Genomic DNA, 121355 nt, shown 5'->3' with positions numbered 1-121355 from the left:
TTTTAAACATCTTTATTGGAGTATAATTGCTTGACAATGGTGTGTTAGTTTCTGCTTTATAACAAAGTGAATCAGCTATACATATACATATATCCCCATATCTCCTCCCTCTTGCATCTCCCTCCCACCCTCCCGATCCCACCCCTCTAGCTGGTCACACCACACTGAGCTGATCTCCCTGTGCTATGCGGCTGCTTCCCACTAACTATCTATTTTACATTTGGTAGTATATGAGTCCGTGCCACTCTCTCACTTCGTCCCAGCTTCCCCTTCCCCCTCCCCGTGTCCTCACGTCTGTTCTCTACGTCTGCGTCTTTATTCCTGTCCTGCATCCATCTCACTGTTTATCCAGTGTAACTCTCTTCTCACACTAGTAGATGCTTGAGAGGTATTTTAAAATAATTTTTGTCAGCTTCCTGTCTGAATCGTGATTTCCCTCTCTTAGGTTCCAGGGCTGCTGCTGCTTCAGAGCAGTCAGCTCAACTACAAGACACGAAGATTGATAATCTAGCAGACACTAAAGCCATTAAACAGAAAGGGGAGATCCACAGTAAGAGGACCGTTCCTAAGGAAGCCTGGCCCGAAGAGAAGAAATCCTTGCAAATAGATATTGCAGGTAATGGGGAGTGGGGTAGGGGGTGTGAGAGAGAGAGAGCATGCACACGCAAACGCCTGTGTCTACGTGTTTCCACTTAATTCTGATGAGACTATAGTCTCACAATTTAAACAGAGTTCCATCTTTTTATTTTTTGCTTTCTTATGCATATCACTTCAGTGCTTCTTTGTCTGTGTGGATGTATGTATTTATTTGTAAGATAATTGTTACTTCTGGGAAAAGACACTGGCAATTTAGAAACAAAATTACAATTAAATACCCAAGGCTGATAGTATTAGAAGTGAAGTATCATGTCTCAACACTGAAACAGGGGAGGGAAAGCTTAAGGCATTCCAGATGACTGTGACAAAGACAGAAAGAATCTCAATACAAACTTTTAAAAAATTACAATAAAAAAGACCCAAGATCAAATCTATTTATGTTCACCCATGGCCCCCTTTTTCTAATAACATAAAAGAAAAGTGTATAGGACACAAGCCATTACTACCTAGCTGTCAAAGGAAAACTGGATATCCACATGCAGAAGAATTAATTTGGACCATTACCTTTTACCATATACAAAATTAACCCAAAATGGATCAAAGATCCAAACAGAAGAGCTAAAATTATAAAACTCTTAGAAGAAAACATGGGGGGAAAGCTTCATGACATTGGATTTGGCAATGATTTCGTGGCTATGACACCAACAGTATAGGCAACAAAAGCAAAAATAAATAAATTATACTATATCAGAATTTAAAACTCTGCTTCAAAGGACACAATCAACAGAGTTAAAAGACAACCTGTGGAATAGGAGAAAATATTTGCAAATCATGATAAGTGACCAATATCCAGATTATATATGGAACTTCTAAAAGTCAACAACAAAGAAACCCAATTTAAAAATGGGTAAAGGACTCGAATAGACACTTCTCCAGGGAGTATATATGAATGGCCAACAAGTATATGAAAAGATGCTTAATATCACTAATCATCAAAGAAATGCAAATCAAAACCACAATGAGATACTACTGCACACCTATTAGGATGGGTAGTATCAAAAGAACAGAAAATAACAATCGTTGTCAAGGATGCAGAGAAATTGGATCCCTTGTGCACTGCTGGTGGAAATATAAAACGGCACAGCCATTATGGAAAACAGTGTGGAGGTTCCTAAAAAATTAAAAATAGAATGACGATATGATACAGCAATCCCACTTCTGGGTGTATATCCAAAGGAATTCAAAGCAGGATCTCACAGATATCTGCACACCCATGTTCATTGCAGCATTACTCACGATAATCAAGATACGTCCATCAGCAGATGAATGGATAAATATAATGTGATATCTATACAATAGAATGTTATGCAGCCTTAAAAGAAGAAAATCCTGTCACATGCTATAACATAGGTGAATCTCAAGGACCTTGTGCTGAGTGAAATAAGCCAGTCACAAAAAGATAAACACTGTATATTCCGCCTACGTGAAGTATCTGAAATAGTGAAAATCATAGAAACAAAGTAGAAAAGTGGCTGCCAACGGCTGGGGAGAGAAAGGAGGGGGAGTTCATGTTTATTGGGTATAGAGTTTCAGTGTTGCAAGATGAAGATGTTCTAGAGATCTGTTGTGCAACAGTGTGAACATACTTAACACTGCTGAACTGTATGCTTAAAAATTGGTTAAGATGGTAAATTTAATCTTCTGTGTTTATCACACACAAAAAAGAATGTGTAAGATGAAAAAACAACATTGCAATTCTGCAGTGGGTAGTCTAGGAGACATAGCTTGGAAAAGAAAGATGGAAATATAACCTGCAGAAGCATACTCTAGCCCAGGCCGCACAGAGGAGGTGAGCGGCGGGCGGGCGAGCGAGAGAAACTTCATCTGCAGCTCCCTATCGCTCCCCATTCCTCACGTTACCGCCTGAACCATCCCCCCACCCCCCAACCCCGTCTGTGGAAAAATTGTCTTCCATGACACCGGTCCCTGGTGGCAAAAAGGTTGGGGACCGCTGCCCTAGAGGACCCTCAAGGAGAAATGGATAATACAGAACACTAGAGAGCTTGAACACACATACTTAGCCCATGACAGACCATAGAAATGAAATTAAAAAAAAAAAAAGCAGAGTTAGAGAAACATCTGGAAATATTGAGGTTGATGTGTATAAATGTTTGTATGCTTTTAAAACACAACCTTTCAAATGCTCATAGAACATTTTTTTTTCAAACAGCTTTTTTAATATGTAATGCACATATATAATTCTCCCACTTAAAGTGTACCATTTAATGATTTTTACCCTATTCACAGATATGTGCAACCATCAACACAGTTGACTTTAGAACATTTTTATCACCTCAGAAAGAAACTCTATACCCCTTAGCTATCACCCCTCTATTTCCTCATCACCCACCTCCCCCCAAGCCCTAAGTCAACCACTGATCTACTTTGTCTCTATTATAAATTTTCCTATTCTAGACCTTAATACAAATGGAATCATTTAATGTGTGGACTTTTGTGACTGGCTTCTTGTAACTCAGCATGATGTTTTTGGGTTCATCCAAGTTAGGGCTTGTATCATTATTTTATTCCTTCTAATGGCTCAATAATATTTCATCGTATGTATGTATCACAGTTTGTTTATCTGTTTGTTGATGGACATTTGGTTGTTTCCACCTTTTGGCTACTATGAATAATGCTTTTATAAAATAATGATTTTATATTTATAAAATATAAATGCTTTTCTATTCATGTACAGGTTTTTATATGGACAATATGTTTTCATTTGTCTTGGGTACGTACCCAGGAATGGAATTCCTAGATCATGTGATAACTTTATATTTCATCATCTGAGGAGTTGTCAGACTGTTTGCCAAAGTGGCTGCACCATTTTACATTCCCAGTAGCAATGTATGAGGATTTCAATTTCTCTACTAACTCACCAACACTTATTATCTGACTTTTTCATTGGATCTATTCTAGTGGACGTGAAGTTGTATCTCATTTTGCTTTTGATTTGCATTTGCCTCCTGATTATGATGTTGAACATCTTTCTGTGTGCTTATTGGCCAGTTGTGTGTTATCCTTGGAGAAATGTGTATTCAGATCCTGGCCTGGTTTTTATTTGGGCTATTTCTCTTTTTTATTGAGTTTTAAGAGTTCTATGTATTCTAGATACACATTCTTATCAAAATTTTGATTTTGATATATTCTCCCATTCTGTGAGTTAAAATTGGGAAGTATGAGTCCTCCAACATGACCTTATTTTTCATGATTGTCTTGGCTCTTCTGGGTCCTTGACAATTCCATATGCTTGCAAAATTTCTACTAAGAAATCAGCTAGGATTCTGATAGGGATTGTGTTGAATCTGTGATCACTTTGGTGAGAATTGCTTTCTTAACAGTAAGTCCGTGGACTTGGGATGTTTGATTTAGATAGATATTTATTGATTTAGATATTTATTTAGATATTCTTTAATTTCTTGCAGTCATTTTTTGTAGCTTTCAGAGTAGAAGTTTTTCTCTTCTTATGTTAAATTTACATTAATATTTTAATTTTTTTGAGGCTGTTGTGAACAGAATGGTTTCCTTTTGCTTTTCTTTTTGTTTTTGGCTGTGCTGCTTGACTTGAGGGATCTTAGTTCCCCAACCAGGGATCTAACTTATGCCCTCTTGCAGTGGAATTGCAGAGTCCTAACCACTGGACTGCCAGAGAATTCCCCCAGAATGGTTTTCTTAATTTCATTTTCAGTTTGTTAATTGCAAGTATATCATAATACAATTGATTTTTTTAATATTTAACTTTTATCCTGCAACGATGCTGACTCGTTTATTAGTTCTAAATGGTGAATGGGATTGTTTGCTTAATTGGTCTTTCTTAGCTTTCGTTGTTAGTATGTAGAAATGCAGCAGATTTCTGTGTATTAATTTCATATCCTGAAACTTTAGCGAATTCACTGATGAGCTCTAGTAGTTTTCTGGTAGCAGCTTTAGGATTTTATAGTATCATGTCATCTGTAAAAACTGACAGTTTTACTTCTTCTTTTCCAATTTGGATTCGTTTTATTTCTTTTTCTTCTCTGCTTGCCGTGACTAGGACCTTCAAAACTATGTTGAAAAAAAGTGGCGAGAGTGGACATCCTTGTCTTGTTCCTGATCTTAGGGGAAATGCTTTCAGCTTTTCACCATTGAGTATAATGTTAGCTGTGGGTTTGTCATATATGGCCTTTATTGTGTTGAGGTATGTTCTCTCTGTGCCCACTTTCTAGAGAGTTTTTATCATAAATGTGTGTTGAAATTTGTCAAAAGCTTTTTCTGCATCTATTGAGATGATCATATGTTTTTTTTTTAATAAATTTATTTTATTTATTTATTTTTGGCTGTGTTGGGTCTTCATTACTGTGTGCGGGCTTTCTCTAGTTGCAACGAGCGGGGGCTACTCTTTGTTGCGGTGTGCGGGCTTCTCATTGCGGTGGCTTCTCTTTGTTGCGGAGCACAGGCTCTAGGCGCACAGGCTTCAGTAGTTGTAGCACGCGGGCTCAGTAGTTGTGGCTCACAGGCTCTAGAGCACAGGCTCAGCAGTTGTGGCACACGGGCTTAGTTGCTTCACGGCATGTGGGATCTTCCGGGACCAGGGCTCGAATCCGTGTCCCCTGCAGTGGCAGGTGGATTCTTAACCACGGTGCCACCAGGGAAGCCCGATCATATGGTTTTTATTCTTCAGTTTGTTAATGCGGTGTATCACACTGATTGATTTGCAGATATTGAAAAATCCTTGCATCCCTGGGATGAATCCCACGTGATCATGGTGTATGAGCCTTTTAATTTATTAGTGGATTCGGTTTGCTAGTATTTTGTAGAGGATTTTTGCATCTATGTTCATCAGTGGTATTGGTCTGTAGTTTTCTTTTGTGTAATATCTTTATCTGGTTTTGGTATCAGGGTGATGGTGGCCTCCTAGAATGAGTTCAGAAGTTTTCTTTCCTCTGCAAACTTTTGGAAGGGTTTCAGAAGGATGGGTGTTAACTCTTCTCAATGTTTGGTAGAATTCACCTGTGAAGCCATTTGGTCCTGGACTTTTCTTTGTTGGGAATTTTTAAATTGCTGATTCAATTTCAGTTCTGGTAATTGGTCTGTTCATATTTTCTGTGTCTTCCTGATTCAGTCTTGGGAGGTTGTACCTTTCTAAGAATTCATCAGTTCCTTCTAGGTTGTCCGTTTTATTGGCATGTAGTTGCTCATAGTAGTCTCTTATGATCCTTTGTATTTCTGTGGTGTCGGTTGTAACTTCTCCTTTTTCATTTCTGATTTTATTGATTGGGGCCCTCTCCCTTTTTTTCTTGATGAGTCTTCCTAAAGGTTTATCAATTTTGTTTATATTTTCAAAGAGCCAGCTTTTAGTTTCATTGATCTTTCCTATTGTTTTTTTTAGTCTCTATTTCATTTATTTCTGCTCTGATATTTATGATTTCTTTCCTTCTACTAACTTTGGTTTTTATTTATTCTTCTTTCTCTACTTGCTTTAGATGTAAGTTTAGGTTGTTAATTTGAGATTTTTCTTGTTTCCTGAGGTAAGCCTGTATTACTATAAACTTCCCTCTTAGAACTGCTTTGTCTGCGTCCCATAAGTCTTGGATCATCGTGCTTTCGTTTTCATTTGTCTCTAGGTAGTTTTTGATTTCCTCTTTGATTTCTTCAGTGATCCATCAGTTGTTTAGTAGCATATTGTTTAGCCTCCACGTGTTTGTGGTTTTTGCAGGTTTTTTTTCTTGTAGGTGATTTCTAGTTCCATAGAGTTGTGGTTGGAAAAGAAGCTTGATATGATTTCAGTTTTCTTAAATTTACCAAGGCTTGTTTTGTGGCCTAACATGTGATCTGTCCTGGAGAATGTTACATGTGCACTTGAAAAGAATGTGCATTCTGCTGCTTTTGGGTGGAATGCTCTATAAATATCAGTTAAGTCCCTTTGGTCTAATGTGTTATTTAAGGCCTGTGTTTCCCTGTTGATTTTCTCTCTGGATGATCTGTCCATTGATGTAAGTCAGGTGTTAAAGTCCTTACTATTATTGTGCTGCTGTTGATTTCTCCTTTTATGTCTATTAATATTTTGCCTTCTGTATTCAGGTGCTCCTATGTTGGGTGCATATATATTTACAGTTGTTATATCTTCTTCTTGGATTGATCCCTTGATCATTCTGTAGTGTCCTTCTTTGTCTCCTGTGACAGTTTTTATTTTAAAGTTGATTTCATCTAATATAAATATTGGTACTCTGGCTTTCTTTCGATTTTCATTTGTGTGGACTACCTTTTCCATCCCCTCACTTTTAGTCTGTATGTGTCTCTAGATCTGTAGTGAGTCTCTTGTAGGCAGCAAATACACGGGTCTTATTTTTGTATCCATTCAGCCAGTTTGTGTCTTTTGGTTGGAGCATTCAGTCTGTTTACGTTTAAGGTAATTATCGATATGTATGTTCGTACTGTCATTTTGTTAATTGTTTTGGATTTGTTTCTGTAGGTCTTTTTTTCCCCCTTCTTTTGTTCTCTTCTCTTGTGATTTGATGACTATCTTCAGTGTTATGTTTAGATTCCTTTTTTGTGTATGTGTGTATCTGTTACAGATTTTTGGCTTGTGGTTACCTTGAGGTTATTGTATAGCAGTCTCTGTATACATATGGTGATTCTTCTAAATTGCTGATGTCTTAATTTCAAATGCATTTGCCATTACCCTCCATGTGTACTCTCCTCCCCTCATGATTACTGTTTTTTATGTCATGTTTTACATCAAATTGTTTTGTGTATCCCTTAACTGCTTATCGTGGATACAGATGATTTTACTACTTTCGTCTTTTAATCTTCCTGCTAGCTTTGTTTGCGAATGATTTCCTACCTTTACTGTATGTTTACTGGTGAGCTTTTTTGTTCCATAGTTTTCTTATATCTAGTTGTGGCCTTTTCTTTTGCACCTGGAGAAGTTCCTTTAACATTTGTTGTAAAGCTGGTTTAGTGGTGCTGAATTCTTTTAGCCTTTGCTTGTCTGTACAGCTTTTGATTTCTCTGTCAAATCTGAACAAGAGCCTTGCTGAGTAGAGTATTCTTGGATGTAGGTTCTTCCCTTTCATCACTTTAAATATATCATGCCAGTCCCTTCCGACCTGCAGAGTGCCTGCTGAAAAGTCAACTGATAGTCTTATGGGAGTTCCTTTGTATGTTATTTGCTGCTTTCCCCTTGCTGCTTTTAGTATTCTCTGTATCTTTAATTCTTGACATTTTGATTACAGCGTGTCTTGGTGTGTTCCTCTTTGGGTTATCCTGTATGGGATTTTCTGCGCTTCTTGGACTTGGATGACTATTTCCTTTCCCAGGTTAGGGAGGTTTTCAGCTATTATCTCTTCAAATATTTTCCTGAGCTCTTTCTTTCAAATATGTTCCCGGGCTCTTTCTCTCTTCTTCTGGGACCCCTGTAGTGCGAATATTAGTGCTCTTGATGTTGTCTCAGAGATCTTTTAAACCGTTCTCATTTCTTTTCTTTTTTAAATCTTTTTTCTGTTCAGTGGCAGTGATTTCCACTACTCTGTCTTCCAGCTCACTGATCCATTCTTCTGAATCCTTTAGTCTACTTTGATTCCTTGCACTGTATTTTTCATTTCAGTTATTGTATTCTTCATCTCTGGTTGTTCTTTACATTTTCTAACTCTTTTCTTAAAACTTATAACTTCTCGTTCTGTGCATCCATTCTCCTCCTGAGTTCTTTGATCATCTGTATGATCATTGCTCTGAACTATTTCTTGGGTAGATTGCCTATTTCCACTTCACTTAGTTCTTCTTCTGGGATTTTATCTTGTTCCTTCATCTGAAACATATTGCTCTGCCATCTCATTTTGTCAATAAGTTGCTATTTGTATTTTTATGTATGTAGTAGGTAAGTTACATCTGTCAACCTTGGAGAAGTGGCCCTCTGTAGGAGGCGTCCTGTGCATTTCAGCAGCACACTCCCCTCTCGTTACCCAAGCTGTGTGCTCTAGGGGTTCACCCTAAGAGGGCTACTTGGGCCTTCTGTTGTGGTGGGCTAACTATGTGGGCAGTCTGGTAGGCCCCTAGTCTGGTTGGTTGCCAGGTCCTGCCTTGTGTGGATGCTGCTGGCTGCTGTTTAGCAGGGCCTGGTCACAACGTGGCTGGTTGCAGAATGCTAGGGGCCCCGGGGCTAATGCTGGCTCACTGGTGGGTGGAGTCAGGGTCCTGAAGACCCTAGGGTTGTTGCCTACCCACTGGTAGTTGAAGCCAGATCATGGGGTTAGTGCTGGTCTACTGGCAGGCAGAGCTGGTCCCTGGAGTCCAGCTGCAGGGTCCTGGGATCCCAGAGCTCATTTCAGATTGTTGAGGGGGTGGTGTCGGTTCCTGACACAGTTGGGTACAGGGTCTGGAGTGTCCTGAAGGTTTCCTTGGCCTGCTAGTGGGCCAGTCCAAGGCCCAGCTGGTCCCAGGGTAGGCTCTGGCCTGCATTGAGGAATCATAGTTTTCTTGCTTTTGGTGCCTGCATCCTGGTGAATGAGACTGGTCTAGAAGCTTGGCCTGGCTTCCTGGTGGGAGAGTCCTGTGCCTGTCTACTGGTGGGTGGTGCTGGGTCTTGGCCCTCTGGTGGGCTGGGCCATATCTAGGGGCTAGTCCAAAGGCAGCTGTGAGCTTTTTTGTCTTTAGGCAGCCTGTCTGCTAATGGGTGGAGCTGTGTCCTGACCCAGTTAGTTCTTTGGCCTGAGGCGTCCCAGCACTGTTGCCTGCAGGCTGTTGGGTGGGGCCAGGTTTTGGAGCTAATGAGCCAATATGTCATCCACCAACAGTATTCCCCAATATGTCTGCCACCAGTGTCTATGTCCCCAGGGTGAGCCGCAGCCACCCTCCCCCAACCCCTGCCGCTCCAGGAGACTCTCCAAGACGAGCAGGTAGGTCTGGCCCAGGCTCCTATCAAATTACTTCTTTGGCCCTGTGTCCCAGGGTATATGAGATTTCATGTGCACCCTTTAAGGGTGATATCTCTATTTTCCCCAGTCCTGTGGGGCTCCTGCAATTAAGCCTTTCTGGCCTTCAAAGCCAAATGCTCTGTGGGCTCATCTCAACAATGCCAGACCCCCAACCTGGGAGAACCTCTGGAATATATTTACTCTCCAGTTTTCGTTGCCTACATAGGGGTTATGGAATTTGATTATATTGTGAGTCTCCCCCTATTACCGGTTTTGTTGCCGTTCCTTCTTTATGTCTTTTGGTGTAGGAGATCTTTTCTGGTGGGTTCCAGTGTTTTGTGTGTGTGCGTTTTTTTTTTATTGGTTGCTCTGCGGATAGTTGTGATTTTGGTGTGCTTGTGAGAGGAGGTGAGCTCAAGGTCTTTTTACTCTGCCATCTTGCCCACTTTCCTCTATACCACATTTTCTTTTTTTTTGTTTTGTTTTAATTTTTATTGGAGTATAGTTGCTTTACAGTGTTGTGTTAGTTTCTACTGTACAGCAAAGTGAACCAGCTATACATATATATATATATATATATATATATATATATATATATATATATCCCCTCTTTTTTGGATTTCCTTCCCATTTAGGTCACCACAGAGCATTGAGTAGAATTCCCTGTGCTATATACAGTAGGTTCTCATCAGTTATCTATTTTATACATAGTATCAATAGTGTATATATGTCAGTCCCAATCTCCCAATTCCTCCCACCCCCCCCCATACCACACTTTCCTTATCTATTCATCCATCAGTGGACACTTAGGTGGTTTCCATGTCTTGGCTATTTTAAATAATGCTGCAGTGAGCACAGATCTACGAATATCTCTCCAAGACCAAGCTTTCAATTGTTTTGTGTGTAGACCCAGAAGCAGAATTGCTGGATCGTATGGTAGTTGCATTTTAACTCTTTGGGTAACCTCCATACTGATTTCCATAGTGGCAACACCAATTACATTCTCACTAACAGTGCACAGAAAAAGGAACCTTTAGCTCCATAACCTCACTAATGCTTGTTATTTCTTGTCTTTTTGATGATAGCCATTCTAACAGGTGTGAGGTGATATCTCATTGTGGTTTTGGTTTACATTTCCCTGATGATTATTGGTGCTGAGCATCTTTTCCTGTATTTGTTAGCCATTCGTATGTCTTCTTCACAAAAATGTCTATTAAGATCCTGTGCCCTCATTTTTTAATTGGGTTGTTTGTTTGTTTGTTTTTATTTGAGTTGAATTCTTTGTCTATTTTGGATGTTAACCCCTTGTCAGATATGTCATTTGCAAATATCTTCTTCCATTCAGTAGTCTGATGGTTTCTTTTGCTGTGCAGAAGCCTTTCAGTTGGATGTACTCCTACTATTTACTTTCGCTTTTGTTGTCTTTGCTTTGGGCGTCAAATTCAAAAAATTATTGCTAACACCAGTGTCAAAGCTCTTACTGCCTATGTTTTCTTCTAGGAATTTTATGGTTTCAGACCTTACATTTAAATCTTCAATCCATTTAGAATTGATTTTTGTGTATGGTGTAAGATAACGCTTCAGTTTCATTCTTTTGCATGTGGCTATCGAGTTTTCCCAGTACCATTTATTGAAGAGACTATCCTTTCCCCATTGTATATTCTTGGCTGCTTTGTCATAAGGTAATTGACCTTATATGTGTGAGTTTATTTCTGGTCTCTCTATTCTTTTCCATTGATCTACATGTCTGTTTTTATGTCAGTACTATACCATTTTGATTACTGTAGCTTTGTAATATAGTTTGAAATCAGGAAGTGTGATGCCTACAGTTTTCTTCTACTTTTTAAAGATTGCTTTGGCTATTTGGAGTCTTTTGTGGTTACATACAAATTTTAGGATTGTTCAATTTTTGTGAAAAATGCCATTGGAATTTTGATAGGGATTGCATTGAATCTGTAGATTGTTTTGAGTAGTATGGACATTTTAACAATATTAATTCTTCCAATCTGTGAACACAGAATATTTTCCCATTTGTTCATGTCTTTTTCAGCTTTTTTCATCAATGTTTTCAGTATACAGGTCTTTCACCTCCTTGGTTAAATTTATTCCTAGGTATTTTATTCTTTTGATGCAATTATGAACAGGATTGTTTTAATTTGTTTTTCTGGCAGTTTATTATTAATGTATAGAAATGCAACAGATCTTTGTCTGTTAAATAATTTTGTATACTGCAACTTTACTGAATGTTTTAGTTGTAACAGTTTTTTTGGTGGCGTCTTTAGGGTTTTCTATATCTAAAACCATGTCATTTTCACATAGTGACAATTTTGCTTCTCTTCTGATTTGGGTGCCTTTTGTTTCTTTTTCTTGCCTAATTGCTCTGGCTAGAACTTCCAATACTGTGTTCAATAAACGTGATGCCGGTGGATATCCTTGTCTTGTTCCTGATCTTAGAGGAAATGCTTTCCATTTTTCAACATTGAGTATGTTAGCTATGGTCTTGTCAGAAATGGTCGTGAGCTATGTTTCCTGTATACCTACTTTGGTGAGAGTTTTTATCATGAATGGATTTTGAGTTTTCTCAAATGCTTTTTCTACATCTATTGACTATATGATTTTTGTCCTTTATTTGGTTAGTGTCATGTACCACATTGATTGATTTGTAAGATGTTGAATCATCCTTGCATTCCTGGAATAAATCCCACTTGATCATAGTGTATAATCCTTTTAATATATTATTGAATTTGGTGTGCTAATGTTTTGTTTGGTTTCTTTTTGCATCTATGTTCATCAGGGATATTGGCTTGTAATTTTTTTGTAGTGTATCTACACTGGGTATCTAGGTAACGTCTGGATAACAGGGTAATGTGGGCCTTATAAAATAAGTTTGGAAGTGTTCTCTCCTGTTCTGCTTATTGGAAGAGTTTGAGAATCTTTCATATTAATCCTTCCTTAAGTATTCGGTAGAATTCAGCAGTGAAGCCACCTGGTCCTGGACTTTTGTTCATTGGGAGGTTTGAGAGTCTTTTTATCCTTTAGATATAAAAGCAGACTCCATGTATCCCACTATATTTTCGGGAAATTGTCTTAGGGATTCCCAGAGTATTTTGTGAAAATTCTGATTACCAATAATCTATAGAGAAGGTAAAATGGATCCCATAGTTACAAGTGATACTGTGTTTCATATGTATGTCTGTTTCTTCCATGACTTAGAACTCTAAAAATGTGTATGGACACTGAATTAACGTTTGCAATTATGGTTTATAGTTGTTAAGATGTTCTACATCTTAAAATGCCTATTTTGATATAGAATGACTGTCAAAATGTGAAGATGGAAGATGGTAAATTATAGTAGGTGTATTTTACCACAATAAAAAAAATGGAGGGGGTGTGAAGATGGTTCAGAAAAAAGAATTTTTCAAGGCTCTAAAACATACAAAGAGTTGGAGTTTTAAAAATTCCATCCATTTAATTACTGATGATAAAAATAAAGTCTCAGGTTTCTTAGCTGAAAATGAGATTAATAATACCTCTCTCTCAGTTTGATAAGAGGGGAAAAAACAGATATAGAGCATATATCATAATAGCCCACACATAGCAAGCAGTAATACATAGCAGCTGCTGTTACAATCCCAAGAACCTAAATGCCCTCCTCAAGGTCATACAGCCAGTCTGTGGCAGAATCCAGCCCAGAATCTGGGTCTTTTGATCCTGAGTCTCTTAAACTATTACCATGCCAATCTAGCCACTAGGCACAAGGCATGAATCCTTTGTCCAGGCAGTGAATTTTCTGAATCTTTATATAGACCATTCTTTCCTTCAGTCTTTGTTTTGTATCTAAAGAATTAAATGTGAATACTATTTCTAAAGGGAATGCAAATATTTTGAAAGTCCTTCAAAATCTTTTTTTTTTTTTTTTTCACCTTTTCAGAGTCCAGATGTCATTCAGAATTTGAAAATACCACCCATTCTGTCTTCAGGTCAGCTAAGTTTTACTTTCATCATCCAGTGCACCTACCAAGTGATCAAGATTTTTGCCATGAATCCTTAGGAAGAAGAGTTTTCATGAGGCATTCTTGGAAAGATTCCTTTCAGCATCATCCAGACAAACAAAGAGAACACACTTGTCTTCCTTCCTCTTATCAAAATGTGGCAAAGACAAAGTCAGATTATACCAGAATAGAGAGCCTCAGTATCAATGTAAGCTTGGAAAACAAAGAAGTACAGCATACTACTAAAAGTCAGGCTAGAGATTTTCCAAAATATGACAAACAAGTTAATGACCTAAAAAGGGATCATAAGGCCACCCCAGAGTTAACAACTCAGCACACTGTGAGTTTAAATGAACTCTGGAACAGGTATCAGGAGCGACAGAGGCAACAGAAACCTCCTGAGTTCAGTGCCAAGAAGGAACTTTCCTTGGTGGAGCGACTTGATCGTTTGGCTAAACTTCTTCAGCGTCCCATCACACATTCTCTCCAGCCCTCAGAAAGTACACAGGATGATAGCAAGGGGGAACAAGATGTTAAGGAATGGAGTGGTAGACAGCAACAGCAGAACAACAAGCTTCAGAAAAACAAACGGTATAAAAGCCTGGAGAAATGCCGTAAAAACACAGGCGATCTTAAAAAAAAAACAAGGTTCTTTCTACTCATCAAGCTGGGAGGGCCAATCAGATTACAATTGAACAGATTAAATTTGATAAATATATTCTGAGAAAACAGCCAGGTTTTCATTATATAAATAACACTTCTTCAGATTCTAGACACTCAGAGGAGAGTGAGCTGCTCACAGATACTGCCGCCAACATCCTTTCCACCACCACTTCTGTGGAATCAGATATATTGACCCAAACAGATAAGGAAGTGACTCTGCATGAGAGGGGCAGCTCTATTTCCACCATTGATACTGCCCGACTGACTGAGCCATGCTTTTGGCCATGAAAGAGTTTGTTTGTCACCCAGGCGAATTAAACTAGACAGCAGCATCACCGACCATCAGAGGAGATACCTTGAGAAGCGGAGCGAGAAAAACAAGAAACCATTGAATACAGGTTACCCCCAAATTACTTCAGAGCACACCAGAAGGAAACACATCCAGGTACATGGCTACAAATTCCATCTGGCAATGTGACTGCATTTTTCATGGACTTTTTAGTTAAGCTTTGCACACAGGTGAAAAATAGCCAATTGCCCTTTCCTCACTATAACATTTCTTACCAGCTGGAAAAGAGTGAGAAAGTGTAGTACAGTGCTGTTTGAGTCGTCATGCTTTTCATCAACACTCATTTACGAATTACCCTTTGGATGAAAGGCTTTGCTGCTAAATGCTTCAAAATCTGCAAAGTCTATACCTTTGGTACAGGGGAGCTTCAAGTTTAGAATGACCTCCATTCTGAACAATATTGCCTGGTTTTTTTGCCTGTTGGTTTTTGTTTATTCATTCCTTCCTGTCTTTTAAGAAATTTTGAGGTGCTTTTAAGCGCGCGCACACACACACACACACACACATACATATATAAGTAATATGATATGATTGTTTTTTAAGTAAATGAAGAATTGGAATGATGGAAAATTAGACTGAAGCCAGGGAGGGGTGAGCTACAACATGATTTGAAAAATAAATACATGAAGAATTAAGAGTGACGGGAAGGCAAGTTGATACCTTGTGGATGTGGTTGCTAAAAATGAGCCACAAATTTTGCTTTATGTTTTCTAGCAATTAGTGTTGCTAGAATTTTGTGATCACTTACATAACTCGAATATAAAAGCAAGCGAAATTTTCAAAAGCATTACAGATATTTCTGGTACTGAGACTTCTTAAATTTCTCTCGTCTGTCCTCATAAAGAAGGCGTTGTGGTGTAACAAAATCCTCAACGGCGTCCTTACAGTACATTCTCAGTAACAACAATCATGTAAGGCTAATAGGGCCTTAGTTTAGGGAATTCCATAAAGGCAGATTTCAAGGGGTCAGTAAATGCAGACCATTACTTTAACCCAAGATAAAATTGATTTGGAGAGGTGCTCTCCAAATAGGGATACTTGCAAAATGGTTCATTGGAGTATGAACCTTTTAAAATTTATATTTTTGTATATGTTTTACAGGGCATGAGTACAGCAATAATATATAATTTATAAATAAGTATCTACTTTAGTAGTTTGTACTCAAAAATATTTTATCAGTGGGACCCCATGATCAAAACAATTTGGAGACCACTAGTTTAGCTGAAAGAAGGCACAAAACATTCAGACATTTAACCATAAATATTATTTCTCAATTGAGTTTTTGGTAGGTATTAAATGACAGTAATTACACATATAAATAGTACAATCAGACTCTTTTTTAAAGTAAGCCAAAAATTGGGACAGACACAGATTGAGGCTTTTTGTTCCATAGAGGAGGTAGGGGGAAAGGATGCAGATAGAGGGGTTTTTGGTGTGTGTACTAGAATACATATACGTAACAAAGTTTACAGTTTTATCATTTTAAAGTATGCAGTTCAGTGGCGCTGAGTATATTCACAGTGTCTTACAACTATCACCACTATCTAGTTCCAGAGCTTTTTCATCACCCTAGTGGAAACCTCATACCCATTAAGCAGTTACTCTCTATTCCCCCTTCCTACCAGCCCCTGTCAATCACTAATCTACTTTTTGCCTCTGTGACCTTGCCTATTCTGGTTATTTCATTTAATTGGAATCATATCATATGTGGCCTTTGTGTCAGTCTTCTTTGACTCTAGAATAATCTTTCTGAGATTTATCCATGTCCCAGCATCTGTCAGTACTTCATTGCTTTTTATGGCTGAATAATATTTCATTATATGTTTAGACACATTTTGTCTATGTGTTCATCCATTCATGAACATTTAGGTTGTTTCTACCTTTTGGCTATTGTGAATAGACCTGATATGCACATTTGTGTACAAGTTTTTATTTGAACAGCTACATACAGTTCTTTTGGGTATACATGTAAGAGTTGAAAATGCTGGGTCATTTGGTAGTTTTATTTTAAGCTTATTTAGGAACCATCAAACTGTTTTTCACAGTGGCCACACCATTTTACATTCCCAGCAGCAATTTCTAAGGGTTCCAATTTCTCCACATTCACCAACACTCTTTGTTTACTTTTTTTTTTTTTTTTTTGCCATCCCAGTAGGTACAAAGTGGTATCTCACACTCATTGTCATTTTGATTGTGGTTTGTTTTGCCTTTCCCTTTGCATAATGACTAATGATGTTAAGTATCTTTTTATGTGCTTGTTGGCCATTTTAAAAATTTAATTAATTAATTAATTAATTAATTTTTGGCTGCATTTGGTCTTCGTTGCTGTGCATAGGCTTTCTCTAGTTGTGGCGAGCGGGGGCTACTCTTCGTTGTGGCGTGTGGGCTTCTCATTGCGGTGGCGTCTCTCGTTGCAAAGCACGGGCCCTAGGTGCGTGGGCTTCAGTAGTTGTGGCTTGCTGGCTCAGTACTTGTGGCTCGTGGGCTCTAGAGTGCAGGCTCAGTAGTGTGGCGCCTGGGCTTAGTTGCTCCGTGGCATGTGGGATCTTCCTGGACCAGGGCATGAACCCTGCGTTGTCAGGTGGATTCTTAACCACTGAGCCACCAGGGAAGTCCCTGCCCACTTTTTAATTAAGTTGTTTGGCCTTTTTGTTTTTGAGTTGTAAGAGTTCTTCATATATTCTGGATTGTGGAATCTTATCAGATGTGTAATTTGCAAATATTTGCTTCCACTCTCTGGGTTGTGTTTTCACTCACTTACTACTGTTTTGTGAAGCACAGCAGTTTACTTTCAGTGAAGCCCCAGTGTACCTATTTTTTCTTTTGTTGCCTGTGCTTTTGGTGTCATATTTAAGAAACCATTGCCAAATCCAAAGTCATGAAGATTTGTCCGTATATTTTCTTTCAAGAATTTTATACTTTTAGTTCTTTCATTTGCATCTTGGATGTATATTGAGTTAATTTATTTATATGGTATGAGGTAGGGGTCAAACATTCTTTCCACATGGAATTGTCCCAAAATCAGCTGTTGAGACTGTTCTTTCTCCATTGAATGGTCTTGGCACCCTTGTCAAAAATCAGTTGACCATAGATGTGAGGGTTTATTTCTAGGCTCTCAGTTCTGTTCCATTGATCTATATGCCGATCTGTATGCCATTACTGCACTGATCTGGTTACTGGAGCTTTGTTGTAAGTTTTAAAATTGAGAAGTATGAGTCTTCCAACTTTGTTCTTTTTAAAGACTGTTTTGGCCAATCAGGGCCCTTGTGTCTCCATATGAATTTTAGGATCAGCTTTTTTTCATTTCTGCTGAAAAGGTTGTTGGGAATCTTATGTTAATTGCATTTAATATGTAGCTTGCTTTGGGGTTTATTGCCATCTTAACAACATTGTCTTCCAGCCGATGAACACAGGATGTTTTTCAATTTATTTAGGTCTTTAATTTCTTCCAGTAAGGTCTTGTAGTTGCCAATGTACAAGTGTTATACCTTCTTGTCTAAATTCATTCCTAAGTATTTGATTCTCGTGTTTTCTTTCTTTTTCTTTATTATTTTTAATTGTGGTAATATATGCATAACAAAATTTATCATCTTAACCATTTTTTCTTTGTAATTCTAGTTTATTTATTTTTCTTCCAGTTTTATCGATTTAATTGACATACAGCACTGTTTGTTTGAGTACAGCATAATGATTTGACTTACATACATCATGAAATGATTATCACAGTAAGTTTAGTGAACATCTATCATCTCATACAGTTACCAAATTAAAGACATAGAAAAAAATATTTTCCTTGTGATGAGAACTCTTAGGATTTACTCTCTTAACCACTTTCATCTATAATATACAGCAGTGTTAGTTTTATTTATCATGTTGTACATTACATCCTTAAGAGTTGTTTACCTTATAACTGGAAGTTTGACTGCCCTCAACCAATTCCCACTCCCTCCCCCCACCCGTTGCCTCTGTTAACCACAAATCTGATCTCTTTCTATGAGTTTGTTATCTTGTTTCTGAAGTATAATTAATCTACAACATTCTGTTAGTTCCTGTGCACAAAATAGTGATTTGATATTTCTATACATTTCAAACACCACGGTAAGTCTAGTTACGATATGCCACTATGCAAAGATATTACATAGTTATTGACTGTATTCCCCACACTGTACACTTAATACCCGAGACTCATTTGTTTTACAAATGGAAGTTTGGACTTCTTAATCTCCCTCACTTATTTCTTTCCTCCCTTCACCACCTCCCCTCTGACAACCACCTGTTTGTTTTCTATCTATAACTCTGTTTCTGTTTTGTTATGTTTGTTTGTTTTGGTTTTTAGATTTCACTTAGCATAATACCCTCTAGGTCCATCCATGTTGTTGCAAATGGCAAGATTTCATTCTTTTTATGGCTGAGCAATATTCCATTTCATAAATATATACACCACATTTTCTTTATCCATGGGCATTTAGGTTGCTTCCATATCTTGGCTATTGTAAATAATGCTGCAGTGACCATAGGGGTGTATATACCTTTTCGAATGAGTGTTTTTGTTTTCTTCAGAAAAATACCCATATGTTAATTGTTGGATCATGTGATAGTTCTGTTTTTAATTTTGTGAGGAGCCTCCAAACTGTTTTCCATAGTGGCTGCACCAATTTACATTCCCACCAACAGTGCACGAGTGTTCCCTTTTCTCTTCATCCTTGCCAGTACTTGTTGTATTTTGCTAATAGCCATTCTGACAAGTGGGAGGTGATATTTCATTGTGGTTTTGATTTTCATTTCCCTGATGATTAATGATGTTGAGCATCTTTTCATGTGCCTCTTGGCCATCTGTATGTCTTCTTTGCAAAAATGTCTATTCAGATCCTTTGCCCATTTTTAAAAATCAGGTTGTTTGGGTTTTTGATGTTGAGTTGTATGAGTTCTTTGTATATTCTGGGTATTAACCCCTTATCAGATAGATTGCTTGCAGATATCTTCTCCCATTCAGTAGATGATAGTTCCCTTCACTGTGGAAAAGCTCTTTAGTTTGATGTAGTCCCATTTGTTTATTTTTGGTTTTGTTTCCCTTGCCTGAGGAGACATATGCAAAAAAAAATTATTAAGATCAGTGTCAAAGAGCTTAGTGCCTGTGTTTTCTTCAAGAAGTTTTGTCTCTTTTTTTGGTTGTGGTTTCAGTTCTTACATTTAAGTCTTTAATCCATTTTGAATTTGTTTTTGTGCATGGTGTAGTTTAATGGTATTAAATACATTCATATTGTTGTGCAGACATCACCGTCACCCATCTCTAGAACTCTTTTCATCTTGCAAAACTGAATTTCTACATTGACTCAAATAGCAACTCCCCATTCCACCTTATGCTCAAGCCCCTGGCAACCACCATTCTAAGAATTTGACTACTCTAGGTACCTCACGTAATTGGAATACAGTATTTGTCCTTAAGTAACAAGTTTACTTCACTTAGCATAATGTCCTCAAGGATCATCAGTGTTGTACTATCTGACAGGATTGTCTTTTTTTTAAGACTGAATGATACTGCGTTGTATGTATATACCACATTTTGTTTGTTCATTCATTCATCCATCCGTTAATAGATACTTGTGTTGCTTCCACCTTTAGACCATTGTGAATAATGCTGCTATGAACATGAGTGTACAAATATCCATTCAAGATCCTACTTTCAATTTTGGGGGTTACATATCCAGAAGTGGAATGGCTGGATTATATGGTAGTTCTATTTTTAATTATTTGAGGAACCACCCTACTGTTTTCCACAGCAGCTGCCCATTTTACAGTCCCACCAACAGCACACAATGGTTCCACTTTTTCCACATCTTTGTCAACACTTGTTATTTTCTGTTTTTTTTTTTATAGTGGCATCCTAGTGTGTATGAAGTGATATGTTTTTGACTTGCATTTCTTTCATGATTATATTGAGCATCTTTTTATATACTTCTTGGCCATTTGTATATCATCTTTGGAGAAATGTCTATTCAAGTACTTTGCCCATTCTTGAATCGCGTTATTTTTTGGTCATTGAGTTGTAGTAGTTCTTTACATATTCTGAGTATTAACCTCTTATCAGATATATGATTTATAAATTTTTCTCCCAATCAGTGGGTTGCCTTCTCACCTTTGTTGATTGTGTCCTTTGATGCCCAGAAATTTTTAATATTGATGTAGTCCCAATTGTCGAGTTTTACTTTTGCTGCCTGTGCTTTTGGTGTCATATCTAAGAAGTCATTACCAAGTCCAATGCCATGAAGCTTTTCCCCTGTGTGTTCTTCCAAGAATGTTATGGTTTTAGGTCTTTAATCCATTTTGAGGTAATTTTTGTATACGATGTAAGATAAGGCTCCAACTTCATTCTTTTTTTTTTTTCCCCATTTCATTCTTTTTAAGAGCATGTGCATATCCAGTTTTCCCAGCACCATTTGTTAAGGAGACTGCTCTTTTCCTGTTGAATGGTCTTGGCCCCTTGTCAAGGGTCAGAGATCATTTGACCATGTGGCACAAAGGTTTATTTCTGGGCTCTCTATTCTAGTCCATTGATCTATTTATCTTTATGCCAGTACCACAGTGTTATTGTATTACTGTTTTGAAATCAGGAAGTGTGAATCCTCCAACTTTGTTGTTCTCTTTCAAAGTTGTTTTGGTTCTTCAGGGTTTCTTATCATTTTTAATGATTTCTTATTGTTTTCCATTTTTTTTATTGCTATATGATTTTCTTTGAGTTGTTTTTTTTTGCTAACTTAGCAGCCATGTAATTAACAAATATGCTTAAGCCACTGTCTCAATGTACCACTCAGATATGAAATAGTATCTATTGACTCCATTATATAAAAAATTAAGAAACTGGTTGCACTTGCCCTACTTCTCCCCACTCTCCACCTACACACACTTCCCCCAACATAACAATATTCGTTAATTTTGTGAATGTTGTCTCAGTTCATTATGGTAGTATTACTACTGTATTGATTAGCTTTATTTTTAAGAAGTATAGCATTTTTCTTCCATGTTATAAGCAAAATCACCATTTTATGTGTTTTTTAAAGGGGGTCAATATCATCAGTCTTTTCAGTGTAACTGTTTGTGAGTTTATTAATTTAAATAATTTTATTATTTAGCTAGATTTTTCAACAGTTGTTCAGGAGTGAGCATCTCTTCAGTTCTTATAAATTTGAGATTATCATTCTGTAACCTTTGTATAGGAATAACAACTTGTTTGGGTATAAAACTTTTGAATAATAATCTTTAATTCAAAACTCAGTCAGATTTGCTCCCCCTTTCTGGGCACATACAATTAATATTTCTGTGCCAGAGGCAACCCTAATATTTTTTCCCTATTGGATCCTGGATTGTTGTTGGGTTTTTAAAATTTAAGTTTTCTTACTTTCCCAGGGTATGTCTCAGCGTTGGTCAATCTCTATTGATTTTTTAAAAATAAAATTTACATACCTTACAATTCATTCTTGTAAAGTATACAATTCAGTGGTTTTTAATATATTCAGAGGAGGTTATACAACTGTCACCACTAATTCCAGAACTTTTTGTCATACCAAAAAGAAACCCTGTGCCCCTTCACAGTCATTTCCTAGCCTTCAACCATTAATCTACTTTCTGTATCTATGGATTTGCCCATTGGGCACATTTTCTATAAGCAAATCATGCAATATGTGGCCTTTTGTGTCTGGCTTCTTTTACTTAATATTTTCAAGGTTCATCCATTTTGTAGCAGGAATCAGTACTTGTTGTTTGTTATGAACAGTAACAAACAGTATTTCAAATACATATACAACATGTTTATTCATGAGTTGTTGGACATGTGGATTGTTTCTGCTTTTTTGGCCATTATGAAAAATGCTGCTGTAAACATTAATGCACAGGTTTTTGTGTGGACATGTTCCTTCAATTTTCTTACGTATATACCTAGGCGTAGAATTGCTGGATCATATGGTAACTCTGTTTAAGCTTCTGAGTAACTGCCAAAGTGTTTTCCAAAGTGGCTGCACCATTTTATATTCCCACCTGGATCATATTTCAGTTTGTCTACATCCTCATCAACACTTGTTGTCTGTCTTTTGATAATAACTATCTTAATGGGTGTGAAGAGGTATCTCACTTTTTAATGATTTTAATTTGCATTTCGCTAATGACTAAGATGTTGAGCATCTTTTCATATGCTTATTGGCCATTTGTTTACCTTTAGAGAAATGTCTATTCCAATCCTTTGCCCATTTTAAAATTGGCTTATTTGTCATTTTATTACTGAGTTCTGTTTCTTTGTCTATTCTGAATACAAGTCCCTTATTAGGATATGTTTTGCAAACATGTTCTTTCATTCTGTGCCATCCTTTTCACTTTCTTGATGACTTTACTTGTGGTACAAAAGTTTTAATTTTGACAAAGTACAATTTGTCTGTTTCTTCTTTTGTCACTTGTGCTTTTCATGTCATATCTAAAACTATTGTCTAACCCAAGGTTACAAAATATTTACTCTTTATTTTCTTCTAAAAGTTTTATAATTGTAGTTCTTACTTTTAGTTCTATGATCATTTTTTAGTTAACTTTTGTTATGTGGCATTGAGGTAGTACAGTTTTATTCTTTTGCCTGTGGATAGCCAGTGTCGTAGTACCATTTGTTGCAAAGACTATTCTTTCTTCCATTGAATTGTCTGGGCACCCTTGGCAAAAATCAATTGATCATAAGAAAAAAAAAAATCAGAAAAATAAAAATAAACTTAAAAAATGAAAAAAAAAAGCGATTGATTATAAATGTAAGGGTTTATTCTAGACTATAAACCCTATTTTATTGATCTATATGTCACTCTTTATGCCACTACCACACTGTCTAATTAGTGTGACTCCTCCAACTTTGTTTTTTCTTTTTCAAGATTGTTTTATCTATTCTTAGGTCATAGGAATATTCAGATCAGCTTGTCAATAATTTCTGCCAAAAAGAAAAAAAAAAAGACAACTTGAATCTTGGGTAGGGATTGCATTGAAACTGTAGAAAAATTTAGGGAGTACTGCTGTCATAACGATATAAAATCTTCTAATCCATGAACTGGGGTGTTTTTCCATTTATTTAGGTCATCTTTAATTTCTTCAACGATGTTTGTGGGTTCCACTTCTTTGTAGTTTGGCACTTCTGTTGTTAAAAGTATCCCTGAGGGGGGAGAAGAGAAGATGGCGGAAGAGTAAGACGCGGAGATCACCTTCCTTCCCACAGATACAGTAGAAATACATCTACACGTGGAACTGCTCCTACAGAACACCCACTGAATGCTGGCAGAAAACGTCAGACCTCCCAAAAGGCAAGAAACTCCCCCCGTACTTGGGTAGGGCAAAAGAAAAAAGAAATAACAGAGACAAAAGAATAGGGACGGCACCTGCACCAGTGGGAGGGAGCTGTGAAGGAGGAAAGATTTCCACGCACTAGGAAGCCCCTTCGCGGGCAGAGACTGCGGGTGGCAGAGGGGGGAAGCTTCGGAGCCACGGAGGAGAGCGCAGCCACAGGGGTGCAGAGGGCAAAGCGGAGAGATTCCCGCACGGAGGATCAGTGCCGACCAGCACTCAGCAGCCCGAGAGGCTTGTCGGCTCACCCGCCGGGGCGGGCGGGGCTGGGAGTTGAGGCTCGGGCTTCGGTCGGATCGCAGGGAGAGGACTGGGGTTGGCGGCGTGAACACAGCCTGAAGGGGTTAGCGCACCACAGCTGGCTGGGAGGGAGACCGGGAAAAAGTCTGCAGCTGCCGAAGAGGCAAGAGACTTTTTCTTGCCTCTTTGTTTCGCGGCGCGCAAGGAGAGGGAATTCAGAGCGCCGCCTAAACGAACTCCAGAGATTGGCGCGAGCCGCGGCTATCAGCGCGGACCCCAGAGACGGGCGTGAGACGCTGGGGCTGCTGCTGCCGCCTCCAAAAATCCTGTGTGCGAGCACAGGTCACTCTCCACACCGCCCCTCCCAGGAGCCTGTGCAGCCCACCACTGCCAGGGTCCCGTGATCCAGGGACAACTTCGCCGGGGGGAACGCACGGCGCGCCTCAGGCTGGTGCCACGTCACGCCGGCCTCTGCCGCCGCAGGCTCGCCCCGCCTCCTCTGTACCCCTCCCTCCCCGCGGCCTGGGTGAGCCAGAGCCCCCGAAGCAGCTGCTCCTTTAACCCCGTCCTGTCTGGGCGGGGAACAGACGCCCTCAGGCGACCTACACGCAGAGGCGGGTCCAAATCCAAAGCTGATCCCCAGGAGCTGTGCGAACAGAGAAGAGAAGGGGAAATCTCTCCCAGCAGCCTCAGAAGCAGCGGATTAAAACTCCACAAACAACTTGATGTGCCTGCATCTGTTGAATACCTGAATAGACAACGAATCATCCCAAATTCAGGAGGTGGACTTTGGGAGCAGGATATATTAATTTTTCCCCTTTTCCTTTTTTTGTGAGTGTATATGTATATGCTTCTGGGTGAGATTTTGTCTGTATAGCTTTGCTTTATAATAGCTTTCTTTTACTTCACTATATTATAGCCTCTTTCTTTCTTTCTTTCTTTCTTTCTTTCTATTTTTTCTCCCTTTTACTCTGAGCCGTGTGGACGAAAGGCTCTTGGTGCTCCAGCCAGGCATCAGGGCTGTACCTCTGAGGTGGGAGAGCCAACTTCAGGACACTGGTCCACAAGAGACCTCCCAGCTCCACGTAATACCAAACGGCAAAAATCTCTCAGAGATCTCCATCTCAACATCAAGACCCAGCATCACTCAATGACCAGCAAGCTACAGTGCTGAACACCCTATGCCAAACAACTAGCAAGACAGGAACACAGCCCCATCCATTAGCAGAGAGGCTGCCTAAAATCATAATAAGGCCTCAGACACCCCAAAATACACCACCAGACGTGGACGTGCCCACCAGAAAGACAAGATCCAGCCTCATCCACCAGAACTCAGGCACTAGTCCCCCCCACCAGGAAGCCTACACAACCCACTGAACCAACCTTAGCCACTGGGGACAGATACCAAAAACAACGGGAACTACGAACCTGCAGCCTGTGAAAAGGAGACCCCAAACACAGTAAGATAAGCAAAATGAGACGACAGAAAAACACACAGCAGATGAAGGAGCAGGGTCAAAACACACCAGACTTAACAAATGAAGAGGAAATAGGTAGTCTACCTGAAAAAGAATTCAGAATAATGATAGTAAGGATGATCCAAAATCTGGGAAATAGTATAGACAAAATGCAAGAAACATTTAACAAGGACGTAGAAGAACTAAAGAGGAACCAAGCAACGATGAAAAACACAATAAATGAAATTAAAAATACTCTAGATGGGATCAATAGCAGAATAACTGAGGCAGAAGAACGGATAAGTGACCTGGAAGATAAAATGGTGGAAATAACTACTGCAGAGCAGGATAAAGAAAAAAGAATGAAAAGAACTGAGGAAAGTCTCAGAGACCTCTGGGACAACATTAAACGCACCAACATTCGAATTATAGGGGTCCCAGAAGAAGAAGAGAAAAAGAAAGGGACTGAGAAAATATTTGAAGAGATTATAGTTGAAAACTTCCCTAATATGGGAAAGGAAATAGTTAATCAAGTCCTGGAAGCACAGAGAGTCCCATACAGGATAAACCCAAGGAGAAACACGCCAAGACACATATTAATCAAACTGTCAAAAATTAAATATAAGGAAAACATATTAAAAGCAGCAAGGGAAAAACAACAAATAACACACAAGGGAATCCCCATAAGGTTAACATCTGATCTTTCAGCAGAAACTCTGCAAGCCAGAAGGGAGTGGCAGGATATACTTAAAGTGATGAAGGAGAAAAACCTACAACCAAGATTACTCTACCCAGCAGGGATCTCATTCAGATGTGATGGAGAAATGAAAACCTTTACAGACAAGCAAAAGCTGAGAGAGTTCAGCACCACCAAACCAGCTTTACAACAAATGCTAAAGGAACTTCTCTAGGCAAGAAACACAAGAGAAGGATAACACCTACAATAACAAACCCAAAACAGTTACGAAAATGGGACTAGGAACATACATATCGATAATTACCTTGAATGTAAATGGATTAAATGCTCCCACCAAAAGACACAGGCTGGCTGAATGGATACAAAAACAAGACCCATATATATGCTGTCTACAAGAGACCCACTTCAGACCTAGAGACACATACAGACTGAAAGTGAGGGGATGGAAAAAGATATTCCATGCAAATGGAAATCAAAAGAAAGCTGGAGTAGCAATTCTCATATCAGACAAAATAGACTTTAAAATAAAGACTATTACAAGAGACAAAGAAGGACACTATATAATGATCAAGGGATCGATCCAAGAGGAAGGTATAACAATTGTAAATATTTATGCACCCAACATAGGAGCACCTCAATACAGAAGGCAAATACTAACAGCCATAAAAGGGGAAATCGACAGCAACACAATCATAGTAGGGGACTTTAACACCCCACTTTCACCAATGGACAGATCATCCAAAATGAAAATAAATAAGGAAACACAAGCTTTAAATGATACATTAAACAAGATGGACTTAATTGATATTTATAGGACATTCCACCCAAAAACAACAGAATACACATTTTTCTCAAGTGCTCATGGAACATTCTCCAGGATAGATCATATCTTGGGTCACAAATCAAGCCTTGGTAAATTTAAGAAAATTGAAATCGTATCAAGTATCTTTTCCGACCACAACGCTATGAGACTAGATATCAATTACAGGAAAAGATCTGTAAATAATACAAACACATGGAGGCTACACAATACACTACTTAATAACGAAGTGATCACTGAAGAAATCAAAGGGGAAATCAAAAAATACCTAGAAACAAATGACAATGGAGACACGACGACCCAAAACCTATGGGACGCAGCAAAAGCAGTGCTAAGAGGGAAGTTTATAGCAATACAAGCCTACCTCAAGAAACAGGAAACATCTCGAATAAACAACCTAACCTTGCACCTAAAGCAATTAGAGAAAGAAGAACAAAAAAACCCCAAAGCCAGCAGAAGGAAAGAAATCATAAAGATTAGGTCAGAAATAAATGAAAAAGAAATGAAGGAAACAATAGCAAAAATCAATGAAACTAAAAGCTGGTTCTTCGAGAAGATAAACAAAATTGATAAACCATTAGCCAGACTCATCAAGAGAAAAAGGGAGAAGACTCAAATCAATAGAATTAGAAATGAAAAAGGAGAAGTAACCACTGACACTGCAGAGATACAAACGATCATGAGAGATTACTACAAGCAACTCTATGCCAATAAAATGGACAACCTGGAAGAAATGGACAGATTCTTAGAAATGCACAAACTGCCGAGACTGAACCAGGAAGAAATAGAAAATATGAACAGACCAATCACAAGCACTGAAATTGAAACTGTGATTAAAAACCTTCCAACAAACAAAAGCCCAGGACCAGATGGCTTCACAGGCGAATTCTATCAAACATTTAGAGAAGAGCTAACACCTATCCTTCTCAAACTCTTCCAAAATATTGCAGAGGGAGGAACACTCCCCAACTCATTCTACGAGGCCACCATCACCCTGATACCAAAACCAGACAAAGATGTCACAAAGAAAGAAAACTACAGGCCAATATCACTGATGAACATAGATGCAAAAATCCTCAACAAAATACTAGCAAACAGAATCCAACAGCACATTAAAAGGATCATACACCATGATCAAGTGGGGTTTATCCCAGGAATGCAAGGATTCTTCAACATACGCAAATCAATCAATGTGATACACCATATTAACAAACTGAAGGAGAAAAACCATATGATCATCTCAATAGATGCAGAGAAAGCTTTCGACAAAATTCAACACCCATTTATGATAAAAGCCCTGCAGAAAGTAGGCATAGAGGGAACCTTCCTCAACATAATAAAGGCCATATATGACAAACCCACAGCCAACATTGTCCTCAATGGTGAAAAACTGAAACCATTTCCACTAAGATCAGGAACAAGACAAGGTTGCCCACTCTCACCACTATTATTCAACATAGTTTTGGAAGTGTTAGCCACAGCAATCAGAGAAGACAAAGAAATAAAAGGAATCCAAATCAGAAAAGAAGAAGTAAAGCTGTCACTATTTGCAGATGACATGATACTATACATAGAGAATCCTAAAGATGCTACCAGAAAACTCCTAGAGCTAATCAATGAATTTGGTAAAGTAGCAGGATACAAAATTAATGCACAGAAATCTCTTGCATTTCTATACACTAATGACGAAAAATCTGAAAGTGAAATTAAGAAAACACTCCCGTTTACCATTGCAGCAAAAAGAATAAAATATCTAGGAATAAACCTACCTAAGGAGACAAAAGACCTGTATGCAGAAAATTATAAGACACTGATGAAAGAAATTAAATATGATACAAATAGATGGAGAGATATACCATGTTCCTGGATTGGAAGAATCAACATTGTGAAAATGACTCTACTACCCAAAGAAATCTACAGATTCAATGCAATCCCTATCAAACTACCACTGGCATTTTTCACAGAACTAGAACCAAAAATTTCACAATTTCTATGGAGACACAAAAGACCCCGAATAGCCAAAGCAATCTTGAGAACGAAAAATGGAGCTGGAGGAATCGGGCTCCCTGACTTCAGACTATATTACAAAGCTACAGGAATCAAGACAGTTTGGTACTGGCACAAAAACAGAAATATAGATCAATGGAACAGGATAGAAAGCCCAGAGATAAACCCACACACATATGGTCACCTTATCTTTGATAAAGGAGGCAAGCATATACAGTGGAGAAAAGACAGCCTCTTCAATAAGTGGTGCTGGGAAAATTGGACAGGTACATGTAAAAGTATGAAATTAGAACACTCCCTGACACCATGCACAAAAATAAACTCAAAATGGATTAAAGACCTAAGTGTAAGGCCAGACACTATCAAACTCTTAGAGGAAAACATAGGCAGAACACTCTATGACATACATCACAGCAAGATTCTTTTTGACCCAGCTCCCAGAGAAATGGAAATAAGAACACAAATAAACAAATGGGACCTAATGAAACTTAAAAGCTTTTGCACAGCAAAGGAAACCATAAACAAGACCAAAAGACAACCCTCAGAATGGGAGAAAATATTTGCAAATGAAGCAACTGACAAAGGATTAATCTCCAAGATTTACAAGCAGCTCATGCAGCTCAATAACAAAAAAACAAACAACCCAATCCAAAAATGGGCAGAAGACCTAAATAGACATTTCTCCAAAGAAGATATACAGATGGCCTACAGACACATGAAAGAATGCTCAACATCATTAATCATTAGAGAAATGCAAATCAAAACTACAATGAGATATCATCTCACACCGGTCAGAATGGCCATCATCAAAAAATCTAGAAACAATAAATGCTGGAGAGGGTGTGGAGGAAAGGGAACACTCTTGCACTGTTGGTGGGAATGTAAATTGATACAGCCACTACGGAGAACAGTATGGAGGTTCCTTAAAAAACTACAAATAGAACTACCATACGACCCAGCAATCCCACTCCTGGGCATATACCCTGAGAAAACCATAGGTCAAAAAGAGTCATGTACCAAAATGTTCATTGCAGCTCTATTTACAATAGCCAGGACATGGAAGCAACCTAAATGTCCATCGACAGATGAATGGATAAAGAAGATGTGGCACATATATACAATGGAATATTACTCAGCCATAAAAAGAAATGAAATGGAGATATTTGTAATGAGGTGGATGGAGTTAGAGTCTGTCATACAGAGTGAAGTAAGTCAGAAAGAGAAAAACAAATACAGTATGCTAACACATATATACGGAATCTAAGGAAAAAAAAAAAAAAAGGCCACGAAGAACCTAGTGGCAAGACGGGAATAAAGACACAGACCTACTAGAGAATGGACTTGAGGATATGGGGAGGGGGTGGGGTGAGATGTGACAGGGTAAGAGAGTGTCATGGACATATATACACTACCAAATGTAAAATAGATAACTAGTGGGAAGCAGCCGCATAGCACAGGGAGATCAGCTCGGTGCTTTGTGACCACCTAGAGGGGTGGGATGGGGAGGGTGGGAGGGAGGGAGATGCAAGAGGGAAGAGAAATGGGAACATATTGTATATGTATAACTGATTCACTTTGTTATAAAGCAGAAGCTAACACACCATTGTAAGGCAATTATACTTCAATAAAGATGTTTAAAAAAAAAAAAGTATCCCTGAGTATTTCATTCTTTTTGATACCAGTGTAACTAGTATTGGTTTCTTAAGTTCATTTTGGGAATTTTCCTTGTGGTACAGGAATATTACTGGTTTTTGTATGTATTTTGGTTCCTGCAACTTTGCTGAACTTGCTTATAAGTTTGAGTAATTTGTGTTTGTGTGTTCCTTAGTGTTTTCTATATAAAATATTGTGTCATTTGCAAAGAGAGATAGTTTTCCTTCTTCTTTCCGATATCATGTCATTTATCTCTTTTTCTTGCCTAGTTGCCCTTGCTAGAACCTCCAGTACTGTGTTGAATAGAAGTGTTAAGAATGAGTATCCTTGTCTTGTTCCTGATTTTAAGGAGAAATCTTTCTGGTCATTAAGCATGATGTTAGCTGTGAGTTTTTTTTATAAATGCCGTTTATCAGGTTGAGGAACTTCTATTCCTGTTTTGTTGAGTGTTTTTATTATGGAAGGGTTTTGGGTTTTGCCATATGCTTTTTCTACGTATAATGAAATGATCCTATGTTTTCTTTATGAAGATGGTGTGTTACGTTGATTGATAATCATATATTGAACCAACTTTGCCTTCCTGGGATAAATTCCTCTTGGTTTTAATGTATAATCCCTCTTCTGTGTTGCTGGATTCAGTTTGCTAGTATTTTGTTGAGGATTTTCCTTCTATATTCATAAGGGGTATTGGTCTGTAGTTTTACTGTATCTTTGCCTTTTTTATCAGGGTAATAATCTCCTTATAGAAAGAATTGGGAAGTAATCCTTCTTCTCATTTTGTTTTGATGATGATGTTGTTTTTTGAGTTTGTGAATGGTTGTTGTTAATTCTACTTTAAATGTTTTTTAGAATTCACCAGTTTGGGCCTGGGCTTTTCTTTGGGGGGTGTTTTCTGATTACTGACTCAGCCTCTGTCCTTATTATAGGTTTGTTCAGATTTTCTATTTTTGCTTGAGTCAGTTTTGCTAGGTTGTTTTTCTAGGAATTTGTCTATTTCATCTGGGTTACCTAATTTGTTGACATGTGATTGTTCATAATATTCCCTTATGATCCTTTTTAATTTCTGTGTGATTGGTAGTAACATCCCCTGGTTCATTCTTAATGTAAATGATTTGAGTTTTCCCCTTTTTGCTTTTGGTGAATTCTAGCTAAAGATTTGTCCATTTTTGTTGACCTTTTCCAAGAACCAACTTTTGATTTCTTTGATTTTTCTCTTTTTTTGATTCTCTGATTCATTTATTTTCATTCTAATCTATATAATTTCCTTCATTTTGCCTGCTTTGGGTTTTATTTGGTCTTCTTTTTCTGGTTTCTTAAGGTTGAAGGTGAGGTTATAGTTTCGAAATCTTTCTTCTTTTAATATGGACATTTACAGATACAAATATCTGTAAGCTCTGCCTTCACTGCATCCCAAAGGTTTTGGGATGTTTTGCTTTCGTTTTCATTCATCTCAAAGTATTTTCTAATTGCCCTTGTGATTTCTTCTTTGAACATTGGTAGTTAAGAGTGTGTCATTTAATTTCTCTATATTTTTGAATTTCCCAAATTTCCTTATTGATTTCTAGTTTCATTCCATTGTGGTCAGAAAACATACTTTGTATAGTTTGTAAATATATTGTGACTTGTTTTATGGCCTAGCACATGGTCTCTCCTGGAGAACATTATTATGTTCCCTCAGAAGAATGTGTATTCTGCTTCTGTTGGTTGGAGTATTATGTATATGTCTTTAGGTCTAGTTGGATTATAGTGTTGTTCAAGCCTTCTATTTCCTTATTGGTCTGTCGAGTTTTTCTATCCATTTTGAAAGTGTACTATTGCAGTCTCCAGCTATTACTATTGAATTGTCTATGTCTCCCTTCATTTCTGTCAGTTTTTTTCCTTTGGTACCTGTCCTTGGTTTTCCAACACATGGCAGACATTCATTAATTTTTGGATGAAGTGTGTTAATTTGTCAACTACCTTTTAGTCTCCCTGTATTGTCCTAGCTTATCTTGGATCCATTTCATTAAGTCCATGTTCTTTTTAAATTTTCTCTAGAGTGAGAGTACAAATTCTTTATTGACTAAAATGGGTAAACCTTCTGGCAAAATAAATTCTTTCTCTTTCCCTTCTTTTTTTCCTTCCTTTCTTCCACTTGTTTCTTTATACATTTATTTATTTTATTTATTTATTTTTGGCTGCATTGGGCCTTCATTGCTGCGCCCAGGCTTTCTCTAGTTGTGGTGAGCGAGGGCTACTCTTCATTGTGGTGCGGGAGCTTCTCATTGCCGTGGCTCCTCTTGTTGTGGCGCACGGGCTCTAGGCACACAGGCTTCAGTAGTTGTGGCGCGTGAGCTCAGTAGTTGTGGCTCGCAGGCTCTAGAGCACAGGCTCAGTAATTCTGGCACCCTGGCTTTCTTGCTCCGCGGCATATGGGACCTTCCCAGACCAGGGCTCGAACCCGTGTCCCCTGCATTGGTAGGCGGATTCTTAACCACTGCGCCACCAGAGAAGCCCCCTTTCTTCCACTTTAATGCTATAGAATATTTTCATAAATCCTTCTCTTTTGTTTTCAGATGACCTTTGTCTCAAAACAGTTCTGTGGAAGCCATTTATTTGATCACAACCATTTATTTGATCACATTTGATGACCTTATTACCTATTTACAAGATACTGCTTGAGTCCCCTTCCTAGGACATGAACTTGAAGGCTCATTGTGTATGGCTTGTATTTCTTTTGCCCCTCAGAGTTTGGGAAAGGCAGAAAGATAGTAATTGATTCTAGGACTCTGGACAGCTACAGTAGGTGACATTTTTCTCTGCCATTGTTTTGAAACTCATAAATTGATGGCCACCTTATCAAGTGTGGAGGTGAGGAAAGTATCTTGTTCTATAGGACATGCCCTTGGGGTTTTGCTATTACACTACTGTAAAGTCACCTGGCAGCTGCTTTCATAGCATTGTCGTGTGGGCAGTGATATGGCTGAGGCCTTATTTTTTTCTAGCAAATCTTAGTAATAAAACTAAGACATTTAGACTTAAAAGGTTATTTCCCATCCCTTTTTCTGACTTCTTCCTGGCCAGAGTAGGCATACAGTGAACCATTCTGGCAAGGACATAAGGAGCTATTTTTTCACAGGGAACGTGTCTCCAATTGGGACATTTATCTTTCTCCTGGGCCACTTATTACCTCAGTCCCCTTTCTGAGATACCAGTGGGATATTTTGAATTGTTGACTCACCTTTTACCCTTCTGCTGTATGGTCCTTTGTGTAGGAAGAGCTTTGTGGTGGCTCCTTATATTTATTCCCAGTTGTTTCTTTAGACATTATTTCTGGGATTTTGTGGTGTGAGTTGAGTCTGTTCCCTAGATTCTGAATATTTTTTTACTTTTTTAATAAATTTGTTTATTTATGTAGTTAGTTATTTTGGCTGCGTTTGGGGCTTTGTGCACGGGCTTTCTCTGGTTGTGGCGAGTGGGGGTTACTCTTCGTTGTGGTGCGCAGGCTTCTCATTGTGGTGGCTTCTCTTGTTGTGGAGCACGGACTCTAGGCATGTGGGCTTCAGTAGTTGTGGCACATGGGCTCAGTAGCTGTGGCACACGGGCTTAGTTGCTCCACGGCATGTGGGATCTTCCCTGACCAGGGCTCGAACCCATGTCCCCTGCCTTGGCAGGCGGATTCTCAACCGCTGTGCCACCAGAGAAGCCCTATTTTTTTACTTTTTGATGTTTTTTGTTTGTGTCTTTCAGTTATGAAAGAAAAGGTTCATTAAGGTCTCTGTGCTGTCATATTTTCTAAAATCCATTATCTGTTTTCTCAGTTTTGTTTTCGCTCTCTCTTTTATATTCCATTTCTTCCTTTTCTGTAGGCTCCTTCCTCTCAGCTAGAACCATGCTTATGTCTCTCCTTATCATAGACTGGGGAGTGGAGGGCTTGCCTGTGGTTGATGCTTCTACCACTTTACATCTCTCTCTTCTCTTTATTACTAAATACTTTGGTCAAAAAAGATATTTTATTACTTTTGAGTATAAAAGTAAAAAGGTAACTAAATATAAAGAGTTTAGATAATATATAAAATATAAAGACCTTGGAAATCACCCATAATTCTCACCATCCTGAAATAGTCGTGATTAACATTACAGATAAGCTTCCAGGTTTATATTTTATGATTCACATACCTACTGCCTATCTTGGATCTATTTTATTAGGTCTGCAATCTAATGAAGCTAAATATCAAATGAAGAACTCCATGAGAGCATAAAATGAGAGCTTTATTAATGTTTAATTAAATGTTTACCAGTGTTTCTTACACTTTTATAAAACAGGCCGATTTCATACCAGTCTTCAAAATCATGTTCATATATGGAGAGAAACAACAGTCCAAAAAAATGAAATCATACTATGTATATGTATGAATACATATGTATGAATACATACTATGTATATGTATGAATACAATATATGTATTGTTTTGAAGCTCTGCACTTAGTATATCATAGACATCTTTCTATGCAGTAAATAAAGATTTATGTAGTCATTGTTAATAGCTTTATGGGTTCCATTGTATAAATATAATATTTAGTTAGTTCCTAATGACAGATATTTAAGTTTTTTTGGAATTTTTCTTTATCATAATCTGCACTTCGATGGGTAGTCTTGTTACATCTTTCTGAATTTTTCAATTTCCTTGAGAAACATTTCTAAACATGGAATTTCTGGGTTACCAAGTAGGCACATTAAAAATGTTTAAGCCACACTACTAAATTGTCCTTCTGAAATGTTGATTCAATTATTTGTTCACCAGTAATGTGCAATAATATTTTGGTCAATACCTGCCAACAGCATCCTTGTTAATACTTGCCACATTGGCCAGAAATATGGTATCTATCCTGATCCACGTTTCTTTAATCACATGGAGTTTTTAGTTTCTTTTGTGTGTTGATCGACCGTATTTCTTCTTTTTGGAACTGCCTATCTTATCTTTAACCCAGGTTTCCTTAGATATGCTAATGCTTTTTTCCCCCTGAACATGTGTACCCAGGACATGTACATTTGAGGGGTTAAGAGTGAATATAAGGGAATAAGTGCAACTGCCTGCTTGTTCTTCCCTTCTTCCTTTGATTACACCTACTCTTTCTTTGACTCATTCTTTCTGTGCCTCTCTCTGCTGTGTCTATGCAGGCTGTCCCCAGGCTCTATAGTTCATGCTTTTCTCTTATTACAGTGTCTTTGCACCCTGTCTGCTTCTGTGTTCTTTCTCTCTGCCTCTGTGCACCCGCATTCTGTGCACTTGTGCTCTCCTCCACCCCACCCCATGCTGTCTCTTGTCTCACTGTCTCTGCTGTGTAGCTCTCTTGTTCTTCTGCTTACTCCTTTTCTCCTCTCCTTCTCTCATGTTCTTGCTGTGTTTGTCTCTGTGCTCTTTCTCTCTCTCCTTCTTGTTTTTTCTTTCTTTCCCCCTCCCTTTCCCATCTTTTTCTCTCAATGTCTGGGTGTATACTGGGATCAAAGAAAAGGGATAGTTTACTACTGTCAGTACAAAAGAAGCCATATTTAACAGTTTTTGTTTACAGAGAAAAAGCTGAAGATGAATAATTTCTCTGTATTTTTGACCTCTCATTATTTCCAGTTGCCCACGTTTTCAGCAGTGGGGCAAATGAACAACACAAACTAACTACCAAACAAAGAGACCTCCATGAGAGAATAAAATGAGAGCTTTAGTAATATTTAATTAAATGTTTACCAGTGTTTCTTACATTTTTATAAAACAGGCTAATTTCGTATCACTCTTCACAATCACACATATATGGAGAGAAACAACAGTCCAAAGCAGTATCTTGGAACCCAAGGATACATTTCATTATATGCTAAGAGGTAAAAAGCAAGATATAATATTTACATGTATTTATACGACTGGATCAAAATTAAATATTAGCAGATTATTTTAAGATTATGGGATTATACTTTTTTTAAAAAAAATTTTTCATGTTTTTTTTTAAACAAGAAGCACATCTTTTCTACTATGAAACCATAAAAATTTCTTTGTGACATTAATTAAAAAGTGACCTCAGCCAGACTGATCAAACATAAAACGTTAGTTATGAGCTGGAAGAGAGAATTCTCAAGCTTTTCATTGTGTTCTAGTTTCTGCCTAAAGTACCTGTTTGAACCTCCAATCTAGTCATAACAAATCCTTCTAGAAGCAGAGCGAAAGCATAGAATTAGTACGCAGTTTCTATGCCAAGATAAAGTTAAAAAAATTTTTTTAACTTCAGCTGCCAAGAGTTGAGTTAAGTATACTCCTAGGTTCATGGCCTCTCTTTTTAAAATTTCATTCCCATATCCCATCCTCATTCCTGTCCTCCCGTCGGAACTGGCCTTGTTATGTAAATATCTTTTGGCTTACAAGAGTTCTTACAAAATATGTATTCTGTGTTGTCATGTATTTTCAATGTATATAAAAGGTATGTCATTACTTTTGTTATTTTCACTAAGCTTGTATTTTTAAGATTCATCACATTGCTATACACACGTCTAATTCAGGTTTCTGATCACTGCATAGTACTCCATGGAGTGCATCTACCAATCTACCTATGCACTTGCCCTGTAATGGACACCCAGGTCGCCGTCAATTCCCAACAAGGCAAAACACCAGCAGTGCACATCCTTGTCCATATTGCCTTATGGACCTTGTGAGACTACCTTTGTTGCACAGACCCAGAAGTGGAAATCTTGGATCATAAGCTATATGTATACTTAATTTTCTACATTAGTACCAAATTAATTTCCAGTCTATATTCCTACCTGCAATGCATGAAAATTCCTATACTTCCACCTTTCTGCCAATAATTTATAGTTTTTCCGGATTAGAAATACAAGTTTCTATACCATGGAAAGGTAGCGTTTTGGGGTCATTTCTAATTAAATGTTACTTGTCTTGAGAATCTACCCTATCTCCACTCTGTAATTTCCAAGGGAAGAAAGAGTCTTTCAGAGACTTCCAAAATTACTGCTGTGCTTTCAACCAGAGTGCATTCATATGTTCATCCAGACATAATTACAATATACAACGTGACAAAAGTACAAGAATGGGATATTTTCATTGTTTTTATCAGATTTTGACATATAACAGATAAAAGATATGGAAGATTTTAATAGCAATATTAAGAAGTTTGATTTAAAGTATCTATAGAAAACTTTATTCCCAAAACACAGCAGCCACAGTTGTTCCAAATGCCCACGGAATATTTACAAAAATTAACTGTACATTTAGGCAAAATGTTGATAAATCCGCAAAGTAGAACATTTCTAACTAAGCTTATATTCTCTAACCACAGTACAATAAGGTTGGAATTTAACAACTATAACTTTTTCCTTAAATAAACATTTTAAAACAGTCTAAGCTTTTGGGCTACAGGAGAACTAAAAATTGAGATTATAGAATTTTTTTCATTAATGACAGTAAAAGCACATATCCAAAACTTACGGGATGTGACTAAATCTATATTGAGAGGAAAATGTATAGCCTTCAATGATATTTTAGTTCAACAAACTCAACTAGGAAACAATTGAAATAAGCATTCTATAAATCAGTCCCCAGAATTGATCGATATAACCAAGATCTGGTTCTTTCAAAAAAAAAATAGACCAAATCTCTGGTTATTCTGACCATGAGAAAAGGATCAACACTAATAGTATGGAAGGGTATAACCACAGTCAAAGAAGTGTTTTTTTTAAAAAGATTACTGTATGCAACTTTAAGCTGATATATATATTTTTTTTTCCTTTTTTTTTTTTTTTTTAATATGAATGGCTGGATTTTATTTATTTATTTATTTTATTTTTTTGGCTGTGTTGGGTCTTCGTTTCTACGCGAGGGCTTTCTCTAGTTGTGGCAAGCGGGGGCCACTCTTCATCGCGGTGCGCGGGGTTTTCACTGTCGTGGCCTCTCTTGTTGCGGGGCACAGGCTCCAGACGCGCAGGCTCAGTAGTTGTGGCTCACGGGCCTAGTTGCTCCGCGGCATGTGGGATCCTCCCAGACCAGGGCTCGAACCCGTGTCCCCTGCATTGGCAGGCAGATTCTCAACCACTGCGCCACCAGGGAAGCCCTAGGCTGATATATTTTAAAACCGAAATTAGATGGGTGATTTTCTAAGAAAATATAAATTAACAGAGTTGACCAAGAAGTTTTAAATCCTAAGTAGATCATTAATAATAGAAATTTAAAAGACTGTCAGTAATCTGTAGACCTCCCCACCTCTAACTATGTGCCCTCCGGGAATTTTGTACAAATATATGTGCCCACCAAAAGTATGAGAGGATGTGTTTCTTCATTCCTTTGCCAACTATGGGTAGTATCAGTCTTTTTAATATTTGCTAATCTAATGTGTGAAAAAACTCATTGCTTTAAATTGCATTTTTTAAATATTAGGTTTCAGAGATTGCTCTTTACATTTCTTGTTTTGAGAATTAGCTGCTTATATCCTTTGCCCATTTTTCTCTGAAGAATTTTTCTTATTAATTCTTGAGCATTATTGATATTGTATTAATAGTGTAATAGCATTGTTGTGTACTCAACTTCTTTATTTCTTTTTTCCATGCTAAGAAAGATGTCCCCAACCACAAGATTATAAAAAAGTATTCTCCTTTTTTTTTTTTTTTTTTAATACTTATTTAGGGTGGAGGGCAATGCATTTAAACACTTAATCCACATGGAATTTATTTTGTGTGTCTAGATATAATTTTATTGCCAAATGTTTAGCTAATTGTCAGCAGAGATTTTTAAATAAGAAAGTGATATTCATCAATTAATTTATGAGAAGAAACTAAGCTGGACTCTCATCACTTGGACTTGGTAATTAATAGCCGTGGTTCTTTTGAAATTTCTACCCAAAGCAACTAAAATACTATGCAAACACCTTATCAAAATGGAGAGATTGGAAGAGGAAACTAATTCTGACTGAAATATGAAGGAGTTTTATTGATTAAAGTTGAAGTTAGATCAAAACATCCAAGTGAAACTATCTAAAAACATAGCTACGTATGACCTCATGAGTATGTCATGAGTGGAATAAAGATTTTAGAGCCATCCATGTAAAAAAGGTGATCATAATCCTCACAAATACTAAAGCTAAGAGGAAAGATTTCAGAGAATGCAGAGAAGCAGAGAGTGAGAGGGTCACTTCCAGACCATAATTTTTCAAACCTGATAGAAAATCCTTTGGGACTTAAGTCATCTAGCTCTACCACCCTCTACAAGATTTTAATGATCATTTGCTAACCTTCCAGTTTTTCCTGTATATTGAGGGCTTTAGCTCTTGATTTTCTTTCTTTTCTACCCCAAACCCAGCCACTATCTGGGAACCTTACCATCCTGTTAGTTTCTTGACCTCGGTTCTAATGACAAGTACTTCCATTACATTTTAACTCTACAGTCTCATGGCCTGGAATTTTGGCATTATTCAGATTCGTTATGTCTCTGCAATCTTTACTCATTCATGTATGAAAAGAAATTTTCTGAGGACCATTCTGCAGGCGCAATGCATTTTTGATTTGAGGGGGAGGATATATTAGAGTTATCATCTACCATACTTGCAGAAGTAATTGACCAGTTCTGATTTTCTGATGGTGACTACTAGACAGTTATCACCTTAGTTCCTGCTTTTAGAAGTTCTAATCTTGCCTTTCAGAATTAAATCTACGTCAAAATGTTATTTTGGGGGCAGACGAGCTAGTACGTTTTCGTACTGAAACGCCAGTTGCCAGTTTGAACGGTGCATATCTAAAAACTTTTCACAAGAAAAGACTGTCTTTTGGTGCCATCGACTGTATTTCTAATTTTGACTCTGTCTTATCAATGTGTATCTCTGGTCCTAAACTTTAGTGGTTATAAATAAATGAGCATAAACCCATTTTTCTGAAAGAAAAGCATCTTTCAGCAGGCACCTTGCCGGCAGAAGGTCAGCAATAACAATCTTCATACATGAAGAATAGCTGTATAAGGTGATGTAAGAAAATACAGCCTTTTTCCTATATTAGAGATGTTTTCCTAAGTTCAGTTTCCACCTAAAAAGTCATTATTTAATTGAAAAGCTTTTCTTTTTCCCCCCCTGGGTCTCTATGATGGTTTGTCTGATCAATGAACACGGGAATGAATTTCACCTAGATTTTAATTAAACTAAAAAGTACTACAAAAAGCCTGAAACATCTCTGAGATGGTGGCAGTTACTTTTTCCCCAGTTGTAATAAGGCATTAACAGGTGAGTTTACTCTCACAATAATAGAAATTATAACAGAAGAAGCCAGCCAGTGTGTATCTCCTTTCAAGACTCTCTGCAACAGAAAGCTTAAATCATGGTAGCTGATAATGTGAGTTGACTTGTAGTCACTTCAATCTTTATGCGTAAGCCCAGTTGCAGAGAACAGAGTGGGTTGATTCACATCCAGGCGCTAAGGGATGATGAGATCATTAGAGGAAATGCCTGAGACTCTCCCACGGACTAAGGAAAGTGGATTGTTGTGGTTTACCGACGGCATCTGTAAATGAATTCAGCAACAGTTCTATGTTCTATCCCATGGTGGGTCCTCAGCACAAATTGTCACACACAGTGCAGACCTGTGAATTGTGGTTATTGATTGAATCTGTGGAAGTCAAATTAGCGTGACGGCACGGTTCTGACGGTTTGCACTTAGTGCTAGCCGTAGTGTGTGTAGCACTGCACCAAACGTACAATACCCAGCGCCCACATTTTTGTTGGGACTGTCCACTGTTAAATGGAAATGACGCTGTTGGTCACCTTCCATTGTTCTTGTACCCCTGATTCAGTAACAGAAGATGTAAGAACAGAGAGCCCGAGAAGCTTTTTTCTCCAAATAAGGCTTCATAATCGACATGTATTTTAGTTTGCGTACATGAATAAACACATTGTTATAGCTTTCTTGAGATCCTTAACATACCATAAAAGTCACCTATTTAAAGCGTACAGTTAAGTGTGTTTCAGTGTATTCACCGAGCTGTGCAACCGTCACCCCAGTTTAATTTTAAGACATTTTCAACACCTACCATAAACACCCTATGTACATTAGCAGTCACTCATTTCTCCCAATCTCCCACCCCTGCCCCAGCCCCTGCCCCGGCTGTGGTTACTAATCTGCTTTCTGTCTCTATAGATTTCATTATTCTGGACATTTCATGTAAATGGAATCATACAACATGTGATCTTTTGTGACTGGCTTCTTTCACTTAATATTTTCAGAGTTCATCTACACTGTAGCATGTATTCATTCCTTTTTATGGCCAAATCATATTCCACTGTATGAATGCACATATTTCACTTATCTATTCATCAGTTACTGGACATTTGCATTTCTTCCACTGCTTGGCTACTATTAACAAAGCTGCTGTGAACATCCATGTACAAGTTTTTGTGTGGACGTATTTTACATTTCTTTTGGGCATATGCCGATGAATGGATATACTCTGGATAATACAGTTAACTCTATATTTAACCATTTGGGGAACTACCAGACTGTTATGCAAAGTATTGTTACCATTTTGCATTCCTAGCAGCAATGTATGAAGGTTCCCATTTCTCCACATCCTTGAAAACACTTGTTGGCGTCTGTCCTTTTGATTTTCACCATCCTAGAGGGCTAACTAGATACATTTTGTTGAGAAAGAATTTATTTTTAGACTATTTTCTATTTTTAAATGTTTACCGTTTTATAGGCAGGAATGAACTTAATCAGAAAGATTGAAACTAGAAGCAGAAACACACACACCAAGGCTCCTCCCTCATTTAATCAGATGTAAACGTGTGTGCTTTACACCCAGCGGTGCATACCATGTCCTCTGGAAGTGCCAGAGGTTCTCAGACTCGTTCTCGGAAGGGACCGTCAACACTTCCGCTGCCTCTGCTCCACAGGGTGCTCCAGCCTCTGCTTCAACAGCTCCACCACTCACTTGCCGCTCATTGGCAACTTGTTCCATTTGTCTAAGGCTCCAGCTGGCAAAGGTTTTAAAACTTAAAAAGATCCAAAATCTGCCTGTACTAGATTTCCTGGCTCTGCTTCCAGTTCTGCTCTCTGAAGGCACAAAAGAGACCTAATCTTCTACCTCTCAGGTCCCCACTTCCTTCCCTGAAGTATTTTCCCTCAGGTCTTCACTCTTTGAACCGTTTCTCACAGGTCATCCTTTCTACTCCCCTTTCCTAAGTTGACAGCTTCTGGGTCTATTTGTTGACATCCTGTTTTTAAGCATGTCCCTTTGAACTAAGCATGTTGTGCTTCAGATGGTGACAGAGGATTTATCATCTTCCTTTCTGTAAGCTAGAACATTTCTATGGCCTAACATATGTTTTACTCCTATTGAACTCACCAAAGCCATTAAACCTTTATTGCCACACTCTTCCTTGTAAGTTTTTGTTTTGTTTATTCTCATTTCTTAAACTGACAATACATGGTACAAAATTAAAAATATAGAAAGGAGTATTTGATACAGTGTCTTCCCTCTCCCGTTTCCCAGGCACCCATCTTTCCTTTCCAGAGCTACTCAGTGTGACTTGTTCTGGCATATCTTTACAGAGATTTTTAAAACACTTTATAGAAGTTTAATTTACATACCATAAAATACATCCATTTTAAGTATACAATTCAATTATTTTTAGTAAATTTACAGAGCTGTGCAATCATCACCACAATCCAGTTTTAGAACACTTCTGTTACCCAGAAAAGTCCCTTATACCTGTTTGCAATCAATCCACATTCCCAGCCCCAGACAACCTCCAATCTGCCTTTTTCCTTTTCTGCACATTTCATGTAAATAGAATTATATAATATCTAGTCTTTGCATCTAGCTTCTTAGCATGATGTTTTCAAGATTCATCCTTGTTATAGTGTGTACCAGTACTCCTTTTTATTGCTGGTTAGTATTCCATTGTATGGCTCTACCACATTTTGTTTATCCAGTTGCCAGTTGTTGGACATTTGGATTGTTTCATTTTTTTTTTTTTTTTCCGGATAACGTGAATCATGCTGCTATGAACATTTTTGTAAAAGTTTTTCTGTGGACATAGGTTTTCATTTCTTTTGCATATATACGCAGGACTGGAATTGCTGGGTCATATGGTAAGTTTATGTTTAGCTTTTAAGAAAATGCCAAAGTGCAAGCCCCACAAACAGCAAGAAAGTTGAAGAATGAGGTCAGCATTCAAAAATGGGGTCAAATCTACAGCTGGGAAGTGGTGTACAGACAGGTAGAATTTAGATCCTGAGCCTTTAATAAGCACTACCTTCGCTCAGTGCTCTCTGTTTTTAGACTCTATATGAGAACACCTAGGGCTTCCCTGGTGGCGCCGTGGTTAAGAATCCGCCTGCCAAGGCAGGGGACACGGGTTCGAGGCCTGGTCAGGGAAGATCCCAGATGCAGTGGAGCGACTAAGCGCATGTGCCACAGCTACTGAGCCTGCATTCTAGAGCCCGGGAGCCACAACTACTGAAGCCCATGCGCCTAGAGCCCATACTCCGCAACAAGAGAAGCCACTGCGATGAGAAACCCGCACACCGCAACCAAGAGTAGCCCCCGCTAGCCGCAACTAGAGAAAGCCCGTGCACAGCAATGAAGACCCAGTGCAGCCAAAAAAATTAATACATAAAATAAATAAGTTCAAAAAATAAATAAACAAATTAAAAAAAAAAAACAGAACACCTAATGCAGGTGGGAAGGTGGGAGGGACACTGTAAAGGTCATCTATGCTACATGTACAAGAACCCCGAGAGCACACCAATAGGTACCACATTTTTCACTGCTGTAGCCGATCATTCCCCCTGTACTACCACACTGTAGCATTCCCTTCCCTGATCTACTGCTACAGTCTCTTTGGAAGGTGTTTCAGAACTCTTGTTATGAGAGTGCCAGTTGAACTGTCCTCACTTCCTTCATTTATACCAGGATTGAAGACCTTGTGGTCCGAGATCCTGTCCAGAGAGCAAGCAGGCTAAGACTCTGTCTTTGTTGATGTATTTCATCAGAAAGGGCTCTACCCCCTCTCCTAGTTCATGGTGTGAAGTGTTCTTAGCCTCTCAGGAAAGTGGGGAGAATTGGAAAGACTCTACATGAGAATGCTAGGCTTTGTAAAACACTTTAGTTTTTTAAAAATAAGACTCATTTTGTATTGGACTTATAACAATCCTATGAAATACAAAGAAAGCCAAGAATCAGTGACATGAAATGATCACCAGTAAGAACTACAACAGTCACCGCTTATCTCGTAGCACAGGGCATTGTCCATGATCCTTAAGAAGAGTTACTAGAAATGCCTCGCCCATCCTGCCCCTAAACACCAACACAGCAATCATGTACCTTGAACGGTACATGATTGCTGTGTTGGAGTTTAGCGGGAGCATCTCACTTACCAGGGACTGGACTTTTACCTTGATTCCTTTGTAGTGACGGAGACATCCCTGGTGATGAAAAATTCCCTGGGATTGCAACCTCCAAGCCAGACATTTTGTGTGACACAAACTCAAGAACTCCCCAAGTCCTGCAGTAGCAGAAACAGTCACATATTTGAGAGTAACCCAGCATCTGAACTTGGGGACATTTCAGTGACAGCTCCAGTCCAGAGTGCCAGGCGTCTCCTGGCCCTGCCTCCAGCTCCAAGCCAGGGACAAATAGAGAGTAAGCACGTGGATGATATTAAAACCAAGCTTTCAAAGATTCTGGATGCCTAACACATCCCAAAAGAAAACCAAGATCCTCCACTACTCCCTTTAGGAATCCCTGATATTCACCAGCCGCTGGCCTGCACCGATCCCCTCAGCCAAGAGGAGCAGCCTGGTTCTGAAAATGCTGATCTGGGAAAGAACAGCCTGAGTCGTGAGGACCTAGGGACACTCGAAAATGGGATCGAATCCAGCAGTGGTCTTGCAGACATTACTACACTGGCGGAGGATATTCACCTTCCCCAGCTCTTTACTTCTTTGAAAGATCTTGATCAATCCCAAGGTCCCAACGGGATCAAAGCCAAAGATGCCAGAGCCTTTAAGGTGAATCAGGTGCAGGAAAAGCCAAGTGTCATAAAGGTTCCCTCTGATCAACCCAGGAAGAACAAACAGAAAGCCTCTGAGCCTATCAGTGGCGCTCCCAAGGCCAAAATCCAGCCAAAGAATCCAGAGTGCCTGTTAGGGGGAGAAGTGGTTACATGCCACGCTGCAGTCAGTGACAGGGCTCCTGTGAACACGGCCAAGCACTCTCAAGGCAAACCTCAGAAAGCTGCATCCAGAAAGATCAGCAAAACTAAGAGCCACGGGCAGGAAAAGACCAAAAGGACCAGAGGAAGAAACAAGGCTGAAGAGAACAAGCAGTCAGGGAACAAAGTCAAGGCAGAAGAGAAGCCAACAATTCCCGAGACGAAGCGAAAAAAACACCAAACTGAGCTTTAAAAAGCCTCGAACCTCCCTAGGCATGCGCATGCTGGAGTCTGTGAAGGTTCTTCATGCGCTGGGGAAGAAGGATGATAAGAAAACTGGGCTCTCTTCCTGTCGGCTCTTGGGAAATTCAAGCAACCCCAAAGACCCCCAGCCATCCAGCCATGGCGGCATACCCCACATGAGGGTAAGAGTGCTGAGAAAACTCAAGTCGAAGCCCAGAAACCAGTCAGCAGTGCTGAAACAGAGTGTCTATCCTCATCCCAGTATGAGCGGCCTCCTCCTGGGAAGGTCAAGTTGATACCTCTGCCTTTTTCTGCCTGGGACAAGCCTCAAGCTCGACCCGCTCCTCGGAGGCCACAGTCTCTGGCCTCACATCGGCCTGCTGGGGCTTACCGTGCCCAGCCTGGTTCTACTGACTCAGCTCAACCTGCTGCAGTCAATTCATCCCAGCCAGTTCCTGCCTCTCTGCCAGGTCCCGCCAAACCAGCTCAGCCAACTGTGACCAACCCAACCCAACCGGCTTGGACCAACCATACCCAGCCTCGTGTCCCCTCAGTCTGCTGCTCTTAGGCCTGCACCCTACAAAACTTCATCTGGCGCTTCTCTCCAGCGGGAAGCCTGTTCCCCCTGCTGTGACTAAGCGCCAGTCCCCATCCAAGCTCCAAACCCAACTTCTATGCCAAGACTTCAGCAAGCAACGAGTTCCATGGAGGGAACCCAACGTGCCTGAGCCAGTCATGTCAAAGCCCATCGAACAAGAGCAGAGGCCAGAGCGAGAGGCCATGAAGAGGCGGGCTCAACAACGTGAGAATGCTGCCAGATACACCTCTTCGGGGAAGCTGCAATTTTTCACTGAGAGGGAAAAAGAAATGGAAATTGCTGTCTACTACGGATACGTCAAGTGAGAGCTGCTAGGATTCTTGGTGCCACCTTGGCTACCAGCTGTTCTTCCATACATAGGTAAGATAGGTATAGAACTGAATAAGTAAATGGAATACAATTAATAGATGAGTAATAAACCTTAAGAATTTTGAGATGCTGCTAACTGGGGCGTGAGAAAGGAAGGACTGAAAGTTGGATGGGAGAATGAAGGAAAGGGGTAAAAACTGAGCAAAGAGGAAGGAACTTGGCCCAGGGCTAGGAAGGCCAAAAGAGACGTATGGATTTAGGAAAGGAAGCAGGAGTGAGGATGAAATGGCAGAAGTAAAAAGCAGGGTCAGAGGTCTGGGTTGAAAGAACACAATTGGAGTAGAGTTGAAGGTGACAGAAGATGAGTCTAGGTTTACTAGGAGAAATAGAAAAAGTCTCTCGGGGACGCTGGCCTTAAGTCTCACAACCACCAGATAGGTATTTCAGAAAACAAGAGGTTCAGGACACATCTCTGAAAGGTCTGAGTTGCCTTATTCAGGTGTGACTATAGTGGGGGAATAGGGAAATCTACCAGAGAAGTGGCTAGGGCTCAGAGTTATCCTAGGGGCAGCTGACGACAGGGGCAGAGCCAAGGGAACTGCTGCATCAGGAGGCCCACGAATAGGGCCTGGTATGTAAATCACGATGTACTCAACACCTAAGCACGAGGGGAGCGAATGCGCTCTTCAGTTAACCTTGGCAAAGACAGGCAAGGCCGGTATTCCTGTGCCACTTCACTTACAGAGGTGCAGCAAAGGGCTGAGGTCACATCCCATGTGGAGGTACAAGGACTCAATTTGAGGCCCAAATGCCTCTGAAGTCCTCTGTATTTGCAGATGCCCGTAGGCGGCCAACCTGGCTTTCAGAGCACAGCATCCTGAGGTTACTGGTGGACGAGATCAAACTTCTGCACGCGCCTAAATATTAACTTGAGGGGCTTCCTCCATTGAGCAGGGCACGTGCCGCCTTTTGTAAACATCACCATCTACTGAAACGCATGAGAAAAAATCCGACGGAAGCGTCCACTCTCACGGGTGAGAGTGGTGGGGGCACGCGCACTGGGCAGCAGCTCCAACAGCCACAGGACGCAGGCGCCCAGGGGTTCAGAGGCTCCCTGGGAGGCCTCGTGGGGCAGCTCGAGGGAGTGACGATGGGAGAGAGCGGCAGGGCTGGGCGTGAAAAGGAATGCAGTGGGGAGAAGGGAGAGATGGAGACAGTGGATAGTGACTATGGGAAAATGGGCAATTTTCATTTTCAAAATTATTTTTTTGAGATGTCATTCACATGCCATAAAATTCACCTTCTGAAACTGCAAATTCAGTGTCATTTAGTACATCCACAAGCCTATGCAACCATCACCGGCATCTAACCCATCACGTTTTCATCACCCCAAAAAGAAGCCCCCTTAAGCATCAGCAGGCACTCTTCATCCCCTCTTCCTTCAGCCCTGGCAACCATTAATTTGCTTTCTGTTGCTATGGTTTTGCCTTTTCTGGACATTTCATGAAATAATACAAATGTGACCGCTGTCTCTGGCTTCTTTCACTTAGCATAATGTTTTCAAGTTCGTCCATGTTGTAGCATGTGTTAGTACTTCATTCCTTTTTATGGCTGTATAATATTTCACATATCCACCACATTTAAAAAAATCCATTCATCCACTGATGGGCATTTGGGTTTTTTTCACTAATAATGTCCATTTTTTGAGAGTTTATTCTGTGCCAGGCAGCACCAGGCTGAGTTACTGACCTTACTTCACAGATTAAGAGGCTTGGAGAGTGTGAAGAGTTTGCCCTAGATTAAGAGCTAGCAATTGGGGGAACTGGGGTTTGAACTCAGGCAAACTTCAGAGGTAATAGATTCACATGACAGAACACTAGAAAAGGTACACAAGGGTATTCAATGAAAAGTGACCCTTTTCCCCACGTTCCCCAGCCACACATTTCCCTCCTCAGAGACATCTGCTTTGGCCGTGCTGTGGATCCTTCCAGAGAAATATTTATACCCCAACATTTATGTATCACAACTTATTGACTAATCTGTCCCACTGATTTGAAATGTCACTTTTATGGTATAACAGATTCTTATACGTATATATATATTTTAATGTATTTATTTATTTATTTTTGGCTGCTTTGGGTCTTTGTTGCTGTGCGCAGGCTTTCTCTAGTTGCGGCAAGCGGGCTTCTCATTGCGGTGGCTCCTCGTGTTGCCGAGCACGGGCTCTAGGCGCGTGGGCTTCAGTAGTTGTGGCACACAGGCTCAGTAGTTGTGTCTCACGGGCTTAGCTTCTCCATGGCATGTGGGATCTTCCTGGGCCAGGGATCGAACCCATATCCCCTGCATTGGCAGGAGGATTTTTAACCACTGCACCACCAGGAAAGCCCCTTATACGTATTTATATTTCTCTTTTCAGAGCTGTCCTGACTCTTTCTTGCCTATCTGTTATGTTTGCCATTTCTCTAAAATTCTTTTTATCTTCTTTTTGATTTAAAAAAATTTTTTCCTCTTCTTGTTTGTTTCTCTTAAGGCATTATCCATTATGTTCATTCACTCGTATTATTTTATTTAATTTATTTAATTAATTAACTTATTTATTTTTGGAGGTGTCGGGTATTAGTTGCAGCACGTGGGCTCTTTGTTGCAGTGCGTGGGCTCTTCCTTGCGGCTCGTGGGCTCTCCAGTTGTGGCGCGTGGGCTCCAGAGCACGTGGGCTCAGTAGTTGCGGCGTGCGGGCTTAGTTGCCCTGCAGCATGTGGGATCTCAGTTCCCCAACCAGGGACCGAACCTGCATCCCCTGCACTGCAAGGTGGATTCTTAACCACTGGACAACCAGGGAAGTCCCCACTCTTGTATTATTTTAAATTTAGTCCTCATTTCTGAAACTTTTTTCTTTTATTTTGAATTCTGTCTTGAGTTCTATCATCTTACCTAATTCTGGTTTATGCTGTTCTTTCATCTTTTTTTTATTATGGTAAAATATACATAAAACAAAATTTATTATTTCAACCATTTTCAAGTATACAATTCAGTGACATTAAATACATTCACAATGCTGTGCAACCATCACCACTGTGCAAATTCAAAATAATTATGTCAAAAGATTGAGCAGGACATCAGAAAGATGGAGGCAGCAGCATAGCTTCTGAATCTCTCCAAACCCTTTCATGGAAGAAGATCAACTAAAACCAAACACCCATAGGTGGCATTTATCAGCATTTACCATTTCCAGAACTTTTCCACCATCCCAAACAGAGACTCTATAGCCACTAAACAATAACTTCCCATTCCCTCCTCGATCCATGTTCTTTCATCTTTCGCATTGTTTTTCCTAACATCTTTTAGCCCACTTTGAAATAATAGGTTACAGTTTTGATCTGTTTTGTGGACCTGTCTTTTCCAACTTGATTTTATTGTCTGAAGACATGCTATTCTGCTCCTTATTCTCTTTTTTCTTACACTACCTCTGTACGGGATTTGATCCCAATCCTTTTCTGTTACTGATTTTTGGATGAAAAAAGTTTTACAGCACTTTGAAAAGGTGGTGCGAGGCCATGTGGAAACATGTTCTTCATGGCTGTTTCATCAATGCTTCACTTATACTGCTTTGGAATAACTGTTTTCCAGGAGGCATAAACCAGTGGGCTTTACCATTGGACAGAGTGCAGAGAAAGGACCCCACGAAAGCTGATCACCTTAGCAGAAATGACTTAGTTATGATTTCACCCAAGATTGGTCACAAACCAGCCTGGGAAACTCAAGGCACCAGAGACAAGGCATAATGCCATCTTTCCTTCTCTCTGCCTCAGCTCTCAAGGATTGGTCACCTCCATGTTATTAGTAACTATTATTTGGTTTCTGTTCATAATTACTATCAGGAGACACAGCACTTAGGGGCCTAATTACACTGCCTAGCTACGCACCATTCTTCTTCATCTTGGCTTCCTGTCCACCAGCAGGAACCTGATTTAGTTTTGTTCTCCCTTCACCACAGCCCAGTAATTTTTGTGCATGACTCTCAGTCTCACCAGAATCTGTATCTCTCACTCTGCCCCAACATTCCACCCCATCATTCGCTCCCTGAAGTGTACTCTAGAAATTTCGGTCAACTGGATATTTTACCACTGTTCACCATCTCTTATGAAACCAGAAGACGAGCAGCTTTCTTATGGAATGACGGAGAACTTGTAAAGATAAAACACCAGTCTGCAGGAGAAAGGGAAGAAGAGAATGATGGAAATCGTTTCTGCAAAACTAGTTTTACATTACGTTTTGTTTGTTCCTGGTAAAGAAACTGAAATCTTCTAAACATTAAAAAAAAAATCTAAACCACTAAAGTCAATAATACAGGAATATAACTTTTGAAAAAAAGTTCTTTGGCTGCGCAGCATGTGGGATCTTAGCTCCCCAACCAGGGGTTGAACCCACGCCTGCTGCATTGGAAGCGCAGAGTCTTCACCACGGGACCACCAGGGAAGTCCCAGGAATATCACTTTTAAAGGAGAAGTTATAAACCCCTTGGTTCTATGAACTGGAGATTTTTAGTAAGAAGTCATGTATTTTAAATGACTTGGAGCTTTAAAGGAAGGAAGGAAGGAAGGGAGGAAGGAAAGAAGGAAGGAAGAAAAAGGGACTTCCTTGGTGGGGCAGTGGATATAATATCAAAAGTAAATTAATTAATTAAATAAATTTTAAAAAGAAAAAAAAAATGCTGAAATCCACTGACTAATTATTCAGGCTATTATATCTTGCTATTTCCAGATACATCCCTTTATAAACTTTTGGTAAAAGGTTATCGTATGTCAGAACAAATGAATTACAGACTTTTCTATTTTTCCAAAATTTGAGAAATTCCCTTACATTTCTCCCTTCAAATTTTATAACAAGGGAAAAGTAGTGACAACCCTTATACTTACATTCAATTGCATCATCTGGCCACATGCCTTCTACATCAATCAAATATCTACAAAACAACAAAATTCGAGTCATTTGTAAATAAAAAGGAAAGAAAATCAAGTTTTTGCAAAAAAAGGTCCAATTGTGCTTTACAAATACAGATAGAAAAATCCTAAGAAAATATCAGCATATCTAATCAATAATTATTAAAGCATGATATATACCATGACTACAAAAAGGCTTTATTCCGGAGTTTCCCTGGTGGCGCAGTGTTGAGAATCTGCCTGCCAATGCACGGGACACGGATTCGAGCTCTGGTCTGGGAAGATCGCACATGCCCCGGAGCGACTGGGTCCGTGAGCCACAACTACTGAGCCTGCGCGTCTGGAGCCCGTGCTCTGCAACAAGAGAGGCCGCGATAGTGAGAGGCCCGCCCACCGCGATGAACAGTGGCCCCCGCTTGCCGCAACTAGGGAAAGCGCTCGCATAGAAACAAAGACCCAACACAGCCAAAAAAAAAAAAAAAAAAAAAAAAAAAACAGGCTTTATTCCAAGGACCAAGGATGCAAGGATAACGCAACTTTAGAAAATCTATTAATATAGTTATTTACATTAATACAACAATTTAATCAATAAATGAAAGAGAATAAAATACAGGACCAAACTGGCAGATGTTAAAAAGTTATCTGATAACATACAACGGTCAGTTTCGGTCAAAATGCTTTGTACACTAAAAACAGGAGACTTAATATGACAAGAGTATTCATCAAGAACCAACAAATAACAAAAGACAAATTAGGACAAATATTAACATCATATCTAAAAAACCCTATCTAATCAACCACAGGAGCCAGAAACTTAGGAATCACCATCACTGACAGCTATTTCTCCCTCACCCTCATCCTCAACCCACCACCAGTGCTGACAATGATACTGCCTACATACCTCTAGAATCTGTCCACATCTTTCCACCAAAATGACCACCATACCCTGGTCCAAGCCACCATTATGCCCAATTTCTACACAAGTCTCCTAACTTGCTTCCTTGCTTCCACTCTTTCTCCCTGCAGTGTATTCTCCACTCGGTAGCAAAACGATAGGTTGAAAATGCAATTGGGTATGTTCCACACACTCACCTTCAACAAAAATAGTTCAATGGTTTTCTATTACTCTTCAAGTCTGAAACCTTAAACATAAGCCTGCACGATCGAGCTCCTACCCACACTTGCAGCTCCATTATAATGACATGCTCCCCCAACGGCCCCACCTTCCTGGCCAGTTCCTCCAACACAGCATATGCTTTCCTCTTAGAGGGTCTTTTGCTATTCCTTATGCTCAGAAATCTCTCCCCAACGTCCCTATCTGGTTAATACCTACTCATCCTTCAGATATCAGCTGAAACATCCCTAAACCTTCTCTAATCTCCATGATGAGATCAAATCCTCCCTAAAATATGCTCTCATGGTACCATGTCCCTCTCCTTGGCACCTGTCAGAGTTGTAATTCTACATGCAGAGTGTGATTCTTGAATAGCTATTCCCTCTCTGGACTGCTAGAATTCACAAAGGGCAGGCAGGTCAAGTCTCCTCACTCACAAAATTTCTCAAGTCTTTTTGCTAGCACCCAGCACAGTGCTTAAACATAACAGATGCTCAATACGTATTTCCTGCATGAACAACCATACATTGGTACAGTGTAGCAACACCCACAAAAAGCATAAGGGCATAAACTCCTTGATGCAGAAGTCCCATTCTGAGTGAAGTTAACTGAGACAAAGCATATATATTCAAAGATGTTCACACAGGAATGTTCATTACTTTGATGTTTTATAATATCAAAAACTTCTGACTTGTACATGTTCATCAGTAAGCAAAGGAACAATGCAGCCTTAAAAAAAAAAATAAACCGATCAACAAAGGATTAATCTCCAAAATATATCAATAGGTCATGCAGCTCACTATTAAAAACACAAACAACCCAATCAAAAAATGGGCTGAAGACCTAAATAGACATTTCTCCAAAGAAGACATACAGATGGCCAAGAAGCACACGAAAAGCTGCTCAACATCACTAATTATTAAAGAAATGCAAATCAAAACTACAATGAGGTATCACCTCACACCGCTTAGAATGGGCATCATCAGAAAATCTACAAACAGCAAATGCTGGAGAGGATGTGAGGAAAGGGAACCCTCTTGCACTGCTGGTGGGAATGTAAACTGATACAGCCACTATGGAGAACAGTATGCAGGTTCCTTAAAAACTAAAAATAGAATTACCATATGACCCAGTAATCCCACTACTGGGCATATACCCAGAGAAAACCATAATTCAAAAAGACATATGCACCCCAATGTTCACTGCAGCACTATTCACAATAGCTAGGTCACGGAAGCAACCTAAACGCCCATCGACAGGTGCACGGACAAAGAAGATGTGGTACGCATATACAATGGAATATTACTCAGCGATAAAAAAGAACGAACTTGGGTCATTTGTAGAGACGTGGATGGACCTCGAGACTGTCATACAGAGTGAAGTCAGTCAGAAAGAGAAAAACAAATATTATATATTAATGCATATATGTGGAATCTAGAAAAGTGGTACAGAAGAACCGGTTTGCAAGGCAGAAATAGAGACACAGATGTAGAGAACAAACGTATGGACATCAAGGGGGGAAAGCGGGGCAGGGCGGGGGTCGGTGGTGGTGAGATGAATTGGGAGATTGGGATTGACATATATACACTAATATGTATAAAATAGATAACTAATAAGAACCTGCTGTATAAAAAATAAATAAATTTTTTAAATTCAAAAATAAATAAATAAATAAACTAATTAAAAAAAAAAAAAAGAATGAGGTTGGGAGACTGTCAAAACAGCACACAGATCACACACTCAAGCCCCGGAAGATGGGGAACTGCCTTAAGTCCCCCACTTCGGATGACATCTCCCTGCCTCACAAGTCTCAATCCGACTGGGCTAGCTTTGGCAAGGGGACGGAGCTGGATCAGGAGCTGCTGCTGCCATATCTGGATCAAGTTCCAGTTTTGGTCTCTCATCCAACACCTAGTCAGACTCGCCTAGCACCTCAGCTGAGAGGAGCAAATTAGGATAGCTCAAAGAATAGGCCTCATACAGCATCAGCCTGAAGGAGTTTATGACCCTGGAAGAAATGGATCAGAAAAAAGGATCCGGGGGACTTCCCTGGTGGTGCAGCGGCTAAAGACTCCACACTCCCAACGCAGGGGGCCCGGGTTCGTTCCCCGGTCAGGGAACTAGATCCCACATGCATGCCGCAACTAAGAGTTTGCATGCCACAACTAAGGAGCCCACCGACTGCAATTAAGACCCGGCGCAACCAAATAAATGAATAAATAAAATAAAACAAATATTTAAAAAAAAGATCGGGGAGTGTGTGATCTGTATGATGCACTTTGTTTATGAGAACCCAATTTGATTTCTGCTGTGTATGCAGATCACCTGGGCTGTACAGATGACTGGCTGATGAGATCCTTCACGTGCCCCTCCTGCATGGAGACAGTTGATGCAGCACTGCTTTTGTCCTACGAGACTAACTGAGCCAGTGTCTCTCACCTGACTTCAAGTGAACCATCATTTTTGGTGGTTTTGATCTTTTGTGGTTGAGCCCAAAGAGCCAGGGATTAGGAATTAAGATCATGCATGAAAGTTTCCTAAAAATTCCTGAACGGCTGCAGATGTTGGGGAAAAGCACGTGATATTTTAGAAATTTAGGGGGAAAAAGGAGGATGGTATTTTTATGTAAAGCCTTCACCCAGTGTTGAAAAATATAATTGTTATTTAGATCTTGTTATTCCTCCAGTACATAGGAATTGTGTAAAGTGTTACAGCAGCTATATATGTTTCAACTGTGTGCCAAAGATTAGGATAAAGATAGTGGTTGTTTTTCCTAAGTGAGATAACTTTCTTCTTCCCCCTACCCAAATTCTTTTCTGAAGTTGCTGGCATTTGGGTCAAGGTTTTATGAAAAGCCACATTTTAGAACACTGGCACAAAAAAAGGAGTTTTAAGCTGGTTTGCATAGTTCTTTTTTTGTTTTAGAATAAACATAGAGCACTTATATTTTTTACTTTATAGGAACTCCACAAGTTAAGGTCCCATTGTTCTTTTGCTGTGATTGTTGTTACTATTGATGTTGCTGTTTTCTGTCTTTGCTGGTTCTTTCTAATCTACCATTTGTCATTATTGGCATATGATCATCTCAGGGTCACAAGATGGCTGCTGTAAAACCAAATATCATATTCTCACAAAACAAGGAGGAAGCAGAAAAAGAGCCCAAATGGTCATTTTCCTAATGCCTATTTATCTTTTCTCAGAGAAAAATATCATTCTCATAAGCACAATAACAGCCTTCCCTTAATTACTCATTTGCCAAAACAGACTGATATGACCATTCGTAAGACAATTCATGGCAAAGAGGGATATGATAATGATTGTCTTAGCCTAACAAGGATTTATCCACTCAAGCTGAATGCTTCACTCCTCAAAAAAGTCATAAAGCTCTATGAGCAAGGAAGAACTACTAAGTGACTGTTAAGTAAACCATCAGAATTGTTTGTCCAAGACCATACGATTCTTTCTTTCCACTGGAAATGGAATTCATTGCCTTAGGTCTTTTTCAATAGTGTACTATTACTGTTGGGGCTGGCTCTGTGCTTGAAAACCAGCTGAAAACCAGTTATAACCTGTTACAAGTGCTATATCTGTTTGCAGTTAAGAAATGCAGAATTCAAAGTGATCTCCTAGCTTGTAAGCCAACTGAGATTCACTGTCCCTCTTCTATAAAAAAAATGAGCTAATGTGTCCAGAAACTAACTCTAGTAAAGTGGGGTTTATTAACATTACCCTTTCTTATGAGTTTCGTCAAATTATTTTGGTTGTTAACATGGTGATAATTAAAAGTCAAGGTAAATTTTAAATATTAAGAATTCTGATGTATTGAGCTTGAATTATGCCACCATGCTTATGTAAAAATGAAAGTGGCACCATGGTTACACTGAGAAAAGTTTCTCAGTTGTAACCATTTTGATTTCTTCTTTCCTGTGACCTCCTTCCCTGTTGTCTTGAAGCACAGCAAAAGGATACTGCATGTCTTCTTACTGTAGTGCTGAGGTTATTGAAGTTATATAAAACACATCTCAGTCTCTTGTTTCTTGGAAGGAAAGTCCTGCTAGTTGACTGACAATTCTAAGCAGGGAGAATTAAGAGAAATGTGTTTCATGTTTTGCACACAAATGAAGAATTTGTATAATCACGACTTCACAGCTGTGATCTCAAAAAAGAAGGAATTTCTCTCTTTCTATTTTTCTTGCAATTAACGTAAGAACACTCTAAATCTCTAAGTTTCTGAAGCGTTAGTAGAGATGGTCTAGTAAAGATGTAGTTGTAATGTTTTACCCATTTAGCATGTGTTTATTTTTCCTTATGTACTCCAAGGTGACATATTTGTTCAGCTCAGTGATATTACAGCTAAAACAATCATTCATTAGTAAAAGGAGAAGCAATCTCAACCTAACAAATCAGAAGTGTTTCTTATTATTTTATACTGAGTTGAATATTTGACTCTTAACACTTTTTGCTACATACAAAACACAAGTCTCTTGAAGGGTTCCTCATAAGTGCATTATACAAGGATTTAGTATGTCCTAAGCACTTAAAGATTTGACATTCAACTGTAGTAGTATCCATGTTGGTTACTTTTCTTACGAGCCCCATGATGAGTTGGAGAAACACTGAAAGAATTAAGAGTATCAGGTTCTATTAAATTGTTACATGTATCTTGCTTAAGTTTGTGCTCATTTATTTATATCCAACTACATAAAGCAAATTTGGAGGAAAAAAAAGAATAATAAATAAATAAGAATGAGGTCTCCAAATATTGTCAGACGAAGATGTCCTCCATATATTAAATTATAAACCAGAATGTCTAAAACACTATACCATTAAATCACAGGTACAGTCAGTTCTGTATATCCAACGGTTCCATAACCTGCAGATATGGAAGCCCGACTGTACTACACCATTTTACATACGGGACTTGAGCATCCGAGGATTTTCGGATCCATGGGGAGTCCTAAAACCAATCCCCCTGCAGATACCAAGGGACCATTGTATATGCTTATATCTGCATTTTTTACGTCTGAAAAAATATGTGCTAAATTATTACTGGTGGTAACATCTGAGTAGGGGGCAAAATTGCCTTCCACTTCATACACTTCTCTGACTGCATTTTTTGCATTCAGCTTACATTAGCTTACATTACTATTGTAAACAGAACAATTTAAACATGCTCTGCCTCTTGGGGTTGGCAACTCACCTGCACATGAGGTAGCCAGTCCTGTTGAAACCATGGGTACAGTGGACACCAAGAAGTCTGTCTAGAAAACAGGGAATATGGAATTAAGTAAGCGAAGTAGATACACTAAAAACGAGTTATACAATTTTCTGAAGAGTAGCCTTTATTAGTTACCACAACACTACCACTATCCTGAAAAGGAAAAACTCTGAAGAAAAGAGTGTTTTTGCAGGAACGTACTATAAAGAATTAACTACTATACAGTCAAAATTCATTGTCTCTGGGAAATTTTGCATAGCCTCCAATCAGATGCAATAGTGTGGACTGGAGAATGCCCATCAGGAACTGATCTGACTATAGAAAAAGGGAGTGGAAAAAAAAAACAGGCTATCAGAAGAACAGAATTTGTTTTTGAGTGAAACAAATGGAATGCCTTCACTTTTAATGCTCAATATTAAAAAGAACAAACGGTTTCTGAAGGGCTCTTGGGGTCCCCAAAGCACTTCCATTCCTTCTCTCCTTCACTGCTCCTCACACGCCACGGGTCTATGTGCCTGGGGAGTTCTCGGGTTAAGTAGCACCGTTCTTATTTCACAATGAAAAAGTAAGGCTTGAGAACGTAAGCCCAAGCTGCAGAGCAGGCAAACAGAAAAAAGACTAGAATCGAGTCTCAGATTTTTCCAACGATGCCACAGTATTTTGTGGTCCAGGACTTAAAAAAAATTATATGAGAGAGTAAATAAAAAACAACAACATGTAGCTGATCTCTGCAAAAGCTATGTCTGTGACTAGGTGGTGTCTGGCATTCGTCATCTCCTGCCTGGAATACTACCGCCCTACAATTCTAACAATCTCTTCTATTTCAACTGATCCTCCACATGGAAGATGTTCTCTCTCTAAAATATAAACTTGGCTGGATTGCTCTGTTGCTTAAAAATCTGTTGTAGCAATGCAACTTCCCTAACACGAAGCGTCTGCAACTTCTCCAGAGTCTCTGCCCCTGCCGTCAGTTCGGCATCGGCTACTGGTACCCCTTTCCAGACACTCATGGGTAGTGCCTACCTTTACCAACATTCTAGCACGACTATGTTACCTGGAGTTACGGACCACAGCCAGATCTCCACTTCAGCTGCTTCCTATCCAGGTGTTCTTGAGTGGGACATCACAGCAAGCACTGAAAAGAATTCTTCTTCACTCGGAGACTTTACTCTGGCACTCACTGACCGGCATACAGCTGCTTCCTCCATGTTTCTGGCAGCCCAGTATGATAAAACTTCAGACGCCAATAACATGGTCCCTCTACATCCATCGCTTTCTGCCAGCCTTGCTCAGGGAACACCATCTCAGATTCCAAATCAGGGGCAGAGCCACCTGTCACTTACCTACCAGGAAGGAAGCCAGGTATATTACTATAACCAAGGCACACTGGGGTCTTTACTGTATGGAGAACTTGGCTCCTGCCCGCAATCCTATGGCTCTGTGTCATACACAGGAAGTAGGGCCTCTGTGCAACCAGAAATGGGAATGGGACTGAAGGAGATTCAGCCCACAAATATCCGACCACCAGCTTCCACCTCTGCAATCTGCCACCCTGTGTCTGCTCAACGCATCACAGAAACAAGTTTTCAAGGTGAGTACACAAACGGCAGAGAAAGTTGAAGAATGAGGTCGGCATTCAAAAATGGGGTCAAATCGACAGCTGGGAAGGGGTGTAGAGACAGGTAGAATTTAGATCCTGAGCCTTTAATAACCACTACCTTCTCTCAGTGCTCTCTGTTTTTAGACTCTATGTAAGAACACCTAGGGCTTCCCTGGTGGCGCCGTGGTTAAGAATCCGCCTGCCAATGCAATGCGGGGGACACGGGTTCGAGCCCTGGTCTGGGAAGATCCCACATGCCGTGGAGCAACTAAGCCCATGTGCCACAACGACTGACCCTGCATCCTAGAGCCCGTGAGCCGCAACTACCGAAGCCCACGCGCCTAGAGCGCATGCTCCGCAACAAGAGACGCCACCGCGAGGAGAAGCCCGCACACCACAACCAAGAGTAGACCCCGCTAGCCGCCAACTAGAGAAAGCCCGTGCACAGCAATGAGAGACGCAGTGCAGCCAAAAAAATAAATACGTAGAATAAATAAGTTCAAACAATAAATAAATACATAAACATAAATTACAAAAAAAAGAACACCTAATGCAGGTGGGAAGGTGGGAGGGCCACTGTAGAGGTCATCTATGCTACATGTCCAAGAACCCCGAGAGCACACCAATCGGTACCACACTTTTCACTGCTGTAGCCGATCATTCCCCCTGTACTACCACACTGTAGCACTCCCTTCCCTCATCTACTGCTATAGTCTCTTTGGAAGGTGTTTCAGAACTCTTGTTATGAGAGTGCCAGTTGAACTGTCCTCACTTCCTTCATTTATACCAGGATTGAAGACCTTGTGGTCCGAGATCCTGTCCAGAGAGCAAGCAGGCTAAGACTCTGTCTTTGTTGATGTATTTCATCAAAAAGGGCTCTACCCCCTCTCCTACTTCATGGTGTGAAGTGTTCTTAGCCTCTCGGGAAAGTGGGGAGAATGGAAAGGACCCTATATGAGAATGCTAGGCTCTGTAAAACATTTCAGGTTTTTAAAAATAAGACTCATTTTGTATTGGACTTACAACAGTCCTATGAAATACAAAGAAAGCCGAGAATCAGTGACAGGAAAGGATCACCAGTAAGAATTACAGCAGTCACCGCTTACCTCGTAGCATAGGGCACTGTCCATGATCCTTAAGAAGAGTTAGTAGAAATGCCTTGCCCATCTTGCCCCTGAACCCCTTGAAAGGTACACGACTGCTGTGTTGGTGTTTAGGGGGAGCATCTCACTTACCAGGGACTGACTTCTCCCTTGATTCCTCTGTAGTGATGGAGACTTCCCCGCTGATGAAAAATTCCCTGGGATTGCAACCTCCAAGCCAGACAGCTTTCCTATGGAATGACAGAGAACTTGTCAAGGTGAAACACCAGTCTGCGGGAGAAAGGGAGGAAGAGAATGATGGAAATCGTTTCTGGGAAACTATTCTTACATTATGTGTTGTTTGTTCCCGGTAAATAAACTGAAATCTTCTTAACAGTAAAACAAAATCTAAACCACTAAAGCCAATAATACAGGAGTATAACTTTTGAAAAAAATTTCTTTGGCTGCGCAGCATGTGGGATCTTAGCTCCCCAACCAGGGATTGAACCCACGCCTGCTGCATTGGAAGCGCAGAGTCTTCACCACGGGACCACCGGGGAAGTCCCAGGACTATCACTTTTAAAGGAGAAGGTACAAACCCCTCGGTTCTATGAACTGGAGATTTTTAGTAAGAAGTCAATATATTTGTTGTTAGGCTCATTTTATGTTAGGCTGTCTCCCTGCACAGGATGCAGGCGCCTTGAGGATGGAAGTCATATCCCTCTATAGTACGTCCCTCTTCTTTCTGCTTTGCAGTTTGCTGCTCCACTTGCTCAACCCCACCTAGTAATAACCTATACTTCCCTTGTTCCTGTTTTCCCATCTGGAAAACAGACAAAAGGCAACCAAACAACGCAAAGGTCTCAACAAATAAGGGATATCCAAAACCAGAGATGGCCAGAACTTCTGTACCCCTGATGAAATAGTCCTCATACAAAACCTGATAATCAAATTCCTTAATGCTAGGAATCACAGTGAAAAATAGTATCTGAACTGACTTCTGTCAGATGAGTGAGAACTAAGGTTAATTCAGTGTATCTGAAGCATAGAAAGTGAGGGCAAAAGTGGCACAAGATGGGGCTAGAGAAGCAGAGAGGATTCTAGACCACGCAGAGTCTTAAAGGCCAACAGTGTGTTTTCTATTCTCAAAACAATGCTTGTGAGCGATGTTTATGAGCAACGTTCCAACTTGCTTTGAAGGTTTCTTGTGTGAAGAGTGGATTGGAAGGAAACAAGATATATGGACACCAGTTAGGACCTAATCGCAACAGACAGGCAAGTTCAGTATTAGGAAGTTGAGGAAGAGCTGGCTGACAGATTCCAAAGAAATTCAGGAGATGAACTGAAGCGGGCTTAATGGGGTAGGAGATGGAGGAAAGGAAGGTCTTAGGGAATTCAAGGGTTTACTGCACACATGAGCAAAGTCTCAAAATTAATCATTTGAACGTACAGAGGCGGATCTCCCAAATGACACCGGTTAGGAAGCAACGGTACGCCCTTTAGAATTCCTAGAGACAACACAAATCAACTGTTTCGATGGAAAATTCGGCGGGACTCTTGATTTCCATGGGAATACAGAGAAAAGAGACACTGATCTGGCTTGCAGGTATATTTAGGAAGTTGTTAGCCGGACATCACCTACTAGTATCATGTAAGTAGGCCGTCCGAAGTAGGAAGCTTAGGGGAAAAACCTGGAGGAAAACTTAAAAGCTTAAGCCACACCTCTACACTACACCACCTTTCACAATTTCTTCTCAGATAAGCATCATCCCCATCAGTGAAGAAACTCGTTCGTACCTCATAATAGGAAAAACAGGCCTAAAGATTCAATGTGTGTCTTGGGAGGTCCCATCTATGCGATATCTTCCTGGGACCAGAAAAGGCCCCAGGAAGATCCATCTCTGCACCCCTGAAAGCTTACCACCAAGGAAAATGACTAGGTCCATAGATTTCCTCCCTCAAACCAGCTTACCTCACACATAGATCATTAGCAACTCCGCCCTTACTCACATTATCACAGTCACAAGAGTGGTTAGGGAGAAAAGCACTAACCAGGGGAACTAAAACAGAGGCAATCCAGGCCAAGCTGGGCTGGTGGCAGATATCTTGCTCCTTACGCTCGGGTGCATAATGCGACTCACCACAGTGCCTTTTTCACAGACCCTTTTGAACGTTTCTCCACAGAATCCAACAGCTCAAGTTAGTTCATGACGCTTCAAGGTCAACAATCGTCAAGAGAAAAACATGCAATATGTCTTACAATGTTGGATTCCTTACAAACAGGACAAGGAGATAACCATGTAGACAAAACCAGAGCATTTGAAAACATCTGTATTCTACAAACACACCAGTGAATGCTATAAATAAGGTACTATGACATAAAACAAAATGAAAACTAGATGTGAGACTGTTCTCTTCAGTGTACAGACTTCATGGCAGTTGCTGCACACTATCTAGCTACTTAGATCTTTAACTCTCTGTTCTGTTAATACCAAATGAGGCCCAAGTGTGTCAACCTGTTTCCCACAGAAACCAAAAAGTCTACATGCATCTCTTTTCTCCTGTGCCCTTTCACCTTACCTGCTCCCAATTCTCCACCAACGTCCTCCTCTTTCTCTAATTATTCTCCTCTTCATTTTGCTTGGCCTTGCCCCCAAGCATGCAAGACAGAGAGTCCTAGAGGTCCAAGATTCTAGAGTGGCTGTTTGCAAGGCGGAGGAGATTACAGTAACTGCCACACTGTATATACTTCTGTGCAAAGAAAAAGGGACAGTGTTCAGAATGCCTCTCACATATAACAAGAGCTGGAGATGGCAGGATACCTGTGTGGCCCAAGGAACTAGAGCTAGCAAATTATGGGCCAAACAATTGCAACCAAAGGCTGGAAGAGGAAAGGTCTGCAACCAGCTCTGTCTCCTAGCTCTCTGGTATTTGCTGCCAACGGGCAGAGTCTATTTCGTGAAGCATCAAGCACTGAAAAGAAGACTCCTGCTGCTGGAAGGTGACAGGAAGTAACGTCCAATGCAAGATCAAGGCTTGTCCTCGAAGCAATGCCCATAATGGAAGAGAAAAAAAAAAGAGAAAGCGGAAGAGAAATGTTAAGTCGCAAGTCCAACCTGGCCCCCAGCCTAGCCCAGCCCAAGGAAGGTAGGAGTCAAGGAGAAGAAACTAAAAGAGAAGAGCCTTGGACCACAACATTCTCCACAAGGTACACTCAACAAACTTCACCCTACTCTTGAACCAAGTTACAAAGAGAGCTTCTTAATCCCTACTTTGGCTCCTTAAAAGCTGCTATCAGTTCACTCATTAGACACATATGATTTCAGAACAACTGTAATAGTTCAAACTAGATGGCTCTTTCCTTCCTAAGGATTATTAATTAAAGAAGATCTATATAGCTCTAAGTATATGATACATAAAATAGAATACTCTGTAGAATATAAGTAACTCTTAGTTCAGTGTATTAATGAACGTCTGTAAGAAATGTTGCAATGATTTCCCTAATGGAAGAGCCTGGGGGAGGTAAATCTGTCTTCTAGGATTTCCTCCCCAGAGCTCAGAAACTCAGGTGTTGTTTTAGCTCTCCTACACTCTCTTCACCCAAGCCCGCCTTCCTGTTGGGGATCGGACCTCCCTATTGGCTCTCTCATACCTTTCAACTGCCTGCTTTGTGACATCACTCTCCTACCAAACCTACTACCACTTGGTAGAGTCTTGGGGTTTCCGTGGAGCTGTTTGGACCAGTAACCAGTGACCTCTGTACTGGACACGTGCGCCGTTCAGCTGCAGCCACTCAGACATCCTCTAGTGTTGTCTCCTCATCCCTTGTACCTGCAGTGGATGCTTCCTCTTCTCTGACCATGTCAGGTAAGAAAAGAAACTTTGGAAAGTTTTGCGTTCGATTTCTTTTGCCCCTAAATTGAGTAGGAGATTCAAAATAGCATGGAATAATGAGGGAAAGTATTGAACTACACGTCTGGAGACCTAATTTCACTTTTGACTTTGACGTTTACTATCTGTGTGACTTTGGACAAATCACTGGCTGTCTCACAAAGCCTGTTGCTTTCCTTAACTGTTACGTTAGGATACCACGTTGGGTTGATCACTCTGATCCCCTTCTTTTCCAGTATTGAGCCTTAAAGGGTACCCATGTAGAAAACGAAATCAGACACTTCTCAAGAGTGTTTCAACAGAAACATAGAAAAGCCAGGGGACATAGAAAACTAGCAATATATACCAAGATGTTTCATCTCTAATGGTCTCCCTCCACTAGGATTTCGACTAGTTGAAAAGAGAGAATAGGGAGAGAGGATGGAGAGTACTGGGCTCTACAGGGAGGCACAGAGTCGAGCGTAAGGAAGTTTAGGATGGTTTTCATTAGCACAGGCCAACAGGCACCAAGAGATGGGAGAAAATGTAAGAATGAAGAGGGAAAGCATAGAGGAGCTCTCAAGAAAAACGGAGTTTGCAATGGAATGCTGATGGGAACCAAAGATTTTCAATTAAAGCAGAAACAGCACAGAGGGAAACCTGCTCAGAGCAGGGCAAAACCAAGTTGATGGTAGCAAACCCTTACATTAACAGACTAAGAAGGAAAGTAAGGCCAGAACAGGGGATCACCAGGAAAGGCAGCTTATCAGAAAAGTCATACTCCGTTTTCTTTCTTTTATTGCCTCTCTGAATACAGTTGGCCACTTGACAGTTTTGAATATAAACATTTTAGAAATACGTTTTAGAAATGATGCCTCCTATAAACAAGCAACCACAGTGGTTATCTAGGGGGCTGCTTTTCAGTGTTTTATTCTTTCTAATTTTTAAACTAGGTAGACATTTCACCAATTCAACATTTTAAGTGATATCTTCTAAATTGAATCAGAAGGACTATTTTCCTTGGTGTGATATGTAGGTTCTAAGGCAAGGCTGCTTTTCATTTTTACAGTTATTTCCTTCCTAACACAGAGAGCACATTGATCAACAGCCATCGTTCGCTTGTAGAGCTTAGCTACCGAAGAAGAAGAAGAAAAAGTCAAGCCCCACATCTCTAATTCCCCCCCCCACTTAGGGAATTCCCTGGCGGTCCAGTGCTTAGGACTCGGTGCTTTCACGGCCAGGGCCACGCGGCGCGGCCAAAGAAACAAAACAAACAAACATCCACGTTTATCGAAAACCATATTGTGGAGTCCTGTGGATTTTCTTACATTTGAAAATCTTTTTTAATTGGATTCTAGGCATGATGGTTTTTTGAGGTTTTGGGATGCCATCTTCTTGGATGCTGAAGATGATTCTAATCTAAGTTCTAGGATAAATCCAAAAACCTTCCTGATACATTTTAAGCTTCCTTTCTGCTTATTATATAAGCTATATTCATTGAAATATATATTTCTCCTAGGCTTAATACCTCTTACTTGCTGGGTAAAAATATGAAGGAGCACAATAATGAAACTCTTTTACACTTATTATTTTGCTGTCTGCTTCGTACCGGTTTTCATTGAAATACTTGTCTATATGTGTTGTGGCTACCTATACATGCACATTTATTGCATTCTGTTGCTTGTTATGCATTTTTTACTGACATACCTTCTCTGTCTGTATGCATTGGCTAGGAATTCATTCACCTCTATCACCTCCATCGTGTCTTCTGGTTAATAGTATTCACTAAAATAGAGTGGGCAAAATTCACTTTCATAATATTGCATGGATGGTACAGAATGCCATTTGTTAGTAAATTCATTAGGCTTCGATACTTGCCACATACCCCAGTTTTCATTAATATCTATGGATTTCTTTTTCGTTAACGTAATATGCTTGTCATGATTTTTCTTTGTCTTTCTAGAACTTATTGTATCTTCCTCCATATAAATCATACGCAATAGATCAGCTTATTCATCTATTAATTATTACTGCTATTATTATTGGTGGTGGTGTTATAACCACTTTACAGGTGAGGAATCTGAAGTAATCAGATAACTTTTCCCTTTCCAAAAGCACTTAAGAAATCCACTTTCGGGTAATCATTTTGAGGTAGGATGAGAAACCAGGCTTGAAGAGGGCAAAAATGACTCTTTCAATTCACCAGTTGGACTGAGCTGTACGTCACCTCTAGGTAATAGCGTGGGAACTGCACAAGCAAAGGGAGACACTGAAGACGACAATGGTAACAGCCGTACTGTTTTCTAATGGACAAAAAAAATGCCTATATTATAAGTTCTATTTCTCCTGCTTTCTGGCAGTATCATGCTCAGAGTGGAGTCCTGGCAAGGAAGTCAGGATACTTAGGTTCTGAAACCTGGTAATGATACTAACATAATGAGAGAACTTGAACAAGTCAACCCGACCTCTCTGAGCCTCAGTTTCCTTACTCACGAAATGAGACTGAGAACATCGAAGTTCTCTAAGGGCCTCCTAGTTCTAAAATGCTTCCAGTCTAGGAAATAGCATAGAAGTCAATACGAGTGCAGGCTGAAGGGAAAGACAGGGCAGGGAGAAGGTTGCTTCCAGCCTAGAGAACAATCTCTGAACCACACCACTTGGCTCTTCTGCCCGTCTGTGCCCAAGATGGGAGCACAGGCAGTGAATAGAGAAGAGTGGAAAACTGCTCAGTCCTTACAGCCATCATTAACTGTCTGATTTTGGGTTTCTCAGGAAGTAGTGATAGTAGAGGTGTCCTGATAGCAAGAACCTTCAGATGATGCCGTTCCTCAAACGTAGTGAGAATTTCTCAACCTCCCTGAGTTTTTCATGACCCTCTTGTTCTTACAGAAAATTTCCAACATCCATCTCTACTTGGAACTCTAAATTCTCTGCAGCATTCTCCTCCTGTGGTGAGCAATGCAACTTCCCTAACACGAAGTGTCTGCAACTTCTCCAGAGTCTCTGCCCCTGCCGTCAGTTCGGCATCGGCTACCGGTACCCCTTTCCAGACACTCATGGGTAGTGCCTACCTTTACCAACATTCTAGCACGACTATGTTATCTGGAGTTACTGACCACAGCCAGATCTCCACTTCAGCTGCTTCCTATCCAGGTGTTCTTGAGTGGGACATCACAGCAAGCATTGAAAAGAATTCTTCTTCACTCGGAGACTTTACTCTGGCACTCACTGACCGCCACACAGCTGCCTCCTCCATGTTTCTGGCAGCCCAGTATGATAAAACTTCAGACGCCAAGAACATGGTCCCTCTACATCCATCGCTTTCTGCCAGCCTTGCTCAGGGAACACCATCTCAGATTCCAAATCAGGGGCAGAGCCGCCTGTCACTTCCCTGCCAGGACGGAAGCCAGGTATATTACTATAACCAAGGCACACTGGGGTCTTTACTGTATGGAGAACTTGGCTCCTGCCCGCAATCCTACGGCTCGGCGTCATACACAGGAAGTCGGGCCTCTGGGCAACCAGAAATGGGAATGGGACTGAAGGAGATTCAGCCCACAAATATCCGACCACCAGCTTCCACCTCTGCAGTCTGCCACCCTGTGTCTGCTCAACGCATCACAGAAACAAGTTTTCAAGGTGAGTATAACAAACGCCAGAGAAAGTTGAAGAATGAGGTCGGCACTCAAAAATGGGGTCAAATCGACAGCTGGGAAGGGGTGTAGAGGCAGGTAGAATTTAGATCCTGAGCCTTTAATAACCACTACCTTCGCTCAGTGCCCTCTGTTTTTAGACTCTCTATGAGAACACCTAGGGCTTCCCTGGTGGCGCCGTGGTTAAGAATCCGCCTGCCAATGCAATGCGGGGGACACGGGTTCGAGCCCTGGTCTGCGAAGATCCCACATGCCGTGCAGCAACTAAGCGCATGTGCCACAACGACGGAGCCTGCATTCTAGAGCCCGTGAGCCTCAACTACCGAAGCCCACGTGCCTACAGCCCATGCTCCGCAACAAGAGAAGCCACCGCGATGAGAAGCCCGCACACCGCAACCGAGAGTAGCCCCCGCTAGCCGCCAACTAGAGAAAGCCCGTGCACAGCAATGAGAGACCCAGTGCAGCCAAAAAAATAAATACGTAGAATAAATAAGTTCAAACAGTAAATAAATACATAAACATAAATTACAAAAAAAAGAACACCTAATGCAGGTGGGAAGGTGGGAGGGCCACTGTAGAGGTCATCTATGCTACATGTACAAGAACGCCGAGAGCACACCAATCGGTACCACACTTTTCACTGCTGTAGCCGATCGTTCCCCCTGTACTGCCACACTGTAGCACTCCCTTCCCTCATCTACTGCTATAGTCTCTTCGGAAGGTGTTTCAGAACTCTTGTTATGTGAGTGCCAGTTGAACTGTCCTCACTTCCTTCATTTATACCAGGATTGAAGACCTTGTGGTCCGAGATCCTGTCCAGAGAGCAAGCAGGCTAAGACTCTGTCTTTGTTGATGTGTTTCATCAGCAAGGGCTCTACCCCCTCTCCTAGTTCATGGTGTGACGTGTTCTTGGCCTCTCGGGAAAGTGGGGAGAATGGAAAGGACCCTATATGAGAATGCTAGGCTTTGTAAAACATTTCAGGTTTTTAAAAATAAGACTCATTTTGTATTGGACTTATAACAGTCCTATGAAATACAAAGCGAGCCGAGAATCAGTGACAGGAAAGGCTCACCAGTAAGAATTACAACAGTCACCGCTTACCTCGTAGCATACGGCACTGTCCGTGATCCTTAAGAAGAGTTAGTAGAAATGCCTTGCCCATCTTGCCCCTGAACCCCTTGAAAGGTACATGACTGCTGTGTTGGTGTTTAGGGGGAGCATCTCACTTACCAGGGACTGACTTCTCCCTTGATCCCTTTGTAGGGATGGAGACCTCCCCCCTGGTGATGAAAAATTCCCTGGGATTGCAACCTCCAAGCCAGACGTTTTGTGTGACACAAAGTCAAGAACTCCCCAAGTCCTGCAGTAGCAGAAACAGCCACATACTTGAGAGTAACCCACCATCTGAACTTGGGGACATTTCAGTGACAGCTCCAGTCCAGAGTGCCAGGCGTCTCCTGGCCCTGCCTCCAGCTCCAAGCCAGGGACAAATAGAGAGTAAGCACGTGGATGATATCAAAACCAAGCTTTCAAAGCCTCTGGATGCCTACCAGATCCCAACAGAGAACCAAGATCCTCCACTACTCCCTTTAGGAATCCCTGATATTCACCAGCCGCTGGCCTGCACCGATCCCCTCAGCCAAGAGGAGCAGCCTGGTTCTGAAAATGCTGATCTGGGAGAGAACAGCCGGAGTCGTCAGGACCTAGGGACACTTGAAAATGGGATTGAACCTAGCAGTGGTCTTGCAGACATTACTACACTGGCGGAGGATATTCACCTTCCCCAGCTCTTTAATCCTTTGAAAGATCTTGATCAATCCCAAGGTCCCAACGTGATCAAAGCTAAAGACACCAGAGCCATTAAGGTGAATCAGGTGCAGGAAAAGCCAAGTGTCATAAAGGTTCCCTCTGATCAACCCAGGAAGAACAAACAGAAAGCCTCTGAGCCTATCAGTGGCGCTCCCAAGGCCAAAATCCAGCCAAAGAATCCAGAGTGCCTGTTAGGGGGAGAAGTGGTTATATGCCACGCTGCAGTCAGTGACAGGGCTCCTGTGAACACGGCCAAGCACTCTCAAGGCAAACCTCAGAAAGCTGCATCCAGAAAGATCAGCAAAACTAAGAGCCACGGGCAGGAAAAGACCAAAAGGACCAGAGGGAGAAACAAGGCTGAGGAGAACAAGCAGTCAGGGAACAAAGTCAAGACAGAAGAGAAGCCAGCAATCCCCCACACGAAGCGAAAGGAACACCAAACTGAGCTTCTCCAACAGAGCTTTCAAAAGCCTCGAACCTCCCTTGGCGTGCGCATGCTGGAGTCTGTGAAGGTTCTTCATGCGCTGGGGAAGAAGAATGAGACGAAAACTGGGCTCTCTTCCTGTCGGCTCTTGGGAAAGTCAAGCAACCCCAAAGACCCCCAGCCACCCCCAGCTATCCAGCCATGGCGGCATACCCCACGTGAGGGGAAGGGTCCTGAGAAAACGCAAGTCCAAGCCCAGAAACCAGACAGCAGTGCTGAAACAGAGTGTCCGTCTCCAGCCCAGTATGAGCGGCCTCCTCCTGGGAAGGTCAAGTTGATACCTCTGCCTTTTTCTGCCTGGGACAAGCCTCAAGCTCGACCCGCTCCTCGGAGGCCACAGTCTCTGGCCTCACATCGGCCTGCTGGGGCTTACCGTGCCCAGCCTGGTTCTACTGACTCAGCTCAACCTGCTGCAGCCAATTCATCCCAGCCAGCTCCTGCCTCTTTGCCAGGCCCCGCCAAACCAGCTCAGCCAACTGTGACCAACCCAACCCAACCGGCTTGGACCAACCATACCCAGCCTCGTGTCCCTCAGTCTGCTGCTCCTAGGCCTGCACCCTCCAAAACTTCATCTGGCGCTCCTCTCCAGCGGGAGCCTGTTCCCCCTGCTGTGAATAAGCGCCAGTCCCCACCCAAGCTCCAAACCCAATTTCTACTCCAAGACTTCAGCAAGCAACGAGTTCCATGGAGGGAACCCAACGTGCCTGAGCCAGTCATGTCAAAGCCCATCGAACAAGAGCAGAGGCCAGAGCGAGAGGCCATGAAGAGGCGGGCTCAACAACAACGGGAGAATGCTGCCAGATACACCTCTTCGGGCAAGCTGCAATTTTTCACCGAGAGGGAAAACGAAATGGAAATTGCCGACTACTACGGATACGTCAAGTGAGAGCTGCTAGGATTCTTGGTGCCACCTTGGCTACCAGCTGTTCTTCCATACACAGGTAAGACAGGTATAGAACTGAATAAGTAAATGGAATACAATTAATAGACGAGTAACAAACCTTTCGAATTTTCAGATGCTGCTAACTGGGGCGTGAGAAAGGAAGGACTGAAAGTTGGATGGGAGAATGAAGGAAAGGGGTAAAAACTGAGCAAAGAGGAAGGAACTTGGCCCAGGGCTAGGAAGGCCAAAAGAGACGTATGGATTTAGGAAAGGAAGCAGGAGCGAGGATGAAATGGCAGAAGTAAAAAGCAGGGTCAGAGGTCTGGGTTGAAAGAACACAATTGGAGTAGAGTTGAAGGTGACAGAAGATGAGTCTAGGTTTACTAGGAGAAATAGAAAAAGTCTCTCGGGGACGCTGGCCTTAAGTCTCACAACCACCAGATAGGTATTTCAGAAAACAAGAGGTTCAGGACACATCTCTGAAAGGTCTGAGTTGCCTTATTCAGGTGTGACTGTAGTGGGGGAATAGGGAAATCTACCAGAGAAGTGGCTAGGGCTCAGAGTTATCCTAGGGGCAGCTGACGACAGGGGCAGAGCCAAGGGAACTGCTGGATCAGGAGGCCCACGAACAAAGCAGGGGCATAGCCGCCTGTCACTTCCCTGCCAGGAAGGAAGCCAGGTATATTACTATAACCAAGGCACACTGGGGTCTTTACTGTATGGAGAACTTGGCTCCTGCCCGCAATCCTACGGCTCGGCGTCACACACAGGAAGTAGGGCCTCTGGGCAACCAGAAATGGGAATGGGACTGAAGGAGATTCAGCCCACAAATATCCGACCACCAGCTTCCACCTCTGCAGTCTGCCACCCTGTGTCTGCTCAACGCATCACAGAAACAAGTTTTCAAGGTGAGTATACAGACGGCAGAGAAAAGTTGAACAATGAGGTCAGCATTCAAAAATGGGGTCAAATCGACAGCTGGGAAGGGGTGTAGAGACAGGTAGAATTTAGATCCTGAGCCTTTAATAACCACTACCTTCTCTCAGTGCTCTCTGTTTTTAGACTCTATATGAGAACACCTAGGGCTTCCCTGGTGGCGCCTGCCAATGCAGGGGACACGGGTTCGAGCCCTGGTCTGCGAAGATCCCACATGCCGTGCAGCAACTAAGCGCATGTGCCACAACGACGGAGCCTGCATTCTAGAGCCCGTGAGCCTCAACTACCGAAGCCCACGTGCCTACAGCCCATGCTCCGCAACAAGAGAAGCCACCGCGATGAGAAGCCCGCACACCGCAACCGAGAGTAGCCCCCGCTAGCCGCCAACTAGAGAAAGCCCGTGCACAGCAATGAGAGACCCAGTGCAGCCAAAAAAATAAATACGTAGAATAAATAAGTTCAAACAGTAAATAAATACATAAACATAAATTACAAAAAAAAAGAACACCTAATGCAGGTGGGAAGGTGGGAGGGCCACTGTAGAGGTCATCTATGCTACATGTACAAGAACCCCGAGAGCACACCAATCGGTACCACACTTTTCACTGCTGTAGCCGATCATTCCCCCTGTACTGCCACACTGTAGCACTCCCTTCCCTCATCTACTGCTATAGTCTCTTTGGAAGGTGTTTCCGAACTCTTGTTATCAGAGTGCCAGTTGAACTGTCCTCACTTCCTTCATTTATACCAGGATTGAAGACCTTGTGGTCCGAGATCCTGTCCAGAGAGCAAGCAGGCTAAGGCTCTGTCTTTGTTGATGCATTTCATCAGAAAGGGCTCTACCCCCTCTCCTAGTTCATGGTGTGAAGTGTTCTTGGCCTCTCGGGAAAGTGGGGAGAATGGAAAGGACCCTATATGAGAATGCTAGGCTCTGTAAAACATTTCAGGTTTTTAAAAATAAGACTCATTTTGTATTGGACTGACAACAGTCCTATGAAATACAAAGAAGGCGGAGAATCAGTGACAGGAAAGGATCACCAGTAAGAACTACAGCAGTCACCGCTTACCTCGTAGCATAGGGCACTGTCCGTGATCCTTAAGAAGAGTTAGTAGAAATGCCTTGCCCATCTTGCCCCTGAACCCCTTGAAAGGTACACGACTGCTGTGTTGGTGTTTAGGGGGAGCATCTCACTTACCAGGGACTGACTTCTCCCTTGATTCCTCTGTAGTGATGGAGACTTCCCCGCTGATGAAAAATTCCCTGGGATTGCAACCTCCAAGCCAGACAGCTTTCCTATGGAATGACAGAGAACTTGTCAAGGTGAAACACCAGTCTGCGGGAGAAAGGGAAGAAGAGAATGATGGAAATCGTTTCTGGGAAACTATTTTTACATTATGTGTTGTTTGTTCCCGGTAAATAAACTGAAATCTTCTTAACAGTACAACAAAATCTAAACCACTAAAGCCAACAATACAGGAGTATAACGTTCGACAAAAATTTCTTTGGCTGCGCAGCATGTGGGATCTTAGCTCCCCAACCAGGGATTGAACCCACGCCTGCTGCATTGGAAGCGCAGAGTCTTCACCACGGGACCACCGGGGAAGTCCCAGGACTATCACTTTTAAAGGAGAAGGTACAAACCCCTCGGTTCTATGAACTGGAGATTTTTAGTAAGAAGTCAATATATTTGTTGTTAGGCACATTTTATGTTAGGCTGTCTCCCTGCACAGGATGCAGGCGCCTTGAGAATGGAAGTCATATCCCTCTATAGTACGTCCCTCTTCTTTCTGCTTTGCAGTTTGCTGCTCCACTTGTTCAACCCCACCTAGTAATAACCTATACTTCCCTTGTTCCTGTTTTCCCATCTGGAAAACAGACAAAAGGCAACCAAACAACGCAAAGGTCTCAACAAATAAGGGATATCCAAAACCAGAGATGGCCAGAACTTCTGTACCCCTGATGAAATAGTCCTCATACAAAACCTGATAATCAAATTCCTTAATGCTAGGAATCACAGTGAAAAATAGTATCTGAACTGACTTCTGTCAGATGAGTGAGAACTAAGGTTAATTCAGTGTATCTGAAGCATAGAAAGTGAGGGCAAAAGTGGCACAAGATGGGACTAGAGAAGCAGAGAGGATTCTAGACCACGCAGAGTCTTAAAGGCCAACAGTGTGTTTTCTATTCTCAAAACAATGCTTGTGAGCGATGTTTATGAGCAACGTTCCAACTTGCTTTCAAGGTCTCTTGTGTGAAGAGTGGATTGGAAGGAAACAAGATATATGGACACCAGTTAGGACCTAATCGCAACAGACAGGCAAGTTCAGTATTAGGAAGTTGAGGAAGAGCTGGCTGACAGATTCCAAAGAAATTCAGGAGATGAACTGAAGCGGGCTTAATGGGGTAGGAGATGGAGGAAAGGAAGGTCTTAGGGAATTCAAGGGTTTACTGCACACATGAGCAAAGTCTCAAAATTAATCATTTGAACGTACAGAGGCGGATCTCCCAAATGACACCGGTTAGGAAGCAACGGTACGCCCTTTAGAATTCCTAGAGACAACACAAATCAACTGTTTCGATGGAAAATTCGGCGGGACTCTTGATTTCCATGGGAATACAGAGAAAAGAGACACTGATCTGGCTTGCAGGTATATTTAGGAAGCTGTTAGCCGGACATCACCTACTAGTATCATGTAAGTAGGCCGTCCGAAGTAGGAAGCTTAGGGGAAAAACCTGGAGGAAAACTTAAAAGCTTAAGCCACACCTCTACACTACACCACCTTTCACAATTTCTTCTCAGATAAGCATCATCCCCATCAGTGAAGAAACTCGTTCGTACCTCATAATAGGAAAAACAGGCCTAAAGATTCAATGTGTGTCTTGGGAGGTCCCATCTATGCGATATCTTCCTGGGACCAGAAAAGGCCCCAGGAAGATCCATCTCTGCACCCCTGAAAGCTTACCACCAAGGAAAATGACTAGGTCCATAGATTTCCTCCCTCAAACCAGCTTACCTCACACATAGATCATTAGCAACTCCGCCCTTACTCACATTATCACAGTCACAAGAGTGGTTAGGGAGAAAAGCACTAACCAGGGGAACTAAAACAGAGGCAATCCAGGCCAAGCTGGGCTGGTGGCAGATATCTTGCTCCTTACGCTCGGGTGCATAATGCGACTCACCACAGTGCCTTTTTCACAGACCCTTTTGAACGTTTCTCCACAGAATCCAACAGCTCAAGTTAGTTCATGACGCTTCAAGGTCAACAATCGTCAAGAGAAAAACATGCAATATGTCTTACAATGTTGGATTCCTTACAAACAGGACAAGGAGATAACCATGTAGACAAAACCAGAGCATTTGAAAACATCTGTATTCTACAAACACACCAGTGAATGCTATAAATAAGGTACTATGACATAAAACAAAATGAAAACTAGATGTGAGACTGTTCTCTTCAGTGTACAGACTTCATGGCAGTTGCTGCACACTATCTAGCTACTTAGATCTTTAACTCTCTGTTCTGTTAATACCAAATGAGGCCCAAGTGTGTCAACCTGTTTCCCACAGAAACCAAAAAGTCTACATGCATCTCTTTTCTCCTGTGCCCTTTCACCTTACCTGCTCCCAATTCTCCACCAACGTCCTCCTCTTTCTCTAATTATTCTCCTCTTCATTTTGCTTGGCCTTGCCCCCAAGCATGCAAGACAGAGAGTCCTAGAGGTCCAAGATTCTAGAGTGGCTGTTTGCAAGGCGGAGGAGATTACAGTAACTGCCACACTGTATATACTTCTGTGCAAAGAAAAAGGGACAGTGTTCAGAATGTCTCTCACATATAACAAGAGCTGGAGATGGCAGGATACCTGTGTGGCCCAAGGAACTAGAGCTAGCAAATTATGGGCCAAACAATTGCAACCAAAGGCTGGAAGAGGAAAGGTCTGCAACCAGCTCTGTCTCCTAGCTCTCTGGTATTTGCTGCCAACGGGCAGAGTCTATTTCGTGAAGCATCAAGCACTGAAAAGAAGACTCCTGCTGCTGGAAGGTGACAGGAAGTAACGTCCAATGCAAGATCAAGGCTTGTCCTCGAAGCAATGCCCATAATGGAAGAAAAAAAAAAAAGAGAAAGCGGAAGAGAAACGTTAAGTCGCAAGTCCAACCTGGCCCCCAGCCTAGCCCAGCCCAAGGAAGGTAGGAGTCAAGGAGAAGAAACTAAAAGAGAAGAGCCTTGGACCACAACATTCTCCACAAGGTACACTCAAGAAACTTCACCCTACTCTTGAACCAAGTTACAAAGAGAGCTTCTTAATCCCTACTTTGGCTCCTTAAAAGCTGCTATCAGTTCACTCATTAGACACATATGATTTCAGAACAACTGTAATAGTTCAAACTAGATGGCTCTTTCCTTCCTAAGGATTATTAATTAAAGAAGATCTATATAGCTCTAAGTATATGATACATAAAATAGAATACTCTGTAGAATATAAGTAACTCTTAGTTCAGTGTATTAATGAACGTCTGTAAGAAATGTGGCAATGATTTCCCTAATGGAAGAGCCTGGGGGAGGTAAATCTGTCTTCTAGGATTTCCTCCCCAGAGCTCAGAAACTCAGGTGTTGTTTTAGCTCTCCTACACTCTCTTCACCCAAGCCCGCCTTCCTGTTGGGGATCGGACCTCCCTATTGGCTCTCTCATACCTTTCAACTGCCTGCTTTGTGACATCACTCTCCTACCAAACCTACTACCACTTGGTAGAGTCTTGGGGTTTCCGTGGAGCTGTTTGGACCAGTAACCAGTGACCTCTGTACTGGACACGTGCGCCGTTCAGCTGCAGCCACTCGGACATCCTCTAGTGTTGTCTCCTCATCCCTTGTACCTGCAGTGGATGCTTCCTCTTCTCTGACCATGTCAGGTAAGAAAAGAAACTTTGGAAAGTTTTGCGTTCGATTTCTTTTGCCCCTAAATTGAGTAAGTAGGAGATTCAAAATAGCATGGAATAATGAGGGAAAGTATTGAACTACAAGTCTGGAGGCCTAATTTCAGTTTTGACTTTGACGTTTACTATCTGTGTGACTTTGGACAAATCACTGGCTGTCTCACAAAGCCTGTTGCTTTCCTTAACTGTTACGTTAGGATACCACGTTGGGTTGATCACTCTGATCCCCTTCTTTTCCAGTATTGAGCCTTAAAGGGTACCCATGTAGAAAACGAAATCAGACACTTCTCAAGAGTGTTTCAACAGAAACATAGAAAAGCCAGGGGACATAGAAAACTAGCAATATATACCAAGATGTTTCATCTCTAATGGTCTCCCTCCACTAGGATTTCGACTAGTTGAAAAGAGAGAATAGGGAGAGAGGATGGAGAGTACTGGGCTCTACAGGGAGGCACAGAGTCGAGCGTAAGGAAGTTTAGGATGGTTTTCATTAGCACAGGCCAACAGGCACCAAGAGATGGGAGAAAATGTAAGAATGAAGAGGGAAAGCATAGAGGAGCTCTCAAGAAAAACGGAGTTTGCAATGGAATGCTGATGGGAACCAAAGATTTTCAATTAAAGCAGAAACAGCACAGAGGGAAACCTGCTCAGAGCAGGGCAAAACCAAGTTGATGGTAGCAAACCCTTACATTAACAGACTAAGAAGGAAAGTAAGGCCAGAACAGGGGATCACCAGGAAAGGCAGCTTATCAGAAAAGTCATACTCCGTTTTCTTTCTTTTATTGCCTCTCTGAATACAGTTGGCCACTTGACAGTTTTGAATATAAACATTTTAGAAATACGTTTTAGAAATGATGCCTCCTATAAACAAGCAACCACAGTGGTTATCTAGGGGGCTGCTTTTCAGTGTTTTATTCTTTCTAATTTTTAAACTAGGTAGACATTTCACCAATTCAACATTTTAAGTGATATCTTCTAAATTGAATCAGAAGGACTATTTTCCTTGGTGTGATATGTAGGTTCTAAGGCAAGGCTGCTTTTCATTTTTACAGTTATTTCCTTCCTAACACAGAGAGCACATTGATCAACAGCCATCGTTCGCTTGTAGAGCTTAGCTACCGAAGAAGAAGAAGAAAAAGTCAAGCCCCACATCTCTAATTCCCCCCCCCCACTTAGGGAATTCCCTGGCGGTCCAGTGCTTAGGACTCGGTGCTTTCACGGCCAGGGCCACGCGGCGCGGCCAAAGAAACAAAACAAACAAACATCCACGTTTATCGAAAACCATATTGTGGAGTCCTGTGGATTTTCTTACATTTGAAAATCTTTTTTAATTGGATTCTAGGCATGATGGTTTTTTGAGGTTTTGGGATGCCATCTTCTTGGATGCTGAAGATGATTCTAATCTAAGTTCTAGGATAAATCCAAAAACCTTCCTGATACATTTTAAGCTTCCTTTCTGCTTATTATATAAGCTATATTCATTGAAATATATATTTCTCCTAGGCTTAATACCTCTTACTTGCTGGGTAAAAATATGAAGGAGCACAATAATGAAACTCTTTTACACTTATTATTTTGCTGTCTGCTTCGTACCGGTTTTCATTGAAATACTTGTCTATATGTGTTGTGGCTACCTATACATGCACATTTATTGCATTCTGTTGCTTGTTATGCATTTTTTACTGACATACCTTCTCTGTCTGTATGCATTGGCTAGGAATTCATTCACCTCTATCACCTCCATCGTGTTTTCTGGTTAATAGTATTCACTAAAATAGAGTGGGCAAAATTCACTTTCATAATATTGCATGGATAGTACAGAATGCCATTTGTTAGTAAATTCATTAGGCTTCGATACTTGCCACATACCCCAGTTTTCATTAATATCTATGGATTTCTTTTTCGTTAACGTAATATGCTTGTCATGATTTTTCTTTGTCTTTCTAGAACTTATTGTATCTTCCTCCATATAAATCATACGCAATAGATCAGCTTATTCATCTATTAATTATTACTGCTATTATTATTGGTGGTGGTGTTATAACCACTTTATAGGTGAGGAATCTGAAGTAATCAGATAACTTTTCCCTTTCCAAAAGCACTTAAGAAATCCACTTTCGGGTAATCATTTTGAGGTAGGATGAGAAACCAGGCTTGAAGAGGGCAAAAATGACTCTTTCAATTCACCAGTTGGACTGAGCTGTACGTCACCTCTAGGTAATAGCGTGGGAACTGCACAAGCAAAGGGAGACACTGAAGACGACCATGGTAATAGCCGTACTGTTTTCTAATGGACAAAAAAAATGCCTATATTATAAGTTCTATTTCTCCTGCTTTCTGGCAGTATCATGCTCAGAGTGGAGTCCTGGCAAGGAAGTCAGGATACTTAGGTTCTGAAACCTGGTAATGATACTAACATAATGAGAGAACTTGAACAAGTCAACCCGACCTCTCTGAGCCTCAGTTTCCTTACTCACGAAATGAGACTGAGAACATCGAAGTTCTCTAAGGGCCTCCTAGTTCTAAAATGCTTCCAGTCTAGGAAATAGCATAGAAGTCAATACGAGTGCAGGCTGAAGGGAAAGACAGGGCAGGGAGAAGGTTGCTTCCAGCCTAGAGAACAATCTCTGAACCACACCACTTGGCTCTTCTGCCCGTCTGTGCCCAAGATGGGAGCACAGGCAGTTAATAGAGAAGAGTGGAAAACTGCTCAGTCCTTACAGCCATCATTAACTGTCTGATTTTGGGTTTCTCAGGAAGTAGTGATAGTAGAGGTGTCCTGATAGCAAGAACCTTCAGATGATGCCGTTCCTCAAACGTAGTGAGAATTTCTCAACCTCCCTGAGTTTTTCATGACCCTCTTGTTCTTACAGAAAATTTCCAACATCCATCTCTACTTGGAACTCTAAATTCTCTGCAGCATTCTCCTCCTGTGGTGAGCAATGCAACTTCCCTAACACGAAGTGTCTGCAACTTCTCCAGAGTCTCTGCCCCTGCCGTCAGTTCGGCATCGGCTACCGGTACCCCTTTCCAGACACTCATGGGTAGTGCCTACCTTTACCAACATTCTAGCACGACTATGTTATCTGGAGTTACTGACCACAGCCAGATCTCCACTTCAGCTGCTTCCTATCCAGGTGTTCTTGAGTGGGACATCACAGCAAGCACTGAAAAGAATTCTTCTTCACTCGGAGACTTTACTCTGGCACTCACTGACCGCCACACAGCTGCCTCCTCCATGTTTCTGGCAGCCCAGTATGATAAAACTTCAGACGCCAAGAACATGGTCCCTCTACATCCATCGCTTTCTGCCAGCCTTGCTCAGGGAACACCATCTCAGATTCCAAATCAGGGGCAGAGCCGCCTGCCACTTCCCTGCCAGGAAGGGAGCCAGGTATATTACTATAACCAAGGCACACTGGGGTCTTTACTGTATGGAGAACTTGGCTCCTGCCCGCAATCCTACGGCTCGGCGTCATACACAGGAAGTCGGGCCTCTGGGCAACCAGAAATGGGAATGGGACTGAAGGAGATTCAGCCCACAAATATCCGACCACCAGCTTCCACCTCTGCAGTCTGCCACCCTGTGTCTGCTCAACGCATCACAGAAACAAGTTTTCAAGGTGAGTATAACAAACGCCAGAGAAAGTTGAAGAATGAGGTCGGCACTCAAAAATGGGGTCAAATCGACAGCTGGGAAGGGGTGTAGAGGCAGGTAGAATTTAGATCCTGAGCCTTTAATAACCACTACCTTCGCTCAGTGCCCTCTGTTTTTAGACTCTCTATGAGAACACCTAGGGCTTCCCTGGTGGCGCCGTGGTTAAGAATCCGCCTGCCAATGCAATGCGGGGGACACGGGTTCGAGCCCTGGTCTGCGAAGATCCCACATGCCGTGCAGCAACTAAGCGCATGTGCCACAACGACGGAGCCTGCATTCTAGAGCCCGTGAGCCTCAACTACCGAAGCCCACGTGCCTACAGCCCATGCTCCGCAACAAAGAGAAGCCACCGCGATGAGAAGCCCGCACACCGCAACCAAGAGTAGCCCCCGCTAGCCGCCAACTAGAGAAAGCCCGTGCACAGCAATGAGAGACCCAGTGCAGCCAAAAAAATAAATACGTAGAATAAATAAGTTCAAACAGTAAATAAATACATAAACATAAATTACAAAAAAAAGAACACCTAATGCAGGTGGGAAGGTGGGAGGGCCACTGTAGAGGTCATCTATGCTACATGTACAAGAACCCCGAGAGCACACCAATCGGTACCACACTTTTCACTGCTGTAGCCGATCGTTCCCCCTGTACTGCCACACTGTAGCACTCCCTTCCCTCATCTACTGCTATAGTCTCTTCGGAAGGTGTTTCAGAACTCTTGTTATGAGAGTGCCAGTTGAACTGTCCTCACTTCCTTCATTTATACCAGGATTGAAGACCTTGTGGTCCGAGATCCTGTCCAGAGAGCAAGCAGGCTAAGACTCTGTCTTTGTTGATGTATTTCATCAGAAAGGGCTCTACCCCCTCTCCTAGTTCATGGTGTGACGTGTTCTTGGCCTCTCGGGAAAGTGGGGAGAATGGAAAGGACCCTATATGAGAATGCTAGGCTTTGTAAAACATTTCAGGTTTTTAAAAATAAGACTCATTTTGTATTCGACTTATAAACAGTCCTATGAAATACAAAGCGAGCCGAGAATCAGCGACAGGAAAGGCTCACCAGTAAGAATTACAACAGTCACCGCTTACCTCGTAGCATAGGGCACTGTCCGTGATCCTTAAGAAGAGTTAGTAGAAATGCCTTGCCCATCTTGCCCCTGAACCCCTTGAAAGGTACACGACTGCTGTGTTGGTGTTTAGGGGGAGCATCTCACTTACCAGGGACTGACTTCTCCCTTGATCCCTTTGTAGGGATGGAGACCTCCCCCCTGGTGATGAAAAATTCCCTGGGATTGCAACCTCCAAGCCAGACGTTTTGTGTGACACAAAGTCAAGAACTCCCCAAGTCCTGCAGTAGCAGAAACAGCCACATACTTGAGAGTAACCCACCATCTGAACTTGGGGACATTTCAGTGACAGCTCCAGTCCAGAGTGCCAGGCGTCTCCTGGCCCTGCCTCCAGCTCCAAGCCAGGGACAAATAGAGAGTAAGCACGTGGATGATATCAAAACCAAGCTTTCAAAGCCTCTGGATGCCTACCAGATCCCAACAGAGAACCAAGATCCTCCACTACTCCCTTTAGGAATCCCTGATATTCACCAGCCGCTGGCCTGCACCGATCCCCTCAGCCAAGAGGAGCAGCCTGGTTCTGAAAATGCTGATCTGGGAGAGAACAGCCGGAGTCGTCAGGACCTAGGGACACTTGAAAATGGGATTGAACCTAGCAGTGGTCTTGCAGACATTACTACACTGGCGGAGGATATTCACCTTCCCCAGCTCTTTAATCCTTTGAAAGATCTTGATCAATCCCAAGGTCCCAACGTGATCAAAGCTAAAGACACCAGAGCCATTAAGGTGAATCAGGTGCAGGAAAAGCCAAGTGTCATAAAGGTTCCCTCTGATCAACCCAGGAAGAACAAACAGAAAGCCTCTGAGCCTATCAGTGGCGCTCCCAAGGCCAAAATCCAGCCAAAGAATCCAGAGTGCCTGTTAGGGGGAGAAGTGGTTACATGCCACGCTGCAGTCAGTGACAGGGCTCCTGTGAACACGGCCAAGCACTCTCAAGGCAAACCTCAGAAAGCTGCATCCAGAAAGATCAGCAAAACTAAGAGCCACGGGCAGGAAAAGACCAAAAGGACCAGAGGGAGAAACAAGGCTGAGGAGAACAAGCAGTCAGGGAACAAAGTCAAGGCAGAAGAGAAGCCAGCAATCCCCCACACGAAGCGAAAGGAACACCAAACTGAGCTTCTCCAACAGAGCTTTCAAAAGCCTCGAACCTCCCTTGGCGTGCGCATGCTGGAGTCTGTGAAGGTTCTTCATGCGCTGGGGAAGAAGAATGAGACGAAAACTGGGCTCTCTTCCTGTCGGCTCTTGGGAAAGTCAAGCAACCCCAAAGACCCCCAGCCACCCCCAGCTATCCAGCCATGGCGGCATACCCCACGTGAGGGGAAGGGTCCTGAGAAAACGCAAGTCCAAGCCCAGAAACCAGACAGCAGTGCTGAAACAGAGTGTCCGTCTCCAGCCCAGTATGAGCGGCCTCCTCCTGGGAAGGTCAAGTTGATACCTCTGCCTTTTTCTGCCTGGGACAAGCCTCAAGCTCGACCCGCTCCTCGGAGGCCACAGTCTCTGGCCTCACATCGGCCTGCTGGGGCTTACCGTGCCCAGCCTGGTTCTACTGACTCAGCTCAACCTGCTGCAGCCAATTCATCCCAGCCAGCTCCTGCCTCTTTGCCAGGCCCCGCCAAACCAGCTCAGCCAACTGTGACCAACCCAACCCAACCGGCTTGGACCAACCATACCCAGCCTCGTGTCCCTCAGTCTGCTGCTCCTAGGCCTGCACCCTCCAAAACTTCATCTGGCGCTCCTCTCCAGCGGGAGCCTGTTCCCCCTGCTGTGAATAAGCGCCAGTCCCCACCCAAGCTCCAAACCCAATTTCTACTCCAAGACTTCAGCAAGCAACGAGTTCCATGGAGGGAACCCAACGTGCCTGAGCCAGTCATGTCAAAGCCCATCGAACAAGAGCAGAGGCCAGAGCGAGAGGCCATGAAGAGGCGGGCTCAACAACAACGGGAGAATGCTGCCAGATACACCTCTTCGGGCAAGCTGCAATTTTTCACCGAGAGGGAAAACGAAATGGAAATTGCCGACTACTACGGATACGTCAAGTGAGAGCTGCTAGGATTCTTGGTGCCACCTTGGCTACCAGCTGTTCTTCCATACACAGGTAAGACAGGTATAGAACTGAATAAGTAAATGGAATACAATTAATAGACGAGTAACAAACCTTTCGAATTTTCAGATGCTGCTAACTGGGGCGTGAGAAAGGAAGGACTGAAAGTTGGATGGGAGAATGAAGGAAAGGGGTAAAAACTGAGCAAAGAGGAAGGAACTTGGCCCAGGGCTAGGAAGGCCAAAAGAGACGTATGGATTTAGGAAAGGAAGCAGGAGCGAGGATGAAATGGCAGAAGTAAAAAGCAGGGTCAGAGGTCTGGGTTGAAAGAACACAATTGGAGTAGAGTTGAAGGTGACAGAAGATGAGTCTAGGTTTACTAGGAGAAATAGAAAAAGTCTCTCGGGGACGCTGGCCTTAAGTCTCACAACCACCAGATAGGTATTTCAGAAAACAAGAGGTTCAGGACACATCTCTGAAAGGTCTGAGTTGCCTTATTCAGGTGTGACTGTAGTGGGGGAATAGGGAAATCTACCAGAGAAGTGGCTAGGGCTCAGAGTTATCCTAGGGGCAGCTGACGACAGGGGCAGAGCCAAGGGAACTGCTGGATCAGGAGGCCCACGAACAAAGCAGGGGCATAGCCGCCTGTCACTTCCCTGCCAGGAAGGAAGCCAGGTATATTACTATAACCAAGGCACACTGGGGTCTTTACTGTATGGAGAACTTGGCTCCTGCCCGCAATCCTACGGCTCGGCGTCACACACAGGAAGTAGGGCCTCTGGGCAACCAGAAATGGGAATGGGACTGAAGGAGATTCAGCCCACAAATATCCGACCACCAGCTTCCACCTCTGCAGTCTGCCACCCTGTGTCTGCTCAACGCATCACAGAAACAAGTTTTCAAGGTGAGTATACAGACGGCAGAGAAAAGTTGAACAATGAGGTCAGCATTCAAAAATGGGGTCAAATCGACAGCTGGGAAGGGGTGTAGAGACAGGTAGAATTTAGATCCTGAGCCTTTAATAACCACTACCTTCTCTCAGTGCTCTCTGTTTTTAGACTCTATATGAGAACACCTAGGGCTTCCCTGGTGGCGCCTGCCAATGCAGGGGACACGGGTTCGAGCCCTGGTCTGCGAAGATCCCACATGCCGTGCAGCAACTAAGCGCATGTGCCACAACGACGGAGCCTGCATTCTAGAGCCCGTGAGCCTCAACTACCGAAGCCCACGTGCCTACAGCCCATGCTCCGCAACAAGAGAAGCCACCGCGATGAGATGCCCGCACACCGCAACCGAGAGTAGCCCCCGCTAGCCGCCAACTAGAGAAAGCCCGTGCACAGCAATGAGAGACCCAGTGCAGCCAAAAAAATAAATACGTAGAATAAATAAGTTCAAACAGTAAATAAATACATAAACATAAATTACAAAAAAAAAGAACACCTAATGCAGGTGGGAAGGTGGGAGGGCCACTGTAGAGGTCATCTATGCTACATGTACAAGAACCCCGAGAGCACACCAATCGGTACCACACTTTTCACTGCTGTAGCCGATCATTCCCCCTGTACTGCCACACTGTAGCACTCCCTTCCCTCATCTACTGCTATAGTCTCTTTGGAAGGTGTTTCCGAACTCTTGTTATCAGAGTGCCAGTTGAACTGTCCTCACTTCCTTCATTTATACCAGGATTGAAGACCTTGTGGTCCGAGATCCTGTCCAGAGAGCAAGCAGGCTAAGGCTCTGTCTTTGTTGATGCATTTCATCAGAAAGGGCTCTACCCCCTCTCCTAGTTCATGGTGTGAAGTGTTCTTGGCCTCTCGGGAAAGTGGGGAGAATGGAAAGGACCCTATATGAGAATGCTAGGCTCTGTAAAACATTTCAGGTTTTTAAAAATAAGACTCATTTTGTATTGGACTGACAACAGTCCTATGAAATACAAAGAAGGCCGAGAATCAGTGACAGGAAAGGATCACCAGTAAGAACTACAGCAGTCACCGCTTACCTCGTAGCATAGGGCACTGTCCGTGATCCTTAAGAAGAGTTAGTAGAAATGCCTTGCCCATCTTGCCCCTGAACCCCTTGAAAGGTACACGACTGCTGTGTTGGTGTTTAGGGGGAGCATCTCACTTACCAGGGACTGACTTCTCCCTTGATTCCTCTGTAGTGATGGAGACTTCCCCGCTGATGAAAAATTCCCTGGGATTGCAACCTCCAAGCCAGACAGCTTTCCTATGGAATGACAGAGAACTTGTCAAGGTGAAACACCAGTCTGCGGGAGAAAGGGAGGAAGAGAATGATGGAAATCGTTTCTGGGAAACTATTTTTACATTATGTGTTGTTTGTTCCCGGTAAATAAACTAAAATCTTCTTAACAGTACAACAAAATCTAAACCACTAAAGCCAACAATACAGGAGTATAACGTTCGACAAAAATTTCTTTGGCTGCGCAGCATGTGGGATCTTAGCTCCCCAACCAGGGATTGAACCCACGCCTGCTGCATTGGAAGCGCAGAGTCTTCACCACGGGACCACCGGGGAAGTCCCAGGACTATCACTTTTAAAGGAGAAGGTACAAACCCCTCGGTTCTATGAACTGGAGATTTTTAGTAAGAAGTCAATATATTTGTTGTTAGGCACATTTTATGTTAGGCTGTCTCCCTGCACAGGATGCAGGCGCCTTGAGAATGGAAGTCATATCCCTCTATAGTACGTCCCTCTTCTTTCTGCTTTGCAGTTTGCTGCTCCACTTGTTCAACCCCACCTAGTAATAACCTATACTTCCCTTGTTCCTGTTTTCCCATCTGGAAAACAGACAAAAGGCAACCAAACAACGCAAAGGTCTCAACAAATAAGGGATATCCAAAACCAGAGATGGCCAGAACTTCTGTACCCCTGATGAAATAGTCCTCATACAAAACCTGATAATCAAATTCCTTAATGCTAGGAATCACAGTGAAAAATAGTATCTGAACTGACTTCTGTCAGATGAGTGAGAACTAAGGTTAATTCAGTGTATCTGAAGCATAGAAAGTGAGGGCAAAAGTGGCACAAGATGGGGCTAGAGAAGCAGAGAGGATTCTAGACCACGCAGAGTCTTAAAGGCCAACAGTGTGTTTTCTATTCTCAAAACAATGCTTGTGAGCGATGTTTATGAGCAACGTTCCAACTTGCTTTGAAGGTTTCTTGTGTGAAGAGTGGATTGGAAGGAAACAAGATATATGGACACCAGTTAGGACCTAATCGCAACAGACAGGCAAGTTCAGTATTAGGAAGTTGAGGAAGAGCTGGCTGACAGATTCCAAAGAAATTCAGGAGATGAACTGAAGCGGGCTTAATGGGGTAGGAGATGGAGGAAAGGAAGGTCTTAGGGAATTCAAGGGTTTACTGCACACATGAGCAAAGTCTCAAAATTAATCATTTGAACGTACAGAGGCGGATCTCCCAAATGACACCGGTTAGGAAGCAACGGTACGCCCTTTAGAATTCCTAGAGACAACACAAATCAACTGTTTCGATGGAAAATTCGGCGGGACTCTTGATTTCCATGGGAATACAGAGAAAAGAGACACTGATCTGGCTTGCAGGTATATTTAGGAAGCTGTTAGCCGGACATCACCTACTAGTATCATGTAAGTAGGCCGTCCGAAGTAGGAAGCTTAGGGGAAAAACCTGGAGGAAAACTTAAAAGCTTAAGCCACACCTCTACACTACACCACCTTTCACAATTTCTTCTCAGATAAGCATCATCCCCATCAGTGAAGAAACTCGTTCGTACCTCATAATAGGAAAAACAGGCCTAAAGATTCAATGTGTGTCTTGGGAGGTCCCATCTATGCGATATCTTCCTGGGACCAGAAAAGGCCCCAGGAAGATCCATCTCTGCACCCCTGAAAGCTTACCACCAAGGAAAATGACTAGGTCCATAGATTTCCTCCCTCAAACCAGCTTACCTCACACATAGATCATTAGCAACTCCGCCCTTACTCACATTATCACAGTCACAAGAGTGGTTAGGGAGAAAAGCACTAACCAGGGGAACTAAAACAGAGGCAATCCAGGCCAAGCTGGGCTGGTGGCAGATATCTTGCTCCTTACGCTCGGGTGCATAATGCGACTCACCACAGTGCCTTTTTCACAGACCCTTTTGAACGTTTCTCCACAGAATCCAACAGCTCAAGTTAGTTCATGACGCTTCAAGGTCAACAATCGTCAAGAGAAAAACATGCAATATGTCTTACAATGTTGGATTCCTTACAAACAGGACAAGGAGATAACCATGTAGACAAAACCAGAGCATTTGAAAACATCTGTATTCTACAAACACACCAGTGAATGCTATAAATAAGGTACTATGACATAAAACAAAATGAAAACTAGATGTGAGACTGTTCTCTTCAGTGTACAGACTTCATGGCAGTTGCTGCACACTATCTAGCTACTTAGATCTTTAACTCTCTGTTCTGTTAATACCAAATGAGGCCCAAGTGTGTCAACCTGTTTCCCACAGAAACCAAAAAGTCTACATGCATCTCTTTTCTCCTGTGCCCTTTCACCTTACCTGCTCCCAATTCTCCACCAACGTCCTCCTCTTTCTCTAATTATTCTCCTCTTCATTTTGCTTGGCCTTGCCCCCAAGCATGCAAGACAGAGAGTCCTAGAGGTCCAAGATTCTAGAGTGGCTGTTTGCAAGGCGGAGGAGATTACAGTAACTGCCACACTGTATATACTTCTGTGCAAAGAAAAAGGGACAGTGTTCAGAATGTCTCTCACATATAACAAGAGCTGGAGATGGCAGGATACCTGTGTGGCCCAAGGAACTAGAGCTAGCAAATTATGGGCCAAACAATTGCAACCAAAGGCTGGAAGAGGAAAGGTCTGCAACCAGCTCTGTCTCCTAGCTCTCTGGTATTTGCTGCCAACGGGCAGAGTCTATTTCGTGAAGCATCAAGCACTGAAAAGAAGACTCCTGCTGCTGGAAGTTGACAGGAAGTAACGTCCAATGCAAGATCAAGGCTTGTCCTCGAAGCAATGCCCATAATGGAAGAAAAAAAAAAAAGAGAAAGCGGAAGAGAAACGTTAAGTCGCAAGTCCAACCTGGCCCCCAGCCTAGCCCAGCCCAAGGAAGGTAGGAGTCAAGGAGAAGAAACTAAAAGAGAAGAGCCTTGGACCACAACATTCTCCACAAGGTACACTCAACAAACTTCACCCTACTCTTGAACCAAGTTACAAAAAGAGCTTCTTAATCCCTACTTTGGCTCCTTAAAAGCTGCTATCAGTTCACTCATTAGACACATATGATTTCAGAACAACTGTAATAGTTCAAACTAGATGGCTCTTTCCTTCCTAAGGATTATTAATTAAAGAAGATCTATATAGCTCTAAGTATATGATACATAAAATAGAATACTCTGTAGAATATAAGTAACTCTTAGTTCAGTGTATTAATGAACGTCTGTAAGAAATGTTGCAATGATTTCCCTAATGGAAGAGCCTGGGGGAGGTAAATCTGTCTTCTAGGATTTCCTCCCCAGAGCTCAGAAACTCAGGTGTTGTTTTAGCTCTCCTACACTCTCTTCACCCAAGCCCGCCTTCCTGTTGGGGATCGGACCTCCCTATTGGCTCTCTCATACCTTTCAACTGCCTGCTTTGTGACATCACTCTCCTACCAAACCTACTACCACTTGGTAGAGCCTTGGGGTTTCCGTGGAGCTGTTTGGACCAGTAACCAGTGACCTCTGTACTGGACACGTGCGCCGTTCAGCTGCAGCCACTCGGACATCCTCTAGTGTTGTCTCCTCATCCCTTGTACCTGCAGTGGATGCTTCCTCTTCTCTGACCATGTCAGGTAAGAAAAGAAACTTTGGAAAGTTTTGCGTTCGATTTCTTTTGCCCCTAAATTGAGTAAGTAGGAGATTCAAAATAGCATGGAATAATGAGGGAAAGTATTGAACTACAAGTCTGGAGACCTAATTTCAGTTTTGACTTTGACGTTTACTATCTGTGTGACTTTGGACAAATCACTGGCTGTCTCACAAAGCCTGTTGCTTTCCTTAACTGTTACGTTAGGATACCACGTTGGGTTGATCACTCTGATCCCCTTCTTTTCCAGTATTGAGCCTTAAAGGGTACCCATGTAGAAAACGAAATCAGACACTTCTCAAGAGTGTTTCAACAGAAACATAGAAAAGCCAGGGGACATAGAAAACTAGCAATATATACCAAGATGTTTCATCTCTAATGGTCTCCCTCCACTAGGATTTCGACTAGTTGAAAAGAGAGAATAGGGAGAGAGGATGGAGAGTACTGGGCTCTACAGGGAGGCACAGAGTCGAGCGTAAGGAAGTTTAGGATGGTTTTCATTAGCACAGGCCAACAGGCACCAAGAGATGGGAGAAAATGTAAGAATGAAGAGGGAAAGCATAGAGGAGCTCTCAAGAAAAACGGAGTTTGCAATGGAATGCTGATGGGAACCAAAGATTTTCAATTAAAGCAGAAACAGCACAGAGGGAAACCTGCTCAGAGCAGGGCAAAACCAAGTTGATGGTAGCAAACCCTTACATTAACAGACTAAGAAGGAAAGTAAGGCCAGAACAGGGGATCACCAGGAAAGGCAGCTTATCAGAAAAGTCATACTCCGTTTTCTTTCTTTTATTGCCTCTCTGAATACAGTTGGCCACTTGACAGTTTTGAATATAAACATTTTAGAAATACGTTTTAGAAATGATGCCTCCTATAAACAAGCAACCACAGTGGTTATCTAGGGGGCTGCTTTTCAGTGTTTTATTCTTTCTAATTTTTAAACTAGGTAGACATTTCACCAATTCAACATTTTAAGTGATATCTTCTAAATTGAATCAGAAGGACTATTTTCCTTGGTGTGCTATGTAGGTTCTAAGGCAAGGCTGCTTTTCATTTTTACAGTTATTTCCTTCCTAACACAGAGAGCACATTGATCAACAGCCATCGTTCGCTTGTAGAGCTTAGCTACCGAAGAAGAAGAAGAAAAAGTCAAGCCCCACATCTCTAATTCCCCCCCCCACTTAGGGAATTCCCTGGCGGTCCAGTGCTTAGGACTCGGTGCTTTCACGGCCAGGGCCACGCGGCGCGGCCAAAGAAACAAAACAAACAAACATCCACGTTTATCGAAAACCATATTGTGGAGTCCTGTGGATTTTCTTACATTTGAAAATCTTTTTTAATTGGATTCTAGGCATGATGGTTTTTTGAGGTTTTGGGATGCCATCTTCTTGGATGCTGAAGATGATTCTAATCTAAGTTCTAGGATAAATCCAAAAACCTTCCTGATACATTTTAAGCTTCCTTTCTGCTTATTATATAAGCTATATTCATTGAAATATATATTTCTCCTAGGCTTAATACCTCTTACTTGCTGGGTAAAAATATGAAGGAGCACAATAATGAAACTCTTTTACACTTATTATTTTGCTGTCTGCTTCGTACCGGTTTTCATTGAAATACTTGTCTATATGTGTTGTGGCTACCTATACATGCACATTTATTGCATTCTGTTGCTTGTTATGCATTTTTTACTGACATACCTTCTCTGTCTGTATGCATTGGCTAGGAATTCATTCACCTCTATCACCTCCATCGTGTCTTCTGGTTAATAGTATTCACTAAAATAGAGTGGGCAAAATTCACTTTCATAATATTGCATGGATAGTACAGAATGCCATTTGTTAGTAAATTCATTAGGCTTCGATACTTGCCACATACCCCAGTTTTCATTAATATCTATGGATTTCTTTTTCGTTAACGTAATATGCTTGTCATGATTTTTCTTTGTCTTTCTAGAACTTATTGTATCTTCCTCCATATAAATCATACGCAACAGATCAGCTTATTCATCTATTAATTATTACTGCTATTATTATTGGTGGTGGTGTTATAACCACTTTATAGGTGAGGAATCTGAAGTAATCAGATAACTTTTCCCTTTCCAAAAGCACTTAAGAAATCCACTTTCGGGTAATCATTTTGAGGTAGGATGAGAAACCAGGCTTGAAGAGGGCAAAAATGACTCTTTCAATTCACCAGTTGGACTGAGCTGTACGTCACCTCTAGGTAATAGCGTGGGAACTGCACAAGCAAAGGGAGACACTGAAGACGACAATGGTAATAGCCGTACTGTTTTCTAATGGACAAAAAAAATGCCTATATTATAAGTTCTATTTCTCCTGCTTTCTGGCAGTATCATGCTCAGAGTGGAGTCCTGGCAAGGAAGTCAGGATACTTAGGTTCTGAAACCTGGTAATGATACTAACATAATGAGAGAACTTGAACAAGTCAACCCGACCTCTCTGAGCCTCAGTTTCCTTACTCACGAAATGAGACTGAGAACATCGAAGTTCTCTAAGGGCCTCCTAGTTCTAAAATGCTTCCAGTCTAGGAAATAGCATAGAAGTCAATACGAGTGCAGGCTGAAGGGAAAGACAGGGCAGGGAGAAGGTTGCTTCCAGCCTAGAGAACAATCTCTGAACCACACCACTTGGCTCTTCTGCCCGTCTGTGCCCAAGATGGGAGCACAGGCAGTTAATAGAGAAGAGTGGAAAACTGCTCAGTCCTTACAGCCATCATTAACTGTCTGATTTTGGGTTTCTCAGGAAGTAGTGATAGTAGAGGTGTCCTGATAGCAAGAACCTTCAGATGATGCCGTTCCTCAAACGTAGTGAGAATTTCTCAACCTCCCTGAGTTTTTCATGACCCTCTTGTTCTTACAGAAAATTTCCAACATCCATCTCTACTTGGAACTCTAAATTCTCTGCAGCATTCTCCTCCTGTGGTGAGCAATGCAACTTCCCTAACACGAAGTGTCTGCAACTTCTCCAGAGTCTCTGCCCCTGCCGTCAGTTCGGCATCGGCTACCGGTACCCCTTTCCAGACACTCATGGGTAGTGCCTACCTTTACCAACATTCTAGCACGACTATGTTATCTGGAGTTACTGACCACAGCCAGATCTCCACTTCAGCTGCTTCCTATCCAGGTGTTCTTGAGTGGGACATCACAGCAAGCACTGAAAAGAATTCTTCTTCACTCGGAGACTTTACTCTGGCACTCACTGACCGCCACACAGCTGCCTCCTCCATGTTTCTGGCAGCCCAGGATGATAAAACTTCAGACGCCAAGAACATGGTCCCTCTACATCCATCGCTTTCTGCCAGCCTTGCTCAGGGAACACCATCTCAGATTCCAAATCAGGGGCAGAGCCGCCTGTCACTTCCCTGCCAGGAAGGAAGCCAGGTATATTACTGTAACCAAGGCACACTGGGGTCTTTACTGTATGGAGAACTTGGCTCCTGCCCGCAATCCTACGGCTCGGCGTCATACACAGGAAGTCGGGCCTCTGGGCAACCAGAAATGGGAATGGGACTGAAGGAGATTCAGCCCACAAATATCCGACCACCAGCTTCCACCTCTGCAGTCTGCCACCCTGTGTCTGCTCAACGCATCACAGAAACAAGTTTTCAAGGTGAGTATAACAAACGCCAGAGAAAGTTGAAGAATGAGGTCGGCATTCAAAAATGGGGTCAAATCGACAGCTGGGAAGGGGTGTAGAGGCAGGTAGAATTTAGATCCTGAGCCTTTAATAACCACTACCTTCGCTCAGTGCCCTCTGTTTTTAGACTCTATATGAGAACACCTAGGGCTTCCCTGGTGGCGCCGTGGTTAAGAATCCGCCTGCCAATGCAATGCGGGGGACACGGGTTCGAGCCCTGGTCTGCGAAGATCCCACATGCCGTGCAGCAACTAAGCGCATGTGCCACAACGACGGAGCCTGCATTCTAGAGCCCGTGAGCCTCAACTACCGAAGCCCACGTGCCTACAGCCCATGCTCCGCAACAAGAGAAGCCACCGCGATGAGAAGCCCGCACACCGCAACCAAGAGTAGCCCCCGCTAGCCGCCAACTAGAGAAAGCCCGTGCACAGCAATGAGAGACCCAGTGCAGCCAAAAAAATAAATACGTAGAATAAATAAGTTCAAACAGTAAATAAATACATAAACATAAATTACAAAAAAAAGAACACCTAATGCAGGTGGGAAGGTGGGAGGGCCACTGTAGAGGTCATCTATGCTACATGTACAACAACCCCGAGAGCACACCAATCGGTACCACACTTTTCACTGCTGTAGCCGATCGTTCCCCCTGTACTGCCACACTGTAGCACTCCCTTCCCTCATCTACTGCTATAGTCTCTTCGGAAGGTGTTTCAGAACTCTTGTTATGAGAGTGCCAGTTGAACTGTCCTCACTTCCTTCATTTATACCAGGATTGAAGACCTTGTGGTCCGAGATCCTGTCCAGAGAGCAAGCAGGCTAAGACTCTGTCTTTGTTGATGTATTTCATCAGCAAGGGCTCTACCCCCTCTCCTAGTTCATGGTGTGACGTGTTCTTGGCCTCTCGGGAAAGTGGGGAGAATGGAAAGGACCCTATATGAGAATGCTAGGCTTTGTAAAACATTTCAGGTTTTTAAAAATAAGACTCATTTTGTATTGGACTTATAACAGTCCTATGAAATACAAAGCGAGCCGAGAATCAGCGACAGGAAAGGCTCACCAGTAAGAATTACAACAGTCACCGCTTACCTCGTAGCATAGGGCACTGTCCATGATCCTTAAGAAGAGTTAGTAGAAATGCCTTGCCCATCTTGCCCCTGAACCCCTTGAAAGGTACACGACTGCTGTGTTGGTGTTTAGGGGGAGCATCTCACTTACCAGGGACTGACTTCTCCCTTGATCCCTTTGTAGGGATGGAGACCTCCCCCCTGGTGATGAAAAATTCCCTGGGATTGCAACCTCCAAGCCAGACGTTTTGTGTGACACAAAGTCAAGAACTCCCCAAGTCCTGCAGTAGCAGAAACAGCCACATACTTGAGAGTAACCCACCATCTGAACTTGGGGACATTTCAGTGACAGCTCCAGTCCAGAGTGCCAGGCGTCTCCTGGCCCTGCCTCCAGCTCCAAGCCAGGGACAAATAGAGAGTAAGCACGTGGATGATATCAAAACCAAGCTTTCAAAGCCTCTGGATGCCTACCAGATCCCAACAGAGAACCAAGATCCTCCACTACTCCCTTTAGGAATCCCTGATATTCACCAGCCGCTGGCCTGCACCGATCCCCTCAGCCAAGAGGAGCAGCCTGGTTCTGAAAATGCTGATCTGGGAGAGAACAGCCGGAGTCGTCAGGACCTAGGGACACTTGAAAATGGGATTGAACCTAGCAGTGGTCTTGCAGACATTACTACACTGGCGGAGGATATTCACCTTCCCCAGCTCTTTAATCCTTTGAAAGATCTTGATCAATCCCAAGGTCCCAACGTGATCAAAGCTAAAGACACCAGAGCCATTAAGGTGAATCAGGTGCAGGAAAAGCCAAGTGTCATAAAGGTTCCCTCTGATCAACCCAGGAAGAACAAACAGAAAGCCTCTGAGCCTATCAGTGGCGCTCCCAAGGCCAAAATCCAGCCAAAGAATCCAGAGTGCCTGTTAGGGGGAGAAGTGGTTATATGCCACGCTGCAGTCAGTGACAGGGCTCCTGTGAACACGGCCAAGCACTCTCAAGGCAAACCTCAGAAAGCTGCATCCAGAAAGATCAGCAAAACTAAGAGCCACGGGCAGGAAAAGACCAAAAGGACCAGAGGGAGAAACAAGGCTGAGGAGAACAAGCAGTCAGGGAACAAAGTCAAGGCAGAAGAGAAGCCAGCAATCCCCCACACGAAGCGAAAGGAACACCAAACTGAGCTTCTCCAACAGAGCTTTCAAAAGCCTCGAACCTCCCTTGGCGTGCGCATGCTGGAGTCTGTGAAGGTTCTTCATGCGCTGGGGAAGAAGAATGAGACGAAAACTGGGCTCTCTTCCTGTCGGCTCTTGGGAAAGTCAAGCAACCCCAAAGACCCCCAGCCACCCCCAGCTATCCAGCCATGGCGGCATACCCCACGTGAGGGGAAGGGTCCTGAGAAAACGCAAGTCCAAGCCCAGAAACCAGACAGCAGTGCTGAAACAGAGTGTCCGTCTCCAGCCCAGTATGAGCGGCCTCCTCCTGGGAAGGTCAAGTTGATACCTCTGCCTTTTTCTGCCTGGGACAAGCCTCAAGCTCGACCCGCTCCTCGGAGGCCACAGTCTCTGGCCTCACATCGGCCTGCTGGGGCTTACCGTGCCCAGCCTGGTTCTACTGACTCAGCTCAACCTGCTGCAGCCAATTCATCCCAGCCAGCTCCTGCCTCTTTGCCAGGCCCCGCCAAACCAGCTCAGCCAACTGTGACCAACCCAACCCAACCGGCTTGGACCAACCATACCCAGCCTCGTGTCCCTCAGTCTGCTGCTCCTAGGCCTGCACCCTCCAAAACTTCATCTGGCGCTCCTCTCCAGCGGGAGCCTGTTCCCCCTGCTGTGAATAAGCGCCAGTCCCCACCCAAGCTCCAAACCCACTTTCTACTCCAAGACTTCAGCAAGCAACGAGTTCCATGGAGGGAACCCAACGTGCCTGAGCCAGTCATGTCAAAGCCCATCGAACAAGAGCAGAGGCCAGAGCGAGAGGCCATGAAGAGGCGGGCTCAACAACAACGGGAGAATGCTGCCAGATACACCTCTTCGGGCAAGCTGCAATTTTTCACCGAGAGGGAAAACGAAATGGAAATTGCCGACTACTACGGATACGTCAAGTGAGAGCTGCTAGGATTCTTGGTGCCACCTTGGCTACCAGCTGTTCTTCCATACACAGGTAAGACAGGTATAGAACTGAATAAGTAAATGGAATACAATTAATAGACGAGTAACAAACCTTTCGAATTTTCAGATGCTGCTAACTGGGGCGTGAGAAAGGAAGGACTGAAAGTTGGATGGGAGAATGAAGGAAAGGGGTAAAAACTGAGCAAAGAGGAAGGAACTTGGCCCAGGGCTAGGAAGGCCAAAAGAGACGTATGGATTTAGGAAAGGAAGCAGGAGCGAGGATGAAATGGCAGAAGTAAAAAGCAGGGTCAGAGGTCTGGGTTGAAAGAACACAATTGGAGTAGAGTTGAAGGTGACAGAAGATGAGTCTAGGTTTACTAGGAGAAATAGAAAAAGTCTCTCGGGGACGCTGGCCTTAAGTCTCACAACCACCAGATAGGTATTTCAGAAAACAAGAGGTTCAGGACACATCTCTGAAAGGTCTGAGTTGCCTTATTCAGGTGTAACTGTAGTGGGGGAATAGGGAAATCTACCAGAGAAGTGGCTAGGGCTCAGAGTTATCCTAGGGGCAGCTGACGACAGGGGCAGAGCCAAGGGAACTGCTGGATCAGGAGGCCCACGAACAAAGCAGGGGCATAGCCGCCTGTCACTTCCCTGCCAGGAAGGAAGCCAGGTATATTACTATAACCAAGGCACACTGGGGTCTTTACTGTATGGAGAACTTGGCTCCTGCCCGCAATCCTACGGCTCGGCGTCACACACAGGAAGTAGGGCCTCTGGGCAACCAGAAATGGGAATGGGACTGAAGGAGATTCAGCCCACAAATATCCGACCACCAGCTTCCACCTCTGCAATCTGCCACCCTGTGTCTGCTCAACGCATCACAGAAACAAGTTTTCAAGGTGAGTATACAGACGGCAGAGAAAAGTTGAACAATGAGGTCAGCATTCAAAAATGGGGTCAAATCGACAGCTGGGAAGGGGTGTAGAGACAGGTAGAATTTAGATCCTGAGCCTTTAATAACCACTACCTTCTCTCAGTGCTCTCTGTTTTTAGACTCTATATGAGAACACCTAGGGCTTCCCTGGTGGCGCCTGCCAATGCAGGGGACACGGGTTCGAGCCCTGGTCTGCGAAGATCCCACATGCCGTGCAGCAACTAAGCGCATGTGCCACAACGACGGAGCCTGCATTCTTGAGCCCGTGAGCCTCAACTACCGAAGCCCACGTGCCTACAGCCCATGCTCCGCAACAAGAGAAGCCACCGCGATGAGATGCCCGCACACCGCAACCGAGAGTAGCCCCCGCTAGCCGCCAACTAGAGAAAGCCCGTGCACAGCAATGAGAGACCCAGTGCAGCCAAAAAAATAAATACGTAGAATAAATAAGTTCAAACAGTAAATAAATACATAAACATAAATTACAAAAAAAAACAACACCTAATGCAGGTGGGAAGGTGGGAGGGCCACTGTAGAGGTCATCTATGCTACATGTACAAGAACCCCGAGAGCACACCAATCGGTACCACACTTTTCACTGCTGTAGCCGATCATTCCCCCTGTACTGCCACACTGTAGCACTCCCTTCCCTCATCTACTGCTATAGTCTCTTTGGAAGGTGTTTCCGAACTCTTGTTATCAGAGTGCCAGTTGAACTGTCCTCACTTCCTTCATTTATACCAGGATTGAAGACCTTGTGGTCCGAGATCCTGTCCAGAGAGCAAGCAGGCTAAGGCTCTGTCTTTGTTGATGTATTTCATCAGAAAGGGCTCTACCCCCTCTCCTAGTTCATGGTGTGAAGTGTTCTTGGCCTCTCGGGAAAGTGGGGAGAATGGAAAGGACCCTATATGAGAATGCTAGGCTCTGTAAAACATTTCAGGTTTTTAAAAATAAGACTCATTTTGTATTGGACTGACAACAGTCCTATGAAATACAAAGAAGGCCGAGAATCAGTGACAGGAAAGGATCACCAGTAAGAACTACAGCAGTCACCGCTTACCTCGTAGCATAGGGCACTGTCCGTGATCCTTAAGAAGAGTTAGTAGAAATGCCTTGCCCATCTTGCCCCTGAACCCCTTGAAAGGTACACGACTGCTGTGTTGGTGTTTAGGGGGAGCATCTCACTTACCAGGGACTGACTTCTCCCTTGATTCCTCTGTAGTGATGGAGACTTCCCCGCTGATGAAAAATTCCCTGGGATTGCAACCTCCAAGCCAGACAGCTTTCCTATGGAATGACAGAGAACTTGTCAAGGTGAAACACCAGTCTGCGGGAGAAAGGGAGGAAGAGAATGATGGAAATCGTTTCTGGGAAACTATTTTTACATTATGTGTTGTTTGTTCCCGGTAAATAAACTGAAATCTTCTTAACAGTACAACAAAATCTAAACCACTAAAGCCAACAATACAGGAGTATAACGTTCGACAAAAATTTCTTTGGCTGCGCAGCATGTGGGATCTTAGCTCCCCAACCAGGGATTGAACCCACGCCTGCTGCGTTGGAAGCGCAGAGTCTTCACCACGGGACCACCGGGGAAGTCCCAGGACTATCACTTTTAAAGGAGAAGGTACAAACCCCTCGGTTCTATGAACTGGAGATTTTTAGTAAGAAGTCAATATATTTGTTGTTAGGCACATTTTATGTTAGGCTGTCTCCCTGCACAGGATGCAGGCGCCTTGAGAATGGAAGTCATATCCCTCTATAGTACGTCCCTCTTCTTTCTGCTTTGCAGTTTGCTGCTCCACTTGTTCAACCCCACCTAGTAATAACCTATACTTCCCTTGTTCCTGTTTTCCCATCTGGAAAACAGACAAAAGGCAACCAAACAATGCAAAGGTCTCAACAAATAAGGGATATCCAAAACCAGAGATGGCCAGAACTTCTGTACCCCTGATGAAATAGTCCTCATACAAAACCTGATAATCAAATTCCTTAATGCTAGGAATCACAGTGAAAAATAGTATCTGAACTGACTTCTGTCAGATGAGTGAGAACTAAGGTTAATTCAGTGTATCTGAAGCATAGAAAGTGAGGGCAAAAGTGGCACAAGATGGGGCTAGAGAAGCAGAGAGGATTCTAGACCACGCAGAGTCTTAAAGGCCAACAGTGTGTTTTCTATTCTCAAAACAATGTTTGTGAGCGATGTTTATGAGCAACGTTCCAACTTGCTTTGAAGGTTTCTTGTGTGAAGAGTGGATTGGAAGGAAACAAGATATATGGACACTAGTTAGGACCTAATCGCAACAGACAGGCAAGTTCAGTATTAGGAAGTTGAGGAAGAGCTGGCTGACAGATTCCAAAGAAATTCAGGAGATGAACTGAAGCGGGCTTAATGGGGTAGGAGATGGAGGAAAGGAAGGTCTTAGGGAATTCAAGGGTTTACTGCACACATGAGCAAAGTCTCAAAATTAATCATTTGAACGTACAGAGGCGGATCTCCCAAATGACACCGGTTAGGAAGCAACGGTACGCCCTTTAGAATTCCTAGAGACAACACAAATCAACTGTTTCGATGGAAAATTCGGCGGGACTCTTGATTTCCATGGGAATACAGAGAAAAGAGACACTGATCTGGCTTGCAGGTATATTTAGGAAGCTGTTAGCCGGACATCACCTACTAGTATCATGTAAGTAGGCCGTCCGAAGTAGGAAGCTTAGGGGAAAAACCTGGAGGAAAACTTAAAAGCTTAAGCCACACCTCTACACTACACCACCTTTCACAATTTCTTCTCAGATAAGCATCATCCCCATCAGTGAAGAAACTCGTACCTCATAATAGGAAAAACAGGCCTAAAGATTCAATGTGTGTCTTGGGAGGTCCCATCTATGCGATATCTTCCTGGGACCAGAAAAGGCCCCAGGAAGATCCATCTCTGCACCCCTGAAAGCTTACCACCAAGGAAAATGACTAGGTCCATAGATTTCCTCCCTCAAACCAGCTTACCTCACACATAGATCATTAGCAACTCCGCCCTTACTCACATTATCACAGTCACAAGAGTGGTTAGGGAGAAAAGCACTAACCAGGGGAACTAAAACAGAGGCAATCCAGGCCAAGCTGGGCTGGTGGCAGATATCTTGCTCCTTACGCTCGGGTGCATAATGCGACTCACCACAGTGCCTTTTTCACAGACCCTTTTGAACGTTTCTCCACAGAATCCAACAGCTCAAGTTAGTTCATGACGCTTCAAGGTCAACAATCGTCAAGAGAAAAACATGCAATATGTCTTACAATGTTGGATTCCTTACAAACAGGACAAGGAGATAACCATGTAGACAAAACCAGAGCATTTGAAAACATCTGTATTCTACAAACACACCAGTGAATGCTATAAATAAGGTACTATGACATAAAACAAAATGAAAACTAGATGTGAGACTCTTCTCTTCAGTGTACAGACTTCATGGCAGTTGCTGCACACTATCTAGCTACTTAGATCTTTAACTCTCTGTTCTGTTAATACCAAATGAGGCCCAAGTGTGTCAACCTGTTTCCCACAGAAACCAAAAAGTCTACATGCATCTCTTTTCTCCTGTGCCCTTTCACCTTACCTGCTCCCAATTCTCCACCAACGTCCTCCTCTTTCTCTAATTATTCTCCTCTTCATTTTGCTTGGCCTTGCCCCCAAGCATGCAAGACAGAGAGTCCTAGAGGTCCAAGATTCTAGAGTGGCTGTTTGCAAGGCGGAGGAGATTACAGTAACTGCCACACTGTATATACTTCTGTGCAAAGAAAAAGGGACAGTGTTCAGAATGTCTCTCACATATAACAAGAGCTGGAGATGGCAGGATACCTGTGTGGCCCAAGGAACTAGAGCTAGCAAATTATGGGCCAAACAATTGCAACCAAAGGCTGGAAGAGGAAAGGTCTGCAACCAGCTCTGTCTCCTAGCTCTCTGGTATTTGCTGCCAACGGGCAGAGTCTATTTCGTGAAGCATCAAGCACTGAAAAGAAGACTCCTGCTGCTGGAAGGTGACAGGAAGTAACGTCCAATGCAAGATCAAGGCTTGTCCTCGAAGCAATGCCCATAATGGAAGAAAAAAAAAAAAGAGAAAGCGGAAGAGAAATGTTAAGTCGCAAGTCCAACCTGGCCCCCAGCCTAGCCCAGCCCAAGGAAGGTAGGAGTCAAGGAGAAGAAACTAAAAGAGAAGAGCCTTGGACCACAACATTCTCCACAAGGTACACTCAAGAAACTTCACCTTACTTTTGAACCAAGTTACAAAGAGAGCTTCTTAATCCCTACTTTGGCTCCTTAAAAGCTGCTATCAGTTCACTCATTAGACACATCTGATTTCAGAACAACTGTAATAGTTCAAACTAGATGGCTCTTTCCTTCCTAAGGATTATTAATTAAAGAAGATCTATATAGCTCTAAGTATATGATACATAAAATAGAATACTCTGTAGAATATAAGTAACTCTTAGTTCAGTGTATTAATGAACGTCTGTAAGAAATGTTGCAATGATTTCCCTAATGGAAGAGCCTGGGGGAGGTAAATCTGTCTTCTAGGATTTCCTCCCCAGAGCTCAGAAACTCAGGTGTTGTTTTAGCTCTCCTACACTCTCTTCACCCAAGCCCGCCTTCCTGTTGGGGATCGGACCTCCCTATTGGCTCTCTCATACCTTTCAACTGCCTGCTTTGTGACATCACTCTCCTACCAAACCTACTACCACTTGGTAGAGCCTTGGGGTTTCCGTGGAGCTGTTTGGACCAGTAACCAGTGACCTCTGTACTGGACACGTGCGCCGTTCAGCTGCAGCCACTCGGACATCCTCTAGTGTTGTCTCCTCATCCCTTGTACCTGCAGTGGATGCTTCCTCTTCTCTGACCATGTCAGGTAAGAAAAGAAACTTTGGAAAGTTTTGCGTTCGATTTCTTTTGCCCCTAAATTGAGTAAGTAGGAGATTCAAAATAGCATGGAATAATGAGGGAAAGTATTGAACTACAAGTCTGGAGACCTAATTTCAGTTTTGACTTTGACGTTTACTATCTGTGTGACTTTGGACAAATCACTGGCTGTCTCACAAAGCCTGTTGCTTTCCTTAACTGTTACGTTAGGATACCACGTTGGGTTGATCACTCTGATCCCCTTCTTTTCCAGTATTGAGCCTTAAAGGGTACCCATGTAGAAAACGAAATCAGACACTTCTCAAGAGTGTTTCAACAGAAACATAGAAAAGCCAGGGGACATAGAAAACTAGCAATATATACCAAGATGTTTCATCTCTAATGGTCTCCCTCCACTAGGATTTCGACTAGTTGAAAAGAGAGAATAGGGAGAGAGGATGGAGAGTACTGGGCTCTACAGGGAGGCACAGAGTCGAGCGTAAGGAAGTTTAGGATGGTTTTCATTAGCACAGGCCAACAGGCACCAAGAGATGGGAGAAAATGTAAGAATGAAGAGGGAAAGCATAGAGGAGCTCTCAAGAAAAACGGAGTTTGCAATGGAATGCTGATGGGAACCAAAGATTTTCAATTAAAGCAGAAACAGCACAGAGGGAAACCTGCTCAGAGCAGGGCAAAACCAAGTTGATGGTAGCAAACCCTTACATTAACAGACTAAGAAGGAAAGTAAGGCCAGAACAGGGGATCACCAGGAAAGGCAGCTTATCAGAAAAGTCATACTCCGTTTTCTTTCTTTTATTGCCTCTCTGAATACAGTTGGCCACTTGACAGTTTTGAATATAAACATTTTAGAAATACGTTTTAGAAATGATGCCTCCTATAAACAAGCAACCACAGTGGTTATCTAGGGGGCTGCTTTTCAGTGTTTTATTCTTTCTAATTTTTAAACTAGGTAGACATTTCACCAATTCAACATTTTAAGTGATATCTTCTAAATTGAATCAGAAGGACTATTTTCCTTGGTGTGATATGTAGGTTCTAAGGCAAGGCTGCTTTTCATTTTTACAGTTATTTCCTTCCTAACACAGAGAGCACATTGATCAACAGCCATCGTTCGCTTGTAGAGCTTAGCTACCGAAGAAGAAGAAGAAAAAGTCAAGCCCCACATCTCTAATTCCCCCCCCCACTTAGGGAATTCCCTGGCGGTCCAGTGCTTAGGACTCGGTGCTTTCACGGCCAGGGCCACGCGGCGCGGCCAAAGAAACAAAACAAACAAACATCCACGTTTATCGAAAACCATATTGTGGAGTCCTGTGGATTTTCTTACATTTGAAAATCTTTTTTAATTGGATTCTAGGCATGATGGTTTTTTGAGGTTTTGGGATGCCATCTTCTTGGATGCTGAAGATGATTCTAATCTAAGTTCTAGGATAAATCCAAAAACCTTCCTGATACATTTTAAGCTTCCTTTCTGCTTATTATATAAGCTATATTCATTGAAATATATATTTCTCCTAGGCTTAATACCTCTTACTTGCTGGGTAAAAATATGAAGGAGCACAATAATGAAACTCTTTTACACTTATTATTTTGCTGTCTGCTTCGTACCGGTTTTCATTGAAATACTTGTCTATATGTGTTGTGGCTACCTATACATGCACATTTATTGCATTCTGTTGCTTGTTATGCATTTTTTACTGACATACCTTCTCTGTCTGTATGCATTGGCTAGGAATTCATTCACCTCTATCACCTCCATCGTGTCTTCTGGTTAATAGTATTCACTAAAATAGAGTGGGCAAAATTCACTTTCATAATATTGCATGGATAGTACAGAATGCCATTTGTTAGTAAATTCATTAGGCTTCGATACTTGCCACATACCTCAGTTTTCATTAATATCTATGGATTTCTTTTTCGTTAACGTAATATGCTTGTCATGATTTTTCTTTGTCTTTCTAGAACTTATTGTATCTTCCTCCATATAAATCATACGCAATAGATCAGCTTATTCATCTATTAATTATTACTGCTATTATTATTGGTGGTGGTGTTATAACCACTTTATAGGTGAGGAATCTGAAGTAATCAGATAACTTTTCCCTTTCCAAAAGCACTTAAGAAATCCACTTTCGGGTAATCATTTTGAGGTAGGATGAGAAACCAGGCTTGAAGAGGGCAAAAATGACTCTTTCAATTCACCAGTTGGACTGAGCTGTACGTCACCTCTAGGTAATAGCGTGGGAACTGCACAAGCAAAGGGAGACACTGAAGACGACCATGGTAATAGCCGTACTGTTTTCTAATGGACAAAAAAAATGCCTATATTATAAGTTCTATTTCTCCTGCTTTCTGGCAGTATCATGCTCAGAGTGGAGTCCTGGCAAGGAAGTCAGGATACTTAGGTTCTGAAACCTGGTAATGATACTAACATAATGAGAGAACTTGAACAAGTCAACCCGACCTCTCTGAGCCTCAGTTTCCTTACTCACGAAATGAGACTGAGAACATCGAAGTTCTCTAAGGGCCTCCTAGTTCTAAAATGCTTCCAGTCTAGGAAATAGCATAGAAGTCAATACGAGTGCAGGCTGAAGGGAAAGACAGGGCAGGGAGAAGGTTGCTTCCAGCCTAGAGAACAATCTCTGAACCACACCACTTGGCTCTTCTGCCCGTCTGTGCCCAAGATGGGAGCACAGGCAGTTAATAGAGAAGAGTGGAAAACTGCTCAGTCCTTACAGCCATCATTAACTGTCTGATTTTGGGTTTCTCAGGAAGTAGTGATAGTAGAGGTGTCCTGATAGCAAGAACCTTCAGATGATGCCGTTCCTCAAACGTAGTGAGAATTTCTCAACCTCCCTGAGTTTTTCATGACCCTCTTGTTCTTACAGAAAATTTCCAACATCCATCTCTACTTGGAACTCTAAATTCTCTGCAGCATTCTCCTCCTGTGGTGAGCAATGCAACTTCCCTAACACGAAGTGTCTGCAACTTCTCCAGAGTCTCTGCCCCTGCCGTCAGTTCGGCATCGGCTACCGGTACCCCTTTCCAGACACTCATGGGTAGTGCCTACCTTTACCAACATTCTAGCACGACTATGTTATCTGGAGTTACTGACCACAGCCAGATCTCCACTTCAGCTGCTTCCTATCCAGGTGTTCTTGAGTGGGACATCACAGCAAGCACTGAAAAGAATTCTTCTTCACTCGGAGACTTTACTCTGGCACTCACTGACCGCCACACAGCTGCCTCCTCCATGTTTCTGGCAGCCCAGTATGATAAAACTTCAGACGCCAAGAACATGGTCCCTCTACATCCATCGCTTTCTGCCAGCCTTGCTCAGGGAACACCATCTCAGATTCCAAATCAGGGGCAGAGCCGCCTGCCACTTCCCTGCCAGGAAGGAAGCCAGGTATATTACTATCACCAAGGCACACTGGAGTCTTTACTGTATGGAGAACTTGGCTCCTGCCCGCAATCCTACGGCTCGGCGTCATACACAGGAAGTCGGGCCTCTGGGCAACCAGAAATGGGAATGGGACTGAAGGAGATTCAGCCCACAAATATCCGACCACCAGCTTCCACCTCTGCAGTCTGCCACCCTGTGTCTGCTCAACGCATCACAGAAACAAGTTTTCAAGGTGAGTATAACAAACGCCAGAGAAAGTTGAAGAATGAGGTCGGCACTCAAAAATGGGGTCAAATCGACAGCTGGGAAGGGGTGTAGAGGCAGGTAGAATTTAGATCCTGAGCCTTTAATAACCACTACCTTCGCTCAGTGCCCTCTGTTTTTAGACTCTCTATGAGAACACCTAGGGCTTCCCTGGTGGCGCCGTGGTTAAGAATCCGCCTGCCAATGCAATGCGGGGGACACGGGTTCGAGCCCTGGTCTGCGAAGATCCCACATGCCGTGCAGCAACTAAGCGCATGTGCCACAACGACGGAGCCTGCATTCTAGAGCCCGTGAGCCTCAACTACCGAAGCCCACGTGCCTACAGCCCATGCTCCGCAACAAGAGAAGCCACCGCGATGAGAAGCCCGCACACCGCAACCAAGAGTAGCCCCCGCTAGCCGCCAACTAGAGAAAGCCCGTGCACAGCAATGAGAGACCCAGTGCAGCCAAAAAAATAAATACGTAGAATAAATAAGTTCAAACAGTAAATAAATACATAAACATAAATTACAAAAAAAAGAACACCTAATGCAGGTGGGAAGGTGGGAGGGCCACTGTAGAGGTCATCTATGCTACATGTACAAGAACCCCGAGAGCACACCAATCGGTACCACACTTTTCACTGCTGTAGCCGATCGTTCCCCCTGTACTGCCACACTGTAGCACTCCCTTCCCTCATCTACTGCTATAGTCTCTTCGGAAGGTGTTTCAGAACTCTTGTTATGTGAGTGCCAGTTGAACTGTCCTCACTTCCTTCATTTATACCAGGATTGAAGACCTTGTGGTCCGAGATCCTGTCCAGAGAGCAAGCAGGCTAAGACTCTGTCTTTGTTGATGTGTTTCATCAGCAAGGGCTCTACCCCCTCTCCTAGTTCATGGTGTGACGTGTTCTTGGCCTCTCGGGAAAGTGGGGAGAATGGAAAGGACCCTATATGAGAATGCTAGGCTTTGTAAAACATTTCAGGTTTTTAAAAATAAGACTCATTTTGTATTGGACTTATAACAGTCCTATGAAATACAAAGCGAGCCGAGAATCAGTGACAGGAAAGGCTCACCAGTAAGAATTACAACAGTCACCGCTTACCTCGTAGCATAGGGCACTGTCCGTGATCCTTAAGAAGAGTTAGTAGAAATGCCTTGCCCATCTTGCCCCTGAACCCCTTGAAAGGTACATGACTGCTGTGTTGGTGTTTAGGGGGAGCATCTCACTTACCAGGGACTGACTTCTCCCTTGATCCCTTTGTAGGGATGGAGACCTCCCCCCTGGTGATGAAAAATTCCCTGGGATTGCAACCTCCAAGCCAGACGTTTTGTGTGACACAAAGTCAAGAACTCCCCAAGTCCTGCAGTAGCAGAAACAGCCACATACTTGAGAGTAACCCACCATCTGAACTTGGGGACATTTCAGTGACAGCTCCAGTCCAGAGTGCCAGGCGTCTCCTGGCCCTGCCTCCAGCTCCAAGCCAGGGACAAATAGAGAGTAAGCACGTGGATGATATCAAAACCAAGCTTTCAAAGCCTCTGGATGCCTACCAGATCCCAACAGAGAACCAAGATCCTCCACTACTCCCTTTAGGAATCCCTGATATTCACCAGCCGCTGGCCTGCACCGATCCCCTCAGCCAAGAGGAGCAGCCTGGTTCTGAAAATGCTGATCTGGGAGAGAACAGCCGGAGTCGTCAGGACCTAGGGACACTTGAAAATGGGATTGAACCTAGCAGTGGTCTTGCAGACATTACTACACTGGCGGAGGATATTCACCTTCCCCAGCTCTTTAATCCTTTGAAAGATCTTGATCAATCCCAAGGTCCCAACGTGATCAAAGCTAAAGACACCAGAGCCATTAAGGTGAATCAGGTGCAGGAAAAGCCAAGTGTCATAAAGGTTCCCTCTGATCAACCCAGGAAGAACAAACAGAAAGCCTCTGAGCCTATCAGTGGCGCTCCCAAGGCCAAAATCCAGCCAAAGAATCCAGAGTGCCTGTTAGGGGGAGAAGTGGTTATATGCCACGCTGCAGTCAGTGACAGGGCTCCTGTGAACACGGCCAAGCACTCTCAAGGCAAACCTCAGAAAGCTGCATCCAGAAAGATCAGCAAAACTAAGAGCCACGGGCAGGAAAAGACCAAAAGGACCAGAGGGAGAAACAAGGCTGAGGAGAACAAGCAGTCAGGGAACAAAGTCAAGGCAGAAGAGAAGCCAGCAATCCCCCACACGAAGCGAAAGGAACACCAAACTGAGCTTCTCCAACAGAGCTTTCAAAAGCCTCGAACCTCCCTTGGCGTGCGCATGCTGGAGTCTGTGAAGGTTCTTCATGCGCTGGGGAAGAAGAATGAGACGAAAACTGGGCGCTCTTCCTGTCGGCTCTTGGGAAAGTCAAGCAACCCCAAAGACCCCCAGCCACCCCCAGCTATCCAGCCATGGCGGCATACCCCACGTGAGGGGAAGGGTCCTGAGAAAACGCAAGTCCAAGCCCAGAAACCAGACAGCAGTGCTGAAACAGAGTGTCCGTCTCCAGCCCAGTATGAGCGGCCTCCTCCTGGGAAGGTCAAGTTGATACCTCTGCCTTTTTCTGCCTGGGACAAGCCTCAAGCTCGACCCGCTCCTCGGAGGCCACAGTCTCTGGCCTCACATCGGCCTGCTGGGGCTTACCGTGCCCAGCCTGGTTCTACTGACTCAGCTCAACCTGCTGCAGCCAATTCATCCCAGCCAGCTCCTGCCTCTTTGCCAGGCCCCGCCAAACCAGCTCAGCCAACTGTGACCAACCCAACCCAACCGGCTTGGCCCAACCATACCCAGCCTCGTGTCCCTCAGTCTGCTGCTCCTAGGCCTGCACCCTCCAAAACTTCATCTGGCGCTCCTCTCCAGCGGGAGCCTGTTCCCCCTGCTGTGAATAAGCGCCAGTCCCCACCCAAGCTCCAAACCCACTTTCTACTCCAAGACTTCAGCAAGCAACGAGTTCCATGGAGGGAACCCAACGTGCCTGAGCCAGTCATGTCAAAGCCCATCGAACAAGAGCAGAGGCCAGAGCGAGAGGCCATGAAGAGGCGGGCTCAACAACAACGGGAGAATGCTGCCAGATACACCTCTTCGGGCAAGCTGCAATTTTTCACCGAGAGGGAAAACGAAATGGAAATTGCCGACTACTACGGATACGTCAAGTGAGAGCTGCTAGGATTCTTGGTGCCACCTTGGCTACCAGCTGTTCTTCCATACACAGGTAAGACAGGTATAGAACTGAATAAGTAAATGGAATACAATTAATAGACGAGTAACAAACCTTTCGAATTTTCAGATGCTGCTAACTGGGGCGTGAGAAAGGAAGGACTGAAAGTTGGATGGGAGAATGAAGGAAAGGGGTAAAAACTGAGCAAAGAGGAAGGAACTTGGCCCAGGGCTAGGAAGGCCAAAAGAGACGTATGGATTTAGGAAAGGAAGCAGGAGCGAGGATGAAATGGCAGAAGTAAAAAGCAGGGTCAGAGGTCTGGGTTGAAAGAACACAATTGGAGTAGAGTTGAAGGTGACAGAAGATGAGTCTAGGTTTACTAGGAGAAATAGAAAAAGTCTCTCGGGGACGCTGGCCTTAAGTCTCACAACCACCAGATAGGTATTTCAGAAAACAAGAGGTTCAGGACACATCTCTGAAAGGTCTGAGTTGCCTTATTCAGGTGTGACTGTAGTGGGGGAATAGGGAAATCTACCAGAGAAGTGGCTAGGGCTCAGAGTTATCCTAGGGGCAGCTGACGACAGGGGCAGAGCCAAGGGAACTGCTGGATCAGGAGGCCCACGAACAAAGCAGGGGCATAGCCGCCTGTCACTTCCCTGCCAGGAAGGAAGCCAGGTATATTACTGTAACCAAGGCACACTGGGGTCTTTACTGTATGGAGAACTTGGCTCCTGCCCGCAATCCTACGGCTCGGCGTCACACACAGGAAGTAGGGCCTCTGGGCAACCAGAAATGGGAATGGGACTGAAGGAGATTCAGCCCACAAATATCCGACCACCAGCTTCCACCTCTGCAGTCTGCCACCCTGTGTCTGCTCAACGCATCACAGAAACAAGTTTTCAAGGTGAGTATACAGACGGCAGAGAAAAGTTGAACAATGAGGTCAGCATTCAAAAATGGGGTCAAATCGACAGCTGGGAAGGGGTGTAGAGACAGGTAGAATTTAGATCCTGAGCCTTTAATAACCACTACCTTCTCTCAGTGCTCTCTGTTTTTAGACTCTATATGAGAACACCTAGGGCTTCCCTGGTGGCGCCTGCCAATGCAGGGGACACGGGTTCGAGCCCTGGTCTGCGAAGATCCCACATGCCGTGCAGCAACTAAGCGCATGTGCCACGACGACGGAGCCTGCATTCTAGAGCCCGTGAGCCTCAACTACCGAAGCCCACGTGCCTACAGCCCATGCTCCGCAACAAGAGAAGCCACCGCGATGAGATGCCCGCACACCGCAACCGAGAGTAGCCCCCGCTAGCCGCCAACTAGAGAAAGCCCGTGCACAGCAATGAGAGACCCAGTGCAGCCAAAAACATAAATACGTAGAATAAATAAGTTCAAACAGTAAATAAATACATAAACATAAATTACAAAAAAAAAGAACACCTAATGCAGGTGGGAAGGTGGGAGGGCCACCGTAGAGGTCATCTATGCTACATGTACAAGAACCCCGAGAGCACACCAATCGGTACCACACTTTTCACTGCTGTAGCCGATCGTTCCCCCTGTACTGCCACACTGTAGCACTCCCTTCCCTCATCTACTGCTATAGTCTCTTCGGAAGGTGTTTCCGAACTCTTGTTATGAGAGTGCCAGTTGAACTGTCCTCACTTCCTTCATTTATACCAGGATTGAAGACCTTGTGGTCCGAGATCCTGTCCAGAGAGCAAGCAGGCTAAGGCTCTGTCTTTGTTGATGTATTTCATCAGAAAGGGCTCTACCCCCTCTCCTAGTTCATGGTGTGAAGTGTTCTTGGCCTCTCGGGAAAGTGGGGAGAATGGAAAGGACCCTATATGAGAATGCTAGGCTCTGTAAAACATTTCAGGTTTTTAAAAATAAGACTCATTTTGTATTGGACTGACAACAGTCCTATGAAATACAAAGAAAGCCGAGAATCAGTGACAGGAAAGGATCACCAGTAAGAACTACAGCAGTCACCGCTTACCTCGTAGCATAGGGCACTGTCCGTGATCCTTAAGAAGAGTTAGTAGAAATGCCTTGCCCATCTTGCCCCTGAACCCCTTGAAAGGTACACGACTGCTGTGTTGGTGTTTAGGGGGAGCATCTCACTTACCAGGGACTGACTTCTCCCTTGATTCCTCTGTAGTGATGGAGACTTCCCCGCTGATGAAAAATTCCCTGGGATTGCAACCTCCAAGCCAGACAGCTTTCCTATGGAATGACAGAGAACTTGTCAAGGTGAAACACCAGTCTGCGGGAGAAAGGGAGGAAGAGAATGATGGAAATCGTTTCTGGGAAACTATTTTTACATTATGTGTTGTTTGTTCCCGGTAAATAAACTGAAATCTTCTTAACAGTACAACAAAATCTAAACCACTAAAGCCAACAATACAGGAGTATAACGTTCGACAAAAATTTCTTTGGCTGCGCAGCATGTGGGATCTTAGCTCCCCAACCAGGGATTGAACCCACGCCTGCTGCATTGGAAGCGCAGAGTCTTCACCACGGGACCACCGGGGAAGTCCCAGGACTATCACTTTTAAAGGAGAAGGTACAAACCCCTCGGTTCTATGAACTGGAGATTTTTAGTAAGAAGTCAATATATTTGTTGTTAGGCACATTTTATGTTAGGCTGTCTCCCTGCACAGGATGCAGGCGCCTTGAGAATGGAAGTCATATCCCTCTATAGTACGTCCCTCTTCTTTCTGCTTTGCAGTTTGCTGCTCCACTTGTTCAACCCCACCTAGTAATAACCTATACTTCCCTTGTTCCTGTTTTCCCATCTGGAAAACAGACAAAAGGCAACCAAACAACGCAAAGGTCTCAACAAATAAGGGATATCCAAAACCAGAGATGGCCAGAACTTCTGTACCCCTGATGAAATAGTCCTCATACAAAACCTGATAATCAAATTCCTTAATGCTAGGAATCACAGTGAAAAATAGTATCTGAACTGACTTCTGTCAGATGAGTGAGAACTAAGGTTAATTCAGTGTATCTGAAGCATAGAAAGTGAGGGCAAAAGTGGCACAAGATGGGGCTAGAGAAGCAGAGAGGATTCTAGACCACGCAGAGTCTTAAAGGCCAACAGTGTGTTTTCTATTCTCAAAACAATGCTTGTGAGCGATGTTTATGAGCAACGTTCCAACTTGCTTTGAAGGTTTCTTGTGTGAAGAGTGGATTGGAAGGAAACAAGATATATGGACACCAGTTAGGACCTAATCGCAACAGACAGGCAAGTTCAGTATTAGGAAGTTGAGGAAGAGCTGGCTGACAGATTCCAAAGAAATTCAGGAGATGAACTGAAGCGGGCTTAATGGGGTAGGAGATGGAGGAAAGGAAGGTCTTAGGGAATTCAAGGGTTTACTGCACACATGAGCAAAGTCTCAAAATTAATCATTTGAACGTACAGAGGCGGATCTCCCAAATGACACCGGTTAGGAAGCAACGGTACGCCCTTTAGAATTCCTAGAGACAACACAAATCAACTGTTTCGATGGAAAATTCGGCGGGACTCTTGATTTCCATGGGAATACAGAGAAAAGAGACACTGATCTGGCTTGCAGGTATATTTAGGAAGTTGTTAGCCGGACATCACCTACTAGTATCATGTAAGTAGGCCGTCCGAAGTAGGAAGCTTAGGGGAAAAACCTGGAGGAAAACTTAAAAGCTTAAGCCACACCTCTACACTACACCACCTTTCACAATTTCTTCTCAGATAAGCATCATCCCCATCAGTGAAGAAACTCGTTCGTACCTCATAATAGGAAAAACAGGCCTAAAGATTCAATGTGTGTCTTGGGAGGTCCCATCTATGCGATATCTTCCTGGGACCAGAAAAGGCCCCAGGAAGATCCATCTCTGCACCCCTGAAAGCTTACCACCAAGGAAAATGACTAGGTCCATAGATTTCCTCCCTCAAACCAGCTTACCTCACACATAGATCATTAGCAACTCCGCCCTTACTCACATTATCACAGTCACAAGAGTGGTTAGGGAGAAAAGCACTAACCAGGGGAACTAAAACAGAGGCAATCCAGGCCAAGCTGGGCTGGTGGCAGATATCTTGCTCCTTACGCTCGGGTGCATAATGCGACTCACCACAGTGCCTTTTTCACAGACCCTTTTGAACGTTTCTCCACAGAATCCAACAGCTCAAGTTAGTTCATGACGCTTCAAGGTCAACAATCGTCAAGAGAAAAACATGCAATATGTCTTACAATGTTGGATTCCTTACAAACAGGACAAGGAGATAACCATGTAGACAAAACCAGAGCATTTGAAAACATCTGTATTCTACAAACACACCAGTGAATGCTATAAATAAGGTACTATGACATAAAACAAAATGAAAACTAGATGTGAGACTGTTCTCTTCAGTGTACAGACTTCATGGCAGTTGCTGCACACTATCTAGCTACTTAGATCTTTAACTCTCTGTTCTGTTAATACCAAATGAGGCCCAAGTGTGTCAACCTGTTTCCCACAGAAACCAAAAAGTCTACATGCATCTCTTTTCTCCTGTGCCCTTTCACCTTACCTGCTCCCAATTCTCCACCAACGTCCTCCTCTTTCTCTAATTATTCTCCTCTTCATTTTGCTTGGCCTTGCCCCCAAGCATGCAAGACAGAGAGTCCTAGAGGTCCAAGATTCTAGAGTGGCTGTTTGCAAGGCGGAGGAGATTACAGTAACTGCCACACTGTATATACTTCTGTGCAAAGAAAAAGGGACAGTGTTCAGAATGTCTCTCACATATAACAAGAGCTGGAGATGGCAGGATACCTGTGTGGCCCAAGGAACTAGAGCTAGCAAATTATGGGCCAAACAATTGCAACCAAAGGCTGGAAGAGGAAAGGTCTGCAACCAGCTCTGTCTCCTAGCTCTCTGGTATTTGCTGCCAACGGGCAGAGTCTATTTCGTGAAGCATCAAGCACTGAAAAGAAGACTCCTGCTGCTGGAAGTTGACAGGAAGTAACGTCCAATGCAAGATCAAGGCTTGTCCTCGAAGCAATGCCCATAATGGAAGAAAAAAAAAAAAGAGAAAGCGGAAGAGAAATGTTAAGTCGCAAGTCCAACCTGGCCCCCAGCCTAGCCCAGCCCAAGGAAGGTAGGAGTCAAGGAGAAGAAACTAAAAGAGAAGAGCCTTGGACCACAACATTCTCCACAAGGTACACTCAACAAACTTCACCCTACTCTTGAACCAAGTTACAAAGAGAGCTTCTTAATCCCTACTTTGGCTCCTTAAAAGCTGCTATCAGTTCACTCATTAGACACATATGATTTCAGAACAACTGTAATAGTTCAAACTAGATGGCTCTTTCCTTCCTAAGGATTATTAATTAAAGAAGATCTATATAGCTCTAAGTATATGATACATAAAATAGAATACTCTGTAGAATATAAGTAACTCTTAGTTCAGTGTATTAATGAACGTCTGTAAGAAATGTGGCAATGATTTCCCTAATGGAAGAGCCTGGGGGAGGTAAATCTGTCTTCTAGGATTTCCTCCCCAGAGCTCAGAAACTCAGGTGTTGTTTTAGCTCTCCTACACTCTCTTCACCCAAGCCCGCCTTCCTGTTGGGGATCGGACCTCCCTATTGGCTCTCTCATACCTTTCAACTGCCTGCTTTGTGACATCACTCTCCTACCAAACCTACTACCACTTGGTAGAGTCTTGGGGTTTCCGTGGAGCTGTTTGGACCAGTAACCAGTGACCTCTGTACTGGACACGTGCGCCGTTCAGCTGCAGCCACTCGGACATCCTCTAGTGTTGTCTCCTCATCCCTGGTACCTGCAGTGGATGCTTCCTCTTCTCTGACCATGTCAGGTAAGAAAAGAAACTTTGGAAAGTTTTGCGTTCGATTCTTTTGCCCCTAAATTGAGTAGGAGATTCAAAATAGCATGGAATAATGAGGGAAAGTATTGAACTACACGTCTGGAGACCTAATTTCACTTTTGACTTTGACGTTTACTATCTGTGTGACTTTGGACAAATCACTGGCTGTCTCACAAAGCCTGTTGCTTTCCTTAACTGTTACGTTAGGATACCACGTTGGGTTGATCACTCTGATCCCCTTCTTTTCCAGTATTGAGCCTTAAAGGGTACCCATGTAGAAAACGAAATCAGACACTTCTCAAGAGTGTTTCAACAGAAACATAGAAAAGCCAGGGGACATAGAAAACTAGCAATATATACCAAGATGTTTCATCTCTAATGGTCTCCCTCCACTAGGATTTCGACTAGTTGAAAAGAGAGAATAGGGAGAGAGGATGGAGAGTACTGGGCTCTACAGGGAGGCACAGAGTCGAGCGTAAGGAAGTTTAGGATGGTTTTCATTAGCACAGGCCAACAGGCACCAAGAGATGGGAGAAAATGTAAGAATGAAGAGGGAAAGCATAGAGGAGCTCTCAAGAAAAACGGAGTTTGCAATGGAATGCTGATGGGAACCAAAGATTTTCAATTAAAGCAGAAACAGCACAGAGGGAAACCTGCTCAGAGCAGGGCAAAACCAAGTTGATGGTAGCAAACCCTTACATTAACAGACTAAGAAGGAAAGTAAGGCCAGAACAGGGGATCACCAGGAAAGGCAGCTTATCAGAAAAGTCATACTCCGTTTTCTTTCTTTTATTGCCTCTCTGAATACAGTTGGCCACTTGACAGTTTTGAATATAAACATTTTAGAAATACGTTTTAGAAATGATGCCTCCTATAAACAAGCAACCACAGTGGTTATCTAGGGGGCTGCTTTTCAGTGTTTTATTCTTTCTAATTTTTAAACTAGGTAGACATTTCACCAATTCAACATTTTAAGTGATATCTTCTAAATTGAATCAGAAGGACTATTTTCCTTGGTGTGATATGTAGGTTCTAAGGCAAGGCTGCTTTTCATTTTTACAGTTATTTCCTTCCTAACACAGAGAGCACATTGATCAACAGCCATCGTTCGCTTGTAGAGCTTAGCTACCGAAGAAGAAGAAGAAAAAGTCAAGCCCCACATCTCTAATTCCCCCCCCCACTTAGGGAATTCCCTGGCGGTCCAGTGCTTAGGACTCGGTGCTTTCACGGCCAGGGCCACGCGGCGCGGCCAAAGAAACAAAACAAACAAACATCCACGTTTATCGAAAACCATATTGTGGAGTCCTGTGGATTTTCTTACATTTGAAAATCTTTTTTAATTGGATTCTAGGCATGATGGTTTTTTGAGGTTTTGGGATGCCATCTTCTTGGATGCTGAAGATGATTCTAATCTAAGTTCTAGGATAAATCCAAAAACCTTCCTGATACATTTTAAGCTTCCTTTCTGCTTATTATATAAGCTATATTCATTGAAATATATATTTCTCCTAGGCTTAATACCTCTTACTTGCTGGGTAAAAATATGAAGGAGCACAATAATGAAACTCTTTTACACTTATTATTTTGCTGTCTGCTTTGTACCGGTTTTCATTGAAATACTTGTCTATATGTGTTGTGGCTACCTATACATGCACATTTATTGCATTCTGTTGCTTGTTATGCATTTTTTACTGACATACCTTCTCTGTCTGTATGCATTGGCTAGGAATTCATTCACCTCTATCACCTCCATCGTGTCTTCTGGTTAATAGTATTCACTAAAATAGAGTGGGCAAAATTCACTTTCATAATATTGCATGGATAGTACAGAATGCCATTTGTTAGTAAATTCATTAGGCTTCGATACTTGCCACATACCTCAGTTTTCATTAATATCTATGGATTTCTTTTTCGTTAACGTAATATGCTTGTCATGATTTTTCTTTGTCTTTCTAGAACTTATTGTATCTTCCTCCATATAAATCATACGCAATAGATCAGCTTATTCATCTATTAATTATTACTGCTATTATTATTGGTGGTGGTGTTATAACCACTTTATAGGTGAGGAATCTGAAGTAATCAGATAACTTTTCCCTTTCCAAAAGCACTTAAGAAATCCACTTTCGGGTAATCATTTTGAGGTAGGATGAGAAACCAGGCTTGAAGAGGGCAAAAATGACTCTTTCAATTCACCAGTTGGACTGAGCTGTACGTCACCTCTAGGTAATAGCGTGGGAACTGCACAAGCAAAGGGAGACACTGAAGACGACCATGGTAATAGCCGTACTGTTTTCTAATGGACAAAAAAAATGCCTATATTATAAGTTCTATTTCTCCTGCTTTCTGGCAGTATCATGCTCAGAGTGGAGTCCTGGCAAGGAAGTCAGGATACTTAGGTTCTGAAACCTGGTAATGATACTAACATAATGAGAGAACTTGAACAAGTCAACCCGACCTCTCTGAGCCTCAGTTTCCTTACTCACGAAATGAGACTGAGAACATCGAAGTTCTCTAAGGGCCTCCTAGTTCTAAAATGCTTCCAGTCTAGGAAATAGCATAGAAGTCAATACGAGTGCAGGCTGAAGGGAAAGACAGGGCAGGGAGAAGGTTGCTTCCAGCCTAGAGAACAATCTCTGAACCACACCACTTGGCTCTTCTGCCCGTCTGTGCCCAAGATGGGAGCACAGGCAGTTAATAGAGAAGAGTGGAAAACTGCTCAGTCCTTACAGCCATCATTAACTGTCTGATTTTGGGTTTCTCAGGAAGTAGTGATAGTAGAGGTGTCCTGATAGCAAGAACCTTCAGATGATGCCGTTCCTCAAACGTAGTGAGAATTTCTCAACCTCCCTGAGTTTTTCATGACCCTCTTGTTCTTACAGAAAATTTCCAACATCCATCTCTACTTGGAACTCTAAATTCTCTGCAGCATTCTCCTCCTGTGGTGAGCAATGCAACTTCCCTAACACGAAGTGTCTGCAACTTCTCCAGAGTCTCTGCCCCTGCCGTCAGTTCGGCATCGGCTACCGGTACCCCTTTCCAGACACTCATGGGTAGTGCCTACCTTTACCAACATTCTAGCACGACTATGTTATCTGGAGTTACTGACCACAGCCAGATCTCCACTTCAGCTGCTTCCTATCCAGGTGTTCTTGAGTGGGACATCACAGCAAGCACTGAAAAGAATTCTTCTTCACTCGGAGACTTTACTCTGGCACTCACTGACCGCCACACAGCTGCCTCCTCCATGTTTCTGGCAGCCCAGTATGATAAAACTTCAGACGCCAAGAACATGGTCCCTCTACATCCATCGCTTTCTGCCAGCCTTGCTCAGGGAACACCATCTCAGATTCCAAATCAGGGGCAGAGCCGCCTGCCACTTCCCTGCCAGGAAGGAAGCCAGGTATATTACTATAACCAAGGCACACTGGAGTCTTTACTGTATGGAGAACTTGGCTCCTGCCCGCAATCCTACGGCTCGGCGTCATACACAGGAAGTCGGGCCTCTGGGCAACCAGAAATGGGAATGGGACTGAAGGAGATTCAGCCCACAAATATCCGACCACCAGCTTCCACCTCTGCAGTCTGCCACCCTGTGTCTGCTCAACGCATCACAGAAACAAGTTTTCAAGGTGAGTATAACAAACGCCAGAGAAAGTTGAAGAATGAGGTCGGCATTCAAAAATGGGGTCAAATCGACAGCTGGGAAGGGGTGTAGAGGCAGGTAGAATTTAGATCCTGAGCCTTTAATAACCACTACCTTCGCTCAGTGCCCTCTGTTTTTAGACTCTATATGAGAACACCTAGGGCTTCCCTGGTGGCGCCGTGGTTAAGAATCCGCCTGCCAATGCAATGCGGGGGACACGGGTTCGAGCCCTGGTCTGCGAAGATCCCACATGCCGTGCAGCAACTAAGCGCATGTGCCACAACGACGGAGCCTGCATTCTAGAGCCCGTGAGCCTCAACTACCGAAGCCCACGTGCCTACAGCCCATGCTCCGCAACAAGAGAAGCCACCGCGATGAGAAGCCCGCACACCGCAACCGAGAGTAGCCCCCGCTAGCCGCCAACTAGAGAAAGCCCGTGCACAGCAATGAGAGACCCAGTGCAGCCAAAAAAATAAATACGTAGAATAAATAAGTTCAAACAGTAAATAAATACATAAACATAAATTACAAAAAAAAGAACACCTAATGCAGGTGGGAAGGTGGGAGGGCCACTGTAGAGGTCATCTATGCTACATGTACAAGAACGCCGAGAGCACACCAATCGGTACCACACTTTTCACTGCTGTAGCCGATCGTTCCCCCTGTACTGCCACACTGTAGCACTCCCTTCCCTCATCTACTGCTATAGTCTCTTCGGAAGGTGTTTCAGAACTCTTGTTATGTGAGTGCCAGTTGAACTGTCCTCACTTCCTTCATTTATACCAGGATTGAAGACCTTGTGGTCCGAGATCCTGTCCAGAGAGCAAGCAGGCTAAGACTCTGTCTTTGTTGATGTATTTCATCAGCAAGGGCTCTACCCCCTCTCCTAGTTCATGGTGTGACGTGTTCTTGGCCTCTCGGGAAAGTGGGGAGAATGGAAAGGACCCTATATGAGAATGCTAGGCTTTGTAAAACATTTCAGGTTTTTAAAAATAAGACTCATTTTGTATTGGACTTATAACAGTCCTATGAAATACAAAGCGAGCCGAGAATCAGCGACAGGAAAGGCTCACCAGTAAGAATTACAACAGTCACCGCTTACCTCGTAGCATAGGGCACTGTCCATGATCCTTAAGAAGAGTTAGTAGAAATGCCTTGCCCATCTTGCCCCTGAACCCCTTGAAAGGTACACGACTGCTGTGTTGGTGTTTAGGGGGAGCATCTCACTTACCAGGGACTGACTTCTCCCTTGATCCCTTTGTAGGGATGGAGACCTCCCCCCTGGTGATGAAAAATTCCCTGGGATTGCAACCTCCAAGCCAGACGTTTTGTGTGACACAAAGTCAAGAACTCCCCAAGTCCTGCAGTAGCAGAAACAGCCACATACTTGAGAGTAACCCACCATCTGAACTTGGGGACATTTCAGTGACAGCTCCAGTCCAGAGTGCCAGGCGTCTCCTGGCCCTGCCTCCAGCTCCAAGCCAGGGACAAATAGAGAGTAAGCACGTGGATGATATCAAAACCAAGCTTTCAAAGCCTCTGGATGCCTACCAGATCCCAACAGAGAACCAAGATCCTCCACTACTCCCTTTAGGAATCCCTGATATTCACCAGCCGCTGGCCTGCACCGATCCCCTCAGCCAAGAGGAGCAGCCTGGTTCTGAAAATGCTGATCTGGGAGAGAACAGCCGGAGTCGTCAGGACCTAGGGACACTTGAAAATGGGATTGAACCTAGCAGTGGTCTTGCAGACATTACTACACTGGCGGAGGATATTCACCTTCCCCAGCTCTTTAATCCTTTGAAAGATCTTGATCAATCCCAAGGTCCCAACGTGATCAAAGCTAAAGACACCAGAGCCATTAAGGTGAATCAGGTGCAGGAAAAGCCAAGTGTCATAAAGGTTCCCTCTGATCAACCCAGGAAGAACAAACAGAAAGCCTCTGAGCCTATCAGTGGCGCTCCCAAGGCCAAAATCCAGCCAAAGAATCCAGAGTGCCCGTTAGGGGGAGAAGTGGTTACATGCCACGCTGCAGTCAGTGACAGGGC

The 121355-nt window shown here is 42.7% G+C and overlaps 2 protein-coding genes, 1 long non-coding RNA gene and 1 pseudogene across 11 annotated transcripts; 3 read left to right on the top strand and 1 right to left on the bottom strand.

Moving 5' to 3' along the window:
- Window positions 1-8: 8 nt before the first annotated feature.
- On the top strand, window positions 9-15999 carry LOC309622094. Its single transcript, XR_014240484.1, has 2 exons — window positions 9-616; window positions 13480-15999. It is a non-coding gene; the product is annotated as an uncharacterized lncRNA (long non-coding RNA).
- A 34087-nt stretch (window positions 16000-50086) lies between these two features.
- Window positions 50087-95114, bottom strand: LOC309622095 (uncharacterized protein). Of its 8 annotated transcripts, XR_014240485.1 has the most exons (9): window positions 95053-95114; window positions 86577-86714; window positions 73891-74028; window positions 61212-61349; window positions 58359-58419; window positions 56888-57229; window positions 52225-52398; window positions 52021-52067; window positions 50087-51310 (listed from the first exon to the last, which is right to left on the bottom strand). XR_014240485.1 is itself a non-coding variant. In XM_082409272.1 (7 exons), exons 1-7 carry the CDS (start codon window positions 95111-95113, stop codon window positions 51243-51245), a joined length of 651 nt encoding a protein of 216 aa, XP_082265398.1. In that variant the 5' UTR covers window position 95114; the 3' UTR covers window positions 50087-51242. The 8 variants fall into 8 exon arrangements, 1 of the variants encoding a protein (XP_082265398.1); XR_014240486.1 differs by lacking the exon at window positions 52225-52398; XM_082409272.1 differs by lacking the exons at window positions 52225-52398; window positions 56888-57229.
- LOC309622096 (RING finger protein 11 pseudogene) lies at window positions 53996-56869 on the top strand (annotated as a pseudogene). The gene has a single exon. The product of its transcript is annotated as an RING finger protein 11 pseudogene (transcript).
- Window positions 64838-71761, top strand: LOC309622093 (uncharacterized protein C2orf78-like; the record flags this gene model as incomplete). Its single annotated transcript, XM_082409271.1, has 3 exons — window positions 64838-64925; window positions 67818-68567; window positions 69846-71761. Coding segments are annotated over 3 exons (2754 nt in total), but the record flags the coding sequence as incomplete, so codon positions are not given.
- Window positions 95115-121355: the final 26241 nt, after the last annotated feature.

This window comes from Balaenoptera borealis, assembly GCF_965194805.1.
Source record: "Balaenoptera borealis genome assembly, contig: HAP1_SCAFFOLD_1513, whole genome shotgun sequence".
Classification (NCBI taxonomy): domain Eukaryota; kingdom Metazoa; phylum Chordata; class Mammalia; order Artiodactyla; family Balaenopteridae; genus Balaenoptera; species Balaenoptera borealis.
Note: the sequence above shows the minus strand (reverse complement) of the source record. Positions and strands in the feature narration are given on the sequence as shown.

Coding starts and splice junctions, on each gene's coding strand:
- LOC309622095 (XM_082409272.1), bottom strand. CDS start 95,113: ATGGGCAAGGCATTTCTACTAACTCTTCTTAAGGATCATGGACAGTGC. Junction 58,420..61,211: donor AAGGGAGAAGTCAGTCCCTG/GTAAGTGAGATG, acceptor CCTGTTTTCTAG/ACAGACTTCTTGGTGTCCAC. Junction 52,068..58,358: donor ACTGGCTACCTCATGTGCAG/GTGAGTTGCCAA, acceptor GTTGTTTTGTAG/ATATTTGATTGATGTAGAAG.